General features: G+C 52.4%; 8 protein-coding genes and 2 long non-coding RNA genes across 27 annotated transcripts in view; 4 read left to right on the top strand and 6 right to left on the bottom strand.

Moving 5' to 3' along the window:
- The window catches only part of AKT1S1 (AKT1 substrate 1), an 8,188-nt gene extending 4,108 nt beyond the window's left edge, over positions 1-4,080 (bottom strand). The window contains exons 1-2 of the mRNA XM_034638975.1: positions 3,722-4,080; positions 7-352 (exon numbers count right to left, since the gene is read on the bottom strand). Coding sequence (XP_034494866.1) covers positions 7-352; positions 3,722-3,774 — 399 coding nt within the window. The 5' untranslated portion in view covers positions 3,775-4,080. The remainder of the gene's footprint in view (positions 1-6; positions 353-3,721) is intronic.
- A 599-nt stretch (positions 4,081-4,679) lies between these two features.
- Positions 4,680-15,804, top strand: TBC1D17 (TBC1 domain family member 17). 2 transcript variants are annotated; one of them, XM_034637876.1, is made up of 17 exons: positions 4,686-4,885; positions 5,168-5,266; positions 5,474-5,548; positions 8,763-8,886; positions 9,650-9,857; positions 10,340-10,451; positions 10,561-10,719; positions 11,081-11,209; positions 11,312-11,415; positions 12,019-12,113; positions 12,588-12,704; positions 12,800-12,900; positions 12,980-13,079; positions 14,002-14,099; positions 14,254-14,370; positions 14,904-14,990; positions 15,075-15,804. In XM_034637876.1, exons 1-17 carry the CDS (start codon positions 4,865-4,867, stop codon positions 15,276-15,278), a joined length of 1,950 nt encoding a protein of 649 aa, XP_034493767.1. In that variant the 5' UTR covers positions 4,686-4,864; the 3' UTR covers positions 15,279-15,804. The 2 variants fall into 2 exon arrangements, with proteins under 2 accessions (XP_034493768.1, XP_034493767.1); XM_034637877.1 differs by lacking the exon at positions 15,075-15,804 and having other exon boundaries at positions 4,680-4,885; positions 14,820-14,950.
- LOC117795108 lies at positions 11,422-13,995 on the bottom strand. The gene is made up of 3 exons (XR_004618931.1): positions 13,756-13,995; positions 12,388-13,207; positions 11,422-11,755 (listed from the first exon to the last, which is right to left on the bottom strand). It is a non-coding gene; the product is annotated as an uncharacterized LOC117795108 (long non-coding RNA).
- Positions 15,805-16,071: 267 nt separating the features above from the next.
- On the bottom strand, positions 16,072-50,516 carry IL4I1 (interleukin 4 induced 1). Of its 4 annotated transcripts, XM_034637878.1 has the most exons (10): positions 50,411-50,516; positions 26,809-26,944; positions 24,896-25,066; positions 21,648-21,682; positions 21,303-21,541; positions 20,587-20,699; positions 19,871-20,072; positions 17,957-18,025; positions 17,506-17,642; positions 16,072-17,010 (listed from the first exon to the last, which is right to left on the bottom strand). In XM_034637878.1, the coding sequence occupies exons 3-10, from the start codon at positions 24,898-24,900 to the stop codon at positions 16,089-16,091; spliced, it is 1,722 nt and encodes a 573-aa protein (XP_034493769.1). In that variant the 5' UTR covers positions 24,901-25,066; positions 26,809-26,944; positions 50,411-50,516; the 3' UTR covers positions 16,072-16,088. The 4 variants fall into 4 exon arrangements, with proteins under 4 accessions (XP_034493769.1, XP_034493771.1, XP_034493770.1 ...); XM_034637880.1 differs by lacking the exon at positions 21,648-21,682; XM_034637879.1 differs by lacking the exon at positions 21,648-21,682 and having other exon boundaries at positions 24,896-25,040.
- NUP62 (nucleoporin 62) lies at positions 28,265-50,545 on the bottom strand. Its single transcript, XM_002917826.4, has 2 exons — positions 50,411-50,545; positions 28,265-31,042 (listed from the first exon to the last, which is right to left on the bottom strand). The coding sequence occupies exon 2, from the start codon at positions 30,976-30,978 to the stop codon at positions 29,398-29,400; it is 1,581 nt and encodes a 526-aa protein (XP_002917872.2). The 5' UTR covers positions 30,979-31,042; positions 50,411-50,545; the 3' UTR covers positions 28,265-29,397.
- ATF5 (activating transcription factor 5) lies at positions 50,347-54,275 on the top strand. The gene is given in 4 exon segments (XM_019798179.2): positions 50,347-50,483; positions 51,758-52,054; positions 53,174-53,210; positions 53,212-54,275. Coding segments are annotated over 3 exon segments (606 nt in total). The 5' UTR covers positions 50,347-50,483; positions 51,758-51,876; the 3' UTR covers positions 53,603-54,275.
- Positions 54,276-55,169: 894 nt separating this feature from the next.
- LOC117795301 lies at positions 55,170-60,648 on the bottom strand. Its single transcript, XR_004619270.1, has 5 exons — positions 60,061-60,648; positions 59,394-59,486; positions 57,650-57,801; positions 57,134-57,202; positions 55,170-55,851 (listed from the first exon to the last, which is right to left on the bottom strand). It is a non-coding gene; the product is annotated as an uncharacterized LOC117795301 (long non-coding RNA).
- An 8,276-nt stretch (positions 60,649-68,924) lies between these two features.
- SIGLEC11 (sialic acid binding Ig like lectin 11) lies at positions 68,925-76,309 on the top strand. Of its 2 annotated transcripts, none has more exons than XM_034639620.1 (8): positions 68,925-69,024; positions 69,098-69,478; positions 69,672-69,956; positions 70,114-70,161; positions 73,067-73,327; positions 73,576-73,672; positions 73,913-73,982; positions 75,497-76,309. In XM_034639620.1, exons 1-8 carry the CDS (start codon positions 68,979-68,981, stop codon positions 75,689-75,691), a joined length of 1,383 nt encoding a protein of 460 aa, XP_034495511.1. In that variant the 5' UTR covers positions 68,925-68,978; the 3' UTR covers positions 75,692-76,309. The 2 variants fall into 2 exon arrangements, with proteins under 2 accessions (XP_034495511.1, XP_034495510.1); XM_034639619.1 differs by having other exon boundaries at positions 73,067-73,351.
- Positions 76,305-115,111, bottom strand: VRK3 (VRK serine/threonine kinase 3). 10 transcript variants are annotated; one of them, XR_004619269.1, is made up of 16 exons: positions 114,750-115,111; positions 113,164-113,226; positions 110,570-110,709; positions 106,670-106,807; positions 105,449-105,748; positions 100,251-100,312; positions 98,639-98,705; positions 97,582-97,666; positions 97,068-97,173; positions 95,289-95,381; positions 93,496-93,628; positions 91,993-92,113; positions 86,300-86,358; positions 84,412-84,593; positions 78,624-78,818; positions 76,305-76,427 (listed from the first exon to the last, which is right to left on the bottom strand). XR_004619269.1 is itself a non-coding variant. In XM_034639615.1 (15 exons), exons 3-14 carry the CDS (start codon positions 110,706-110,708, stop codon positions 84,412-84,414), a joined length of 1,485 nt encoding a protein of 494 aa, XP_034495506.1. In that variant the 5' UTR covers position 110,709; positions 113,164-113,226; positions 114,750-115,111; the 3' UTR covers positions 78,436-78,818. The 10 variants fall into 10 exon arrangements, 9 of the variants coding, with proteins under 9 accessions (XP_034495506.1, XP_034495505.1, XP_034495503.1 ...); XM_034639615.1 differs by lacking the exon at positions 76,305-76,427 and having other exon boundaries at positions 78,436-78,818; XM_034639614.1 differs by lacking the exons at positions 76,305-76,427; positions 78,624-78,818 and adding an exon at positions 80,121-81,561 and having other exon boundaries at positions 114,739-115,111.
- Positions 115,112-115,305: 194 nt separating this feature from the next.
- On the top strand, positions 115,306-127,533 carry ZNF473 (zinc finger protein 473). Of its 4 annotated transcripts, XM_019798173.2 has the most exons (6): positions 115,306-115,538; positions 118,382-118,553; positions 118,826-118,887; positions 120,786-120,912; positions 122,991-123,080; positions 124,318-127,533. In XM_019798173.2, exons 4-6 carry the CDS (start codon positions 120,813-120,815, stop codon positions 126,852-126,854), a joined length of 2,727 nt encoding a protein of 908 aa, XP_019653732.2. In that variant the 5' UTR covers positions 115,306-115,538; positions 118,382-118,553; positions 118,826-118,887; positions 120,786-120,812; the 3' UTR covers positions 126,855-127,533. The 4 variants fall into 4 exon arrangements, with proteins under 4 accessions (XP_019653732.2, XP_019653731.2, XP_011221480.2 ...); XM_019798172.2 differs by lacking the exon at positions 118,826-118,887; XM_011223178.3 differs by lacking the exon at positions 118,826-118,887 and having other exon boundaries at positions 118,346-118,553.
- The last annotated feature ends 8,209 nt before the right edge of the window (positions 127,534-135,742 follow it).

The following is a 135,742-nucleotide window of genomic DNA, read 5'->3' as shown; positions in this document are numbered from 1 at the left end:
GGTCTCAGTCTCTGTCGGCTCGTCCTCATCTTCCTCGTCCTCCTCCCTGGCCAGGGTGGGCCGAGGTGGGCTCCGCGCAGGGCTGGGTGGCTGTGGTGCTGGTGGGGGCACGGGGGGCCGGGCAGCGGCAGCAGCCCTGTGGGCCAGGGCGATGTCGTGGAGGCAGCGGCGGGCGGCCTCGGCCAGGGCCCCACGGCCGTGGGCTGCATAGGCACAGGGGCCCGGGCGGGGTGGCGGGGGCGGCGCGGCGGTCAGCAGCACCAGCTCCGTGCCTGTCCGGGCCCGGAAGCGCTCAGCGGCCCCCACCACCGCCTCCCACAGCTCCTCGGGGCGCCCCGACGCCATCCACGCCCTGCAGGGCAGAGCAGGACAGAGAGCTGAGGCCCAACCGCACCGTCTACACCTGGCGCCCCGGTGTCCACCCGCCCCTAGATGTCACTCCTGTCCCTCCCACCCACCTTGTCCCAGCTGAGCTCAGCCCCTTCCCCTAAATTCCTCCCCATCCTAAATTCCTCGTCCCCAACCTTCCAGCCCCGGCCTTCCTGCCCCGCCCTGTCCCCACAGTCCCAGTCCCTCCTCTTGGCCCTGCCTTGGCCAATATGGGAACCACCAGCCACATGTGACTAAGGAATACATGAGATGTGGCGGGTCCAAGGTGAGAGGGGCCATGAGTACGAAAACCGCACCGACGTTCGAAGACTTAGTACAAAGAAGTTGGATGTCAGAGGTCTCACGGGCAGTCTGATGTTGACTACGTGTTGAAAAGATGACATTTCAGATACGATGGCTAAATAAAATATATGGCAGAAATAAATGTCATCTGTTGTCCTTTTACTTTTCTAATGCGGCTTCTAGATTTGCAATGATATGCATGGCCGGCATGCTTTTTCTGCCCATCCATCATTCCCGCCTCTTCCTGAACCTCTTAGCCTCCAGTTTTTGCCGTGCACGGCCCCTTGGGGATCCTTCTACATTACACCAAGTATCCCCAGGACAAGGTCATGGCCGCTCAGCCTCACAGCCTTCCAGACTTCTGGGGCCTCAGGCCTTCAGTCAAGATCACGTGTCCTCCAGTTACTTGTCAATCTTTCTCTCACCCTAGTGTGGAAGGAGCTTGCCCTCACCCCAGATCGGGTCAGTTCCCCCTCTTCGGGCTCCGACAATGCCTGAGAATCCCCCCATTCAAGCATGTGGCCCTCTGGGGACTGTCTGAATCCACCTCCATCTCCCCAGCCACTGGGGAGCCTCCCAAGGGTGAGTCTGTAGGATTCATCTCTGAGCCACCAGCCCTGCCCAGCACCGTGGCTGGCCTCAGAGAGCAGGCGCGGAGCAGAAAATGTGTACAAGGGGCTCTCCGCGCCTAGACTCCATCTGCGAAGTTTTGTACTTCTTACAAGACTGTTGTGCCAGTTCCTCTGAAGTCTTCCCTGTTCCCCCAGGATGGATCAGATCCCTTCCCTAGACCCACAGTGCCCTGGGCTACCCCCATTATAGCTTACTGTCCCTTGAGCTTGTGACAACTGTACCTCTGTCTGCCTCCTCCATCACACTGTGAGCTCCCCAAGGTCAGGGAGCTGTGCCCCAGGACAGGTTGGCTCTAAGCAGACAATCTGCTGGATGCATCTCCTTATGAGATGAAAAGAGCAAGGGGCTGGGGCGCCTGCCTGGCTCAACTGGAAAAGCATGGGACTCCTGATCTCGGGCTCATGAGTTTAAGCCCCACATAGGGTGTACCGATTACTTACATAAATAAACAAACTTTTAAAAAAGAGAGAAAAAAGAGCAAGGGGCAAGGGGGCTGGTTTCCTGCCATCTCAAACCTGCTGTGTGTCCTCAGACCACTCCCTGGCCCTCTCTGTGCCTCATTTTTCTTCTTCCTGTAAACCAGAGTGGTTGAGCCAGGGCTGCTGGGGAGCCAAGGAGCCTCCTCAGGGAGGTAGGGGGCACGCTGTCACTGGAGGAATTCAAGCAAGGTTCTGGTCCAGCCAGGGTCATGTGTAGCTTGATTTCAATTCGCCAGCCCTTCTCAACTCATCATCACATAAGCCAGTGTTTGCTGAGCACCGACTCCGTGTAGGGAGCCCACACCTGTCCGTTCACCTCCTACCTGACCCACTAAGGTGGGAGCTGTTACCTCACGAACGAGACAAGCAAGGCTCCTGGTGTACAAAGCCCGTGCTGGAAGCCACCCGCGGCAAGAGCACAACCAGCACCAATCCTGCAGACCCCACAGCAAAGTCACCCTGCACCTCCCACAGCCAGGCAGCCATGCAAACGGGTCATCACCATTCTCATCCCACCCTCTCCCCAACCCTATGAGGGAGGGGCTTCACCCCACTTCACAGTTGCAAACCGAGGGCCAGGGAGATTCAGTGTTTTGATTAGGGTCGTACAGCTGGAAAAGACAGCCTGTTCTTAATTCCAAATACCATCTCGCCTTCCTTATCAAGAAAGGTTTATGTCCAGAGGGGGAAATGAGACTCAGAGAGCCTCAGCTACTGGTCAGAAGGCCCAGAAGTTAAATGGGTCAGAGCAGGGCTGACTCTGCTGTCTGCCTGACTTCAAAATCCAACAGAACTGAGAGGTGCTCAGGGTCTCCCCTAGTTGATGGAGGAAATTAAGGCTCAGGGCAGGGAAATGACTGCCCCAAGGTCACACAGCCTGGCAGTGGTAGGCCTGGCTGGGGCTCTCACATCCTTGGGACATCAGAATTAAACTCTCTGTCCTAGATCTGAGAGTAGTTACAGGATTGAAAAGAGAGAAATGGGGTGTGTGTGGGTGTGAGGGTCCCCCCACTGTATAGAGGAGGCCTGGGCAAATAGGAGGAGGGCAACTCACACCTCTCTGCTAAGGCCTGGGAGCTCTCTGGAATTAGTTCTCCAAAAGTAGAGTGGCCAAGACCGGGGGAGACTCCACCCCTTCAGTGGCTGGAGGAAGTCCTGTATCCTCTAAGGAGCTCAGAGATGGATGGCGGGTTCCGCAGCCCCCCAAATTGAATTTAGGATTAGGGAGAGGTGAGACTTGTGCCCCACAGGAGGCGGAGGGGAGAGCTAAAGTAATTGGCCTCTTAGGATGAAACGAGGAGGTGAAGTGAAGAAAATGACTCTAGAAAGAGGTGAGGAAAGAGGCAAAGTCCGCCAAAGAATGAGGGATGCTAGAGAAGCCCCCTTCCAACCACCTGTCAAACTGGCAGCGCCCCCCCCCCCCCCCCAAAGTGGGAGAAAGTCGAGGATGCCCTCCCCACCTCCACCCCGCATAGCCGGGGGAAAGATGAACGTCTGGACATTTCTCGACCTCTCGGAGACCTCCTCCCCACCTCGCCCGGGGGTCCTGGAAAGACCCGCTTCTCTAGGAAGAAAACAGGAAATCCCGCCCAGATGGGGGCCAGGACCGGAAGTCCCGCCTATGGACGGGTGAGGGGCGCCCCGAGTCCCCCCGAGCAACCCCCAGACCCCGTGGACATGGTCCACGAACAAGGCAAGGATCCTAGTGGGTCTGGAGACCTGAGGATAAGGCTGTCTAGGTTTTGCCTTGGGTCAAACACGACGGTTCCCGCGGGCGACCCCTTTCCAGAGCTCAGCGTAGGGTCGCTGGAAGATCTCTGCCCTCTGATTTACGCAGGCCATACCCCTCCCGCGAGCGGCTCGCCCTCCCAGCGCCCCTCTCCTCCGGACGGCCAAATCCTCCCCACACCGCGGTTCACAACGCCGCCTCCACTCACGTGCCCGTAGCCAGCATGGCCGGCCCGGCGCCGTCGCCGCCCTCAAAAGACATGGCGGCGTTCGCGTCACTTCCGCGTGGTTGGCACGCCTCCAAGCTGCACACTTCGCCTCCCTTATCCGGACCGCCCGAGACCAAAATGGCCAGGGGAACATCACCGGATGACAATAGGGCAATTGCGACAGCACGGTCCCCATAAGAAAGATGGTGAAAGGGCTTCAGCCTGCTCGGAAACAAGCCAGAACCATTTCGATTTGCTCCCAAGAAATACGGCCGTCGGCACGTGCACTCTCAGGGCCACAGTAAACTAAGGCCAGCGACCTGACGCCCCTCACCCATCGTCGATCTTTTCCACAGAAATGGAGGAAAGTAGTGCCCATTAACGACATGGCAACAAACCTGGCATCACTTGCCCAAAATGTATATGGATTCTCCCTCCAGCCTATATTCCCCTTCAGCACCAAGAGTGGGAAAGATCCAATATGGCAACTTTTTTTTGCTTCGGTTTGCCAGGCTTCAATATGGCGGCCCAGACCGCCGTCTCCCGACGGTGACTCAGGAATTCGACTGGGTCCGCTTCGTTCCTGGGGATACTGACGGCTTCATCCCGTTAACCCAAGTCCCTAAGCACCTCTTGTGACGTACACCTCCTCTCACCTTCTCTTCCTTTACCCGTTTCTTTTCCAGGACCTCGCTGTCGCGCCCCTCAGAGAGATGGGACTGCCCCGCATTAACATGGCCGCAGCTGACAGGCTTTGGCCGTGCCCTCGAGAAAAATGGCATCTGCTTGGCTTCGATGCCAGTATACAATATGGAGAAAGAAGTAGGAGTTTCGGAGCGAGCTTGGGCGAGGGGGTGGAGCCCTTGGACCCTCCCCCTTGTTTACTTCGTGGTGAGGGGAGCAGCACTGCGCTTGCGCACTTTCGCTGGCCTGCTCCACCTTCGCTGTATGCGCCATGTGACTTACAACCTCGCGGTTCAAGTTCAACCACCCCATTCTGAAAGATGGTTACATCCACTCCTGTTCTACAACAAGCAAGGGCGCTACCACTGTCCAGGCTTGAGGGGAGTCTCCTATCCGGATGTGACAGCACGATGACCCGGAAAGGGAGAGGGCCGGGGGAGTGGGACCTCGGTCGCGGCTATGGAGGGAGCCGGTTACAGGGTACGCACTGAAAACGCGTTCTTTCTTTTCTGTAGATGCGAAGCGACGCCCTCCGGTAGTCTGCTTCGCCCCAACGCCCTGCCGGGGCTCTGGGAGTCCGGCTGAGCCTTAGCGAACGCATCGTTCTTTTATAAATGCGCTGTCACCTTCCCCTCCACTGCCCTAGAGAAGACCCTTACCTTTTAGCCCCGCCCCGTGGGCGGCTGGGACGCTCCTCTGGGCCCCGCCCCCTGGGTGTCTTCCTGCGCTTGGGTCCCGCCTCTCACTGGTTCCTGTCCCCAGGTGGTGTTTGAGAAGGGCGGCGTGTACCTGCACACCAGTGCTAAGAAGCACCAAGATCCGGACTCTCTCATCGCTGGCGTCATCCGCGTTGTGGAGAAGGTGGGCCGGGAGGGAGCAGCGATAGAGGCGGCATCTGTCGGCATATGGTCTGGATGTCACGATGGGACCGTAGGAAGGCAGGGGTTGCGGACTGGAGCGAGAGAGGGGGCTTTGTAAGCCTGAGGGTCCAGACAGGGGAAGAAGTTTGCAAATAGGGCTTGGGGAAATTGGAGGGGAGTCACTCTAACTCCTCTCTTCTTTCCTCAGGACAGTGATGTCGTCCTGCACTGGGTTCCCGTAGAGGAGGCTGGAGATTCCACCCAAATTCTCTTCTCCAAGAAGGTAGGCTTTCCTCCCTTCTCCTTTCTCCACTTGCTTTTTTCCAGGTTCGGGCAGTGGAAGACATTTGAAGGACCTGGGTGCAATCTCAGACTTATTCTTGGAGCATGTGTGGTCCTGGTTGGGATCTAGGCTTTCTTTGCCATTTTGGTTTTCTTCTGTGAAATGGGCCTGAAGATGCCCATTCGAAAGCAAGGAGACACCGTGAGATTCATAGCCATGGGGACAGCGGTCCCCTCATCCCCTTTTCTCTTTGGGAGAGCTCTGTAATGGTGCGTAAGGACAACACAGCCTGTGGATTTGGGTTCCACGGGCTCTCAGTCCACAAGAACTTGAAGGGGTGTGGCATTTCCCTGGAGGCAGAAAGTACACTTTCAGTACTGCCTCCTACTCCGAGTACCAGACTTTGCCCTTCTCATTATTAGAGACTTGTGAGACTTTTCGTCACCAGGCCCTGTGCTGGGACCCAGAGATGAGCCTGACCCAGACGCTGCCTCAGTCTTCACACCCATTCTATTTTGGGAAACTGAGGCACGATGATCAGAAGCCCCTTTTGCAAGGTCAGAAAGCTAGGAGGTGTTGGAACTTGGGTTTGAACCCAGATGCTCTGGTTCCAGAGGCCTGCCCCTTTCTGGAGGGAGCAGACATTTGCACTAGAACTCGAAGGATGAGAAGGAGGCAAGAAAGTATTTCAGGGATGGCAGGAGGAAGAGCGTTTCAGGATACAGGAGGAAATGGGATCTGTCTGTAGAGGGGTTTGCTGGGAAGGCGGTTGGGCCTGAAATGCCCGACTGAGAAGCTTGGACTGTGTTCTCGGGGCACCCGGGGAAGGAGGAGAAGGGTGTGGGTGTGGAAAGCTCCCTTGGGAAACCATGCGGGGGATGGGCAGAAGCTCTAATGGAGGAAGGTTGGAGTCTGGGAAGTCAGAGAAAGTTAGAGTGATGCACCAGGGAAGAGAAGGAAGCCTCACCTGGGGCACTGGGGCTTTGAATAACCTGGTGGGGGTAACAAATGGAGATTCCAGAATTCTGCTGAGGAACCTGGCTTCCCAGGGTTGAGGAAGAAGCAACCAGCATTCTGCATTTTTCGTCAGCCTCACAGGCCGGCCTAGTGCCTTTCTTGAAAATGTGGCTGTCTTCCTCAGCACTCTTATTTTTGACTAACAGAAACCCACTGAGACAGGCTTCAGTGGAAAAGGCCCATATGCACGCCAGATACATTTAGCTGCAAGGAACACAAAATTTGGCCAACGACAGGTTAAGCAGACAAATTTATTTCTCTCCTTTTACAAGACAGTCAAAGAGGTACGGGGCTGCTGGCTTTGGCTGGCGACGTCAGGGCTTGGATCACTGAGACCCTCCTGTGCGTGCCCTGGTCGCCTTTAGATGACTCGTTCAGCTGTAGCCCCGGCATCTGCCTTTTAAGGCATGAAGAGGGGAGCAAGCAGGGTGCCAATTACATCTGTCCTCATCAGGAAAAGCAAGACATGTCTCAGAAACTCCCCATCAGCTACGAGTTATTTTTGGCCGTGTGGAATAGAAACAGAAGTGATGGTGGCTTCAGCTCATAGAAACTCCTACCTCTCCCATTGAAAAGTCCAGAAGTCAGCAGCACAAGTCCAAGTCCACATGTCATCACCAACCCAGCTTTCTTCCATCTTTGCTCTGCCGTCCTCGACATGTGGTGGCTATCCTCACGGCTGCCTTGTGGTCCAAAAAGACTGCTGGAGCTCCAGCTTTTTGGGCTGGTTTTGCTCACTTTAGATGTGTGTTGCAGGTTGGCCAAGGAGCTCTGTTCGTCGTGATTACTCAGAGAAGCACGCTGCTAGAGCGGCTACCGTTCCTTGTGGCAGAGGCAAGAGCTCTTGCCTGGCGATTAAACAGTCCATCCTGGAAGGGGTACATCCCAGCCCTTTGGTCAGAACTAGTTGCATGGCTCCCCCCAGCCAGTAGAGCTCAGTGAGCTGCAATCCTGCCCTGTGCCCTAGAGGCAGAGGACTGCAGAAGCTGGCGGAAGGAAGTACTGACTCTCATTATGTAAACATTGGTGAAGCCTCACGTTCACCTCATAAGACCAGGAGGGCAGGGATGGCTTTGGCAGGGCTGGTTCAGCAGCCTCGTGGACAGGTGTCTCTGTGACTCCCTTCGTGGCCCTAGTTGGGTGCCAAACTCCAGACACCATGTTCTCCCTGCAGCACCCAGACTGGCCTGAATAGGGTGGTGTTCACCCCTGTAGGTGCCTTTTTTATCAGGAATTTCCCTTGTTTTAAACTCCCCACAGATGGCATCTCAGCTCCCACTGGCCAGAGGTGGGGCCCGAGGCCACTCGGAACCATAGGGAAGGTGGAGAAAGCAAATAGTGGGAGGTTTTAGCTTCTGCCGTGGGAGGGGCTGTGTCAACCTGGAAAGAGCTGCAGAAACGGCTTTCGGGTAGACCCACCATCTGGGTCCTTCCAACAGGGTCCCCTCATGCAGGGTTTCGTTGCAGGAGTCAGAGTCAGGGAACACTCCAGTTACTTTCAGCTTGAAGGGATTAAAGGCAGACAAGTAGAGGCTTGCTGGGTTTTTACAAGGGCTAGCGGAACAGGACTGACCCTGCAGAACTGACCTGCCAGGGGAGCTGCCGCCACCTCCAAAATGAGGACAGTGGGGAGAGATCTTCGTGGGACCTGTGGAGACCCAAGAACACTACCATCCGAGCTGCCACCCAAGGGCAGGAAGTCACTTGGCGCTCACCAAGCTAGTGACCGGGCTCTGGGAGACTGAGCTAGGCACCACTGCTACCCTAGTCACCTCTGTGTGTGTGGGAAAACCGGAGTCTCCATCGTCGGTGACAGGGCCGGCCCGGCCAGAGCGGCAGGAAGTTGCCCCTGCCTCCTTGCTGCTTTCAGCTCGCCTCTGCCTTGTGTCCTGACCTCTAGATGCAAAGGAGTCTGGGAAATGTAGTTTTTGCCTTCCAGCCTCTGCCTGACAGGAAGGCACACCGTGAAAGGGATTGTGGAGTGGAAGGGACTCCTAGCTTCTGCAGCGATCATGTACTTTGTCCCCTCCCTGTCCTTTCCCATGGCCTGTGGCCAGCGCTATCGGATGTGACTGCACTGCTGTCTGCCTCGGTTTCCCTGTTTGTTCATTGGGGCTGCCTTCCAAGGCTGCCTCCCAGCTCGGATCTAAAAACCCTGAATCTACAGCCCCTCACTCTCTTCATTTCTTCTCCCAAGGATGTCAGTGGGGGTGACTCCTGCACCTCTGAGGAGGAGCCGACCTTTGACCCCGGCTATGAACCCGACTGGGCTGTTATCAGCACTGTGCGGCCACAGTCCCGCCACTCTGAGCCCACTAGAGGTAGGCTGAGTGGGTGCCCCTGAGGGGCAGGTGGAGACGTGCCTTACCCTTAGTGGTCATGGCTCCACAGGCTTTGCTGGCCACAGTCAAGGTGGCCGTCCATCGCTGGCCTTCCAGTCTCAGGAGAGTGGATTGGGGTACAGGACTGTCCCCAGCCCAGGTCCAGCCTGGCAGGGTCTCCAGGGTTTGCAGCTTGCTCATCTCACGGGCTGCTGGATTGTTGTGGGCACCCCCACGTGAGTCCTGCCTGTGAAGGTTTCCAGGCTGTGGTGGAGACAGTTGTAGGGTGAGAGGATGATTTGGGCTATCCTGGAGTCTTATAGGGTGCTGGGGGCACCAGAGGAGGCATCCAACCTGTCTGGGGAGTGGAGAAGTCTTCCAGGAGGAGCTGATGCCAGCCCTTGGCTCTGGGGGACACCTGGGAGTTTTCCCCCAGCAGAGAAGGCAGCCGTACAAGGCCAGAGGCACAGGGCCCTGAGTGTGTTTAGGACACTAGAGCACGGGCTTGAATGTGGGGTCTGGAGTGAAGAAAGGGCTGGAGATGAGATGCGCAGGGGGCAGGAGAGAGACCTGAGGGGCCTGCCACCAGGTTAAGAACATGGTCTTCACTCTGAGGGCCACAGGGAGCCAAGGGAGATTTTAGAGCACGTCAGTTGTGTTTCCAAGGAGATAGGAGGTGACCCAGGGCTCCCAGATGGCTCCCAGTGGATATCTGTGCTGCCTCTGACTCCCCACGCCTGCTCCCAACACTGCTGTTCCCTAGGTGCAGAGCCCAGTTCCCCCCGGGGCTCCTGGGCCTTCTCGGTGAGTCTCGGGGAGCTCAAGTCCATCCGCCGGTCCAAGCCAGGCCTCAGCTGGGCCTACCTGGTCCTGGTGACCCAGGCTGGAGGCTCCCTCCCTGCCCTGCACTTTCACCGCGGAGGGACCCGCGCCCTTCTCCGTGTCCTCAGCCGCTACCTGCTGTTAGCCAGGTGAGCCTTTTCCCAGCACCGGGCCTTTGGGGCAGGCCCTGGCCGCCTGCGGCTGCAGCCTGGCCCCTCGGGGCTGTGAAACAAACAGACTGATTTAAAGGTAGATGAAGGGAATCAGTTGGCATGTGTAATCACAAAGCCAAGGGGTGGTTTGATTTCAGGCACGTTAGGAAGAACTGTTCTTTTTCCCTCTGAGTTGGTATCGATCTCTGGGCATCCCTTAGCAGCCCCAGTGACCGAAGCAGCTCCTTCCCCAGCAGCATCCCGGAGCCGCCTCTTACTGGCCTGTGCCTGTATCAGTCACCCTGGGAGGTGGAAGGCCCTTGGCCCTCAGTGGCCAGCCGTGGGTTGTGTGTCCCCCCCGGGGTCCAGCTGTGGTCAGGCCCTAGCTGAGGGATTCCCCAGGGGCAGTTGGACCCTGAGGGGCAGGGGACACATGTGGGGCCCTCTGCCTGGGTGTCACCACATCACCCCCTCCCCAGCTCCCCACAGGACTCCCGCCTCTACCTTGTCTTCCCCCACGACTCCTCGGCGCTCTCCAGCTCCTTCCACCACCTCCAGCTCTTTGACCAGGACAGCTCCAACGTGGTGTCTGTGAGTGTCCCAGTGCCCAGCCTGGCCCCTGTGGGCAGGGAGGGGTGGACTGTAGTGGGCAAGGCAGGATGGGGTGCAGCTGTGACCACCCCCTTGGCGCTGTCCACAGCGCTTTCTCCAGGACCCCTACTCCACCACCTTCAGCAGCTTCTCCCGTGTGACCAACTTCTTCCGGGGAGCCCTGCAGCCACACCCAGAGGGGGCCTCCCCCGACCTTCCTCCACCCCCTGATGACGAGCCAGAGCCTGGGTTTGAGGTCATTTCCTGTGTGAGTATCAGGTGGACCTTGCTATCTTTTGGCTGTCACCTGGGCAGGTGGCTGTAATTCCCTGGGCCTCCTTTTCCCCAATAACGGGGATGATGCAGCACCCCAATCATCAGATCACACGAGGAGTGACTTCGAGGAGAGTGCTTTTAGTCTGTGTACTTGTTCCCTGTTATTGTGGGGGGGGGGCTCTTCCTGACACGGAGGGTGACTTTGGCACTGACCCAGGGAAGGGGATGCTTCCCACCCTGCACATTAGCTGCCTGTGGAGCTGCGAAGGGCTCTGAGCTACCTTGCAGGTGGCCGGGGACGGGGCTGGAAAGGATGTGGGAGGCCCCGAGCTCACCTGCCTTGTGTCGTGCAGGTGGAGCTGGGGCCGCGGCCAGCTGTGGAGCGGACACCTCCAGTCACAGAGGAGGAGTGGGCCCACCATGTGGGCCCCGAGGGCCGCCTGCAACAGGTCCCTGTGCTGAAGGCCCGCATCTTCTCCGGGGTAAGGCGCCGGTTGTGTGCTGTGGGGTGGGGGAGCTCGGTAGGGTGCGCAGGTGGCTGGGGGAGGCTCTTCTGAGCCACTGGCCCTGCTCTTCCCCCCCAGGGTCTGAGCCCCGGCCTGAGGCGTGAAGCTTGGAAGTTCCTCCTGGGGTACCTCAGCTGGGAGGGCTCAGCAGAGGAGCACAAGGCCCACGTGCGCAAGAAAACGTGAGTGAGAGAAGCTGTGGCCGCCCCGTCCCGCTCCAGCCTCCCAAGTCAAACATGTCCCCATCCTGGCACGGTACCTGACACATCACAGGTGCACAGATGGGCTCGCCCCGCAAGCGTCAGTCGAGCCGGCCACGTGCTGGGCACCCGCTGTCACACACGGGGACGGCAGTGAGCAGGCAGGCTCGTCTCCGGCGGGCATCACTGTGTTCTTTCCAGCAGCATCATGTCGCAGCCACCATCACCCTGCAGCGGGCTTCCTTACCCAGTGGGGCCCGCTTCTCCTCCTTCCTGGTACACGTGCCCCTGCTGCGTGTCCTGGTCCCCGCCCTGGTGCTCTCTGTCCGGCAGGGAGGACAGGCTTTGAACAAAAGCCCACAGGGGGCACCTGGCTAAGCTCAGTTAGTAGAGAGTGTGACTCTGGATCTTGGGGTTGTGAGTTTGAGCCCCACGTCATGGGTAGAGATTGCTTAAAAAAAAACTAAAGAAAAGCTCACCAGGCCGTTCTGTGTCATGAGAGATGTCAGAAAGGAGCAGCAAGGGGACAAGGATGAGTAGGTGGCCTGCTTCAGTGGCCTCGTGTCTCATTTCTCCCCCCACCAGGGACGAGTACTTCCGAATGAAGCTGCAGTGGAGATCCGTGAGCCCCGAGCAGGAGCGGAGGAACTCACTGCTGCACGGCTACCGCGGCCTCATCGGTAGGCTGAGGGCCAGGGCTGGGGTGGGGACTTGGCAAACAGCAGGGAGGGGACAGCGGAAGCCTCTGCCTCCCCAGAAATAGGGATGATGTCATCTGCAGCGGGGTGATGGGCGGGGAGCAGGGGTGAGAGTAGCCAGGGATGGGGGAGAGGGGGAGCAGGGGAAGGGAGCCAGACTCCTTGGGTTCAAATCTGCCGCGTACTCGCTGTGAGATCTTGGCGAGTGATTTGGCCCCCTTGGGCCTCAGTTTCCCACCTGTGGATGGTTTAGTACCTGTCGGTTGCTGGGAGGCTGTGGCGATCCGGCAAGCGTGAGGCAGAGTGCCTCATGCGAGGGCGTCTGAGGTGCTTTCTGGACCGACTCACACCTTCCTGGGGTCTGCCGAAGAGAGGAGTGGGGGCTGGTGCCCGTGGCCAGGAGGGACGGGCCCCCACAGCCTTCTCACTTTCGCATCCTGCACCCTGTCTTCACAGAGAGAGACGTGAGCCGTACTGATCGGACCAACAAATTCTATGAGGGTCCTGAGAACCCGGGGCTGGGCCTGCTGAGTGACATCCTCCTCACCTACTGCATGTACCACTTTGACCTCGGTGCGACGCCAGCCCGGGGAGGGCTTGGGGGCCGGGCCTTCCCTTGGGGGGTGCTGGGGGCCTGGGCTGGGCCCTGACCTCCTGTCCCACCCCAGGCTACGTCCAGGGCATGAGTGACCTTCTCTCCCCGATCCTCTACGTCATTCAGAACGAGGTGGATGCCTTCTGGTGTTTCTGTGGCTTCATGGAGCTCGTGGTGAGGCCCGAGGCAGGCGGGAGACAGGCCCCCTCAAAGGGTGGGGGTCTGGTTCCTCATGTGGCCATCCCTCCCGCAGCACGGGAACTTCGAGGAGAGTCAGGAGACAATGAAGCGACAGCTCGGACAGCTCCTGCTGCTCCTGAGGGTGCTGGACCCGCCGCTCTGCGATTTCCTGGGTAAGTGTCCCAGCGGGCAGGCGGGGCAGGGGGGGCGCAGGCCCTGCCACCGAGTCTCCGGAAGTGGCCGCTGACGGTATCCAGGACATTTGGTCCTAATCCAGATGAGGGAGATATCCCTGCAAAAGCTGGAACCCAACACTTACATGTAAAAGCAGGACTGAGGTTTGGAGCGAAACCTCAGCGAGCGCAGCTGTGGGCCTGCGCACCCTGCCCCCCACCACGAGCTGGCTCCTCCGGGCTCCCCTCGATCCTGTACTTTGCAGATGAGGGGCCTGGGCATAGCCACTTCCGGGGGCGCTTGGACATGAGCCGCCCGACTGCATGGCATTCTGTCTGTCTTAAGTATGTACAAGAATAGATTTGACCTGACCTGCTGGACGTTGGGGTTATTTGCAAGTTTTCATCATGATGAATATTGTCTGGATAATTTTTTGAGGCTAAATTCCAAGAAGTGGCATTGTATTCGGGGCAGTAGATGTTTTTACAGCTTGTGAAATGTTTATTCCCGTCACTGCTTTCCTGGAAATTTTTACCAGCTTGTGTTTCTGCTAGCCGAGTACGTGAGTGTCCATTTCCTCACGCCCTCACCGGCATTGGGTATTGATAGATTTTATTTTTTCCCTGAGTGTCCTGCATCCCTTTTATGTGACGGTGGGACATGGGATTAGCTCACCTCATCGGGAGTCTGGAAGGCAGGGATGGGAAAGATTCCTGTTGACAGCATTCCTGGCTCAGCTCCGAAGCCTTCCCGTGCTGGGCGTAAGTTACTTGCCTAGACGGGTAGAGATCTTGCAGCCTGGATAACTTCTTAGAGTCTCAGTCTGACCACCCTGCACGCTGTGAATTAGGATGGGATTGGAATGGATTTTGAGCTTGTTCTTGGCTGAGCACCACCCCTCCCACCACTGTCTTCCTCTAGACTCCCAGGACTCTGGCTCCCTCTGCTTCTGCTTCCGGTGGCTGCTCATCTGGTTCAAGAGGGAATTCCCCTTCCCCGATGTCCTTCGGCTGTGGGAGGTGGGCCTGCCAGTGCGGGTGGGAGGGCAGAGAGGAGAGAGAAGTCAGCTGTCCTGGGCTGAGAGGGTGGTGGGAAGTGGGCAGGAGGTAGAGCAGACCTGGGTGGGACTTCAGGCGGAGCCTGGGCCATGACTGCTCGCTCTGGCTCTCCTAGGTGCTGTGGACAGGGCTCCCTGGCCCCAATCTGCACCTGTTGGTGGCCTGTGCCATTCTGGACATGGAGCGGGACACCCTCATGCTTTCTGGCTTCGGCTCCAACGAGATCCTCAAGGTGAGGCCCTGGCTCCTTCCCAGTCCTCCCCCTCTCCCTGTTCATCCTGACCTCTATAAATGGACACGTCAGCTAAGCTGTGAACTCAGTGGAGGCTGGCACTATGCCTGTGACACAGTACCTTGGGGTTGTAGGTAGTCAAAATAGGATTATTGAAAGTATGGTTGGCTAAGCGGTGAGCACCACGGCCATGAGACCCAGCCTGTTTTTCTCCTACTCCATCCCATCCCTGGCTCCCAGCAGTGCCCTCAGAGTGTGGCCAGCACATGAAGGGGGGACCTGCCCCTTCCCCAGTACATTAATGCGAGGCAGGGCCATAGGGGTGGATCTCAGGGTCCTTTCCCTTCGTTGTATCCTGCCTGTGGCAAGCAGCCTGAAAGGGCATACCTCCCCTTCTCGCCCAGCCCCCGGGGTCCACCCAGTCTCTCTTTCCTCCATTGTATCCCCAGCACGAGGCACAGAGTGGGCGCTCGGGCGGTGGTGGTTGAGTGCTGGCAGGCAGGCAGGCAGGCCTGACCCACCCCCTCCCACAGCACATCAATGAGCTGACCATGAAGCTGAGCGTGGAGGACGTTCTGACGCGGGCTGAGGCCCTCTACCGGCAGCTGACTTCTTGCCCGGTGAGTCCCCAACCTCTCCCAACAGCCTTCCCCACCCTCCAGGGTAAAACCGCTGACTTTTCGCCTCCACCCCCAACCCTCCAGGAGCTGCCCCACAACGTGCAGGAGGTCTTAGGTCTGGTGCCCCCCGCAGAGCCCCGAAGTCCTTCGCCCCCTACCTCTCCACTGCCTCTCTCGCCCACCCGGGCTCCACCGGCCCCACCACCCCCTGAGGACACAGCCCCGCAGCCGGACAGCAGCCTGGAGATCCTGCCGGAGGAGGAGGAAGAGGAAAGCACAGAGTCCTAACCCCCAGAGCCGGCGGCCGCCCAGCACAGGCACTTTATCCAGCTCCCGGAGGTGGGGGAGGAAGGGTGTGAACCGGGCGGGCCTTCCCGCTGTGCCTCCCGCACCCTCCCACTGAGCTGATTCCCTTAAAGGGATGCTTCTCGTGTCCAGTTGTCCTCATGTAGGTGGAGGAAGGGGGCTGCCACCTTGGCCTGGACCCGGATGGGGAGGGGGGTGGTGGCTCATGGTCCCTTTTGGCCATGCTGCAGAGCCGACATCTGACCACGTTTTCCTCATCCAGCCAATGAGACGTAAGAGAAGGCCCCTTGTGGGCTCGTGGAGGTAGGGCTTTGTCCCCCACCTGGATCTGGGGCTTTTGGAGGAGTGAAGATGGGGTGCTGGGGTATGGCCACACCAGTAGCTGTGCGGGGACACATCCCAGACATAACTGAGATGGAAGGGCCTGCAGAGCTGTTCAAAAGCTCTGGGGACTCTGCTTACCAGCTTCTTGTTATGTGAAAAAAAAATAAACTTTTGTTTAACCCACTGTCCGTTGTGCTTTGTTACTGGCATCAGGACTCCATCTGTTTCAATGACAGCCGGAGTGGACACTGTGATTACCATTTCCCAGTGGTGCAAATTGGTGTCAGTCCTGTCCCCCACCCCCCAGTGGAGCCCCATTGCACAGGGAGAAGTAGGGCAGCTTCTGGGGGCTCCAGAATAGGCACCGCCCCTTCTACCACGAAGGCTAATGGCTTTGCTCCAGGCAACCGGGGAAGCGGCTGAACCCAGGGAGAGGGCAGGACCACACGGCTTTTTCTGAAAATACTTTTAATGCTCGGGTCTCTTGTGGGTGGTGTGCCGAGCGGTTAAACTCTGTGCAGCCGGGGCGTCGGTGGCACCACCCTTTCGGAACCCGCAGCGGGGACGGCTGGGCACCAGGCGCACAACCCCTTCCTCGGCGTCGCTGTCGACCAGCGCGTGTTCCTTTCGGCTGTTGATCAACAACGCCGCCCGCAGCGCCGACTTGACAGCGGTCTCCACCCAGCCGTGCGGGTAGGCCGTGTGCTCACCAGCGAAGTAGATGCGGCCGTAGGGGACCGCCCAGTCGTAGTCCGACCCTTCTTCCTTGTCTTCAGGCCAGAGCGTCGGCGGCTGCACCACGAAGCCGCCCTGGCTATGCGGGTCCTCGGCCCAGCGTTTGATGATGCCGCTGCCGTCCCAGAGCCGGTACACAATCGGCCCGTGCAGCGCCGCCACGTCGTCGAGCGCCACGCGCATCGCGTCTTCGGTGCTCAGGCCCGCGAACAAGCCCGCCGCCTCCGACCACGTGTACGAGGCTAGCAGCAGCGCGCCCTCGCCCGGCGGCGGGTAGAATATCACGCGCGACGGGCGGGCGGTGCTCGAGTGGCCGCCCTCGATGTGCTCGTCGTGCCAGAAGGGCCGGCGGAAGCTCAGGAACACCTTGGTGGCCGGCACGTAGTGCAGCGCGCGCAGCGCCTCCTCCCGCCTGCGCGACAGCGGCGGCGAGAAGGTAATGCGCTGTAGCGCCGGCCCGCTCGCCGTCAACAGCACCACGTCGGCGGTCATGGCCTTCAGACTCCGGGCCCTGCGCGAGCTGGCGATGTGCACGCGCACATCGTGCGTCCCCTGCGTTATCGCCACGACAGGTGCGTGCAGCAGCACTGGCCCGGACAGCGAGCTCAGCAGCGCGCGCGGCAGCAGGTCCCAGCCGCCCACGATGCGGCTATACCTGCGGGCAGGGCGGGAGCGTGATCCCGGAGCTCGGGCACTTCCCCTCCTCGTCGGCTCCTCCCCGCAGGCTCCTCCCTGCGTACTCCGGGATCCGGGTTCTAGTTTTCGCCGGCCGAGTCCCCTCTTGTCCCGCCCCTTCGCGCAGGCCCCGCCCACTCCCTTACCTGCCCTGTCACCTGCCTGCTCCTCGCTGACCCCGCCCACTCATCTACCCCTGCCCTCGCCAGTCCCCGTCGTCCGCCAAGGACCAGGAAGCCGAGAAGTGTTTGACCCGGGCACCGCGCCTCTCCTCCTCTGGGCCACGCCTTTCTCCGGGAACCTTTCCTTCTCAGTTCCTCCGGAGGACCCGGGATAAGGAAGCGAGTGTGGCCAGACGCTGGCGCCCCTTCTCACGAGTGCCGCCCCACCCCACGCCGACGGCCCCGCCCATCCCGCTACTCGCGCGCCGGGGCCCTCATCGGCCCCGCCCCTGCCCGCTGGCCCCGCCCCTCACCGGAGCCGGTCGCTGAGGCAGCTGTGGGCCCTTAGGGCCTCGGCGAAGCTGAGATAGAAGAAGCCGTCCATGGACATCACGTCTCCCAGGAGCCGCACGGCCGGGTAGCTCAGGTTCCCCTCCCCGAGGAGGTATTCCTGAGGGACGCGCACACGTCCGGGTCAGGACCCAAGTCGGCAGCACTTGCTGCTCTGTCCCCACCCGTGGCGGTCCCTCCCAGGCTGAACCTCTTGGTTCCGTGACGTGACCATGAGCTTAGAACAGTTCTCTGAAGCTTAGAAGTCAGTCCCCCCTTTTGTGACAGATGAGGGAAGCAAGGCCAGAGAGGGAGCGTGTGCCACCCCGGGGTCAGGCAGGGGGTCCACAGCAGGCCTGGAGTCCAGGATTCCCGCCCCACGGGCACCCTCCTTGTTCGGGTTTCTCAGACAGAGACGCTGGGGCCCCCACTCACCAGGAGCGTGTGCCTTTCAAACTTCTTCATTGCTTTTCTGCAGCCCAGTGCCTTGAGATCTTTGAGGGCCTGTGGTGGAACAAGGGACAGCGCCGAGCTCCAGGGGCAGGACTGCAGAGGCCAGGCTTGGAGTACAAACCTGGGGTCTCCTCCTGCACCTGCCCATGGCCCGCCATTTGCCACTCTTGTTCAAGCCACCAGGCCTTGCCCACACTGTGCCCTCCACCTTGTCCTCCACTGCGATTCAGCGTCACCGCTCTGTAATGTCTCACCAAGTCGTTACTGCCCCTCCTGCCCCAGCCTAGGCCCACCCTGACGATGTCATGCTCATCCCCATTGGGCATGGTTTGGTCTGCGTCTGTCCTAGCCTGTGAGTCAATGATTGTTTGTCACCTGGATCGCTGTGGGCACAGACAGAAGCAGAGGTCCCTTCTGCCACCCGTCAGCCCTGAGGGGTTTATTCTCTGGTTTCTCCCCTGCCCAAAGCCCTCCCATGGCTCCCCAGTGCCCAGAGCCCCAGAGTTGCGACCTCAGCCAGCTCCTGGGTCACCATCTCTTAGGGCAGCTCCAGTTATGCAGCACTATGTACAGTGCCCAGCACCCCCCAGCCCCCCACATCTGCACCACTGCTCTGGTTCCTCTGCCTCATTTCTGCCTGAGACAGGAGCAGCCACCCTTTACCGTGCTGTTCAAGTCTCTTCCCTTCCTGACAGCCCCGTCTCACTTTAGCCCTCTTTGCTGTCCACCTGGCTTCTCCCTTGTGGCCAGGGAACTCCCCAAAGGATGTGCCCCTTCACTCACTCACTCACTCACTCGTCATTCACCTTGAGTCTCCCTAGGCTCCCTGAACTGGACAGTGCCAGGGCACAGAAATGGCCTGGACTTGGTGCCCACCCTTGTCCCACGGGGGAGGTAGACAGTTAGGAGCTCCCAGAGGAGGCCAAGGCCTGTTCCTCCCTGAGGGCACCAGGGAAGGCTTCCTGGAGGAGGGGATATTAGAGTTGGTTCCTGCGGGATGAGCAGGGTTCTCTGGGTGGGAGAGGGAAAAGGTCTTCCAGGCAGGGCAGGAAGCAAGAGCAATCAAGGGCATGACGCAGGAGCACAGCGGCACAAAGTACGGAGCTGGGGTGTTTGGGCCACCATGAGGGCTTTGAGGGGTAACAAAAATTTCTTGGAGGAGAGAAGATGAGGCTAGGGGGGGTGAAAGAGACCAAACCAGTCAGGGCTTGAACCTGAGGCTGAGGTGCTGGGGAGCCACAGGGGGGCTGTGAGCAGGGGAGGAGCAGGGTGAAGGTCCAGGGTAAAGGCTGAAACCTGAGCTGGGGCAGGGGCTGTGGGGACTGAGAGGTGGGAACAGTGCAAGTGATTAGGGGGCAGGAAGGATGGGGCAGGGGGGTACTGGTGGTGGAAGGGAGCGGGAGGGAGCTAGGATGGCATCTGGGGGTCTGTCTACCTGTGACTGGGGCGGGGGTGATGGGGCCATTATGCGACGGGAAAACGCAGGAATATGAGTGGGGTTAGGGAAAGACGCTGAGCTCAGTGGGAGCTGGTGGGTCCCAGAGTACAGCCAGGGAGGGCATGGACAGAAGTCTGGGTCTCCAGAGATGGATGGGGAAGACATCAGCCTGCAGATCAAAGTTTAAGCCAAAGATGTGTAAGGTGAGGCTGTCCGGACAGTGTGTGTGTGTGTGTGTGTGTGTGTGTGTGTGTGTGTGTGTGTGTGTGTGTGTNATCAGAGACCAAAGGGTGATGGAGCTTTGGGGATGAGCAGCATTTATGGGCAACCACAGATGGAAGCGCCAGCAACAGCAGACAAGAGGAATAAGGGAGGCAAGCAGCCAGGCAGGGAGGAGGCTGGGCAGAGGGCGGAGCGCTGAGGGGAGTGAGGACAGCCGCAGGGCTCCGGCCGCCTACCGGGTTGAAAGCCATCTGGTAGATTTCTTCCGGCGAGTGGCCCTTCTCCCTGGGGTCCAGTCTGTAGCCCAGCTTCTCGGGCATCTTCTCCACCACGTAGTTCCGCAGCTTCAGGTTGTTCACTTCTATCCACGTGTTCTCGTCGTACTGAGTGAATTTGGTCAGGTTGAGCCCCAGGCTCTTGCAGAGCTCGTGCAGGATCCTGAAGGAGCCGGAGAGGCTGGTGAGGGCCTGGTAGGGCATGTGTGTGTGGAGGGGGGAGTCGGTGCCCCTCTCCGGGGGCTTGGGGACAGGCACGAGGCTGCAGCAGGGCTAGAGTGGGGGTCATGTGTGCTGGGGCCTGGGAAGAAATGGGAATAAGGCCCGAGGCTGGAAGGCTGAAGTTGTAACGGTTTGGGATTGTGTTTGTAGCGGGAGCTGGCTTTCACTGGGGCTGAAGTGGGTCTGGGGACAGAGTTCGGGTTGCATGGGGGCTTGTCAAGGAGAAGGGACAGGGTTAGGGTCTGGAGGTCTGGCTGGAGCTAGGAGATGTTGAAGTTAGATCAGAAGATGGACAGACGGGGAGGTGGAATCTTGACACAACTTGATTGGGGGGTTAGTTTTGGGGTCAGAGCTGTTCAGTCTGGCCCTGGAGTGGGGGTAGAGTTGGGGATCTGGCACAGCCTTGGGACTTGCGGTGGCCGCAGTGCCCGCCTGGCTGCCTGGTCAGTCCTCACCTGTGCGAGCTGGGCATGCGCATGGCTCCCAGCTCCCCAATCCAGCCCGTTTTCCGGTCCCGGTAGGTGAGTATGCGGCCCCCGATCCTGTTGTCTGCTTCCAGGATGGTGACCTGAGGGATGGGGCGGGCAGCAAGCAAGGCCCTTCAGCTCCTCCCACAGACCCCCCATCCCCAACCTTCCATCCCCATGGCAGCACAGACCTCGACTAGAGAAGGACCCCCTTCTTTATGGAGAAGTGAGAGGAGCTGGTAGAACAGATATCACAGCAAACACGTACAATAGGACACTCTCCAGACTGCAGCAGGAAGATGGCAAGCCAGATTGCAAAGGGACTTCCCAGTTCAGAGAGTGGGGAGATTTCTTGCAGGCGCAGAGGAACTGGCCCAGCCCATTCTCATTCTTGGATTTCAGTGAGAGGGACAGTGGTTAGACCTCAGGGGGCATTTCTCCTTGAGGGGAGTTTCCATCTCCACCAACACAAATTCCCTCCAGGAGGTTGGAGGACATTCAGAGGGAGTTCCCTCAGGAATGAGCAGGACAGGGAAATCAAAGGCCTCTCAGCCTCCCTCTGGGTTTCACTCCCCAGACCAAGGGGCAAAGCATAGCTCTCCTCCTACCAGCCCCTTAACAGGGATGTGGCCAGGCCCTTACACCCAGGACTCCCAGCCTGCAGCAGAAAAGACTCAAGGTAGACTACAAACAGAACTTCTCACCTTGTGTCCCGCATCACTGAGCACCTTGGCAGCTACCAAACCAGCCGCACCAGCACCAACCACAATCACCCTCTGAGGCTTTGAGGTCCGATTAAGGCCCAAGGTCACAACCTTAAGCAGCACCTCATAGTCAGGATCATGCATACATTTTTCAAAGGGATCCTGGCTGTGGGAAGTCTTCCAATCCAGGGAGGCCACCAGGCTGAGGAAGATGGAGACCAGGACGAGGAGGTACCGGGCTGGAGGGAGGAGGGACAGGGTCAGTGGGCAGGTCAGTAGGTATGTGTGGGGAGAAAAGTGGGCTCCGTCCCCCCCGTCCCTGTGCCCCTTCCCCTGCTTACTTACCTAATGAGGCCATAACTCTCGGTGGGAGACGGTGTCTAGTTTGGAGGGGAGGCAAGGGTCACTGTGACAGGGATCTGGCCACCCCTATGGCCTCATCCCTCCGTCTATCCCATCTAGCCGTCTCCTGTTCTGTGCTCACCTGTCTGCCCTTCTGTCCCCATCCCTGCACTCCTTTCTCTTCTCTGTTCCCCTCTCCTCTGCCCTCCCTGTCTCCAAGTGTCTGTTTCTGGGGGTCCCAGTCTCTGCAGCCTTCTCTACCTTGGCTCTCCGTGGACAGCAGCAGCACCTCTGTCCTCTGTCGCTACCACTGGTCTGCCCCGTCCCCCCTTGCCGGTCCTTAAACTAGCTGAGCCCCGCCCTCCCCTCCCTCTGGGAAAACTGTGGCGGGGAAACGAAACTACTTTCCTGGGTTGTACGGTCAGGTGCTCAGAGTTTAGTTGAGGCTGGAGGAGGTGGGTGGTGGGGAAGGGGGGTTGAGAGGAAGCAAATCAGTCTATTTTCTTCCTCTTGCCCCAGATAGTTCTGGGGTGGTTGGAAGGCCAGAAATAAATGCTCAGGAACCATGCTAAGGGGGCCTGGTCTCAGGGTCCCTGTGTCTGCCCTTGGGGTTGCATGTTCCCTGTGACAGCCTCTGAGTCCTGTGTGTCAGTCACCGCTGTGCCCTGAAGGGCCCTTACTGGCTCCACTCCCCTCCCACGTGGCTGCTCTGAGCCTCAGTCTCTGAGGCCAGCCTGGCTGGGTCCTGAGCCTGGTGCCTGCCTCGATGGTTCTGGTCTGCAGCTGTCAAGTGGGGGCCTTAAAATGTGGGTAGGATTAGGGAGTGAGTCCAGGTCAGGCCCTGTGAACAAGCTCCTGGGTCAATACTAGAACTTGCTCCTTAGGAAATGCCAGCTGCTGCCACCACAGGGGTACTGGAAGGGGCTCAAGGAGTGACGCCCTGCTCCCCAGCCCTGCACAAGGAGCAGCCCAGGATGTGTGCTCATCCTTCCCATCCCTGTGCTGAGATGCTCAGCTGTAGTGCTCAGCTCAGGCTAGGGTGCCAGGGGGCACCTCAGCAAAAAGGCTGCAGGAGCCTCTGCCTCTTGGCCCCTGGCCTTGGCCTTCACCGCTCCTATATATGGGGCGCTTTTTTCCTGAGGTCAGGCAGTGAGAAGAACAAGATGACTTGGCTCCAAGGAGTCCCCCCACTTGTGGCAGCAGGGGTCCCTCAGCTTTTGGGGCTTTAGCCACGGGGACATGTGGCAGGTCCCCTGAAGTGGTGGAGGTAGAAGACGAAACTTTGGGGATTTTTCTTGGCGTGGGGGCAGAGGGCACCAGGCAGCTGGTGAGGAGTAAAGCCAGAGGCCGCAGATCCTCTGTAGCAACAAGATGGGAAAACCCGAAAGGGTCCATCAAAGAGGGATGTGGTTTGATGCAGAATGGGGGGAGCGGGGGGCAGATGAGTCAGAAAACATATGATGCGGGGGCCTGTGAGGCAGCCAAGAAGGAAACACAGTCCACTGCACAGAGCCTCAAGCCTCGAGACCAAATGCCAAGAAAGCAAAGGGCGCAAGTCAGCACACATGGCAGAGACCGTCCCCATGGTGAGGACCCACGAAGGTGGTCCTGGGCTCAGTGCTTTGCACTCACTGTGGGCCTCACAGCGCTGCACTTGACAGAGGAGGATCTGAGATGGAGAGGGGGCAGGCGGGGGGAGACCCCAGGACTTGCCCAAGGCCTCAGGGTAGGAAGGCCTCCCTCTGGCCCCCCCTGCCTGCTTCCTTCCTGGTGATGTGGGGCGTGCCGTGCTGGGGCTGTCCTCACAGGAGGACACGAGCACACGGCACGAGCGCTCCTCTAACCCCAGGGCCCTAGTTGGAGGGGAACCCGGCCCACCGAGGCAAAGGCTCATGCCCTGGGTCCCACAGTGGGGACTGACAGAGCTGGGGGTCCCGCTGGCCCCCTGCCAGAGGCCCATCTGCTCTACTTCCTCAAGGCAATGTCCACACAGAGAAAGCGAGCGGCCATACCATCGAAGCAGAAAGGGGTGGAGGCCGCAGAGCCATGAACTCCTGCACTTGTCTAGGAAAGAAGTGTTGGTCCCCAAAACAACTTGGGGGGCCCTGCTGGGGTCCCTGAGCTGACCCCCCTGGTTTCTCTCCCACAGAGGATTGCTGTTCAAAGCCCCCTGGCTCAGGCACACCCCCGGCTCACCTCCTGGACTCTTAAGAGATGTGAAATGCCAACCTCCGGGGGTCAGCGGGGCAGGGAGGGAGGGAGAGGAACCCCTCATGAGGCGACCCAGGATTGGGAGCCAGTTGACCCTGAGAGGGTAGGGATCCTGTTAGGCAGGGCCTGATCAGTCTGCTTGCTCCCTATGAAATGCCTGTGGGTGCTGTTGACTACCACGTCCCAGATACTTCATACATTCCACTTGACTTACTCCAGTAAGGATTCTGACAAGGTGGGCTTAACTGTCCCCATCTTACGTGGAGAAAACTGAGGCCCAGAGAGGTCACCAGCTGAGAGGGGGCAGCACCTGGGTTTGATGCCAGCAGCCGGGCTCTAGGCCCACGTTCTGAAACACTTGCTCATCAGCGGCAAGCAAGCTCGGGCTCGTGAACTGGGGAGGGGGCCAGGCCAGGGTCTCTCTGCCTCGTCACTGTTGACACTTGGGGCCATCTTTATGCAGGTCATCCTGTGCGGTAGGAGGCTGAACAGGCTCACTGGCCTTTACCCACTAGATGCCAGCAGCACTTGTCCCTTGAGCTGTGACCACCACCAATGTCTCCAGACATTGTCAATGATTCCCAGGGGAAGGGGAGGCAAAAGCACCCTAAGAACCCCTGGGCTAGGCTTAGGCTGTGTTGAATGAACTCCCGCAAGCGGCCAGCTGTGGTCCAGGACAGAAACCTGGGTACAGCTGGCAGGATAGGAAATACTGGGGGCTACACAGTTGTGCAGGGGACAGGGCTCCTGCTTTACACATACTGTTTTCTCTGAGGCAGTTCAAAGAGCATGAGTGGTTCCTACTAAAGCTTTCACCGAGTCTCTGAGAGGGTAGGGCCTGCCCAGGGAATGCCCAGGGCCCCAGGTAGAAGTCAGCGGTCCAGACTTGGATCAGGGAGGGGCTCAGAGAGCAGAGGACAGACTTACCCGAGGCCCTTGATCTATGGGCCTGACCCCTGGACAGGGTCCCCCTTCCCACAGAGCCCTCCTGCCCCTCCTTCCCCTTTCCAGAACCCCTGGGCCCCATGGGGGGCACTCACTGCATGGCTGGCTCTGGGGGGCTCTCTCAGCGCCCATGGCCTTTCTGGTTAGCCCGGGACAGAAGTCATCGTCGGGCGTGTACGGAAACGGGGTCAATGGTGGTAGCTTTGTCCTGATTCCCGTTAGACCAAAGGTGCCAGGGTCCTGGTGAAGTCAGAGCAGTTGGGAGGCTGTGGAGGGCAGGTCCTCCCTTATCAAAAGCTTTTTATTACGGAAATTTCAAACAGACATAAAACCAGAGAGACTGGGATGATGAACCCAAGGGCATCCAATGCCTCCTAGCCCATCTTGTTTCATTTACATTTTCTCCTTCCCCCACTGCAGTATTTTACAGCATATCCCACACATCTTATTTTGTAGGTAAATACTTGAGGATGTTTCTCTAAAACAGAGGTCTACAAATGTTTTCCGTAAATATTTGGGGCTTTGGGGGCCACAACGTCTGCGTCTTGCCTACTCAACTCTGCCCTCCAAGTAGCCACAACATGTATAATGAACTGGCGTGGCTGTGTCCCAATAAAACTTTATTTACAAAAACAGGAAGTGGGACTATAGTTTGCCAACAAACTTCTGCTTTAAAAAAGATTAGAACTTATCTGCTTTAAAAAAAACATTATTGCATTTAAAAGTGGCATTAAATCAAAGTCCAATTTCCCTGATTGTCTCAAAAAAGCTTTTCAAGTAGGCTCCACACCCAGTGTGAAGCCCAATGTGAGGCTTGAACTCAAGACCCTGAAGTCAAGACCTGAGCTGAGATCGAGTTGGGAAACTTAACCGACTGAGCCACCAGGTGCCCCTCAAAAAATTCTTTGACAGTTGGTTTGAACCCAAATTCAAAGAGGAGCCCACTTTGCATTTGAGTGATACTGAGGGTTTGTTAGAGTGTTACTTTCAGGTCAGTGGACTTGTGGTCTGTGTCTTAGAACCCAGGGTTTAATGTGACCCCACAGCACCAGGCTGGCTGAGCAGCATACCAGATCTGGTTTCTGCCACGGGGAAACCTGTGGAGGTCATGGGGTTGAACCAGGACGGTGTCTGGATGTGAGCTGTGTGCCTAGGTGAGTCACTCATGTTTGAAGTGATTAGTGCCACTGTGTGAGGGCTGTGGGACGGGCACAGGGGCAGCGTGGGACAGATAAGCCTGGCTGGGGGCTGGCTGGTGTCCAGAAGCCAACGTGGCTTCTGAGGCTGAGGGATTTCTTTCCTGGGAAGTTCTGCAGAAAGCCCTTGCCCTGAGAGTCTGAGGGCAGACTTTTCAAGCACCCAAGTAATTTCAAGGTTGATTAAAAACTTGGGAGCAGTGGTGTGCTGGGCTTGCTCCTAGCAGTGCCCAAGAGCTGACTGATAAACGATCTTTGGTTTTGTTTTGCACACCATTCTTTTAAAAAATATTTATGATTAATCTTAAAAACAAATTTAAATACTCAAAACTCATCATTTCCCAATCCCTTGATTACATTTTACTATTATGTATACTCTTGAGGTGAACCAATTGTATCTATATGTATCAATTTCCCAAATTCCTGTTAACTGACTTCACATCCGTGGCTTGAAATCAGCCATGGTGGGAGTCCTTACACCACCAGCATCGGCATTTGCTACCCATCAGGGCTTGCCCCTACTCCGGGGAGTCGACTGTTAAATTTACCAGCACACCACTGCTTGGGAATCATTCATTTCAACCTCCCCTAGGAGATAAGGGCGCTGTGGTTCTGGAAATCTGTTTGAAACATCTGATCCTTCGGATGCCAAGCTGTGCCCGACAGGCAGAGGCATGATCCTGGGGAAGCGGCTGCGCCGTAGAGAAAAAGTCATTTGACTGTTTCCTTGAGATCGAAAGCAAAGCCATAACCATACATCTAATTGCCACTCTTATCCCTGAACTGGGAGAAGAAATGCAGTAACAGCTTACTGAGAGATTCGCCTTTAAAAGCCTGTGATTCCAAATTTAGTCACCACAGTTGCTGTCTTCATACTACTTAATGAAGAGGAACTTAAGTAGAGGCCGTTTGTCAGGACCAGCAAAGAAGCGCATCTGTGTTTTCTTCCTGGAAAGGGAAACTGCAGTTAAAATGAAGCCGTCATCTGCAAGGCAGCACCCCGCCAGCTGCTGGTCCTGTGACAATCCTGGGGACTCCTCCCTGGTGCTCCCAGAAGCCTGGTGGGGCCATTTTCCCCATGACGCGAGAGCACCGTGACCACCGTCCTGATTTATAATTGTGTTTTCCAAAGTGGGGTGGCCCATGGTCCCCCTTGGGGCATGGGAATAAGTGAACTATTTTCATTTTAAAAAGTACCTATGTGAAAGCAATTAAGTGTTACTAATGTTCAATATGTAAAACAGGTCAATTAGATACATTGGAAACTCAAGAAAAAGCCTTCTAGCATGATTCCACAACCCCTGTGTGGGCAGAAACACTGTTCCATTTTTGTGACCCCATGCCAGATCAGGATCTGGTATATATAAGGTGCTTCAAAACTAGATGTTGAATCAATCAATGTGGATAAAATGCAAATGACTTCCTACTTTCTAGAAGGACTTGAGGCTGCTCCATCTCTCCTCCCTTTAGGCAGAGGGGTCAGATGTGGGTCATGCGGTTAGTCAAGGCTCAGACTGCACAAAGGGCCACTGCCCAGGGGGATGAGCTTTCAGAGAATCAAGTGGGTCAGAGTGGGGTCTCTCCCTCCTCTAGTCTGTTCCCCTCCCTCTCCCGTAGCTTCTGCTTGGACAGGACACTTGTTCTTGGAAGCCAAAGTTGGTCCAAGGAAATGACTTATGATCAGGACTTTGGGAAACTGGACCATACATCTCCGGGAATAAGCTCTGGGCATTCCTTGGCAAGAGCATGGCTTAGCGAGGCAGAGGCTGAAGGGGCAGACTCTCCACCCCGAAGCAGCAAATCCAACTGCGTGGCATCATTCTTATCTACAGGAGCTGGGGACAGAGGCAGAATGCTGGGCTGGTATCTGGAAACGACCCCATACAAATCCACATCCCAGCTTCACCTGTTTTCCACCTTTGAAGCACAACCAGTGCCCTCCAGCTCGCCCCAGGTAATGGAGAGGAATGCAGCGATGGCACCTGTGGCCGTTGAGCTAACGCCTTAGGGATGATGGCAGAGAACTGGACATTTATGTGTATCTAAGATGGATCCCAGAACATCACCTGCACGCGTTCCCTGTGTGTTCCTCTTTTGCCATCAGCACCAGAAGAACCCACGACTTGCATCTTTGTCTGTGGGTGCCTCAATGATGTATTATCTAGTTCTGCTGGTTTCTGAGTTCCAGGCAAATGGCACCCCACCTGATGTAGTCTTCTGGAACCTGCTCTTTTTCCCCAGCTTTCTAAGTGATCCACACTAATGGCATCTTTTTCGTTCCACAATAAATTTTATTTAGGAAAGCAACATATAGTCATAGGTATCTCAGACAGTGCAGCAAAGTATAAAGACAAATACAAAAGACACTCAGGAAACAACTGGTTGGCTTCTGTCTTCCGGACCTCACCGTAAAGACTAGGTTTGCTCCAGCACTGGCAAGTTCTGACCCAAGTCTGTGGCCGCCTCTGGCACTTGTGGCCATTTCAGCAGGCATTTTGTGAATGAACATTTGATGACATGTTTCATCTCCATTGTTCGTTCACTTGAAAATGCGAGAGGGATTGTGCTGAGGACACAAAAGGGACAGGAAACACAGTCCCTGCCCACAGGGGCTCACACTCTAATGGTGAGGCAGAGAAGTAAACAGTTGGCACAAGACAGTGCGCCAAGTGCTCTCAAAGATGCACACTCTGTAGGGACCACAGGACAGCCACCTGATCCAGCCTGGGGGCAGCTGAGAGGCTTCCTGGAGGAGGTCAGGCCTAAGATAAGGAGACCTGGAGGATGGGGCAGCATGTCAGTCAGGCAAGGTAAAGACCTCCCAGTGAGAATCTAACCCTTTTCTCAACACTGCATTCAAGTCCCTCATGTGACCTTTCCTTCCTCCTATGAAATTCTACATTCCACAGTCGGTCCTATTCACAAGTCTCTTCTTCATACTGGGGGTGAAAGTCCACATGCACACACCTTACACCAGGATGCCGTCTCCTTGCGAATAGAGACTCTCCACTGCATTTACGACTCTGTGTTGGGCAGAGTGGCTGCTCAGGAGACCCTGGCTGGGAGAGATGGTTTTTAGGTGAACTTCTCCAGCACTTCTCTATCACGTGGATGGAGCAAGAAGGATGGGTGGGTGGTGGTCGTAGTGAAAGGGGCCTGAGATACACAAAAGATACGCAAAGAAACCACACCCACTAGACTGCTGCCTGGACCAGAGCACTTAGAATACTTCCATTTTCACTTATGCAAAGTCAAACCACAGAACTGTTCTCAACGGCACAGTCATTTGAAAGAAAGGAACAAACAAGTATTCACTGCAACCAAAAACTAGACAATAATTGCGCGTTCCCCACTGCCCCCAACACCCTTGGAACCAACAGGCCCTGAAGATGGCTGGCAACTCAGTCAAATGTGATCCGGAAACTGCGCTCCTGCTCCTTGCGACGCCCCTCGCACACCTTGGTCACCTCCTCCACCTTCCTCTGCAGCAGGGCTGAGTTCTGGTCGATCCACTGCAGCGAGTCCATGTGCGCGTTGAGGATCTTGCAGATCTGCTGCAGCGGGTCGCTGGTGTCGGCCGGGCCTCCAGACGTGTTCAGGTGCTCGATGATGTCCTTGAGGTCTTGGGCCATGCGCTTCAGCTGGGCGTCGATGTTCTCGGCCAGCTTGTAGGTTTTCTCACGCTCCTCGTCGGCATGCTGCAGGTACACAGTGCCACTCTGCTCCTTGACCGACTCCTCCAGAGGGCTCAGCAGGTCTTCCAGCTCCTTCTGCTGAGACAAGATGAAGTCGAGCTCTTGGTCCAGCCTCTTCTGGTCCAGCTTTACTTTCTCCACCTCACGGTGGAGGGTAGTGATCTTCTCTCCATTCTCGATCAGTGTGCGGTCCCAGGCATTGACCTGTGTGGCCTGCTGCAGGAAGTGCCGCTCCTGGTCCTCCAGCTCCAGACTCCACTTGTTGATCAGACTCTCCAGCTGGGCGTAGGTCATCACAGGGCTGGCGGATGCCCCAGTGCTGGCACTGGGCCCAGGTGGCGCGGCCACGGCAGCTGGTGCATTGCTGGCGATCCCGGATGGTGCCAATGGCTTCAGATTCAAGGCGAAGCCAGTGGTGGTGGTGGCTGCGGTGGTGGTGGCTGCGGTGGTGGTGGCAGTGGCGGTGACTGTTGTTGTGGAGGCGGTAGAAGCTGCTCCAGGGGCCTTTAAGCTGAAGCCCAGCGTTCCAGCCCCGGGAGTTCCAGCTGTGGTTGAAGGGGTACAAAGGGAAAGCCCAGTGGCGGTGGACGAGGTTGGAGCGGTGGCTAGCGAGGCAAACAGTGTGGGCCCAGCACTGGTGGTGGCAGCAGCGGGTGCTGGAGCGGCTGGCGGCGTGGCTCCCGCTCCGGTGGCTGCCGGAGTGGCGGGAGTGAAGGGCAATCCCACAAGGGCCGTGGGCTGGGCCGAAGTCCCCATCGAGCCAATATTGAAACCTGAGGTCCCGGTCTGGGACGTGCTTCCCCCTGTGAATGAGAATCCCCCCGGCGTGGTGGACGGGGCAGCAGAGGTGGTGGTGGAGCCGAACACGAAGCCGGTGGGTGCCGTGCTCTGGCTGGAGGTGACAGTGCTCGAGATGGCATTGGTGAGGGTGCTGCTGCCGAGCCCAAAGCCGCCAGCATGTGCCGTGGCTGGGGTGGCAGCTGCACCGCTCAAGTTTAGCTTTGGTGCGCTGATCCCTAAGGAGAATCCAGTTCCTCCTGTAGCAGGAGTTGTGGTTCCAAAGCTGAATCCTGGCGTCTGTGTTGCTGGAGCTTGGGTCGTGAGCGAGAACAGGCCAGTAGAAGGGGTACTTGCAGCTGGCTGGGAGGGAGTCCCAAAATTAAACCCACCAGTGCCAGATGTAGAGAAAGAAAACCCGGTAGCAGGTGTGGTTGTCGCCGTCTTTGCAGTGCCAAATGTGAACCCGCCTGTGGGGGCCCCAGTGCCTCCAAAATTAAACCCGCTCATGGCTCCAGATTCTGGTGGCGGCAGCTACTCTGGCTCTCAAAGCAAATCCGTTGGTGTCTGCAACCTTGGGAAGATTTTTAAAGCAAAGTAAGTCACATACATGATCAGATGGCAGTTTGGGAAAGGCAACCTCAATGGCAAGATGGAGCAGTCTGGAGGGTGGCGGGACTGGATAATTATATACGTGGCCACCATCCCACTCCCTGCTATAACCTAATCAGGCCCTGTTAAAACTAGAAAAGAAAGATCCAGAAGCATAAGCCTGCGCCCTGGGCTAGGAACTAGATGTGCTTGGGACAGGCACAGCCACATTCAGCACAAGCAGGAGTATCTGCTGCCCTAGAGGAGAAGGCCAAAGAGCCCCTAAAGAGGAGGTCGGATCCAAGGTACTTCTGGAGAGTGGGACTAGAAGCACACAAAATAACACCCGCAGGACTTGCTCCCCAGGTTTCCTTGCTGAATGCAAACGCACAATGGTAGGTGGTGGACTGATCTGGCTGAGTGCCACCCTGAGTGTCTTTCTGGACCTCACAGAAAGCAGAGCTGTATGACAGGGCATGAGGCACCTGAAGGCCCCCATCTGTGCACACCCCTGACCATTTAGGAGGACGGAGGAATGTGGAGCACCTCCCTGCCCTTCTAACTCAGGGGTGGACACAGGACCCACGTCAGCTAACTTAGACCTCCCCTGGGATTTCTCTCCAGGGACTCATGAGGAGGTGGCCTCCTTCACCTACAGGTGTCGGGCACAGAGAATGTGCATGTGGGGCACCCCCTCATCCTTCCAGCCATCTGCAGCTGAGCCGCACAGAGTGGGGAGGAGGAGGGTGGGGGGAGGGAAAGTGATCATGTGCCCGGAGGAGTCACCCATGCTCACAGGGCCCTGCGCTGCCTCTGGTGAGGGAAGAGAAGGGAGCTGGGGAAGGCCTATGAACACCTGGCTGTAAGTAAGTTCTCAGATACCCGGGGGTTGTGGCTGACCTCAAGTTTAACACGAATTCACGGTCGGCTGCCACTGCTCAGTGGGTCCCCAGGCTACAGGGTGAGAAATGCCGATTCCAATGTAGATACTAGGGTGAGAGGCAGCTTGGTGTGCCCAGTGCCACGCTATACACGTTCTCCTTAGCCACCGGACCCACGGCTAACTTCACAACAGTCCTACAGGGAGGTTGGGATGATGGTTCCCATGCACAGACAGAGAAAGAGAGGCTCAGATGGAAGTAACTTGTCAATTCTTATCCCACAGTGGGCCCTGAACCTGGCCGTGGGCTGCGAACCCCTCTTTATTTCTACTCCATCAAGCTGGTCCATCTGGTCACAGGCACGAAGCCCTGCTTTGGGGCATGGCCACCACGCTGTACCCCAGCCTCCATCCAGTACCCCGAAGAGCTTATTTTTCCTTCATCTAAAACAGCTGAGTTAGTTCAGCAGCAAGACAGCTCCCTCTTCTCAGGCACAAAGCTGGTTCTTCAGACACAAAGAAAAGACCTGGGTTTGAACTCTGCTTCCGCTACAAGCCATGGGTCCTGGGGCAAGTTACCCCTGAGCCTCTCTACACCTCAGGTCCCCAACTCTAACGAGGACAATCCCCTCCCACTGTGAAGGATAAACAAGGTCAGGACAGAGAAGCCAAGTGCCTGGCCCAGAGAAGGCATCCATACGTCCTGTTTCCTCTTCCCTCTCTCTTCAGGGCCAGAGGAAACCTGCTGTGGCTGCCCTCCCCAACTTCCACAGCACCCTCTGCCTTCCTGGCAGACCCTGATAGTTCCTTCTCCTCCTCCACACAGACACATGCTTCTAGGGAGATGACCTCAATGTGGTCCTCAGGGCCTTGGCTGTGACATTTTTATAAAGCTCTTCTGGGGGCTCCTGGAAAAGGTCCCTTCATTCTCACCACAGCAATGTCTGAGCCCCCAGGGCCTCTGGTGCTCACACTGCCCTGTGTCAGACCCCTTCTTGCGTCAGAGTGCACACCTCACTCCAGAGCCACATCAAGCCAGGTTTGCCGTTACTGGCAGCCCAAAGCATCCGAATAGCTACACCTACATGTCTCAGTTCTCAAGAACTCAGCCCGAGAGCTTCTATTAATAAGTTGCAGCTAAATTTTTCCATAAGAGCATTTATAAAAAGCTCTCAGCAACTATTAAAAAACTAAAAGAAAAACAAAAGTCTGTAGGGGCTTTTCTGGTTTAATGGTTCACCACTTACTAAATGCCTCATTGGTTTCCGATACTACAGCTAGGGGTCTGCTAACAGTGGCGAACACACACTGATTCGGCCTGTGCTACGCGCTTTAGGGTATTATCGTTCACTTACTCTAAACGCAGGTCTATTTCATAAACCAGGAGAGTGAGGTCAGAGAGGTTACCTAAGCCATGGCCCTTGCCCTTGAGGTAGCCAGAGACAGGGCAAACGTGAACTTCAGTACCGGGGCTCTAGGCAGGGGTGGCGGGGGTAGTGGTGGTGAGGGTGTGTGTGTGTGTGTGTGGGTCACTTAAAGGAGCATTTTCCTGAGCTGAGTGTGGAAGGATGCAAGGTCAGCCAGGTCGGTCAGGTGGGTGGGAGGAAGGGCCTGGGTGAGGCAGAGAGAAGCTGAGACACAGGTGTGTCTCTGGGGTGCTAAGTGTGGCTGGAGGGAGTCTGTGTTTGTGCATGCAGTAAAGGGTTGACTCAGAAGGCCTGGGTTATCCAAACCCTGCACATTCCAAAGAAAAGACTGGCCCTTCTCTGGTTCCTGTGAGATAACCTCCAAGCCCTGCCAGCTTGACCTCTGCAGGGGCCAGAGACAGAGTAATGACAGTCAGTCACACAGACGCTCCATCCTACGTGACCAACCCCCAGTAAAAATCCTGGACACCAAAGCTCAGGTGAGCTTCCTTGGAGGGCAATACTCCATGTGTGGTGTCACAAGGTGTTGCTGGGAGAATTAAGTGCTGTCGTATGACTCCACCAGGAGAGACAACTGGAAGCTCACAACTGGTCTCTTCTACGCTCTGCCTGGTGCACCTTTTACCTTTGCTGATTGATTCTCTCTCCTTTTGCTGTAACCATGAATCTAACAGCTTTGCTGAGTTCTGTGAGACTTTCCAGCTAATCACTGAACCTAAGAGTGATCTCGGGGACTCCCAAGCACAATGTGTGTATAGTGCTGTGTGATGTGATGGGAGCTGCTGGTTGGGAAAGGACATGTTGATGGCTCAGACTTCGAGTGAGCCATGGAGGGACTTTAGGGCTGAGGAGACTAACATAGCCAGATACATGTGTGGGGAGCAGACTAGAGGGGAAGAAGCTAGAGGGTCAGGTGGCTGGGAGGAGGCTGGGGTGATGGTCTAAGCCGAGAGCCTGAGTGAGGAGCCAGGACTCTGGGGACAAAAAAGAAAGAACCCCAATCTGGGAACTGTGCAAAAATGTCTGTGCAAAAATGAAGTGAAGAGTTGGTTCTGCAGGGGGTGTCTCACGTGAACAAAGCCGTCCACCAAGACCAGGACTTTGGGAGTTTCTCACAAATGTGTCTGAACAGACACTATTCTGAGCTCTGATACAGGCTTTTCCACTTTCACCAAAGGGGCAAGCTTTCCTACAAGAGCAGCTGACAGTGCTTGGGTCAGGTGCTTAGGGCTGGGCGGCCACAGACTTGGCATCTGTGGCTCACGTGGGCCTGGAGTGAGGAGGGGCTGCCTCGAAGTCACCGAATTACTGACAGAGCTACCTGCCCTCCATCTGTACTTGTTTTTCAAACCACATCCACCTGCCTTATGGCCCAGGGGAGTCAGAGGTTCTGACCTACAGACTCGTCTTGTCCCCTGGCTTTGAGGACCATGGTTCTCTGCCATCACCTCCAACTTCACTCAGGTCCACTAACCTGACCTCTTTAGTCCTTTGCTACTCCAAATCCCAACTATATCTATTTACTTGGCCCTAATCATGTACAGTGATGACAACAGAGACAAAACAAACTCTCTGTAGTGCAACACTCACACAACAAATACACCTGAGCACCTGCTACGTACGGATACCGTTCCAGGCCCTGGCGCTATGCTGTGATGGACAGAGTGAGTCCCTGCTCTCATAGAGCTTCTCTTCCAGCAGAGGAGACAGGAAAAAAATGAACTTCAAAAAAAGAATCCTACAGCATGCTAGAATAGACTAAGCAAATGGAGGAAGAAAAAGTGGGGCAGAGAAAGGGGAACAGGGTGGTGGCATGGGGTAAAGGGGTTGACTGATCATACTGAAGAAAGAGCTAGAACAAAGCCCGGGGAAGGGGAGGGGCACAGCCATGACAACAGGAGGCCAGTGTGGTTAAGGGGCAGGGGCCACTGTTCCTGAGCCCAGGGACTCTCCCTTCCTCCCTATCCCAGCCCCTTTCCTATATCTGGAACAGGGGTGTTTGGGAATTAATATGGGGGGACCTCAACCTTGGACCAAAGGAATGGAAGGGTTAAGAAGGCAATGTGTGTGTGTGTGTGGGGAGGTCTGTGTGACAGAATAACGCCTCCATACATGTCCACCCCCTAACCCCAAACCTGTGAATATGAGATCTCACACAGCCAAAGGGACTTTGCAAATGTGATTAAGGATTCTGAGATGGGGAGATTACCTTGGATGGGCTGCATGGACCCTAAATGTAACCGTGAGGGTTCTTAAGTGGAAGAGGGAGACAGAAGATGTGACCGTGGAAGAACATTCTGAGAGATGCTATGTTGCTGGCTCTGAAGACAGAGGAAGGGCCCCAAGCCAAGAAATGCAGGGCGTCTTTAGAAGATGGATTCTCCCCCAGAGTTTCCAGAAGGAGGTCCTGTGGACCCATTTCAGACTTGTAACTTTCAGAACTGTAAGAGGATAAATGTGTGCTGTTTTAAGCCACTAAGTTTGCAATCATTTGTTACGACAACAGGAAGCTGATAGAGGAACGGGGGAGAAAGAACAGGATGAACTCAATCTAGATAAATGGATGGGAAACACATCCTGGAGTTGGGGCCAAGGAAGAGGCTGGAGAAGAGAGGTGATGGGACCAAGGCAGGTCTGCCTCTGTGCATCGGGGCCAAGGGGAGAGGGTGCAGCAGTCACGGACCCCAGAAGCTGGGGAGCTGGTGGGAAAAGAACAGAGAGCTGTGATTCTGAGAATGTGGACATCCCCTTCTGCTGGGGTGACTTCACCAGGGGTGTGGATGTGCGTGAAACCCAGCAACGACAGGCCACCTATGACAGAGGGAGGGAAAGGGGGCCGGGGAGCACGAGAAGGGCTGGTGATGGTGACAGCGTCAGCCTACAGGGCAGGATTTTCTGCTTTTGTTCACTACTGTTAGGCCCAGCACCTACAGCAGTGCCTGGCATGCAGCAGGCACTCCATAAATAACTGCGAGTGACTGACTATTTGACAATTAAGAACTACCATTTACGGAGTGCCACTTATGTAATGGTACTGGGCCAGGAATACCAGGTAGCAGCGCAATGAATCCTTCCTACATGAGAAACAAGCTCAGAGAGGTGATGTAACTTCTTCAAAGTCACATAGCAAACACTAGTCCCAGGATGGGAATCCAGATCTTTCTAGGGCTAAGTCCTGAAGTTCTGCTTGGAGCAAGGAAAGAGGAGTTGTCAGAATTAAGTTTTAAGGGATGAATGGTATTCTTTGGGCAGACAAGTCACTGAGAGAGCGACATATGCAGGACAGCTTTTGTACAGCTGTGGCTGGAGCAGCAGGCTGTGGGGAGGTGGGGTTGGGGGCCAGGTCACAGAGGTAGATTGCCAGGCTAGTCCATCCAATGGAGACAAAGCCATAACACTGTTTCCCTTCCTGATCCCAGAGCTGTCTTTCATCCTCACACCTCAGAAACCTAAGTGACCCTTCTACACTAGGCTCCTTCACTGCGGTGGAGACAGCTGCTGTCCCCTTCCTTTTTTTTTTTTTTTTTTAAAAAGATTTTATTTATTTATTTGACAGAGAGAGACAGCGAGAGAGGGAACACAAGCAAGGGGAGTGTGAGAGGGAGAAGCAGGCTTCCTGCCGAGCAGGGAGCCCGATGCAGGGCTCGATCCTGAGCCGAAGGCAGACACTCAATGGCTGAGACACCCCACATCCCCTTCCTTCATACCAGTTCTACTCCACTTCATTTGGGGCAGCAGTGAGTCCAGCCAAAGGGCTCTCTTTCCCAGGGCTTCTTGATGGGGCTTGGGATTATGACTCCAGGGTTTTCTAGTCCACTGATGAGCCATCATAGGGACTGCAGACAGTAGGCCTGTAGCTGTCATTAGAAGTACAGACTGCGTGGGCACCTGGGTGGCTCAGTCGTTAAGCATCTGCCTTCAGCTCAGGGCGTGATCCCGGCGTTTCTGGGATGGAGCCCCGCATCAGGTTCTTCGACTGGGAGCCTGCTTCTTCCTCTCCCACTCCCCCTGCCTGTGTTCCCTCTCTCACTAACTGTCTGTCAAATAAATAAATAAAATCTTAGAAAAAAAAAAGAAAAAAAGTCCAGACTGAGGATTTCTGTGCACTCTGAGGACAGGGGCCTTTGTTCATCCTTTTCTGTCAGTCACTCGGCAAGGCTCTGCAACCTATTGGCCTGAACCCTGCTTCTCCACTCCTAACCCTGGGATCTTAAGATTCTAAATTCATCCCCCATGCCTGTTTCCTCATATGAAAAACAGGGATTACAGCTCACGGATCTGCACTGGGCGCTTAGCAAACTGCACCCTTGGAGCCCAGGAAAAGCTAACCTCTTATTAATACAAGTTCCGGAAGCAACTGGGGGAGATGCTCCTGACATTTCAGCCCATGGCCACCTGGTGGCGCTGCCAACAACGCTGAGCCCAGGAAGCAAGGAAGGAGGAGCTATCTCTGTGGGAGCCACCCCCCCCCAAATTAGCAATTTAATGAAGCGCCTGGCTGACTGCGTCGGTAGAACATGGGAGTCTTGATCTTGGGGTTGTAAATTCGAGTTGGGCGGAGAGATTACTTAAAAATAGTATCTTTAAAAATAAATAAATAAAATCTTTTAAAAAATTAGCAATTTAAGACTTGGAGGGCATGTGACGACGGGCTCAAGAGAGACCGGAAGAGGAGAGAAACAAGGGGAGCACAGGAGGTGGCAGCAGGAGAGAAAAGGGGGAAAATCAGAGACTGAAGGGACCTTTGCCTTTGGCTCCCATCAGCCCAGCCAGGGAAATGTGATTACCAAGGAGACTCAAACGCCTGCTGGTACCTTACTACTGTGCTAGCGCAGGAACTCCCTGTCCGCTCCGCTGTCCCATGTCCCCGCAATCATCTCTCCCCTGTGGGTTGTCTCACCAACATGTAAAACAGAGCTCACTGGCCACTCACCCCAAGTCAGTCAACTCTGCTTCTTGAACTCATCTCTTGAATCAGTTCCTCTCTCTCCCTTGAGTCAAAGAAAAATCCTCTAACCCTAAGGGAACAGGTGAGCTCAGAGAGCCAGCCCTTCACGAATGGAAATCAACTGATAAGCAGCGAGCAGCTTGGTAACCAGACCACAGCGAAGGCAGAGTCGAAGGCAGAGTCGAGTCTCCACTGTTCCAGGTTGAAGAGACAGCAGTGCAAAGGCTGAGAGGCAGCAAGCAGGGTGCTGGGCGGGCTCCAGAGCAGTGAGGGGTCAGCCAGACTAGAATGCAGTATGAAGCCATAGGCAGAGTCTATGTGAAAGAATCTCCTTTGTTTTTAAGGACTCTCCCAGGAGGCTGGGGAGGAGCGGGTAGTGTTCTGGGCCACTCCGTCAGGGTCTTACACAACCCCTGTGCCTGGTGGGCATGTCCAACCCTGGTTGCCCAGAACGGAGCCTCCAAGAAAGGCGGGAGGCTTTTGTAAGCCAAACTGGCAGAAGAGAAACCTCAGTGCTCATGGCAGTGTGAAGGGATGGTGCCCCAAAAGGGAAGGCGGGACTGACACCCACCTGTTTTCAATGGCCCTCTCACCCCCTTAGGCCACCTGGGATTCTGGTCCCAACTTCCTAAGCCTGCTCCTCCCTGAGGACCCGCAAATTCGAGGCCCTTCAACCTCCCAGGTGTAACGAACTTGTGCTAGAGACCTGTGAAGAGAGGACACACAGAAGGCGTGTCTGTCCATCTGTCTGTCTGCTCCTCAGGGGGACGATCTGTGGAAAGCCTCCGAGCTCGTTTCACTGCTGCCTTTTCCCCCAGGTGGAGCCCCACGATCAGATTCTTAAACACTGCTGCGCGCTAACTGCGGAGGCTGCTTTGTCACACATGCTCCATTTCTCAACCTACCCAGTGATGTGGGGGTGGCTATTTTATTTTTAAAGATTTATTCATTTACTTTAGAGAGAGAGAGAGAGAAGCTGACTCCCTGTTGAGCATGGGGCTCCCCCAGTGGTGGCTGTTCTAAAAATGAAATTTAAATTCTTTCTGTGAACAGGCAGTTTGATCATGTGGCTCTACATTCCAAAGGGAATACTGTGGTCTCCATCCCCCCCGACCCCACAGTCACCAGCTCTACTCCCTGAAGACAAGTGGTTGGGTTTCCTGCGCCTCTTTCCAGATGTTTTTGATGCATTTAAGCAAATGCAGTGTGCTCTCTACCCTGCTGTACAGGAAAGGTCACATGCCAGATCCACTGTCCATTTTCACTACCCTAGGAGTCATTTCATGCAGGCTCATTACCCTTACTGGGCAGAGGAGAGCCAGTCCAGCAGAGGCACCAACATCCTGCCTCGGCTGCTTGCTCCTGTGCGTTGCCCTGAGCTGGTATCCAAATGCTTCTTGGATTCATAGGTTCCCAGCCTTCTCTTCCTTTCCTTCCTTCCCCTGAAAACACCAGGTTTACTCCAAGAGGTCACTTCCCAGCTAATTAGCAATTACATTCTCCTTTACTCCAAGGCCTGGAATTATACCCAAAGGAGCTCAGGTGGCAGGAAAAACAAATTTCCATAGGAAAACAAATCAGGTTAAGACCTGTGAAAAAGAAGTCAGGAAACAAAAGAGTCGATTTTAAGGAAGATTCTAAAACAACTCAATATAAAATAATAGGACTGGAAGAGATATGAGGAATATTCTGGTGCTGGGCCCCCTACCTATTTAGCCAAGAACAGTTTTGTTTCTCTTCTACTGGAAGATTTTTTTCTCTAACTGCATTTTTAACATTTAAATTTTAACTACACAATCAATACACAAGTCCTTTCTTTAAAATAATGTATTGCGCATCACCAACAGGGCTAAGATTCTCTTGATCACCGCCCTCCACCCTGGTTCCCACACCTGTGAGGTAGCGCTGGTAAAAGCTGCCACGTACCTTTTATCTACATATTTGTGCATGCATTCACAGCTTGAGGAGATGAAATGATTCTAATTTTTCTTTTCATCAACAATATTGCAACAAGCATGCCTGCTCACACCTTCTTTGGCACAGGTGCATGTTTCCGGGCAGATTCCCCAGAAGGAGAGTTGCTGGCCATGGATACATGCATTTCGGTTTTCCTGGGGGCAACCAATTGCCTTCCAACCTGCCTCTACCTGTTTTTATTCTAAATGGCAGTTCCTGGAGAGAATCGTTTCCCTACAACCTGCCGGCACCTGAGATTAGGAAGCTCCATCAATCTGATGTACCTACTGCATCTATTAACAGACGATAAAAGCACTAACCACTCAGCACTCATTACATGCCAGCATGTGTTGGCTAATTCACAAATACGCTCATTCATTCAGTCAGCAAACACCCATGAAGACTTAGAACAGGACAGGCTCTGAGTTGGGCAACAAAGACAATATGATCTGGTCACCACCTTCACGAAACTAGTGATAAATATAAAGAAAAAGTTACCATAACTGAAAACAAGTATGCAAACAAAAACTTGTACACAAATATTCAGAGGCATTATTCCCAATAGCCAAAAGGTACCCTCACTGGCAGCCACTCTTTCCCTCCATCATTCCACTCCAGCCCCACTTGTTCTTTGCACCTGCCGGCCCCTCATCCCTGAATGCTCCCCGCAAATGTCCCCATGACTCATTCCTTTACTTTCTTCAGCCTTTGCTAAAATGTCACCTACTCAGGCCTTTCCCCTTCCCTGGCTATCCTTAGGACTTGCACCATCTGAAATAATATGCCGAACTTACAGATTTCATGTACTGTCTGTCTCTCCATTAGAACGTCAGCTACATGAGGGGCAGCACTTCTGTCTGTGATTTCCACTGCGGTATCCCCAATGATAGTAGTAGCTGCTGGCCATCACAGGCACTCAGCAAATGCTTGTCAACGGAATAAAGAGATCCAGGGGTTGCTTTGCGCCAGGTGTTTTTTGTGTACTGACTTCTTTAGTCCTGACCCCTCCAACTGTGAGGTAGGTACCAACTATATTTCCCTTTTAGGGTTAAGTACCTTTTTCAATGTCGACACAAATGTCAAAGTCAGGATGATTAAGGTAAGATCCTCTCCCCTCAACTAATTCCTTTTACTGAGATTAACAGAAAAAGATAAATGATGGGATGACACTGTGAAAGAGCTCTGGTCAGAACCTACTGGAAGCCTAGGGGACATGGTGATTACCTTCACCTGGGAAATGGGTTAAGGGGAGGGTTAGGGAAACACTCCTAGAGGAGGAAGGGATATTTAAGCTTGGTTTTGAAGGATGTGAAGGAGTTAGGGTAGGAAGGAGTTAGGTCAACACCTCATTCTAGGCAAAAGCTCGGAGAGGCAAGGGCTTGCTGCCTTGTGGAATGGTGTTAAATACCTGTGTTAAAACCACAAGATGCCAGGGGCGCCTGAGGGGCTCAGTTGGTTAAGCATCCGACTCTTAATTAATTTCAGCTCAGGTCATGATCTCAGGGTCGTGAGCTGGAGCCCTGCATCATGCTGGGTATGCAACTTGCTTAAGATAAAATTATCTCTCTCCCTTTCCCTCTGCAAAACCTTAAAAAACAACAACAACAAACAAACCCACACCACGAGATGCCAAAGAGGGTACACAAATGACCAATAAACATAGGAAAAGATGTGGGCCATCATCATTGGCCATCTGGGAATGCAAATCACAATCACAATGAGATACCAGGTCACATCCATCAGGATGGTAATAAAGATGGCCTAGTGTTGGTGAGGATGTAGAGAAATCAGAACCCTCACTCATGGCTGATGGAAATGGAAAATGGCACAGCCACTGTAGAAGTCTGGCAATTCCTCAAAAGGTTAAACACTGAATTACCCTATAACCCGGCAATCCCAGTCCTCGGTATCTCCCAAGAGAAATGAAAACATATGTCCATCCCAAACTTGTACATGCATATTTATAACAGCCAAAAAATAGAAACAACCCAAATGTCCATCAACTGATGAATAGATAAAATGTGGTAAATCCATAAAATGAAATACTACTCAGCTTTTAAAAGGAATGAAGTATTGCGGTGCCTGGGTGGCTCAGTCAGTTAAGCGTCTGACTCTTGATTTCAGCTCAGGTCATGATCTCAGGGTTGTGGGATCAAGCCCCATGGTGGCTCTACACTGGGTGTGGAGCCTGCTTAAGATTCACTCTCTCAGGAAGCCTGGGTGGCTCAGGCAGTTAAGCGTCTGTCTTCGGCTCAGGTCATGATCTCAGGGTCCTGGGATCAAGCCCCATTTAGGGCTCCCTGCTCAATGGGCAGTCTGCTTCTCCCTCTGCTTCTGCCCTTCATTCTGCTCATGCTCTCTCTCTCAAATAAATAAAATCTTAAAAAAAAAATCTCTCCCTCTAAAAAAAAAAAATGAAGTATTGATATATGTTACAAAATGGATGAACCTCAAAAGCCAAAGAACCATCTATGACATGATTCCATTCACATGAAATGTCCAGAACAGGAGAGACAGAAAGCAGGTAAATGGTTGCCAAGGGTTGAGGGATGGGGCAACAGGGAGTGACTGCTAATGGATATGGGATATGGAGTTTCTTTTGGGAATGACGAAGATGTTCCAAAATTAGATTATGGTGATGGTTGCACAATTCTGTGAATGTACTAAAAACCACTGAATTGTATGCTTTAGTAAATGGGGGTGCATTATACAATATCTCAAAGTAAAGCCAATAAACCAACCAACCAGGCATGGGATACCGGTAAGGGGTTGAGAAGGCAGAAGTGAGGTTACAGGGGTGGGTGGGGGCCAGGCTCAATCCTGACTTTATACCCTGGGGCAGGGGCTGGGCAGAGGAGTTTCCAAAGATAGGATCATGCTTTCTTCTGGAGACAAGTAAAGCTGGCCTGGGAAGGAGACTGGAGCTAAAATGCTCCAGTCAGCTGTGAGGCCATCAGGGGCTCCCTGAGAAATGCAGCTGGGCATCGGGGTCACATGGAGAGGGACTCTAAGAGCACAGCAGGTGGTATTTTTTCTACAAAGACAGAATTTTGTAGAATCACGCACACCTCTGCTCCCTCCCCAGCCTCACTCCCTGTAATCAACACCAGCATCTCAGGGGACAGGCAGTGAAGTCATTGGTGAGGGAGGAAAAGGTCCAGGCTGGGTTGTGGTAGAGACAGTTGCCATGAAGATGGTTTCTCTGGGGACCAAGTGAAAGCCACCAGAAGTGAGGGGCAAAGTGGCTTTGAGTCTGAGAACCAGAAACCAATCATAGCCCCTACCTGCCACCAGGTATCAATTGCCATGCTAACATCTCTGGATGTTTATTATGCGCTGGGCTGTTTGCAGTACTTTACCTGCACTGACTCCCAACTTTATGAGGTGGGACCTGTTCATGAACCCATTTTACAGATGAGCAAACTAAAGTCAAGAGAACTTTAGTAACTTACCCAACGTCACACAGGTAGTCAGTGCCCAACCCCAGAGCTGAGCTACCTACTCACCAGCCTCTCCAATGTGACTTTTTCACTCCAACCCCCATTACGTGCCATGTCTACTACTCCCTTCCCACTCTTTAAGGACATCTCAGGCATATCCGTCACCTTCCAGACTAGCACAGGTTTCACTCTGAATCCAAACCAGTGCTGTCCACCTTCTCCAGCCTCAGGCGAGACTCATGAAAGCTCGGAGTGAAGGGCCTCATCAGCTGCTCTTTCCTGTCCCTACCTCTGCAATCTGTTCCTGCTCTGGGTGGGGGCAGGCAGAGAAGGGCAAAGGGCTCCTGAATGTAGAGTGGGACTCTGCTGGTTTTGACCCAATGCCCTCTACGGGCAGTCCCCACATGTGGGGGGGGGCACCTAGGGAACTATGAGGTATTCTCGTTACGGTCCCCTGCTTCTGCGTCTCTCTCTTGATCCCCTCAGTTCCCACTACGACTGGCCGTCCCAGGAGTGCTGGCAGGGTTCAGGTCCTGCTGCCTTCCTCCGTGCTCAAGCCACCCCATGGGAACTATACATGTGTGGCCCACCGCATGGCAGGGGCTCTCCACTACTCTTCCCCTATCTGGAAGGATGAGCTGGTTTGCTTTGAGAATGGGAAAGCAGCCCTGGCAGCCAGGTCCTGGCTGAGGATACCACCACCAGGCAGGGCCACTCTGACTGTGGAGGACCAAGACAAAATAAGACCACTCTGGAATCATGTTTCAACACAGACAAAAGCACAAACATTGTCCAAAGCATAAAAATGACCAAAATCCCCTGCCTCAGAGCTGACAGGTGTTTCTCACATTAACCACAGCATTAGCTCTGCTCATCCCTCTTGGCTCTAGATAAGATAAAGATAGCTAGTCCCGACTGGCCTCTGCCTCCCAGCCTCCAATCCAGAGCAAACACTGCTTCCCTGAACCCTCCCCCAAAGTCACTTTAACTCAGCTCCAGTAGGTCGTCCTTAATACTCGCTTGCTGAGATGCCCTGAAGGCCCCAATGGTGGGTAGCTCCCTAGCTGCAACAGCAAGAAACCCAAGTTGTTCAACTACATGTGCTCCTGGTGGCCTCTGGCTGGAGGCATGGACAGCTGATAAGGAACAGACAGAGCAATAAGACACCAGCCCCTCTTTGGCAGGCACCCAACCCTCCAGGACAATTCCTAAGACCACCTTCCCTGCTCCCCACAAACACAGCCCTCTTGACTTTACATGGGACTGGATCTGAACAAGGCCCTACTCCTCCTCAAACGTCATCAGTCCAGCAGGGAGGGGTGTGGTCCAAATTCTCCGCAACTCTGGAAAGAGGAGTACTTGGTTCCTTTTGTTCTCTGCTCTGGGCAGAGAGGATTACAAATCTGAGGGTGGGGTGAAATCATTGAACCAAAGGTCAGGGTCTAACCACACTCATGGTTAGGATTTCTCCCAATTACTTGTCAATCTTTTAAAACTTGGATCTTACAGAAAATGCTGGATTTTCAACTTCTGTAAAATCGGAAGCTCCGTACCGCCAGGCCAGCATCGCTATCCAGAAAGTTGTGCAACCCTTGAACAACACCTGTACCTTTGGGTGTCCCAGGGCTTTGCTGGCCTCTCCTTAACACAGGCCCTCTGGGTTTACAGAGCTGGCTTTCTCGCTGAGCCAGGAACCATTCTAGGCCTTTTCATGTATTATCTCTGTGGTCCTTATCCACTGTCCTCGGAGGGCTGTTATTGTCCCCATTTTAGCGATGGACCCTGAAGCACACAGGGGTACAGTACATTATCTTGCTGGAGGTCACACAGCAGTTAAGTGATAGCATCCTGAGCTCTGGGGCACTATGTGGTCAATTACCTTCAGTTTGCCTCGTCCTTTTCCCATGGCTAGTCCCGGTGGGCAAGGGAAGAGGCACCCTAGGGCTGACACTAGCCTTCATCTCCTAGATGAGAAAACAGGCTCCCAAAGGGAAGTATGGTAGGCTGGATAATGGCTCTCCAAAGAAGTTCACATCCTAGTTCCCAAAACCTGTGAATGTATTTACCCTACATGGTAAAACGGAGTTTGCAGATGTGATTAAATTGAGGATCTTGCGATGAAGACATTTATCCTGGATGGTCTGGGTGAGCCCCAACATGACCATAAGGGCCCTGGTAAGAGGTAGGGCAAGAAGATCAAAGGAGAAAACAGGAGAGGAGACAATGGAAGCAAAGGTCAGAGAGATGCAAAAAGGGCCATGAGCCGAGGAGCACAGGCACCTCTGGAAAGGCAAGAAAATGGATTCTCCCCTCCAGCCTCCAGAAGGAACAGCCCTGTGAACCTATTTTAGACTTGCGATCTTCAAAACTAAAAATGAATAAATATGTGTTGATTGGAGCCACTAAGTTTATGATGGTATGTTTTTTTTTTGTTTTTTTTTTTTTAAAGATTTTATTTATTTATTTGACAGAGATAGAGACAGCCAGCGAGAGAGGGAACACAAGCAGGGGGAGTGGGAGAGGAAGAAGCAGGCTCATAGCGGAGGAGCCTGATGTGGGGCTCGATCCCATAATGCCGGGATCACGCCCTGAGCCGAAGGCAGACGCTTAACCACTGTGCCATCCAGGCGCCCCTATGATGGTATGTTTTAGCAGCCATAGGAAACCAATACAGAAGGGACGAGGTGCCAGAGCTGGTGCAGCAGCACGGAGCCTACCTGGGCCGGAAAAGCTGTGGCTGCCTCTGCCCAGGGCCATACAGCAGGAGCGAGGGAAGGGCTCTGGAGCTACCAGGCCACGTGGCAGATCGATGCTCTACATGCCTGGCCCCCTACACTGCCCTTTCCCCAACTGGGATGGCCTTGGCCTTCCTGCCCTTGTTTGTTAGGACGTCGGTCTCCAACCCTGCACCCCTCACCCCCCGCATGACCCAGGTACCTGCCCTAGCACCTCTTCAGAAAGAATCCAGGTCCATCTGATGCAAACTCTGTCCCTTTTCAATCATAACATTGATTGGGAAACCAGTGAAGGGCGGCTGGTGAGGAGAGCCTCCACTAGGGCAGGGGAGATGGGGAGGAGCAGGTCAGAATCAATAGAATTTGGCAACTGTGAGCTGCAGCAAACCTGAGGTGAAGGTCTGCATGAGGTGGCCTCCCAGCAGGCTATGCCCTAGGCTGGGGGTCAGGGACCTCATAGATCTGAGAGGAAATAGGCTCTCCCTGGGGCTTGTAGGGCCTTGGATGCTGTGCAGTATCGTGCAGGCCTGGGCTCTAACTGGCACTATGATTATGCACAATCCTTTTCACCTCTTGGGACCTCAGTCTTGCCTCCTGCAAGACAAGCAGGTTAGCTTCTGCAGTCTGAGGCCCCTTCTCAGCACTGAATCTGATACTCAGGGTCCCGCACAGGCGGCTGCTCTCCTGTCTCCTCCCTTGCTGTGCTGGGACCTTTTCCCAATTCAGGGCTCTAGGGTTTGCTAACCAGGAACTGTTGCCAGGTGAGCCAGGGCCCCCAGAGAACCCCCCCCTACTCCCCCTCCCCATCCAAGAGCCAGGGTGATGCAACCTGCCTGCAATAACCACCTCACTCCCTAAGCCTGGCTCCTCCGCACTGAAAAAGAGTCCCCAGAAGCCCCACCCATGCTCCCAGCCCCAGCTCAGGAGTTGAAGGGACTGGGGCATCTGGACCCTGGAGGACTCTGCAAGCTGAGGGAAGCAGCGGCATTTGAGTCCTGGAAGTGCCATGGGTCCGGGTCAAAAGTAGGCACAGGAGAAGGCTGAGGGTGCCAATACCTGGGCTCAAAGGTACTGACTGATGACCCACCACCTACAAATTAGAATACACCGGGAAGGGCTAGGGAGCTAAGTGTGCAAACTGGCACCCACTCAGTAGGAATCAGTCAAGCTGCTTCCGTGGGACAGCTGGCACCAGGGCTGAACAGGATGAGATCCAACAGCTGGAGAGAAAAAGGTGTAAGGGGCTGGGACAGGACAATCAGAGTCCCTGCCCTAACGTGTCCTCAGTCGGCATATGTGGCACACAGCTGGCAACATGATTCCCACACTAAGCAAGTTCATTTCCAGTTACCAAAAAATATCCTACCTGGCCACCCTCTCAAAAACCCATAATCCCAGTCTATGAGACAAAACCAAATTGAGGGATATTACATAGAATAACCAACTAGCACTCTTCAAAACTGCCAAGGTCATGAAAACCTAGCCAAGTCTGAGAAACTGCTGCAGAGACCAGAGGCGGCTAAGGAGACACGGTGACTAAATGTGATATGGCATCCTGGAACGAAAAAAACAGCATTAAGAACTAGTGAAATCAGAATAAAGCATGCACTTTAAAAGCCCATACCAATGTGGGTTCTTCAGTTGTGACAAATGTACCACAGTAACGTAAGAGGTCAACAACGGGGAAAACCAGATGAGGAGTATACAGAAACTCTGTACTATCTTTGTAACTTTTCTGTAAATATAAAATTATTCCAAAATAAAAACTTAATTAAAAGAAATACCTTGTTCACGTGTACATACTAAAAGATCTTTTCAGAAGACTCAAGATTTTGGGGTGGGGGGGACACGGAATGGACAGGACTTACTGTCAGCAGTCTGAGTCCACCCTAATCCTACCTGCTATGGCTCAAATATCTATACTGAGAAGTGGAAGGAGGTCAGTCCTTAAGTCTCATTTAAAAGGCTGGAAGATCTTTTAAAGCACTTACTACCTAGCAGTGCAGATAAAACACATCCATCTCAACAATAATAACCGCCCCCCGCCCCCGCCATGTAACATCTACTGTTTGCCAGGCACTAATCGGAGGGCTTGACCTGAATTAACTCAATGAATCCTCAAAACAGTACTTAGAAGTAGTATTTCTTTTTTAAGTAAACTCTACTTCTGACATGGGGCTCAAACTCACAACCCCAAGATCAAGAGTCACATGCTTTACCAACTGAGCCAGCTAGGTGTCCCAGAAGTTAGCACTGTTAACTGCCACGTATATTGCTACATTTCTATTAACTCAACTCCACACTTTATTCTGGTACTATTAGTGGAAACCAAGGCACAGGGAAGAGAAATTGCCAGTAAGCTAATATGTGGGGTAGAGTCAAGGTCTGAACCCAACAACCTGGTGCCAGAATCTGCATGTAACTGCTACTCTATGCTGCCTAGGTAATAACCTAGCCCCTATAGGTCAAGTCCTCAAATACTGGCAGAGTGGACAGTAAGCGCTCTACTTGGAAGTAGTCAGATCCCCAGAAGGACTTCCTGCATGCAACAGAAGCCTGCATATCTTCATTCCCAGATAACTCTCAAGATAAGGGTTCCCCCACCTTCACTGTATCTCATAACCACCACATTTGATGTTAAGTTGAACTCCAGGTGTTCTCCTGTGGACAGATGCAAGGTGGGAACTGGAGGGGTTTCTGAAGCAAAGACCCACACCTACTTGGGTTACTGGAGGGCCCAGTTCACAGGGAGGGTATGGCCAGGAAGCCATTTTAGTAAAGGGCAGTGCAGATCTCCCTATTTGGGGCAGGGTTGGTAAACTGATCCAGTGGGGGGCAGCTGAAGCAGAGGACCTTCTGGAAGGAATTCTGGATGAGTTCTGGATAATGGTTGATGGGAGGCAGGCAGAGGATGGAGAAAAGACAGGGTGATGATGCCTATTTTCCTGCAACTGCGCACCGCGAATGCGGCTGAGCGTCCATCATCTGGAACAGGGAAGGGTGGGTGGGGATGGGTGCAAATTACTGATAACTTGAAGGAGTGAAGAAGACACAAGAATGACCTACTAGTAGGTGTTGGATAGTCCAACGTCTGGGGCTCTTGCGAGGGCAGGAGGAAGGGGTGAGTCTGGACCCCCAGAAAGGGGTGGGGTTATTAAAAACCAAATACGTCGAACAGGCACCTAAGAGCCCGGCTCTGGGTTTCACAGGCTTCGAATTATTTAATTCTCACAGAGTTGATTATTTTCCTCATTTTATAGGTAGTTCCCGATCTACGAGACTACAGAACTTATTTGCCACCGTCGCAGGTCTGAGATTTGAACGGAGCGCGCGGTGTCACTGTGACTCAGACCAGAGTCTAACCCATAAACAGGGTTCTCAGCGTGGGGCGGCAGTTGGGGGATGGAGAGACCAGCATGTGGCTGGCCGGAAATTCGGGAAGCAGGGCAAAAGAAACGAAAAGTGAACTGGTGCAGATCTCAGAGAAGAAGAGGGACTGAATTCCCAGAATCAGGGGGTGGGGGGACTGGACCTCAGAGTCAGAGAGACAAAGAACAGGACCCTAGAGTCAGAGGGAGCAAAGGGCCACCCACCCCGGATCAGGAGGAGGGGGCCGGAACCCCTGAAGTAGGAAGGAAGACGGGGCTGGATCCCCAGATCAGAGAGGAAAAGGCCGAACTCTCGGGGTCGGGAGGAGGAGGGCACTGGATCCCAGGATCCCCGAGAGAAAGGGGCCAGGACCGCCTCCCGTTTGGGGCCTCGCGGGGCGGGGCGCGGAAGGATCCAGGCGGGCCGTGCTGCGCCACCCCCGGTATATCTGTCCCCAGTCCCCGGGGCAGCCTCATTCCCCGTCCTCAGATCACAATCTCTCCTCAGGTTACCGAAACGCCATCTCCGCCCGCACAGCCCTGGCTATGGCTCTGTAGCCGCGACCCCTCCGTGTCCCGGCCCGTTTCCGCGCTCACCGCGCTTGCGCTCTTCTCTACCGCCTTCTTTCCTTCAGCCGAGGCCGCCGCCTCTCCTTTCCGCAGCCATGGAGTGAGTAACCGCTCGCCCCTCCCTCTCCAACCGCCTTTCCCGCCCTTTCGAAGCTCGCGGCCTTCACGACCAGTCTGGGGCGGGGAGAAGGCGAGAGTGGGGAATCACGGTCGCGCAGGCGCAGAAGAGGAAAGACGCGACATTGGCACGTGGTCGAGCATGCGCATTCGGCCCGATGGGGGGAGGGGTGCGTTCTCCCAGAGAATGTTGGCGCTTAAAAATGATCTGCGTGCAGGTGCGCCTGCGCACTAGCCCCAAGGGCGGGGGGAAACGAGTCTGTCCGCGAGCCGTTGCTCACGTGCACAAGTCCACCACAGCCCGAATTTCTCTGTGAAGGGCGGACAGTAAGCAGCCTCACATGCGCACTGACTCCCCCAACCCCTGCAGGCGTGAGAGAGCAGTTGGATCGGTACCGGAGCGTGCGCTTTGGTCCTGGGCGAGAGAGCCGCGTGTGTAAGAGTCGGGCTGTGGACCGGTTCTCCGCCGGTCCCCTCCAGTTTCCCGGCTCCACGTTGCGCAGGCGCTCGGCACAATTTACGTTTCATTAAGGCACCTGCTGGGGCGGGCGGGGGGTGGGACTGACTTAGATTGACAGGGCGGAAGGCGAGGCTTAGAGGCCACCGGTTAAAGGGGTGGAACTAGGATCACAGCGGCCGCGAAGGGTGGGGGTTGGGGAGGGTGGAGCCTATTGTGAGGAGGGGCGTGACCAAGCGAATTTAGCTTTTTTTTTTTCATCGTAAAACCGTGGGACTGGGTATATAGGCCAAGTTAATGGAGGGGCAGGGCTGGGTGAATCCCCGGGAAACTGATTTGAGCTGGCCTTTTGGGATGGAAGTGGAGCCTAAAGGAAGTGCTTTAGAGGGAGGGGAATGGCTGGAAGAAAAGTGTCCTGGGATTGGGTTGGTTTTTGGGTTTTTGTTTTGTTTTGTTTTTTTTTTACGAAGTAGACTGTTACTGTTGGGGGGCTGGTGGGAGGGGCTTAGGGAAATTCCCCTGGGAGACCATTAGGTTTCTGTATTGGAAGGAGTGGGGCTTGGGAATTCTAAGGAAAAGTAATTGGAACCTGAAGAGAATTCCCTTGGGAATGGGTGGGGCTCAGAGATTTGGGGGAAAACATAGATTTAGAATTCCGATAGGGCAAGGTGCAATCTCCAGCCTAGTTGGAAGGGGAAGGGAGGACCCTGGGAACGTGGTGGTGTGGCTTGGTTTCTCTTGCGACTTTGGCGGTGGATGAGGATGGCCTCTGACACCACCTACTTTTGTCTCACTTGTAGGTCTTCCACTTTCGCCTTCGTGCCTGTCTTTGCCCAGCTGAGCAACCTCCAGAGCCTCCTTCCAGCTGTTGGTTCAGCCTTCTTCATTGCCACCCGTGCTCAGAGCCTGTGCTGCAGCCATGTCACTCCTGGCGACCCTGGGGCTGGAGCTGGACAGGGCCCTGCTCCCAGCTAGCGGGCTGGGCTGGCTCGTAGACTATGGGAAACTCCCCCTGGCCCCTGCCCCCCTGGGCCCCTATGAAATCCTTGGGGGAGCCCTGGAGGGCGGGCTCCCAGGGGGAGGAGAGCCCCTGGCAGGTAAGGGCAGGTGGGGGAATGGAGGTGGGGTGAGCTGGGGCATGGGGGCAGGGGAGAAGAATTCATTGATTCATTCAATAAATATTTATTTATTTTTTTTTAAAGATTTTTTTATTTATTTATGTGAGACAGCCAGCGAGAGAGGGAACACAGCAGGGGAGTGGGAGAGGACGAAGCAGGCCCCCAGTGGAGGAGCCTGATGTGGGACTCGATCCCGGAACTCCAGGATCACGCCCTGAGACGAAGGCAGACGCTTAACAACTGCGCTACCCAGGCGCCCCTCAATAAATATTTATTGAGTACTGCAATGCACCAGTGGCTGCTTTAGGTGCTGGGGGATACCGCTGAGACAAGCTGACCTAATCCCTGTCGTCCTGGAACTCTCACTCTTAACTGGGGAGGCAGACAAAAGGCAAACTAGTTGATGATGGGTTGGCATAAGTGGGAAACAGTAACTGAGCTGAAAAATGAAAACAGAGCCCTAGTTTAGAGAGAGTAGCCAGGAAACACATAGGTAACATTTTGGCTGAGACCTAAAGGCTGGCAAGGAATAAGCCGCGAAAAGACCCAAGGGAAGAGCTTTTCAGGTAGAGGAAACAGCATCCCCAGAGGCCTTGGGGCAGAAGTTATTTTATTCATTAGTGTATCCCAAATGCTTGGCACATAGTGGGTTCTCAATAATTAATGAATAAATATGAAACAGACAGTGTTGTTTGCCTTTTAAGAAGAGAATAAATCAAACTACAGATGTAGGGTAATCAGAGCAGACGTTGGAATGGTGGAAGAAATGTCTGGTTGACTCCTCTTGTTGGGGTCATTGCTTGGTTGACTGGTTCATTGGTTGGTTGGTTAATGGGTTGACTGGTGGGTTGACTGATTCATTCAATGAGTTGATTGGCCAACTGGTGGTTAAGTTGGTTGGCTGGGTAGTTGATTGGTGGGTTAACTGGTTGGTTAGATGTTTGATTTGTTGGCTGATTCGTTGAGTGGTCTGATGATTCATTGATCAGTTGATCAATTGGCTGCTTGGTGGTTTCACTCAATGAATGGCATGCATGAGCACCAGGTTGAGTGGAAGACTAGGAACTCGACATTTATGTCCCTCCTCCAATCCTCCAGGTGACGGCTTCTCTGACTGGATGACTGAGCGGGTGGANGCCCCCTGCCCTGGATACCCTTGACTTGCTGGCCATTTACTGCCGCAGCGAGGCCGGGCAGGGAGACTCGGGGTTGGCGCCTCTCCCCCCACCACAGCAGCCCCCTCCTCCTCCACCTCTGCCCTCTCGCCCAGCCCCGTACCCCAATCCTGCCACCACCCGAGGGGACCGCAAGCAAAAGAAGAGAGACCAGAACAAGTCAGCAGCTCTGAGGTACCGCCAGAGGAAGCGGGCAGAGGGCGAGGCCCTGGAGGGCGAGTGCCAGGGGCTGGAGGCACGCAACCGGGAGTTGAGGGAGAGGGCTGAGTCAGTGGAGCGTGAGATCCAATATGTCAAGGATTTGCTCATCGAGGTGTATAAGGCTCGAAGCCAGAGGACCCGGAACAGCTAGGGGGGCAGGGGCTTTGGGCTATAGGGGGCACTGGTGTTCAGCTCCAGCTCACTTCTGTTTCTGGGGCTGAGGTAGGAAGGTCCTTCCATCATCCCGCTCCCTGTCTGTCCCTCCCTCCTCCTTCCCCTCTTCTTGACCTGTCCTCTCCTGTCCATTTCTGAATCTGCTCCCCTTCCCCCTCCCCAGAATCATGGAGTGTTTGGCCTTAGTCAGTATCTACACTCAAGTAACAGCTGAGGGTCTGGGGCCTGCAGGGAATTTGGGGAGCAGGGGAGAGCTTGCAAACCTGGCGTCTCAGGGAAGTGAGGCCAGGAAGGTATACAGAATGAATGTGCAACTGAGGATGGGAGAGCCAGCTGGGGACGTGAGGCGGGGAGGGTTTCAGGAATGGCACCTTACTAACAATATAAGCAAAAAGCAAGCCAAGTGACCTTGGGGAGGTGTATTTGGGCAGGAAGCCAAAAGGCGGCCAGTTTCACAGAGAGATGAATATGCAGGTAGACGGGGAGGTGGGCAGGCTGGGGAATGACCATAACTGGTGACTGGTGGTTAGCTCTGGGAGGAAATCAGTGTTTGTGAAGGTTTGGGGGGAGGGGCTGCATCTCGGTGAGGGAGGGCAGGGGACTGATCCTTTTGGTGATTTGTGAGCGGAAATAAAATGAATTTCCTCTGGTCTGTGTGTCTTTGTCTTTGAGAGAAGTTGGGGAGAGGGCAGTCTCAGGCCAAAGACGATACTAACAGTAGACAGAACAGGTAATACTTGGTGTTAAGCATGTACTCCAGGCACATGGCCAAGGCCAGGTGGGATGACTGAAATGGTAAAGACACAAGACCCACTTTTAGATCTAGACCATTTTTTAAAGACAAAAAGATTTTATTTGAGGGGCACCTGGATAGCTCAGTTGGGCACCTGCCTTTGGCTCAGGTCATGATCCCAGAGTCCAGGGATTGAGACTTGCATCAGGCTGCTGCCTCGTCCTGCCCCTCACCCCGCTCTCGTGTGCTCAAAATTGATTTCATTTATTGGAGAGAGAGAGCATGCGCACAAGCAGGGTGGGTGGAAGGGAGGGAGAGGAATAAGCAGACCCCATGCTGAGCATGGAGCCCAATGTGGGGCACAACCCTGGGATCATGACCTAAGCTGGAACTGAGAGTTGGTTGCTCAACTGACTGAGCCCCCCAGGCGCCCCAGATCCAGACCATTTATTACAAAGAGTAGTCAAAGTTCCCAGCTCCTTGTGGTTCTTGTCACACCAAAAAGGGCCCAGACACTGCAAGAATCCTGGGGTATCCCTGCCGAGGGGCCAGCTGTTTGATGAAAGCCCCCGGGGGAAGTTCGGAGGTCAGTGGGAACATGGCCTGGAAGCCATGATGGAGAGGATCCCCTACATCTATTTGTTCAGGGCTAACTATGTCAAGTGCCATTTTATTTTTATTTATTTTTAAAGATTTTATTTATTCAACAGAGAGCCAGCGAGAGAGGGAACACAAGCAGGGGGAGTGGGAGAGGAAGAAGCAGGCTCATAGCAGAGGAGCCTGATGTGGGGCTCCATCCTGTAACGCGGGGATCACACCCTGAGCCAAAGGCAGATGCTTAACTGCTGTGCCACCCAGGCGCCCCAGTCAAGTGCCATTTTAAGCCCTTTGTGTGGTTCTTTCGGTGAACACAGAGGATGGTACTGTTAGATTTTGGATGAAGGACTTCAAGCATGTATGCCATCTGTGCGGTCTCCACCAGCCAGGAGTTGGGATGGGAAGGGCACACAGTGTGAGCAAGGTCACGTTCTCTGCCACCATGGGACCTACGTTCTGGCCGGGGAGACAGATCCGTAACCTGACCCACTGTATCAGTTACAAATGCTTTGGGCTGCAATGAACAGTAGAGGTGGTCGTGAGCATACACATGAGAGGTTAATTTTTCTCAAAATCTAGAGGGAACGGCGAGGGGGCTGCTGGCTTTGTTCAGAGGTTCAGAGACTGCTGTTGGCTGAAGTCTTGAGTCTCTGGTTTTTTCTCATAGTCACAAGATGGAGGCCACAGCTCCAGGCATCGTGTATGAATTTGAGGCAGGAGGTCAAAACTTTCTTAGCCTGGTAGATTTCTGCCTGCATCTGATTGTCTAGAGCTATGTTACATGGGCACTTGTGGCTGCAAGAGGCTGAGTATAGACGTGTAGAGGAATATAGCTCAGTCTTGAAGAGGAAGTAAATTCTGACAGCGCTGCAACATGGATCGATCTTGACATTATGCTAAGTGAAATAAGTCACAAAAAGATCAGTGTGTGAGCCTGCTTCTCCCTCTGTCGCCTCTGCCTGCCACCCCCCCGCTTGTGCACTCTCTCTTAAAAAAAGAGCGTGTGTGCATGTGCACACTTGTGCATCCACAGGAGGGGCAGAGGGAGAGGGACAAGCAGACTCCATGCTGAGCAGGGAGCCCATTGCAGGGCTGATCCCAGGACCCTGAGAGCATGACCTGAGCCAAAGTCAGACACTTGACTGACTGAGCTACCCAGGCGCCCTTAAAATTCTTAAAAAAAATTTTTTTTTAAATTTATTTCTTATTTGAGAGAGAGACTGGGGGAGGGGCAAAGGGAGAGAGAAAACCTCAAGCGGACTGCGCTGAGTGCAGAGCCCAATGTGGAGTGTGATCTCACCATCCTGAGATCATGACCCGAGCCAAAATCAAGAGTCGGTCACTCAACCAACGTACGCACCCCAAATTAAAAAAAAAATTATTTAATCTCTATACCCAATATGGGGCTCGAACTCACAACCCTGAGATCAAGAGTCATGGACTCCTTTGTCTGAGGAGGGACCCCCTAAAATTCTTAATTCAGGAAAGAATCAAAGGCACATGGCTGGTTAGGTCAGTGGAGCAGGTGATTCCTGATCTTGGGGTTGTGAGTTTGAGCCCCATGTTGGGTGTAGAGATTACTTAAAAATAAAAATCTTTAAAAAAAAAAAGAACTAAGGGGTGTATTTAAATATGTTGTCGATTAAGATACTGATTTGGTTTATCAATGACCAAGTAACCGAGGCTTTAATAAGATAGAAGATTGATTTCCTCATGTAAATATCCAAGCTGGTCTCCTGCTGTTGTTCATGGACCCAGGTGCTACTGTCTTGTTGCTCCCACAGCTCCCAGCTCAGTGGTCCTCAAAACTGAGTGTCTATCAGAATCCCCCTCGGAGGGTTTTTTAAACACAGATTGCTGGGCCCAAAGCCCCGGAGTTTCTGATTCAGCAAGTCTTGGATGGACCTGAGAATTTGCCTTTCTCACAAACTCCCAGGTGACACTGCTGCTGCTAGTCTGGGGACCACACTTTGGAAACCATTATTCTAAGGTGTGTCTTCCTTCATTTTGGTTGAAGAGAAGTCACCACCACCACCACCTTATTACAGCAAGCAGGAAAGGGGACAGAGATATCATTGGAGAGCAAGCCACCTCCTTTTAAGGACTTGAGCTGGGAGTTTCCCACGTCTTCTCTGGGCTTTTCCTTTGAGGAGAACTTTGTCACATGGTCACACCTACCTGCAAGGGAGCCTGGGAAATGTAGTCTCTAGATGGGCGGCCATTTTCTCAGCCACAACCTAGGTGGTCCTATTACCATAAAAAGAAGGGAAAAACTAACTTTAGGGAGTATGATCAATAAAATAAAACTGGAAGGCTCAGAAAGCAAGGGTCAGGAATGCAGTGTTGTCTGGAGGCCTCAGGGTCCCCAAGACTTTTTCGGGTGATTTGCAAGATTGAAACTATTTTCATAATAGTACTAAAATGTTATTTATCACCTCCCCCTCCCCCCAGTCTAGAGTTTTCCTGAGGTTATGTGATGTGTGATGACATCATTACTCAGAGCTAATCAGTATGTGCTTATATATTTCTGTGATTTAAAAGTTTCACAATTTTAATTGCTAAATTTGTAAATATGGATAGATACAACCATGCAAACAAAAGTTCTTTGGGGTTACTGATATTTATTTAAGAGTGTAAAGGGGTCCTGAGACCAAAAAGTTGAGAACTGCTGTATTAAGATTTATTTCCACTTACATTAAAATCTTGAGACTTTGGGCCCCAAGTGTTATGAACTGGGGCTGAAATCCCATGTGGGGGCTGACCACTCCTTAGAGCTTCTCCCAGGCAGGTTTTTCCAAAACATCTTTACTTGGGACAATGCTGAAATTTGTCCGAGCCTTGTGCATCTGGAAAACAGCAACGGTTAAGAAAGCCTCGCTAGACGTTTCCATTTCAGGAACGGGCTTACTGAAAAGAAGCACCATCCTCACGACTCAGAGAAGACCCACGGATGACCCCGCTGTTCACCCAAGACAGGACCACACACAGACCCTTCAAATTCCCCACCCTCAAAAAAGGGCACTAGGGGGGACTCATAAATGATTTGCTGAACTGTTTTGTCCCCATTGATCTATCGGAACAAAATGCTTGTTAACCAAACCTAGGTTGAGTTGTTCCCCACACTCCCCTGAATCTGGAACTTTGGTCCGTCCTCAGCCTGAGCCCTCTTCCACCTTGCCATAATCCTAATAAAGTCTCTCCTTACTAGGTCTGAATTTTGTTTTACTAAAGTGAATTCACATAGTATAAAATTGACCATTTTAAAGCAAATGATTCACTGACATTTAGTACATTCAGAGTGTTGTGCGACCACCACCTCTATCTAGTTCCAGAACATTCCTGTCACTCCATGCCCATCGGGCAGTTACTTCACATTCCCCTCACCATTTGTTTTTACTTGACACTTGCAAATTGTGAACTGGAGGAGTGAATTTAATTGTTTACCCTTGATGGTTTCAGTCTTTGGGGTCAACAGTGGGTTGAATAATGGCCCCCCAAAAGATATGCCCATGTCCTAACTAACCCCTGGGAGTCTATGAACGTGACTGTATTTGCAAAAAAAACCCCACAGATATGGGCTCCAAATCAAATGGCAAGTGTCATTATCAGAGACAGAAGACAGACACCATCAGAGAGGAGGGAGGAGAGACCATGTGACCACAGAGGAAGAGACTGGGGTGATGCATTCACATCCCCAGGGACGCCTGGAGCCACCAGAAACTGCAAGAGGCAAGCAAGGATCTTCCCCTAGAGCCTTTGGACAAAGTAGTCCTGCCGACTGCTTGACTGCAGACTTCTGGCCTCCAGAACCTGGAGAGAAGAATTTTCTGTTGCTTTAAGTGACTAAGTTTGTGGTACTTTGTTTCCGAAGCCCTAGGAAACGCATACAGGACCCCAGTTTATTGTGGCGAAGTTCTTCTTTTAGATGTCCCCCACATGCATGACCCTAGACTTTTCATTATCTTTCTTCTCTTGGCACGGAGCAGAGCAAGATAAAAAAAAATAAAAAGAAGAAGAGGAAGAGTAGGAAAAATACAACTCTGAGAAGCTGTGTCTATAACTGAGACTTCTGGGGATGTCCCTCCACCCTGGGTACTCACAGCTGGGGGTCAGGGGCCCTCAGAGCTGGAACTTAGTTTGAAGCCCTTCTGACCGTGGTTGCTACTTGGCAAGAAGCAATGCAAATGTCAAGGACCAAATTCAAGTTCACCCGGAGCAGCCAAGGGCCCCGTGGCAAAGCATTTTGGGGCTAACTCCTGTCTCAGGTTCTGACGTTCCTCTGGACTTTGGCCTGAGCAGTCCCTGCCAGCTGCTGCCCAGGGGATCATGTTCATATTTCCCCTGTTGCCTTTATACATAGTTAAGTGGGCCGGTTTGCATGAAGGATGGAGAAGAGACAGAGGCTCCATCTCCACCTCAGCTTTCTTTTGTTACATACGAAGACTTGCAGTTTTAGGCCTGAGCTTTGCATTGTCAGTAATTTACATTGTACATTACAGGAAAACAGCAGGCGGTTGCAGCTCACTCAGGTCTGAAACAGAGAAAGGAGTAAATTAAGCTTTACCCAACAGTGAAATTGGGAGTATTCAGTGATTTTTCTCCTCCAGAAGTGAGCCAGAGGCTGGCTGCAAAACCGAGCTGTGTGGCATTAAACAGGTATCTGCCTCTCTGAGCCCAGGTTCCTTATCTGGAAGGCGGGGTTGGCAAGCAGGGACCTTAGAGGCAGCACAGCATGGAGAGAGAATACCCTGGGTTTGGAAGGAGTTGGGCCTGGGCTCTAACCTTTGTTCCATCATAAACTTTCTGTGTGAGCTGGGGAAAAAATGGGGCAGCGGGGTACCCCTTATAGAGTCCACGAATTGATAGAAGAGATTCTGATCAGCGTTTAGACATAGGATCGGAGTAAAAAATATCATCCCATACAGGGTGGCATTTCCTTAAACTATGTTAATGTGAAATGATTTCTTACTGTGCATCACGGTCAGAAAAGTCTGGAAGCCACTGGGAGACGGCCCCCATCCTCGCGCTGATTTCCAGATCACAGCCGGGAACACTCCCGAGAGCATTTCCCTTTCAGACGCAATCCCACCTCACCCAGAGCAAACCTTTCTGGTCTCCGGGTGGCGGTGTGTTGGCGGAACTCGGCCGCCAGGTGGCGCGCGTGCCCCGCCACGAGCGGATTCTGCTCCGTCCGACCGTCGAGGCCCAGGTTTCCTCCTGGTCCAGCGTCAACGGGAGGATCTCGTTTGCTGGGGCTGGAGACCCTGGCCAGGAATACAGCTCCTCGAGCAGAGTGCGGCGGGAGGGCTCTGGCGGTCGGAAGGGATGCAGCTGTCCTGAGCCCCATGCCTGCCTTCACTCTGCAACTTTCATCCAGTGCCTCTCTTTGCTCCAGAGTCGCAGCTCCTAGAGCTTGCATCCCACTGGGGAGCACAGACAAGAACCGACAGTCACAACCCCGCCAGTACAGGGACGCCTCCCCGCCTAGGGCTTAGAGACAAGTGTGGTACGGGACAGCCCAGGGTGTGGGACAGCCCATCCCATCCCCCAGCTGGCTGTGTGACCTTGGGCAGCTTGCTTAGCGTCGCTGTGCCTCAGTTTTCTCTGCTATAAAATGGGAGAATAACACCCACAGCACAGGCTTGTCGTGGGCATGAAACGAGTTAATATTTGTAAAGCACTTAGAAAGGGCTTGGTACGTTTGTAAACCAATTGTTACAAATTCTCATTTATAAGAGAAACTGAGGACCAAAGCAGGGTAATGAATCACCAAAGTCCCATTTCTAAGCTCTAGGAGGATCCCTGAGTTGGGTTCGGTGATTCTGACTCCCAGCCCAGAGGCTTTTCCTCTGCATTACACTTGCGGGGTAAAAACCCAGCTCCCTTTGCATGGTGGAGGGCAGGCAGATCCCAGAGTGAAATCCTCCAGCAGAGACCAGGGCCCAGCCACACTCAGGCCAGTAGTGGAGTCACTCGTGAAACCAGAGCAAGACCCTGTGTCTGGGTCAGTGGAATAGCTCCACAAGTAAACAAATCCTTTGCATATAATGAACTACATCCTGACTGTAATAAGAGCATGGAGGAAAAGTGAAGTGAGCTGGCCAGTAGCAGTCATGGAGACGCCCTGCCTCTTCAGGATGGAATTGTGATGAATTCTGAAGCAAGGTTGGGCATGGCATCAGCCCTCACTCCAGAGAAGGGATCTAATGTGGCCAGAACGCACCGGCCAACTGCATGAACAGGTACCCTGAGTGCTCTGTCTTTTGCACCTGCTGCTCTGTGGTCTTGCCCTGAACGTACAACCATGACTTCACACAGAGTTCCTGATAACCATCTGACCAAGCATACTGGGTCCCCCACCCCCGCACCCCTCCGTTCATGTCCTCCCAGGAGCCTCAGAATGTGGGTTATTTGGAAATAGAGTCATTGCAGACGTAATTGGTTCAGATGAGGTCCTACCTCGGTAGGGGGCGTGAGGAATCCAATATGACAGGTGGGTTTACAAGAAGAAAAAGAAACAGAGAGATAGACATGCGGGGAGACGCACCATGTGAAGACAGAGTCAGGAGGGCAGTGATGACATCGTGAGCCAGGCGTGGCTGGCTGCCACCAGAGGCTGGAAAAGGTGAGGGAGGATCTTTCCCTGTAGAGCCTTCGGAGAGAACACAGCCCTGTTCACACCGTGATTTCAGACTCACAGCTTCCAGAACTGTGAGAGGATACCCTTCTATTGATTGAACCCCCCACAGTGGGTGTTGCTTAGCAAGAATTTGTAGGAACAGAGACATACTGAAAAAGGGAAAATGAGCTCTTGAGATCCTGGCCAGGCAGTGCTCTTCTCTTGTGGGACAGAAACAATCTCACAGGGGCGCCTGGGTGGCTCAGTCAATTAAGGATCTGCCTTCAGCTCAGGTCATGATCCTGGGGTCCTGGGATTGGCCCTGCATTGGTATCCCTGTTCAGCTTCTCCCTCTCTCTCTCTGCCCCCCCATCATGCTCCTTCTCTCATTCTATCAAATGAATAAATAAAATCTTAAAAAAAACAACAACAATCCAATCTCATAGAACACAAACATGAGTCAAGGGCACTCTTTGGTCTTAATACGGTAAGACAAAAAAAAAAAAAAAGCCCATTTCACAATTTTATCTAAATGCAGACAACAAACAAGGTCACAGTACAAACCCTGAAGGTACCAAACATCCCTCTCTCGTGACTAATAGGAGCGACCTTTGCTTCTTGAATGGAATCACTTCTCACTCTCTCTGGCTGGTGTGGATTGACTGCCTGGGAGAGAGAGGGGCTGTCTGTTTCATAGGCCCCCGGGGAAGTCAGGCAGTGTCGTTGGAGAACAGATAACTCATCCTACCTCCTTGCCTATTTTATTTTTTTATTTTTATTTTTTTAAGATTTTATTTATTTATTCAACAGAGATAGAGACAGCCAGCGAGAAAGGGAACACAAGCAGGGGGAGTGGGAGAGGAAGAAGCAGGCTCATAGCGGAGGAGCCTGATGTGGGGCTCGATCCCAGAACGCCAGGATCACGCCCTGAGCCGAAGGCAGACGCTTAACCGCTGTGCCACCCAGGCGCCCCTATTTTTTTATTTTTTAAAAGATTTTATTGATCTATTTTTTTTAAAGATTTTATTTATTTATTTGACAGAGATAGCCAGCGAGAGAGGGAACACAAGCAGGGGGAGTGGGAGAGGAAGAAGGACTGCGCCACCCAGGCGCCCCAAGGTGGGGCTCGATCCCAGAACGCCAGGATCACGCCCTGAGCCGAAGGCAGACGCTTAACGACTGCGCCACCCAGGCGCCCCAAGATTTTATTGATCTATTTTTGAGAGAGAGAGAGAGAGAATGAGCAGGGGGTAGGGGCAGAGGGTGAAGGAGAAACAGACTCCCCGCTGAGCAGGGAGCACGACTCGGGGCTTGACCCCAGGACCCTGGGATCATGACCTGAGCTGAAGGCAGCCGCTTAACCGACTGAGTCACCCAGGCGCCCCTCCTTCCCTATTTTAAAGGGTCCCGGATAGAGGGGGGAATACCTGCCCACCCCTCATCATTGAAATGGGTGTTGCCGTTTGTGGTAGGCTGAATAATTGCCCCCAACAGATACCCAGGTCCTAATCCCCAGAACCCCAGAATAAATAAATGTTAATTTTTAGACGACAAAAAGGACATTGCCAATGGGGTTAAGCATTCTGAAGTGGGGAGATTATCCTGGGTGATCCAAGTGGGCCCCAAATGTAACTCCAAACATTGTTTTTTTTTTTAAAGGTTTTATTTATTTTTTATTTTTTTTTTTAAAGATTTTATTTATTTATTTGACAGAGATAGAGACAGCCAGCGAGAGAGGGAACACAAGCAGGGGGAGTGGGAGAGGAAGAAGCAGGCTCATAGCAGAGGAGCCTGATGTGGCTTGATCCCATAACGCCGGGATCACGCCCTGAGCCGAAGGCAGACGCTTAACCGCTGTGCCACCCAGGCGCCCCCATTGTTTTTTTTAAATTCAATTAGCCAACATATAGTACATCATTAGTTTTAGACGTAGTGTTCAATGATTCATCAGTTGCATATAACACCCAGTGCTCATTACAACACGTGCCCTCCTTACTGCCCATCACCCAACTCCAAACATTCTTATAAGAGGGAAGCAAAGGGAGATTGGGACAGAGAAGCGAAAGCCAGGGGACAGAAAAGCAGCTCAAAGCGGAGTCGGAGAGAGAAGATGCTACACAGCTGGCTTTGAAAATGGAGAAAGGGGCTGCGAGGCACGGAATGCAGTTCTAGAAGCTGGAAAAGGCCCCTGGAGCCTCTCAAGGGAGAGGGGGGTTCAACTTAAACGTAGAGGCTAAAACAAGACAAATGTATTCTCTTACAGTTCTGGAGTCCAAAGGTCCAAAGTGAAACTCACGAGGCTAAAGTCAAGGCATCGGCAGGGATGGTTCCTTCTGGGGGTTCTAGGGCGAATCCGTTCCTTGCTTCCTGAAGTTCCTGGTGGCCGCCAGCATTCCTGGCCCCATGGTGTCACTACAGCCTCTTCCGTCATTACCTATCCTCCTGTCTATTCTGCCGTCAGATCTCCCTCTGCCTCCTTCTTACAAACTTATGATTACACTTAGGTTCCCCCTGGATGATCTCTCCGTCCCATGACCTTTAACGTAATGATACCTGCAGAGTCCCCTTTGCCCTGTAAGCTCACATATTCCCAGGCTCGGGGGGTTAGAGTGAGGACATCTTTGGGGGCCACTGTTGTGTTACATACACTGCCTTCTCGAATCTTCCACCTGGGATATGGCATTTTCTCTGGTTCTGTCTGTGGGAGGGGAGAGAAAGAAACACTCTCTCAGCCCTGCCCCTTCGCTACCCGCTCCATCTCTCCCCGGGGCCATGGCACATCTCGTAGTCCTAGACGTTCAGGCTCTGTACCCGTTCTGAGGTCTCCCCCCCCCGCCCCGCCTCAACGTCCGCAAACCACAGCCAGGACCGTGGGAGGACTCTAGGGAAGTCACGTGCTGACCTTGCACCTGACCCTAGCGGATGTACTTGAGCTCAGCAGGTGAATTCACTTTCATGCCCTGACCCCACCTGGGGCAGCTCCGGGACTCCAGGGTTCAAGGGCTGTGAGGGGTGCAGGATTCGGCTCTCCCAGCCCAGCTCAGCCTGACAGACATGTTCGGATGCAGAGATACCCCTTCCAAGACTGGAAGAAAGGAGTCTCATGTGCAGAACGAGCCAGAGGCTGGGGGGCAGCCACTTCTGAGTCTCCCCTGATGAGTGAGAAGGGTCTGCAGGACCACTTGGCATTTTCACTGTTAGAAGCACAATTTTCCTGCTTTTTAAAACACTTTAAGGGGGCTCCTCTTGCTCTGGAAATAATGACCCAAATCCCCAATATGATACCAAAGATATACATGGTCTCTCTCAATATTAACTTTTGAGGCTGGTTTCAAATACCCAGCATGGGGCACCTGGGTGGCTCAGTCGGTTGGGCGTCTGCCTTTGGCTCAGGTCATGATCCCGGGGTCCTGAGATCAAGCCCCGCATTGGGCTCCCTGTTCAGCAGGGACTCTGCTTCTCCCTCTGATCATCCTCCTTGCTCATTCCCTCTCTCTCTCTCTCTCTCTCAAATAATAAATTTAAAAAAATCAAATACCGAGCATGTGTGCATAGATATACACACAAATAAGTCTCCTCACCCCCTATAGACACATGAATAGAAAACACACTCAGAGACACAGACATGCACACCCACAGGCAGCTACACAGATACGGACACACACATACATATAAAGCAGACATGCAAGACTGACACATACACACACTTGCACGCACACACCTTGCACGCACACACATTTGGGTGTTACTCCTCGTGAGTCCCGGGAGGCTCTCCACCCTCCTATTTCTCTCAGGAAGGGTGGCCTCTGTATCCATGCAACTGGACCCCAGTTGTCAGGCCAAGGAGACCCAGAGGCAATGATGTCTGCTGGAGAAGAGAAGGAATTAGGGCTTCTCTCTTCCCCTGGGCACTGCCTGGCATTGGGTGACTCCTCAGTCCTCAGCACCCACAACGTGCCAATGCTGTGTGGGCCTGGGTCCCTGGAGTCCTGCCGGGGGCTCACCCCCTCCCCTCATTCTTTCTGGTCATCTACTGGAAAAGCAAGGAACCGCTTACTTGATTTGAAAGAAGGGAAATTTGAGGCGCCCATCTTGTAATTCTGCAGAAATTGAAAAACGGACTTAAACCCAGACAAGGCAGAGTGACTGAGTTGGAGACAGAGGTCCCGGTGTCCCCAATTCGCAGAGCCGCCCCTCCAGGGCTGCTGTCCACAGGGCCCAGCTTGGGTTGTGGACGATATTGTAGCAATGGCAACGGGAGTGATGGGCAGGGAACACAATGACCCTGGATCCACATGCCAGGGGTTGGGAATGTGCTCTGCTGATGCTGTGTGGGGTCTCTGTGGTACCTCCTGGGACCATTTAGTTAAAAGTGACAAGTCGCCTCGTGTTTGAGAGACAAGTGGTTGAGAAGTTAAGTGAGGAACCGTTTACCACGCAAAGGAACTGAAGCTTTCTCTGTGCGGTTTCAGATTGGGCTTGTCCCCTGTGTGAACTCAGCAGTCTTCCCGGTCAGCAGCTTCCCGGAGGGGGCAGGCTCCGCGCCAGGGCTCGCTGCGAGCAGCCACCAGGGGGCGCGCCGAGCCGGGGTCTGCGGACCTGCAGAGCCAGGACGCGGAGCACCGCCTCCCCCTGGCTTCCTGCACCCTGAAGGAGGGAGACAGTCTGTTCTGGGGGTCCCCAACACCACCCTGAGGTTCGATGATTCACTAGAAAAACCTGAAGAACAAGTCCTATTGTTTTAAGCCACCTAGCTTGTGCTACTTACAATAGGGACAGTCGCATAGACGCGGAGCGCCCCCCCACCCCCGCCACCATGGCTGACTTGTTGTTCAGATTTTAGCCCTACCAGGGGGCAGACTGATCCAGTGCCTATCTGCTGTGGCCCAAGGCCCCCAGGTAAACTAGGGCGCTCTTACCAGGCAGGACATTCCAAGAGCTCAGGGGTCCCTACCTCCGACCCCTCCAGGAGCCCAGGCAAAGGCCAGGCCAGTCTTTGCTTCAGGCTAATTCTTTACTACATGCATAACTAGGAAGCTGAGGAGTTGGGTCGTATGGAAGCACAGTGGCCCCGGGTATGTCTTTGATTCCAATGTTGTCCCAACTCTTCAAGAGAGAGACGCTCATTGATCATCCACCCAGCCCCTGGGCAGTGGTGACCACACTCCCCTGGTCCAGCCAGGCCTGAAACTGGAAGCTTCTCACCAGAGCCAGCTACGTAATTTGTGGGGCCCCTGTAACAAAAAGCAGGAAAAAGTTTTTTCCTTTCTTCCAGGGACTCTCTCTCTTGACCTGCGGTATGGTTTGGGTTTTGTCTTCTTTACACTAAAAAAAAAAAAAAAAAAAAAAAAAAAAAAAAAAAAAAAAAAGTGGTTAAAAACCACGTAAGATAAAATTTACCATTTTATTTATTTATTTTTAAAGATTTTATTTATTTATTTGAGAGAAAGAGAACAAGCGGGTAGAGAGACAGAGGGAGAGGGAGAAACGGGTTCCCTGCTCAGCAGGGAGCCCTGTGAGGCTCGATCCCAGGACCCTGAGATCATGACCTGAGCCAAAGGCAGATGCTTAACCGACTTGAGCCACCCATGTGCCCCTAAAATTTACCATTTTAATGTATACAGTATCCAGTTCCAGAACTTTTCCATCACCCCAGAAGGAGACCCCACACCTGTTAGTAGTCACTCCCCACTCTCCCCTCCCCCAACCCCTGGGAACCACTAATCTACCTCCGTCTCCGTGGATTTGTCTCTTCTGGCATTTCATACACATGGAGTCTTATAGTATGTGGCCTTTTGTGTCTGGCTCCTTTCATTTAGCATCATTTTTTGAGGTTTATCCATGTCATAGCATGTGTTGGTAGGCGGCAGTTTTTTGTTTTTTGTTTTTTTTTTAAGATTTTATTTATGTATTTGAGAGAGAGAGAGAGAATGAGCAGGGGGTAGGGGCTGAGGGAGAAACAGACGCCTTGCTGAGCAGGGAGCCCGACATGGGGCTCAATCCCAGGACCCTGGGATCATGACCTGAGCTGAAGGCAGACGCTTCACCGACTGAGCCCCCCAGGGGCCCTGGTAGGCGGCAGTTTGAATAAGCAAAGGGAACTGACACACGGTGTTTGTCTTGGGCCACAGCAAGAGCTGCGGATCCTGGCGCCTGCCCTCCAAATCTTAAAGTTTATATACAGGGAGGCCTTCACGGGGCTCGGTCACCTATACGGTGCAGGTTCTCAAGGCTGTGTGTCCTTGGAGCAGCCTCTGGGAGCAGGAAAGGCACGTAGAACCCATATTCCAAGGTCGGGGGAGGGGGTGAGGAGCCTTCAATGGCCTGGGTCCAGCTCACAGGTCAACTGGTGGTCCCATCTTCTCGATGACCTTCCCCAACAGCTAGTTAATGTCCAATCCCTCAGACCCTCACAGGTGTCTGGGGGTCCCTCCTCTCAACCCAGCAAGGTTCATACCCTCTCTGTGCCCGGGTGGGACGTGGGGGTGGGAGTGGGGCTGAGAATCTGCCCTGGGGGATGGGGGATAGGGGGAGGTGGGGGGTGGGGGAGGCTTGTGATCCAAGGTTCCAATTTCCCCCTCCGGTGCTCCTCATCCCATTAGGCTTCACTTACAAAACACAAATTCAAATCTAGGGACGCTTGGGCAGCTCAGCTGGTCAAGCTTCCAATTCTTGATCTCAGCTCAGGTCTTAATCTCAGGGTTGTGAGTTCAAGCCCCAAGTCCTTAAAAAAAAAATCCTTAAAAAAAAAATAAAACTATTAAGGATTTCAAGGTGGCAACCTCAGAGCACCATACTTGGGGTACCAAGTGTGAGGCCCTTCTGAGTGCGGGGACCCTGGGTCCCCCCTGCCTGCTTCTCACTGTGGAGCTGGGAGATTGTGTGGACTGCAGGCTCGGTCCTGAGGCTGGCGCGGAAGCTGAGTGCCCTTGGGGAGCCAGAGGGCATTGGGTTTGGGGGGTCACATGAGGTGTGATGCCTGAGGGCAGGAGTCAGGCAGTCCAGTTCTTCTCTTTGTCCCCTGTAGGGAGTAGATGTTTCCCTGGTGAATGAAGGAATGAATGAATGATGAATGAATCCTGCCCCCAGCACCTCAGCTGGAGCCCTTACTCACTCACTATTCCTCCTGAAAGCCCCACCGCTGGGGCCGCCCACCCCCGAGGCCGATACCAGGCTCCTGCCGGTGTAGGGCAAGTCCTGTGTCCTTTCTACTTTGCTTCTTTCATCTGCGAAAGGAGAAGTTGGAAGAAGGGATTTGTCAGGACTTCCGTGGTTCCCTTCCTGAGGTTCCTCTTCCGTGGATGGTCACTACCCTATTCTTCCCCTAAGAAGCTTCCTGTTGGAGCTTCCTTCTGGGACAGAAAGGCGCATCTAGTAGCCAGGCTGAGGACAGCCCCGGGGACCATGGAAATGCTGCTGCTGCTGTTGCTACTGCCCCTGCTGTGGGCCGGTGAGCGGGCTGAGGGCCGGGGTGGGGGTGGTGCTGGTCCTGACGCGGCTGCCGAGCCTCCGTGTCCCCGCAGGGTCCCTGCAGGAGGATCCAGGGTTCGAGCTCCGAGTGCAGGACTCGGTGACGGTGCAGGAGGGTCTGTGCGTTCACGTGCCCTGCTCCTTCTCCTACCCCCGGGCTGGCGGGAACAACTCTACACCCACTTATGGCTCCTGGTTCCAGACAAAGGATAATTCCAAAGGGGACGTTCTTATGGCCACAAACAACCCAGCCAAAGGAACAAAGAGGAAGACCAGATTTCCGTTCTACCTTCTCGGAGACCCTGGGGCCGGGAACTGCTCCCTGAGCATCACAGTCGCCCAGAGGAGACACGGTGGAAACTATTACTTTCTCCTGGACAGGGGCCTCATGAGGCACAGTTACAAAATGAACAGGCTCACTGTGACTGTGAGAGGTAGGGAAGATCCCCAAGGGTCATTCACGGGGCAGGGGGCGCGTCCTCCAAGGCAGAAATGGACACCCTGCAGCTCACCTTTAACGGGGAGAATGGAGCATGGTCCTTTCAGGGTTGGGGTGAACCCGACCTGTTTCAGAGGCACACATGGGGGTCCCCTCTGGGGTCTGGCCTCTCCTTCTCTCCTCTCCAGCGCTGACACAGACCCCGGATATCTGGGTCAAGGAGCCGCTGGAGTCCGGCTGCCCCAGCCACCTGACATGCTCTGTGCCTGGGGCCTGTGATGAGGCAACGCCCCTCACCATCTCCTGGACAGGGGCTGCCCTCAGAGCCCCAGGGCTGGACCTGGAGGCCTCTAACTCCTCGGAGATCCTGCTCACCCCCCGCCCGCAGGACCACGGCACCAACCTCACCTGTCGGGTGACCTTCCCCAGGGCTGGCGTGAACACAGAGAGGACCATTACGCTCAACGTCTCCTGTGCGTGCAGGGCCTGGACCCGGGTGCCTGTGGGGCAGGGGCTGCAGGGAGGACAAAGGGCTTGTCTGTGTCAGTTCCCATTCCTGTGTCTCCTCGGGGTGGGCGGCGGTGGGAAGGGCCAGCTCCGACCCCATTCATCACTGTCTCTCTGTCCCAGATGCCCCACAGAACCTGAGCATCAGTATCTCCCGAAGAAATTGCAAAGGTAGGTCGGAGGGCCCCCTCCCTAAGGCTGGATGGGAGCAGATTCCCTGGCAGAGCAGAGCCTGGGGCTCAAAGCCAAGCTGGGAGAGCCAGGGAGACACACAGGGACAGCAGAGTCGGGAAGCCCCCCTTCACTGTGACAGGTGATCTTTGCTTACCATTCATTATATGCAAAGACTATTTGTCACATGCATGCAAATCATGAAGAATCACCATCTAACGAACACCCTGGTACTCATCATCCAGGTTAAGAAATAGAACAGGGGCGCCTGACTGGCTCAATCTTAGGGTCATGAGTTCGAGTCCTGCATTGGGCATAGAGCCTACTTAAAAAAAAAAAGAACAGCAATCCCACCTGTGGAACACCCTAAATGCTCCTTCCCAATTTCAGCCCCTCCGTCTGGCCTCAGGAAAAGCCATGACATTGGACGCTCAGTTACTATCCTTTCTCTATATTTTATTTTACTTTATCTTTGATGAAGGTATAATTGATGAATAAATTGTATATATTTAAAGTGTACAACGTGATGATTCGTATATGTAGAGTCAATATGCGTTTACACTGCTAAAGGAGGCGCACAGTCCAGTTAATTAACACGTCTGTGTAGCTTCTATTTTCTTATAATTTTCCTAAATACGTGCCTGGCTTCTTCCACTTGGCATGATGTGATCAAGGTTCACCCCTGTTGGAGCGCGGGTCAGTGCTTCACTCCTTGTCAGGCTGAACATTATCCCGTTGTATGGAGAGACCACCGTCCATCCACCTGTCTGTCCTCGGATGGACATCTGGGTCCTGTCAACGGCACTGCTCTGAACATTTCCCTACAAGGATCTGCTGGACTCACCGCTTCCAGATCTTTCTAGGATCTACTCCTAGGAGTGGATTTGCGGGGTCAGAGCCCCCTTGATTTTTCTGATGTGGTACCGCCTCGTGTTCTTGACGTTCATCCGTGTCGTAGCTGTAATTTCTGTCCCTCCTCGTCCGTAGGTATTACATGTTAGTTTCACGTTCCACTCCTTTTTTTTTTTTTTTTAAGATTTTTATTTATTTGACAGAGAGAGAGAGCACAAGCAGGGGAGCAGGAAAGGGAGAAGCAGGCTCCCCGCTGAGCAGGGAGCCCAATGCGGGGCTTGATCCCAGGACCCTGGGATCATGACCTGGGATCATGACTTGAGCTGAAGGCAGATGCTTAATGACTGAGCCACCCCGACACCCCTCACATTCCACTCCTGAGTTGTCTGGATTTCATGACGATGCTGCTTGGAACATTCCCCCCGTGAACAGAAGAGCATTTCTCTAGGCTGTGTCTCACAAGCCCTGTTGAGCGCACAGATTTCTCGGCAATCTGTGACAATGCCGATGTGACTCAGGAGGCCGGAGGGGACTCTGTTTCTGCATTTCTACCCGGCTCCTGGAGGGTGCCAACGCTCTGAGGGGTGGGACTGTAAATTATATGCCCAGGAGCAAAACTGTGGGTGGGGTCTCAGGGGTGTATATTTTCAATGGTCCTGGAAGAGGCTAGCATTGAATTGCTCTGGAAGGCCGCCCAAGACACTGGCAATAAACGGTGCGTTTGACGGGAGGGATTTGTCGCCTGTGGAGTCAGCATGGAAGGCAGGCTTCGCTCTGAACTCCCCTTCCTCCTTTGTGAATTCTGGAATGCACAGTGTGGATGCCCTACTTATCCTAAGACAAGGGCGGGGGAGGTAAGGAGGGGAAGAGGTAGAGGTCACATCCTGAGAAGCCTTGAAGGGCTTGAATTTTGGATCCTTGAGAGGGGGTGTTCAGTAGTTCAGGACAGAGAGGGAGAAGTGTAATTAAGAGTGCTCGCCTCGGGAGGAGGGGGCGCTGGGTGGCTCAGTCAGTTGGGCATCTGCCTTCGGCTCAGGTCATGACCTCAGAGTCCTGGGATCCCCGGGCATCACATCGGGCTCCCTGCTCAGCGGGGAGTCTGCTTCTCCCTCTCCTGCTCCCTCTGCTTGTGCACGCGTGCTCTGTCAATAAATAAAATCTTAAAAAAAAAAAAAAAAAAGAGCGCTGGCCTGGGAAAAATCAGTGTCCATCAACGGATGGATAAACACATGCAGTCTGTCCTCGTGATGAACACGATTCTGCATGAGCAGGAGCGAAGCCCCAACAGGAGCCACAAGGCGGGAGAACCTTGGAAATGCCCTGCCACCCAACAGAAGCCAGACACAAGAGCCCACATGGCTAATGATTCTATTTACAGGCAATGTCCGGAAGAGACCAGATCCATAGGGATAGAAAGTAGGTTAGGGGTTGCCAGGGCCTGGGGGTTGGGGGAGGTGGGGGAAAGGGGGGAGGCAGCTGGTGGGGGTGATGAAGATGTTCTAAAACTGATTGTGGTGATGGTTACCCCATGACTCTCTGTAAGTGGTGTGTAAATGGAATTGTCTGGTATGTGAATTACATCACCACAAAGCTGCTTACAAAAGCACTTGTGGAGATCCCTTCCCAACTTAGGAGAAATGGAAGGAGAAAGAAATAGGACCAGGGCTTCGGAGCTCCCGGCCAGGACTCCGCGCTTTCTCTCTCTCTCCCCCCAGAACTGAAATACCTGGGGAATGGCTCATCTCTTCCAGTCCTGGAAGGGGAATCTCTGCTCCTGGTCTGTGCTGCTGACAGCAACCCTCCCGCCACACTGAGCTGGGCCCAGGGGAGCCGGACTCTGGGACCCTCCCAGCCCTGGAAGCCGGGGTTCCTGGAGCTGCCCCGAGTGGAGCTGGGCCACGAGAGCAGATTCACCTGCCAAGCTCATAACTCGCTGGGCTCTTAGCATGTCTCCCTGCATCTCTCTGTGGTCTGTGAGTGTGCAGACCCCTGGGGGACAGGCTGCCTGGGGCCTGGGGAGAAGAGGCACCACTGACCCTTCTCCCTCCCGCAGATCCCCCGCGGCTCCTCCCCCCCTCCTGCTCCTGGGAGGGTGAGGGGCTGCACTGCAACTGCTCCTCCCAAGCCCAGCCCGCCCCCACCCTGCGCTGGCGGCTGGGGGAGGGGCTGCTGGAGGGGAACCACAACAACGCCTCCTGGACCGTCACCTCCGGCTCTGCGGGGCCCTGGGCCAACAGCTCCCTGAGCCTCAGCGGGCCGCTGGGCTCTGGCCTCAGACTCAGCTGCGAAGCCTGGAATGTGCATGGGAAACAGAGTATGGTGGTCCTGCTGCTCCCAGGTCTGGGGGCTGTGGGGAGGGAGTCTGGGTCCTAGAGAAGACGGTCTGGGGGTGGGGCTGGGGCCTGGAGGGGAAGGGGTGAGAGAGAGGAAGGGTGGGGGGCAGAGTCCTGGTTTTCTGCTGGTTGGGAGCTGAAGAACATGAGAGCCCAAGTTCCTTGGGAGGAGAGGGCACCAGGGTCCTGGGGCTCCAGGGGACTCACCCAAAACCCCACTCACCCACAGGGAAGCCGGAGCTTGGGGGAGGATTCATTCTAGGGGCTGTCGGGGGAGCTGGTGTCGCTGGCCTGTTCAGTCTCTGCCCCTGCCTCGTCTTCTTCATGTGAGTGTTGCCCCTGGGAGAAAGGGCAAGTGCGTGGAGCGGCAGGAGTCCGAGTCCTGGGGCCCTGGGCAGCCCCAGCCGGAGGAGCCTGGATGATGCCCCAACCATGAGATTTGGGGATCCTGGCCATGCCCATTCTCACGAGTCGCCAGGCTCTGTACATTCCCTCCTGTCAGCCTCTTAAGCAGGGGACGGTAGTGAGTCAGCCGGGCTGCTGACAGATCCTGGCCTCCCCCTCAGGGTAAAGATCTGCAGGAAGCAGAAACCCAGCGGGAAGGATGCCGCCTGCACGTTGGGTCCCCTCTCCTGGGTGAGTGATGAGCCCTCTGTCCGTCAGGATGCCATGTGGCCACCACCCCAGGATGGCCATACCCACAACCCTCTAGATGACTTAGATGGTTGTCATGACCCAAACAGGCTTTTGTTCCCGGGTCCCTGTGAACTCAGTCACCCAGGCCAGTGACCTCCCCTCTGCTCTCTGACTCATCTTGCAGAGCCAAGGACCACCCTCATCTGTCCATCTTCCTGTGTTCACCTGGACCCTCCTACCCCCGCCTCCTCATTTCTCCCGGGACCCCAGACCCATTTTCCCCTCCTTCCTCTCTCTCCTCCTCAACACAGGATGCCAGAGGGATCTCCCCAAAATAACAACTACAAAGTTCAGGGGTCCTCAAGACACTCTCAGGTTCAATAGTTCACCAGAAGGACTCACAGAACCCACTGGGATCTGTTATACTCGTGGTTAGTTGATTACAGGGAAAGGAGACAGATTACAGCAGCCAAGGGGAGAGCCACCTGGACCCTGCCCAGGGGAGTTCGGCGCACGAACTTTCCAGGTGTCTCTCCCAGCAAAGTCCCATAGACAGCGCTGATTTTTCCCAGCACTAGTGTATGATATGAGGCGGCTGGAGGGTGGGGGGTGGTATTGCCACCAAGGAAGCTCACCCTAGCCTTGTGTCCTGGGTTTCTATTGGGGGTTGGTCACGTGGGTATGGAGTACCTGTATGACTGACCTTTGGTTACGTGGTCTCCAGCCCCTCTAGAGGTCAAGCTGATACTGTGTGGCCCAAGGGCCCAGGTGAACAGAGATGTTCCCATCAGGCAGAACCTTCCATTGGCTTTGAGGTTCCCTCCCAGGGGCTGGGGCAAAGGGCTAAAACTTCCTTTGGGCACGGTGAGCCCTTTACTGCACAATATCCTTTGCTTTTAGGGTTCATGGTATAATTCTGTAATTGTGTTTGCTTGAACTCCTGAAATGCTGAGTGGTCACTGAGGGCAGTTCAGTTCTGAGCAAATCCCTGTCCTCACACCACCCACCCCATTCCTGAACAGCCTATCACAATCTGCTATTAGATAGTAGCATAACTGACTCCTACTATAATGTCAGCTTCCCCCAGTGCGAGCTAGTTGGAGGTCATGGATGATGTCTGCTTTGTTCCCCACCAAAGAGCCAGGGCCTGGCATGGGGCAGCTATTCCAGAAGGTGGCAGACACTCGGGCCAGAGAGACCTGGGTGTTAATCTCGGCCCTGTCAACAACTCAGCGTGTGATTTTTGGGGTATTTACTTAGCCTCAGTTTCTCCACCTGATAAATGGGGATAATTGTGTCTCCCTAATGGCTTGTGAGGAATCCAGGAGCCTGGCAATTGATTACCAAGGGCGAGGCATTATTATTCTCAAATACTTACTGCATGAATGAATGGGGGCACACCCAATGTTTGCGGAATGAATAGATGAAAGACTAAGCACTCAGTTTCCAGGTTTGCTGTCTATCTCCCGGCTCCCATTATCCTAACTGGACCTCCTTCTTTCCCCTCCATTCAGGGTTACCAGCATGAGTACCCGTTAGGCACGCCCCTAGCCCGCCTGCCCCCAGCCGTGGCCGCTCCCACCTTGGATGAGGAGCAGGACCTCCATTACGCCTCCCTCACCTTCCACGGGCTGAGGCCCTGGAAGCCTCAGGACCTGAAGGGCCCTAGCACCACCGAGTACTCAGAGATCAAGATCTGCAAGCGATGACCCCTGGCTCCAGCGAACTCCCGTGACCTCTGGGTAGAGGGCCCAGGGTTTCTCAAGAAGGGAGACATCGGGGGACAATTCCTGAGAGAATAGTTTTCCATGGAAACGGTTTGCCAACTAGTGAGTGGGAATCCCACTGGTGTGGTGATGGGCAGAACGGGGCTCAAATTTCAGCCGGTCACCAATTACAAGGCCAAGTTCGAGCAAGTCGCTTTACTTCTCAGTCTCCCCCTCTGTAAAAGTGGACGCAGTAAACCTGACTCACAGGGTTGCTGTGGGGCGTCAAGGTGGCGATGAAGATGAAGGGTCCAACAGGGGTGCAGGTCAGAGACCACCCTGCCCCAGCTCCCGCACCTTCCTAGGGCAGACCACTCTGTAGGGCTGTTCTAGCTCCGGAGCACCCCCCCCCCCACGCCGGGGCAGAGGCCGCAGTTCTCCCTCTGCGCCAGCTGCCTCCTCCTTCCCTCCACAAGGAGGATCCCTGACCCCCAGGGCGCTTCCTCAGGAACACTGTCAGCCTGCTTCCTGGGAACCCAACTTGTGTATTTTCACCACACAGAAAATCAGTTACGGGTTTCCTGAAATAAACGACAGGTTATCTAAATTATATACCTTCTTCTTTAATGTGCCAGATGTCTTGGTTCCCCTCAACGGTGTCTTCTTTTTGTAGAATTGGCTTATGAAATTCCTTGCAGTGACGGTCTGTAGTCCATTTACATTGTAATATCGTGTTAACCTTAAAATAAAAACAGCCAGCTACTTCACCAGCAAAAAATGGATTTTGGGGGGAATCAAAGCGCTGTGGGGAAAAGGAAAAAAAAAAAAGCTGCCCTCAAAACTGTAGGTAAGCCTGAGGAAAAGACAGAGGAAGGCCTTTACGAAGGAAAGGAGCGCACGGCGAAGGCTGTTATAAACTAAAAGTCCATTGGACTCAAGGGGTGGGCTGTCGGCAGTATACTGGCTTCTCATTGGCTGAGCTGCTGGGGGGGTGGGAATAAGAAAAGCTAGGCTTCCTCCGGCTGGGATAGCAGAGTAGTGACCCCGTCCACTATCAAGTCCGTGCAAGGTCAAGTTTGTCTCTCCCAGTTGGGTCTGCAATTGACTATGCGTGGTAGGGCATGCGAGTGCTCCCTGCCGAAATCACCCATGTCATTTCAGCGCGGTTTCTTGTTATTAATTTTCACTGTAGTGTTTGCAGTGGTCACATCCAATTTATTTTTTCCTTTGAATGTCCATTTACTTTTTCCCCCCATTGTGTCCATTAATGAGAAAACATGCTCAATCTCAGCATTTGATCCAATAGAGCGTCAAGGGGCTCCTGGCTGGGTCAGTCGGTGGAGTGAGCGACTCTTGGACTCGGGTTCGTGGGTTCAAGCCCCACATTGGGTGTAGAGATTACTTAAAAATAAAATTCTTTAAACAAAATTTTGATGTGTCAGATTCCATCTTTCACGGCACCATTTGCCCTTCTTCAGGATTACGCTGCGTCTCCTGATCAACGACTTTTAAAAACAGTGCCTACCCACAAAATAGGAGCATTGTTCTCATTTCTTATTCTCTTCTTCAACACCGTACAGGATGATTCCATCTGTTCCCATGCTGGTATTTAGTGACGTTCATGTAAAAGAATAAAATTCTTCAGGGATTAAAATCCTTTTGGAAAGGTCATCATGGAAATGCTGCAGTAACTATCCACTTCAAATCAGAAATTCTCTTTCTGTTCTAAGTAATGTCTCCTTTAAGAATAGCTTTGACAGGGCGCCTGGGTGGCTCAGTCCGGGAAGCATCTACCTTCGGCTCAGGTCATCATCTCCGGATCCTGAGTTGAAGCCCATTGTTGGGCTCTCTGCTGAGCAGGGAATCTGCTTCTCCCTCTCCCTCTGTGCTCACTTGCTCTCTCTCTTGCTCTCTCTCAAATACATAAATAAAATCTTAAAAAAAAAAAGAGAATAGGCTTGACACGTAAGAGATAAATTTTTCATCAATTATTTCTTTAACATATTCAGGAAGTTTTTGTTTTTTGTTTTTTAAGATTTATTTACTTATTTGAGAGAAAGAATGAACGGGACGGGCAGAGGGAGAGGGAGAGAGAATCTCAAGCAGACTCTACCAAGCGCAGACCATGACCTGGGGCACCATCTTGTCACCCCGACATCACAACTTGAGCCGAAATCAAGACTTGGATGCTTAACTGACTACGCCACCCAGGTGTCCCAAGAAGTTCCTGTAAACACAGAGCATTTAACACTGTTTTCTGTTCTTTCAATTTGTATAATTCTATTGCTAAACAGATACTGGAAATTGTAAGTAAAAAAAAAAAAAAAATAGGGGCGCCTGGGTGGCACAGCGGTTAAGCGTCTGCCTTCGGCTCAGGGCGTGATCCCGGCGTTACAGGATCGAGCCCCACGTCAGGCTCCTTTGCTGGGAGCCTGCTTCTTCCTCTCCCACTCCCCCTGCTTGTGTTCCCTCTCTCGCTGGCTGTCTCTAGCTCTGTCAAATAAATAAATAAAATCTTAAAAAAAAAAAAGAAGAGCCTTCCCAACATGGATTACTTTATTTATTTTTAAAAATATTTTAATTTTTTAAAAAGATTTTATTTTTAAGTAATCTCTACACCCAGCATGGGGCTTGAACTCACAACCCCGAGATGAAGAGTCGCACGTTCCACCAACTGAGCCAGCCAGGCATCCCCATGGCTTATTTTAAAAATCAAGAATTTGGGCAGCCTTTCTTCAGAATTAAAATATAATTTTAGCACTTCAAATAAACACCCTGAGGATTTTCCCAACTTTATTCATTAAAGAGAGCCACTGGGGGGTTTGAATGAGAGAGAATTGAAAAATACTGCATGGCAACAAATCGCAACAGTTCTTTGATCCCTCAGTTGCAACAGCACAAAGAGTAAGTAAGAGAGCAATTTCCTGACACTTACTTCAGTGCCAGTAGAAGAGCCAGCAAGGCTGTTTGAGCAGCATCCTGTAGAAAGGCAGGCGGCCAACGCCTCCCACAGAATCATTCCAGCCGCGTTCCTGCTCTGAATGAACATTGCCTACATCTTCCACAAACATGCACCGAAATTTGTATTTGTAGTATCTCCCATCAAAAGCGGTAAAATTCTTCCTGTTAACTTCCAACACAACGTGAAAAAATAAGACAACAGGCTCAACATGGAGTTGCTGATGATAAGCCCCACATCCCCAAACCCAGGAGTCCAGTTTGGGCTCATCCTGACGCGGAATCTGAAACGAGGCACTCAGGAATCGCCCTGTTCAGCACCAATCAGGTAATCTGCCTGACGGGCCCCTGAAGAAACGCGATCTTGCAACAAACAACCTGGTTTGGGCCTCCTATAACTTCCTTGTTCCTGCCCCCTTCTGCCCAGAGAAGTGTTCCACTTTGTCCAGCTCCCTGCAGCGCCTTTCTCTTTGCCCCATTGGATGCTGCCCGATTCATGAACCATTTTTTTAATTTTATTATATTATGTTAATCACCATACAGTACATCCCCAGATTCCTATGTAAAGTTTGATGCTTCATTAGTTGCGTATAACACCCAGTGCACCATGCAATACGTGCCCTTTACTACCCATCACCAGTCTATCCCCTTCCCCCACCCCCTCCCCTCTGAAGTCTTCAGTTTGTTTCTCATAGCATGAACCATTTTTTAAAAAAAGATTTTATTTATCTATTTGTCAGAGAGAGAGAGAGAGAGCGAGCACACGTGCACAAGCAGGGGGAGAGGCAGGCAGAGGGAGAGGGAGAAGCAGGCTCCCCGCTGAGCAGGAAGCCCAATACAGGACTCAGTCCCAGGATTCTGGGATCATGACCTGAGCTTAAGGCAGACGCTTAACTGCCTGAGCCACCCAGGCGTCCTGTAGTAAAAATTATTAAAACAAAACAAAACAAAACAAAACAAAACAAAACAAAAGACAAACCACCACCAGCCCCTGCACCACGAACATCTGATTAACTTTGGGCCAGAGTTTCACCTGGGGACAGAGGTGAGTTGTAGAGGACAAAGAATGGGTCCAGCCACTGTTCACTGCGTGGTGGCATGGGAGTTATTCCCACTCCCCTGGGCCATGTGATTCTTATCTAAAGCAGATAACAACACCCTCCTCTTGCAGAGTTGGGGGAACAAAATGCCAAGACCCACAAGGTCCAGAACCTGGGCAGACAGACAAAAAGCAGGTTCAGAGGCAGAGGGAAACTGTCTACACTCTCCCTGATCCACCTGGTCGTGTGATTCTCCTGCTGCCTGAGCAGCATGGGGTCCCGGCTGGCTTTGCTCGCTCAGAGACGAGGGTGGAGGACAGAGGGGCTGTGGGGACTGGGCAAGTGCACCAAGTGACAGGGGGATGGGAGGGCCAGATGTTGACACTGACCATCCCGTGACCATATGGGGCCCTGAAGGGCAGCTAACGTCTCTCTTCTTTTGTGGACTCATGAACAGAGAGGCTCTTTAAGCAGGAGATTTGCAGGTGGGTTTTCTCTCTCGTTGAGGAACATCCCCTTCTGGAAAGCGCTATACACACTTGCTTTCAACTAGGAAATGAACATCAGTCTGCAAATCTCCCCTGCATCCCCTAGGCAGGCAAGAACTGGGGAGAATGTTTCTTCCCCGATCCGGCCTCTGACCTCCTCATGCCAAAGTAATGGTGGAAGATTCCAGATCCTCAAGACCAAGTCTGGGAGGTGAGTGTATCCCTCCGTTCAGAATCCCTCCCACTCTTGTCACTGGGCACACGCTGCTGGTTGGGCTGCCTCTGAAATCTCTCTGCAGGCTCCCCCGTCCTCCAGCCATGGCCACTGCCCAGGCCTCACGCTCCCGGGGTGGGGGGCGTGCCTGCCTCCTCCACCATCTCTCTCCGGGCTCTCTGCAAAGGCGCTTCCCCTCCCTGGGCCCCTTGGTCTCCATCACAGCACTGTGCCTTTTCTCCAAAAGTCATCTCATTTAACGCCTTCTTCCACTCGACTGGAGGGTCCATGAGCTCAAGGGCCTCAGCATGTCTAGTTCATCGGGATCCTCCATGCAGCACACTGAGTGCCACACAGCACAGATTCAAGATATGCCTGCTAAATATTTGTCTCATATAAGGAAGGATAAGCGTATGGAAGAGGAAGGGTACATGGATGGGAGAATGAGCAGATGGATGAGAGGATGAAAGGTGGGGGGAGGGTAGATGATGGAAAAGTATATGGAAGGATGGATGGATAGATGGAACGACTGAGTGGATAAATGGATGGATTGATATGTGGATGGCTGGCTGATGGATTGGATGGATGGATGGAAGGATGAGTAGAAAGATGGATGATGGTTGGATGGATGGATGGATGGATGGATAGAAGGATGGGTAGAAAGATGGATGGATGGATGGATGGTTGGATGGGTATCTGCATGAAACTTTGGATAGATGGGTGAAAGGTTGAAGGGATGAATAAATGGAGAAAAAAAGAAGGTAAACTTTTCCAAAAGAAACTCCTTTTGGAGACACTCAACTCTCCATCTCTAATGAAACAATTTATTACCAAAGCGTAGTGTTGCCAAGAGTAGCAGGAAGGGTCCCCACTGAGGGGGCTGGCTCACCCCTTATCACGGGTTTAGGGGTCTTCTCTGTCTACAACCCCAGTGGCTGGTGGGAGATGATGGCTGAAAGGACGGGACAGTCAAACGGAGGAATTCACATTATCTGGAGCCTAACTGCCGGGTTCCCTGATGCTAACCAAGATACTGATCGACAGTGTTGCTTAAAGCAGCAGCAGGTATGCACATTCAAGGGATCTTTCAAGAAGCTATCTGTGATACTACAGCAGGCCTTGAGTCACATTTCTTGTTTTGCTTTTTCGACTTCAAACCTCAAGTCAAAAGTTCTGGAAGACAATAAAAATGGCTGTTAGTGTCCTATTCATTCAAGGAGCACCCAAGAAGCCCCTACTGTGTGACAGGCACTTTCTAGAGACTGCCGATACTACCATGAACAAGAACCTTTGCCAGGTTTATGATTCGGAAGAGGGGGTAGAGACGCTGCACACTGAACATGGACTTCCCGCCAGAAGGGGGCCGGGCATGTGGAAAACATGTGATGTGATGAGAGGGGGTGGGGGGTGCCTTCCTGGGGCAGTCAGGAAAGGCTCAGGTCTGAAAGTCAATAATGAGAAGGAGCCAGTCATTCAAAGATGAAGGGGAAAAACGTTCCAGACTGAGGGAATGGCAAGTGCAAAGGTCCTGAGGTGGCATCAAGCTTGGCCTGGTTTAGAATCTGAGGGGAGGAGGACAGTGCGGCTGGCACAGAGTGGATGGGGTGGGGTGAAGGGAGGAGGGGAGGTCAGCCTCGCAGGTCAAGGCAAGGAGCTGCCATAAAGCAAGGTGGGATGATCTTCCAGTTACTCCAGGGTCACCAGGCTCTTTGAATAGCATCTCCTCATTAAGTTCCTAACTGTGGCACAAATCTGCCACTGAGTGGACTTACTCAGTTTCAGACCCAAACAGGTCTGAAAGAGGTAGTTAGGTTGAGTTTTTTTTTTTTAAGATTTTATTTATTTATTGTCAGAGAGAGAGAGGGAGAGAGCAAGAGAGCGAGCACAAGCAAGGGGAGGGGCAGAGGGAGAGGGAGAAGCAGGCTCCTTGCTGAGCAGGGGCCTCCGCAGGGCTCAATCCCAGGACCCCGGGATCATGGCCTGAGCCAAAGGCAGAGCTTAACCAACTGAGCCACCCAGGCATCCATAAATAAAATCTTTAAAAATAAACTAAAATAAAATTTCTATTGCACTGGGCGGACAGGAAGGTGCCGCAGGACCGGGCAGCCCCGATATGAAGACTGGGGTCTGTGCATCTGGCCAGCTAGGGGCAGGTGGGGCTGCAGATATGAGCCAGACAGAGGTCACCCTGCGCTCATGGAGCTCACCACCAGTAGGAGACCATGACAAGTGCCTGCGCTGCCCTTAGCCACCCCCAGGGAGATCCCGGGAGAAGGGGGGAGGCAGAGACCTGGAGGAGATGGACCAGGGAGGCTGGCAAGTGCCCGGAGGGACAGGGTGAGTGGACGAGGGGTGTGGGGGCGGGGGGGGAGGGGAAAATCTCCGGGACAGCTGTCTGCTGAGCTGGAGACAGNGGGGGAGGGGCAGGCGGTCTCCGGGACAGCTGTCTGCTGAGCTGGAGACAGGCGGAGGGCAAGCTGTGTGGGTGGGGAGGGTCACCCCTTCACTTTCGGAGAGTCTCTGTGGTGGCGGCCGGCTGTGGGTGGTGGGGTGTGGAGTGGTGTCCCCAGTCTCCACCCACTCGATGCCAGCAGCACCCTTTCCCCAGTCGTGACAACCAGAGGTGTCTCCAGACATCCCCTGGGGGCAGCATGGCCTCCATCTGAGAAGCCCTGACTTAGACAAACACTGAGCTCTGATTCCAGCCAGCCACGAAGACAGAAATCACAACTCCGCGGACGGACAAGGGCCTCGGGGAAGCTTCGCTTCAGAACACGTCCATGCAGGGGCGCCTGGGTGGCACAGCGGTTAAGCGTCTGCCTTCAGCTCAGGGCGTGATCCCAGCGTTATGGGATCGAGCCCCACATCAGGCTCTTCTGCTATGAGCCTGCTTCTTCCTCTCCCACTCCCCCTGCTTGTGTTTTCTCTCTCGCTGGCTGTCTCTATCTCTCTGTCGAATAAATAAATAAAATCTTAAAAAAAAAAAAAAAAAAGAACACGTCCATGCAATCTTGCCAAAATGAACCGGTGAGTGAACTTAGTTTAGGTAGTTTTGACCTCCCCCAAATTCCTGCACGCCCTCCCAGGAGTTCAAGGGAGCGTAGACAGGTACACGGCTCCAACAGAGAGCAAGCCAGTTCTCTCTTTCAAAATAAGAAGCCCAGGGGCGCCTGGGTGTCTCAGTTGGTTAAGCGACTGCCTTCAGCTCAGGTCACGAACTCAAGGTCCTGGGATTGAGTTCCGCATGGGGCTCCTTGCTCAGCGGGGAGCCTGCTTCTCCCTCTCCCTCTGCCCGCCACTCCCCTGGCCTGTGCTCTCTCTTTCTCTGTCAAATTAATAAATAAAATCTTTAAAAAAACAAAACAAAACAAAATAAGAAACCCTTCCACAGACACATGGGGACAGCCAAGTGAGGCCCGTGCACACAGGTGTTCAAGGCAACAATGCTTGTAACACGAACACCCGGGAAACCAAGCAAATGCGCAGCCGCTGGTTATGAAGAGTATCCTTCCAACCCACAGGGGAGAATGGTGCCACCACAAACAAGGTCGTGCCCTCCTGCGCGGACAGGGAAGAGCCGGGTGTGGAGCTGGGCACAGAGCCAGCGAGTTTTGTGGTTGGGGTGGGGGACAGAGGGTTGGGGAGCCAACCCCAAAGGAAAGGAGAGGCTACAGGTGGATGGATGAATGGATAGAGGGATACAGAAACAGAGGGATGAAGAAAGAAAGATGGAGAGAACAGTGGCATCTTGATTCTATCTTTCTGGCCCTGAATCCAGTCATGCCTAAAGCTTCTCCCTTGGAAGTTTCTTGCTACAAGAGTCAATCAATCCCCCTTTTCCTTAAAGCCAATTTGAGTCAGCCTCAAGCTACTTGCCATTCTCGAGGGCTAGAAGGTTCAAGAACCCAGTGGAAATATCCAGAATCTACCTGGGAAGTTGACCCTGGAGCAAATGGCGTCTGGGAAGCAGGGCTGAGGGCATGGGGGGGTTCAGACTCATGAACTCCTCGCACCAGAACCCACCTATGGAACCATCTGGAGGTCCACAGGGTCGTAAGCAGATACCCGCAGGTCCTGCAGCAGGGCTTCTAGATTGTTCCTCAGCATGGTGTAGGGAGGCTTCTCGTCATACTCAAGGTTCATCACCACCTTCATGTACTCCTGCAGGGTCTCTGTAGTCAAGACACCCCCACCACAAGAGAGGCCTGAGAGGGACCCCAGCAAGCCAGAGCCTGGGGGTCTGTGCCCAGTCTCTGCCATGACGCCCATTTGCTCAGTGCTTCCTCTGTGCCTGGAACTGCCTCAGGCACTTAGGTTAAAAAAATTTTTTTTTAAACATCAAACATATGTAACAATAGAGTGGTATCACCAGCACCAGTATACCCATCACCCAGTTTCAACAACTACCAGCTCACAGCCAATCTCATTCATTGAAACCCCCGCCACTTCCTCCCTAAGCAAATCCCAGCTAATTATATCATGTTCCCTATAAACGTTTAGGGTGTTAAAACAGGAGTTAGCAAGCTTTCACTGTGAAGTGCCAGAGGTGAACAGTTTTGGCTTTGTGTGTGTGTGTGTGTGTGTGTGTGTGTGTGTCTGTGTAGCACAGAAGCAACCACAGATGACATGTAAGTCGGTGGGCACGGCTATGAGTGAGGCAAGACAGGTCTGTTTATGGACGCTGCAGGCTGATTTTAGACAAGTTTCATGTACCATGAAATGTTCTTTTTTTCCCTCAGCTATTGATTTTTTTAAAGATTTTATTTATTTGAGAGAGAGAGAGAGAGAGAGAGAGAGAGCGCATAAGCAGGGGGAGAAGCAGAGGGAGAGGGAGAAGCAGACTCCGCATTGAGTATGGCATCCCCCCACAGGGCTGGAGCCCAGGACCCTGAGATCATGACCTGAGCCAAGTCAGACGCTCAACAGACTGAGCCACCCAGGCGTCCCTTCCCTCACCTATTTCGTAATGTAAAACAATTCTTAGTTCACTTGTTTCCAAAAATCACGCAGCAGGGCACCGGCTGGCCAGTCGGTGAAGCGTCTGCCTTTGGCTCAGGTCATGATCCCAGGGTCCTGAGATTGAGCCCCGTGCTGGGCTCCCCGCTCAGCGGACAGTCTGCTTCTCCCTCTACCTCTGCTGCTCCCCTCCCCCCGCTCATGCCCTCCCCCCTGCAATAAATAAGCAAAACCTTAAAAAAAAAAGTTTTGTAAAAACAAGGGTTCTGTAAGACAAGACCAGGAGTGCGTGTATTTGTCTGTGTTTGTTTCACACACAGAGGAAGCCCAGGCAGCAGATCGCGGAGGTCGAGCTCCTCCCATCTCTGCGCCGCGTCCCTGTGCAACGTCCGCCGCTTCTCCATCACGAGGCGGAGCTACTTGGCCACCTGCTGAGTCTGGGTCAGCCTTATGACTTGCTTGAATGGGGCAGAGTGATGTTCTGGGACTCCCCTGCTCTGTAGCTTCCCCCATGTCCTCTTGGAAAGCTGCTCTGACAGAGCTTTGAGAAGAAGCCCAGAGTTGAGGCCTCCCAGACCTGCCAGTGACAAGCCAGCACCAATCACCAGATGGGAGAGAAGAGCACCGAATGAGCCCACCCCAGTCGAGCCACCGGATGGCGGCGTCAGCATGCATCCCCCTGCCCTGAGGGACCAGGAGAAGAATTGCCTGGCAGGACGTGGCCCGTATGGCTATCCCCAAGAAAAGTTTGTAGAGAAATGTAACATTGTGTGTGCAGTTGTGTACGTGTGTGTGTGTAGTTCTTGAGACACTTGTGAATTTTGTGGGCGAAGGTTTCGGTTTTTCTAGAATGGGCACAGATGCATATGAAATTTGGAGAGGCAAGGCCAGGATGGACCCAAGCCACCTGTCTAAACCACGGCCCCCAAATGTTCCGTCCCCCTTCAGGACATACCTGAGGGACAGATCCAGCGACTGCAGTGTCCCACGAGGGTCTCCGGGTTTTCAAGAAACCTGACAGGACAGAAATGTAGGCAAGAGGTCTTTTAGGGAAGGGAGAGCAAACTTTTACAGCAGAACGTCTAGCAGATGTATCGTAGACTCCTGCTATTTGCGGTAGTTATTCCCTGTAGCTGGGGGCTGCCAACACCCAATCAGTGAATGCTTTTAGGGGAAAGAGCATCAGGTTCCTGCCAGGTTCTGGTTACAATGTTTTCACTGTGGCTTCAGCTGATCCCTACTTAACTTTGTCTTGTGTTTGTGTTTAAAGATACCTTGTTTACTATATTGTTGATTTATTCACATCGTGCTCACAGCTGGCAGCACCCAAACTCGCGCCTGCAGGATGCTCACCTAACACAAGTATTTTCTCTGCAAGGCACATCCCAGCCTTCTTACACCCTCGGAACACTGGACAGCTCTTCAGCACCATGCGTGGGACCATTTTAAATGGCAAAATAATCAACGAAAAGCACAAAAATCTGGAAAATGTGGCATAAAATGGACCACATAGAGGACCCTTGTTTATAGGGCGAGATTCAAAATGAGAAGGCAGAGCATTGCCTTTTTTGACCTCAGCTGGGATTGTGTGCATTGGACAACTCAAAATTTTCTCTACTTTGTGTGTGTCTGAGAATGATCTGGAAAGCACTGTGAGTACTGCTTCTGGGGCAGTGAACAGGGAAATTCACAAATACGGAACCTGTGAATCATGAGGACTATCTTCCTCTTTATAAACGCATGCATGTATTTGTACACACACACACACACACATGCACACACACGCACACACACACACACCCTCTTGTACCACTCAAGAAAAATAGAAATTCATCTGCTTCCTTTGCTCCATCCTCACAGTCCCAGCCCACTGTTTATTTTCTCTGGCCTGGACCACTGGCTTGGCTCCCCACTAGCCACACAGTGCTTGGGTGCTGTCCTTGCCTCCCCAAAACCGCAGCCCAGAAGTCCCCAAGCTCCGCTCCACCCTGCTGCTCCACAACCCTCTCTGACCCATCCTCTCTGTCCAGTTCAGGCCTCATCCTCTCTCCCTGGACCTCAGTCTCCTTCCCAGCTTCCTGTGCACCCCCCACGTGGCACTACAGACTTCTTATGCCCAGAACTGACTCTGCCCCTTCCTGCTCCCAGCCATCAGGGGACTCCCCAGTGCCCTGGTGGAAAACCCCAAACATGCAGGACTGCCAGTCCCTCTGGCTTTGTCTGACTTCCCTCTCTGATTTCATGCTCTGGCCACATCAAGCCCCTTCTGGTCCCCTAACTAGGTCAAGCATTACCCACGTCTCTCGGCCTTGGCAATACTGTTCCCTCTGCCCTGGACAATCTTCCCCCATCTCGGCCTCCAGCAGGTGGCTGCTCTCCCTTCTGCACACTGCTCAAGGGCTGGTCTCCTGCAAGCCTCCCCCAACCCCTCCAGACAGAGAATGCAGATCCTTCCCGAATGCCTGGGCACTGTGGGCATAGCCCACGGATGCCCTAAGGCAACTGCCAAAGACATGGGAAGGGCCAGGCAGGTCTGACCCTCATCCTTCCCACAGCCTCAGGGTATGTGTGGCGAATGGCTGAGCAATGGCACCAAAGAGCTGTGCCCCTCGCATGCCATAAATCACACGAGCAACTCTACCACTGGCTGTCGGTGTCTGGGGGACCTCCCTGACCAGCCTGCAGCCTTAAGACCAGGGACCAAATCCTACCAGCACCTGGGCTTTCCCAGAGGGGATTTGCACACCAGAAAGCCTTGGAGAATCAAAATGTCTCTCCTGTTTCTTTTATTCATTTATTCCATCATGAACTAGAATGTGCAAAAAACGAATAAATGTTGAATGAATGGAAAAAGGCCATGCACACCAGGAAGACACCCTAGAGGACAAGTTAGGGTTCCAGAAAATGTACATGTGGCAACGTCGCCCCCTCGTGGTGCTTTGTGTTACTGCTTCAGGTCTTGGGACCGAGGCTGGGGGGGGGTGGTCTATAATGAGCCCATCACCACCAGCACTATCCCCCTGTGCAGCATCTTGATGTTTCTGACCTTCCCTCTTTGGCTGTGGTTGGGATCTGGGGCTCAGGGAATGAATTGTTAGTCACACTTAAGTCATCTATTTTAAAATTATTACTAGGATCTATCTTACTCTGCACTAATTTGGTGAGTGCAGAGCCTCTTAGGAAAGCACGTCCCACTCACTGATGATCTCCCGTGAAGTGGAAGGCAGCAGAGTTGTGAAAAGGGGGATGGGGCTTCTCTGAGGAGTTAGAGGAAGTAGTGGAAGGAGGATTCAACCCAGTGGAGCCTCCATGGGTGATTTCACCGATGACAAGTGGTGCCCTCAGCTGATTCCCATCTAGGTCTCCAGCATCTCCCAGCACAGGGACTGGCACATAAATGCCCTCTGGAAACAGGTTCTGGATAAATGCTTGGGTAAAGGCACCCAGTGGCCTGAGGCCAGGCAACCTGCCTTCCCGCTGCTCCCATGATGCTCCTGGGGCTGCCTCCACCCTCATGGGCGGTGCCTGCTTCCTGCCCAGGCGTCTCCTTGCAGCCTGGGAACTCCCCAAGGCTGGGGCCGCGCCTGCCTGACCCGTGGGTCCACACTGAGGCCCGGGCCTGTGAAAGAAGGCTCGCACGTGCTTTCCTTGTTCATTCGTTCCGCAGCTATTCCGTGAGCACCCACCATGTGCCAAATGCTGTGCTGTGACCAAGAGTGATGGGGAGAGCTGATGCGGTCCCTGCCCACACAGAAATCTGCCTGAAGGTGGCACCGTGGAGGGGTCTCTACCTGCTGTCTACTGTCACTTCTCCCCTTTAAGGGCAGAATCTCAAGGGTCAGCAGCCCCAGGCTGGAAACGTTTCCTAGCCCCCACTGTAGCTTGGGGTGGCCAAGTGATCAAGACATGCATGTCATACCCAGTCCTGCCCTTCAAAAGGAATGAGAGCCGGTGGCAGCAGAGCTGCCCCACAGGAAGATATATGCACGTCAAAGGGGTCAAGGCTCTGTTCCCAAGAGGGCAGTAAACATCTACCTCGTTTGAGCCACCATGATTTGGGATCTCCTCAGAAGAGCAGCTCAGCTTTGTCCTTAACACAAGAGAAGCACGTGAAGGAGCTGTTCACAGGCTTTGGGAACATTTAATGCTTTAGCAGTTGGGCCGAACACTCCTACTGCCGCTGTTACCAATTCTGTGACTCGTTTTCACCTGGCTTCGTTTCAAAAATGGAGAGTTACTAGAAAACTAGAAAGGAAGTACAAAGATAAATTCCAAGAAAATAGGGCAATGGGCTCATGTTCTGGCAGGTTCTGAGGCAGAGGCTGCCTGTGGAAGCCTTGGAGCCCAGGAGATCTCTGTCTCTCTCTCCTTCTGCAGAGAGTTCAATCAGCACCAAAGTGAGACATCCTCCTTGCCTCACTGCCCTTCTGGAGGCGACTCACCTGTCACCATTGCCATGAGACCTGTGCGGGCCATTAAATCTAAAGGAGCGGTGCGTGCTCCCACCCTGACAGTCCCCCTGTGGGTACCCAGGGCTCTGACCCATATGGTCCCAACCAGTCTGGCCTGCGACATGCTCTGTGTTCCACTCTTTGTCTCTTTACTGTCTGTCACCACCACTAGGATAGGAGATCCCAGAGGGCAGGGATGTTTGTCTCAGTTACTCCTGTATCCCCAGGGACTAGAGCAGAGTGTGGTACACAGAAGGTGCTCGATAAGTAACTGATGAGTGAAGGAAGGCTGCATCCAAGCGCCACCAATCCACCTGTGATAAGCCTCCCACATGGCTTCCACGTGAGAGAGACTTCTCTGGAGTTGAATGGCCTGGCTGTGAGCCTAAGCACCTCTCCCTAGTAGCTGTGTGACCTGGGCTAATTCCCTAATAAGCTCTCTGTGCCTCAGTCGTAGAAGCATTTACCTCAGAGTTGTTCTGAGAATGAATAGGAAGCACTGGGCGCAATGCCTGGCACAAACATATGATAAACGCTGCCTCAACTAGGTCATTACAAGCCGGCCAGTGTGATGGAGGCAGATCCCCTCCTCTGAGCCCCACAAGCAGGAAACCTGAAGCCCTCACCTGGGGAGTGACTGAGCAGAAATCTGAAAGGGGATGAGATTCAGGGCATGGTACCATTTGTGCCAATCAAATACCGAACAGCAACATCACTGATTTTTCAAGGATCGAGATACATCGAAACAAATTCAGGAGCACTATTTGGAGGCAGTGAACTAGCAACGTAGCTAAAGTTAGAAAATATAGCACTAAGCGAAAGGAAGCAAGAAACAGAATGAAATTTATAGCTCAGTACCATTTATGCAAATTAAATACACTCATCATAGATTGTTCAAGGTCACAGATATGTCTGTACAACTCATTGAAAAGCAGGAGTCAGAAGCAGTAAACTTGATGCACGTATAATGATGCGGTTGAAGTCTAAGAACACGGTGCTGAGTGAAAAACGCCAGAAACAGATGAGATTTAGAGCAGAATAGTATTTATGCAGGTCAAACACACACAGTGCCGCCACCACCACACGGGTTAAGGATACAGATACACTTAAGCAAACACATCAGCAGAACATATATTTAGTACGTTTGAGTGGGTGTCCGTGGTTGAGAGAAGATGGTGGGGGGGCTATAAAAGGGAAAAAATAGAACGAGAGAGAGGCTCAGCATGAACCAGCGACACGGCATACAGAGAACTGAGAAGCACATGGGACTCGATGCTGTTCCCTGGAGTTTTCCCTCTTCCCACCCGGCACACTTTCCCTGGATAATCCCATTTTCTCCCAGGCTGACAACTCCTGAGATAGCAATGAGGTCTGAGTCTCTGTTTAGACTTCATTCCTGCACTTCAGACACGGATGGCCAATCATCTCCTAGATGGGCCTTCCTGGATGACTCCTGGGCAACTCTCACCCCGCCCCCCAGGCTATAGCAGATTTTGAACCCCAACCTGTGTTCAACTGTGCACTGTCGTTGGTGCTGAAGTCCAAAGTGCCTGTGCGCACATCCCTCCCAGCCCTGCTGCCCGCTGTCCTTGGTACTGAATGTCTCACCGCGTTCATCGCCTCCCCCCCCTCCCGCTGTCCTTGGTGCTGAATGTCTAAAAGAGAACCAGCAGGATCTAGCGGTTTTACAAGCAGACGGCAGAGAGAGGAAGTGTGGACAAGGGTGGCCGGTGTTGCCACATGCTGAAGCAGAGCCCAGGCCTAACTGCTTAGGCTGCCCACTTGTCTGTGAAAGAATAAATGAGTCATGGTGTCCTGTGGACTGTGAGTATTTTCTGCAGGTCAGGCTCTGTGCTGAGTGCTGTGTACCTGACTCCCCTGAATCCTTCCACAGGCCCTGAGGTAGGTGCTAATAAGATCTCTTCCCAGGGACAACACGAGGCTTGTGGAGGTTATTAGGCTGCCCACCCAACACACTGCAGTTGTGGGGTCGCAGTCTGACCCCAGGGAGCATGACTCCAGAGCCCACACTTGTCTGCTGGAATGGATGCTACAGGACATGCATGCGAACTGCAGAGGCCTTGGCTCTGTTGGACGCCGCCTCCCCCTTCTTTCTGTTCCCTGCTGGGTTCTGAGCTTCTGCCCCACCTTCAGGAGTGCCGGGCCAGTGCTGAGTTCTGCTGACCCCCAGACTCACTTCTGTTTCAGCTTCATGATAGCCTCGATGTTGGGAAGGCACTTTGTCCACGGCAGGAACCCATACAGCCACTTCAACAAACAGTAGCCCAGGGTCTCGAGGTCACTGCGGCGGGAGGGCCCTGGGGAGGGAAGGCAAGAGGTGGCAGCTCAGTCCGAATGCTCCACCCACTGACACATCCTCTTCCTTTCTCTGACTCAATGCACTCAACCACCCAAGCACACAGGATCTTGTCTGTTCATTCACTTTTCATTTGCCTGCTCTTGTGCTCTTATGAGTCTCTCAATTACTCTCATTCGCTCTCTCAGCTGTCTCTACATCCTGCTTTCACTAGCTTACTCCTGCGTATACTTGTCTGTCATTCATGCACTCATTCATTCAGTGGGACCTCAGAGCTCTGTGTACCAGGCCCCATCCCACATTCTTAAATCCCAGGCAAAAGTCTGGTTGGCTCCCTGACCTTGACAGTCTAATGGAGACACAGTAAGGTGTGGGATTACCTGAGCTACAGGGGTGGCAGAACAGGGAATGAGGGAGCCCAGAGGATGGGCACCCAACCCAGACTCAATAGAGGATAATGGAGACTGTGGAATTTTATTTTTTTATGCTTCTTAAACAGCATGATTTCAACAACAATTCATGTAAGCATATAACAAGGACTGAGAGTTGACTGTGCCAGACCTTCTGCCCCTCGATGCTTCAGGCACAGGCACCACCCCTTTCCTGGGGGAGCTCAGTCCAGTGGGAAGACACAGGTAGGCATGTGGATGGCCATGACATCAAGAGATTTGGGAAAGAGAGGCTCAGACTTCCTCAAGGAATCTTCTCCTCAAAGTATTCTCTTCTTACTTACTCTGTACACTTTTCTTGGGTAATCTCATTCCTCCCCCAGGGCTTCAGCTGACAGCTCCTGAGATACTGCTGGTATGTGAGTCTCTGTCCAGACTTACTCCTTTGCTCCAGACATGGATAGCTAGTTGTCTCTTTGACAGCCTCTCCTGAATGACTCTTGGGCAACTCTAATGAGTTCCAAGTCTAAACCAGTTCTTGAATCTGACCCCTGGACCTGTGGAACCTCCTTGTCTTCAGCTGCTTGCTGTCCTTGGTGCTGAATGGCTACCCTACAACTCCCTAATGCAGGCTATCCATGGTTCTGAATCCCTGTTCTAGCTCCCTTAGCGTGATTCCTATGTCTGGCCACCTGCTGTCTGTGGCTATGAAAACCTAGAGCTGGGGCACCTGGGTGGCTCAGTTGGTTAAGTGTCCACCTCTGGCTCAGGTCATGATCCCGGAGTCTCAGGATCAAGCCCTGCACCGGGCTCCCTGCTCAGTGGGGAGTCTGCTTCTCCTTCTGCCCCTCACCCCGCTCTTGTGCTCTCTCTCAATCTCAAATAAATAGATAAAATCTTAAAAAAAAAAAAAAAAGAAAGAAAGAAAACCTAGAGCTGCCCTTGTATGAGAAGCATGCCTCCATGGTCCTGAATACCTTCTCTGGACTCTTACCACATCCCCTGTGCAGGTCAAGGCTAATGAACTCGAGATCCCCCTCATGTGGGCTCCTGCTGCCTTCCACGTAGGCCACGTGTCTGCCGCCGGGGGCATAGCGGAAGGCGAAGCCGTAGCCTGCCAGCATCACCTGTGTGGACATGGGGAGAAGCCATATCATTTGAAGGTTAGGAGCTTGGAGTCTAGACTCGGAGATTTCAATCATGGCTGCAATTTGAAACAACTGAATGCCAAGCAGTACAGAAGGGTGTGAAGTGAAAAGAACCCAAACCCACCACTCAGAAGTAATTACTAATAATCATTTCTTTTCTTTTTTTAAGATTTTATTTATTTGACAGAGAGAGCAAGAGAGCACAAGCAGGGGGAACAGCAGAGGGAGAGGGAGAAGCAGGCTCCTCAATGAGCAGGGAGCCCAATGAGGGGCTCGATCCCAGGACCCTAGGATCATGACCTGATCCGAAGGCAGACACTTAATCGACTGAGCCACCCAGGTGTCCCTATTTTATTTTTTTGGAGATTGGTTGATTGATTGATTTAGAGGGGAGGGGCAGAGGGAGAGAGAAACTTTAGCAGACTCCTCGCTGAGCTCACGACCCTGAGATCATGACCTGAGCCAAAACCAAGAGTCGGATGCTTAACCAACTGTGCCACCCAGGCGCCCCACCCCTGCACTTACTTACTTTCTTTCGTTTGTTCATTCGTTCATTTATTTATTATTATGTTAGTCACCATACAGTACATCCCTAGTTTTTGATGTAAAGTTCCATGATTCATTACTTACGTATAACACCCAGTGCACCATGCAATACGTGCCCTCCTTAATACCCATCACCAGCCTATCCCATTCCCCCCTGCCGAAGCCCTCAGTTATTTCCCAGAGTCCACAGTCTCTCATGGTTCATTCCCCTTTCTGTTTACCACCCTTTTTTCTTCCCTTTCTTCTCCTACCAATCTTCCTACTTCTTATGTTCCATAAATGAGTGAGACCCCTGCACTTTAATAGCGGTTCTAGGCATTAAAATTTGGAACCAGACAGACCAAGTTCAGCCATGCCTGAAACCAATGAAGCTATGAATTTTCCACTCAATGGGCCAATAATTTGCAATATCCCCTTAAACACTTTTTTTTAAAGCCATGTTAAATTGAGTTTCTGTCATTTGCAACTGAAAAAGTAATTAGAATTTACTTTAAAATGTTACTTAATCAGTACTCTACCTGGAGTGTATCCTTAAGGTTTCCCCACCTGACTATTACAATCAATGCTGTCAGAAACATTTTGTACATTTATCTTTGCACAGTCCTGTGAATATACAGATAGAACACATTCCTAAAAGAGGAACTGGTGGATCAAAAACACATATGCATTTACAGTTTTGACTCCTGTATCCAAAAGACCTTCCAGAACGGTTGGCCAATTCACACTTGCAACAGCATGCTTCCTTCCATTCTTATCAGCAAGATATACCATTCTTTTAGCTTTTGTCCACCCCTAAAACAGGAAGTGTTAATTTTTCATTTCTATGATAACTGACATTGTTTAGGGAGCCTGAACATCTTTTCACATATTTAACTAACCTGTGGGTTTCTTTTTCTATGAACTGCTTTTCCTAACCTTTGTCCATTTTTCTACTAAGTTGCTTATCTCTTCTTATTTATTCAAAGGAGCCCTTTACATATGACGAATGGCAATTCTTTGTCTGCAGCAAGCATTGTGAGATACATGGAGGTTTTGAGGCAGATGAGATCCTGAGCCCAGAGAGCCCCTAGGGTGGAGGGGACCTGGCTATTACCTGGCTCAGGTCCTCTGGATTCACAAAGATGTTCTCAGCTGTCACATTTCCATGGACATACTCATTCTCATGAAGGAACTCCAGGGCATCCAGCTGGGGGAAGAAAGCAAGCCATCACCATGAGCAGCATGACGAACACGAAGAGGCTCTGAGGCGAAGCCGGGTGAAGGAACTCCACAGTAGAGCCTGGGGCCAGGAGGCACTACTTGTGATTGGAAGGGGGAAGGATGTTTAAGACTGAGAAATTCTGGGGCACCTGGGTAGTGCAGTCGTTAGGCGTCTGCCTTCGGCTCAGGGCGTGATCCTGGCGTTCTGGGATCAAGTCCCACATCAGGCTCCTCTGCTGGGAGCCTGCTTCTTCCTCTCCCACTCCCCTGCTGTGTTCCCTCTCTCACTGGCTGCCTCTCTCTTTGTCAAATAAATAAATAAAATCTTAAAAAAAAAAAAGACTGAGTAATTCTGAGTGAGGCATCAGGAAGCCTGCTCTGATGACATACCTAAGCACATCTTTTAATTAGGTTTTTGAAAAATCAGCATTAATACTGGTTTTCCATCTATCCCTTTTACCTATTTCTCAGTTGACTGCAAACTCAGGAGGGGAAGATGTTGGCTCCTTATTGCCATGCCTCCCCTACCCCCCAAACCAAAAAAGCAAAACCCAACACCCACATACATCAAAGACTTCCCATTCCTCAGAAGTATGTTTAGTTAAGCAATTTGTATTTCTTATCCCTAGCTGACTTCTCCACTGAGCTCTAGACTCATACACTGAACTGCCTGGGTGTTAGTTACATCCTGACTATATCCCCAAGCCCACCTTAACCCCAAGGCTAACCCATCCAGTAGGTTCTGCTTGTTCTACAAACTCTCTGTCCCCACAGCCCATCTCCTCAGGCCTATCCTCTCATGCCGACCTCACCTGGCCTCCTTATCACACCCTCCAGTCCATCTCCATGTGCCCCATGGGGTCTTTCTGTACCCAGAGCTGACCCTGCCTTTCCTCTGTTCCCAACCCTCCCGTGGCTCCCCAGCGCCCTCAGGACAGAGTCCTCAGCTTGGTGTTCTATGTGACTGGTCACTATTGACCTCTCTGTGTCAACCCTACCTTACCCTTTTCCCCCACACGTCAGCACGGAGACCTTCAGGACACACCTAGTAGGTCACTCCCTGGCCACTCCCAGCTCTCCAGCAATTTAAATTGGGTCCTCAGATCCTCCATCATAGTAGAGGGACATTTCTATTTAGAGTACTTTCACAGCTTGTGAAACTGCTGCTTTAATATCACCCTCTTCCACCAGACATAAACACCATGTCTCTGTTACTCCCAGCCCCTGGGACAGTGTCTGACACCCAGAAGCGACCTGATAAATATTTTATGAAAGGATGGATGGACGAGGGAATATATCAATGAACAGATGCCTTATGCTCCCTCTCCTATATACACCTTTGCCTAAGCTGTACCGTTGGCCTAGAATATTCTCCCCATGTATCTCCTCCACTCCCACTACTCGGCCACTCATGGCTTAGAAACAACCTCCACCAGGAAGCCCAATGGAGCCCCTCATTTTGAGGCTGGGGCCCCTTTCTACAACTCCCACATGGGAATGCTTATCACTCTGGTTCTAATGGCCTAGTGTTCATCTGTTCTGGTCAAGCACTAGCCCCCAGTGTCCAGCAGAGGGAGGCATGCGCTGAATGTGTCAATGAACAAGCCAACTGATAATCTAGGACCCAGTGCACCATCTGCTGGATGGGAGCCAGCAGCTTTTAGGTACATACCAGCCGGCAGGCCATCTGGAACACACACTTCACCGACATTACATGCCTTGGGCTGTCATCCAGGGCCGACTGAAGGCTCCTCCCCAGCATGGGAAACACCAAGAACCTGGAAGACAAGTATCCCAGGAGGGGGGAGAGATGACCAGGGGAGGGGGCAGAATATAGATGACTGAGGCTGGACTCTGGCTGGGTGGCTATAAGGTCCCAGTCCTGGGCGAGATCAAGGGATCCTGATTGTTAGGCTCCAGGGTCCCAGGCACATGACACAGAGAGAAAGAAAGGGACCACCGGGGGGCGCCTGGGTGGTTCAGTCGTTAAGCGTCTGCCTTCCGCTCGGGTCATGATCCCAGGGTCCTGGGATCGAGCCCCATGTCAGGCTCCCTGCTCAGGCGGAGCCTGCTTCTCCCTCTCCCTGCTGTTCCCCCTACTTGTGCTCTCTCTCTGTCAAATAAATAAAATCCTTAAAAAAAAAAAAGGGGTACCAGCAAGTTGGCCAGCAAGCGAAGTCACTCACCTGTACTTGTCCTGGTGAATGCCAAAACCGACGCAGGTGGGGATGGCCAGTAGGGGGATTGCGTTCAGCTTCTTCCACTTGTTCACTGTGGGAGGCAGGGGAGCGAGACGTCAGAGCCACATCCGCCCCCCCCCGCCCCGTTCTGGGGCCCACGGCCCGTTCTCAGGGCAGAAGCAGAGAGTGCCTAGGCCAAGGCCAGACTGTCAGACCTCTGTGGGCGGGTGCCAGTGGGGTGGGGGCAGGGGGCACATTGCTGGCCTCTGACTATAACCTACATCTGCAGAGGACAGGGGTGAGCCCGGCTGAAAGCATATACAGATCTGGCATGGAAGGGACAAGGAAAAAAGAGTGACCTCCGAATTCATGTGTATCATTAGTAAGATCAGGGAATGTCTCAACTGTCGTGGCATCAACTAGAGGTCTGCCCATCTCTGGGATCTCTGTTGGATGGTACAGAGCCAGTGGCGTGCTGATAAGAGTTTAATGACTGGCTGTCCAGGGAAAAATAGCCCTGACTGGTTGTATTTGCCAGTTTTTGTGGTGTAAACACTTCCCACCACGGCCCATTTCAGGCCACGGATCTGAGATGACGGAACGTGGAGCTGGAAGAGACGCAGCACGCCATCATATGGTATTTTCACCAAGCAGATACAATGGATGTGAGCAAAGGATGAGGTCTGTGCTCCAGATGGCCTGTCGGCTGCTATGTACCTAGACAAACAATCAGGAAGTGATGAGTTTGGAGTATTTGAATATTTGTTATTGTTCTTAACATAATGTATTTGATTGTAAGATGATATAATTGATTTTAAATAGTGACCATTTAGCAACTGCCTTGCGGTCCTGAAAATTGAACACCTGGCTCTCCAGAGCTGGCAGGGCCAGCCTCGGCGCATGCTGTCTGTCCTCTGAGGCCTGAGGGCCGATGGGTGATGGGGCACATCTGGACCTGTAATGTCATCCCCACCTTTCCCACCCCTTCAGGGGGAAGCTAGCTGTTCTGACCAAGCTAGTAGCCCCAACTCTCGCCCCCTTTGCCCATCTCCCTGCAGAATACCTTGCAAAGGCTTGGCGGCCCGCTGGAAGAAGTTCTGCTCGTTGAACAAGCGCCCATCCTTGGCATCCTAGTCGGGAACGACAGGGGGAGAAGGCTGTCACAGCGGAAGCTCTTAGACAAGGTCATCACTGGCCATGCATCACCCCCAGTTAATGCCAGCAACCATCACCATGACCCCCACATCAGAACCAAATTCCCTAGGGTGCTGCATGTGAACATGTGATCTCCCACTGCCCAGATTCTTCTTTTATGATAGGATCCACGAGTTTCCCTAGACATGTGGCCTTTGGCTAAAAATTACATTTCCCAGCCTCCCTTGCAGCGAGGAATGACCCTGTGACCAATTTCTGGCCTACAGAGATGTAAGCAGATGAGATGTGGGCAACTTTAAAAGGTTATGTCCTCAAAGGGCTGGGCAGCCTCTCCCTTTCCTCTTCTGTTCCAGCTGGCTGGAATGCAGAGGAGATGGCAGGAGCTGGGGCAGCCATCTCAGCCTATGAAATGGAGGTTATACAGGATAGGTACAGCTGGCTTCTTAAGAGCATAGGATTAAAGAGAGCTAGGTTCAAATCTCAGCTCTGCCATTCATTCCTTCTTTTTACAAAGCACCTATTACGTTCTGAGTATTCCACTGGCATTGGAGATACAGCAGTGAACAAAGCAAATTGCACACTGGGTGCCCCTGGGCAAGTGATAGAGTCCGCATTTCCTCATCTGTTAAATGGGGGGAACAAAGTAACTACCTCCCAGGCTTGCCTGTGACACTCTTAGCCCAGGGCTGGGCATAGAAACGGCTCTCTCTCTCTTTTAATTATTAATTTAGATTTTTTCAGAACAGGCTCTCAACAAGTAGGTGCTATCACTCATCTGTGAGCCTGGCTCCGGAGCCCACTCACACAGCCTCCATCTAGGGCCACGCGAGGGCACCGGGACTGGCTGCCCCGGTGTTCCAGGGGTGAGAAAATCTGAATAAATGAAGGGAAGAAAATAAAAGTCACCCCTAAGTCTGGCTCTCAGGGATAAGGATGAGGCTACTAACCAGGACCACACGCTTTTATTAGGCTCTTCCTCTATGCTGAGGGATGCGACTTGCCTGGCGGGTTGCTCTCACTTTCTTGGTTGGTTTTCCCGTTTGGCCGCCCTTGAGTGCGTGTTTCCTGTGTGCTAAGGTTGTGTGTGATTTCATGACTCCTCCATGCAGGGACCCCACCTGATTGCCTGTCTGATGGACCCCAACATCCAGCACAGTGATATACAGTGGGTGCTCAAGAAATACATGCTATGAGACAGACAGGCAAGCGGGTCACACAGTGTGGGTGTTAGTGGCTCCCTCGCACAGATGAGGAAACTCGACCCCAGGAGGGCACCTTCCCAGATTGCACAGCCAGACAGCACGCAAACCAGGGCGCGGGGTGGACCTCGCTGCAGCTTCCGGAGCCCCCTGTGATAAAGAACCTGAGGCTGGAGGGAGATGTGCCTGGCCCAAGGTCCCACTGCCCCTGCAGGCCAAGGCGGAGCCCTCCTGCCTGCACCAGCCCTCAGAGGGGCCTGGAGGTCGGTGGTGTCCTAGCCCAGGCCCTCCCCTCTTGGCACCGCCCCTGGGGATACTCACAAGTTTAAGTGAGAACGTTTGTTTCTGACTTGACTTGCAGGCGAAGGAGGAGAGAGCCTCAGCTGCAGATGAACAAATGAGCCAAGTTATCATCTACAGGGAAGGCGAGAGTCATGGTCCCCAAACTTCCCAGGAATGAGCAGCACTTCTGCTTCTCTGGTTCTCTCAGGTTCAAGTGCATTCTTGGCTTTCAAGACCCCTTCCTTCCTATTTTCAAACAGGTTCTTTTTTTTTTTCTTTGTTAATACTCAGCTACACACAAAGGGTTATTGACGAGAAGCCCAACTGCTCTCCTTGGAAAGGCTTGCTTGCAAGGCTGGCCCTTGGCTAGTGTCTGGTAACCTGGGTTTGAGGAGGGTTCCAGCATTCTCAAATAATAAGAGGGGCCCCCAGTGCCCAAACGATCATGCTGAACACCTGCTTTCCTCCTGGGAGTCTAGAATTTTGGTACGTTCCAGGCAGAGTGCGTCTCTGTGACCAGCTCCCAGTAAAAACCCTGGGTTCTGAGTCTCTCAGGAGTGTCCCTGGTAGACGACATTTCACACACATTGTCACACCTCCTTGTGCATCCTGTGTGACCCCACGGGGAGAGGACTCTCGGAAGCCGGTGCTGGTCTCCCCCAGACTTCATGTGTCTCCCCCCCACCCCCATTGCCTGTGCTGTGTCCTTTTGCTGTAATGAATCATGGCATGAGAACAGCTACGTGCTGAGGCTTGTGGGTGGGTCCTCTTTGTGAATAACTGAGCCTGGGGGGTGGTCCTGGGGACCTCCAACACACCACCTATCTGCAATTGTCTATACATATGGGCAAGTACCATATTACGGATACGGATCCCCTGTGAGGAAGGACTTGTTGCCCCAGCCCCACCCCAGTCCTACCCAACCCGGGGAGTGCTGTCACAGGTAGCCTTCAGCCCCTCAGGGGTCTCCTCAGCTGCAATCCTGGGGCGGCCCATATCCAACAGGTTTTCAAGGGGGATGTAAAGGCCCAGCTGTGTTGGCCAGACGCAGAACCATGCTGAAAGACCACTTTCGCTCCAGAGTCCCCACAGGGCCAGCTGAGGCTATGGCTGGGCGGCACCCACCACCCACCTCCTTCTTCCCCTCTTCCTCGTAAACACCTTGTATGTTTGTCCCATTTTGTTCAGTTACAAACCCCGTGCCAAGTGTGGGCTTTACACACATGGTTTCCCTTTAAAGTCTACTATGATGTTATTATTACTGCTGTTGCGGTCGTCGTTAGCGCCACCTGCTGGAGGAGGTGATTGTGGAGGGAATGCTCAATGTGTGCCAGCTCTTAAAATATCATAATTAGCACAAGGGCCACAGGCAGTAAGGGCAGAGCTGGCTCCGCCTCGCTCCTCCAGAGCCCATGAACTGAAACACCGCAGTCCATACCCGCGGCTTTCCGAGTCGTCCCTCCTTTCTCTCGTCTTTCCTACCCCTTAATCATCCAGGTTGGTGTTGTCTAAGATGCTGAGCTGAGGGACAGGGAGGTGACAGTTACCCAGAAGCCATCCTTGCTCTCAAGAAGCTCCAGCTGGAGCAGGGTAGGAGCCCAGGGTTTACAGATTCAGGGACAAGGGTGACCCAAGCCGAGCCAATAAGAGGAAAATGTGTGAAGGGCTCAGATCTAAGGGTACAGAGGGGTCCTTTCCAGCTACAAGAGGGGGCTTGGGGAGATCGTCAACAGGTGTCTGGAGCTGACTGTGGCACCTCTCATGCATACTAACCCAGCTCACAGAGCTCCCACATGGGTGGATGACAGGTACATGCCTGACGTGCTGAAACAGGCAGGAAGTGCTAGCAATTTAAATACGATCTCCTGCACGACTCTGCAGATTACGAAGGGCTTCTCTGCCAATAGCCTGGGGAGCCAGCTGGGCAATTCCCATTATAGAGGGGAGTCAACAGAGGCCCAGGAGGGGAAATGGACCTGGCCAATGGCTCCTGCAGAGCCTGGCTATCAACCCAGGGCTCCAGACTCCAGGACTTGGGGAGATTCCTGTCTGGTGCAGATCTGATACATGGAAAATCCCTATGTGCTCCCAATGCCGACAAGGGACAAGGGCGTAGCAGGTGAGCAGGTGGAAACCTCCGACTGTCAGAAGACGGGCGATGTTGAACCTGGAGCCTCTGGGATCCATCATGACCAGAACAGCTACAGGAAGCACTTGTATGGCGCTTGCTGCTTTCCTGTGCATTGGTCCGCCCATGTAACTTTCCCAACGACGACCCTTCGAGGTCAGTACTATTATCATCCCATTCTGCAGATGAGGAAACTGAGGAACAAGGTCATGATATCATTTGAACCTGAACGAGGTCAGACAATTAGCTGCCAGCAGAGGCAGGAGATCTTTGCCTGTGCCCTGCCTTCGTCTGGCACTCCCATCTCTGCCCCAACCTCTTTGTCGTGGGCCCAGTTTGAAAGGTGCTTAATAAAATCAATAAAATCATAGCACTGGGGCGCCTGGGTGGCTCAGTTGGTAGAGCGTCTGACTCTTGGTTTCAGCTCAGGTTGGGATCTTGAGGCCGTGGAGTCGAGCCCCGCTTTGGGCTCCATGATCAGTGGGGAGTCTGCTTGAAATTCCCTCTCTCCCACTCCCTCTGCTCCTCCCCCACTCATGCACGTGCTCTCTCTCTCTCTCTAAAATAAATAAATAAATCTTTTTTTTTTTTTAAAGATTTTATTTATTTATTCGACAGAGATAGAGACAGCCAGCGACAGAGGGAACACAAGCAGGGGGAGTGGGAGAGGAAGAAGCAGGCTCATAGCGGAGGAGCCTGATGTGGGGCTCGATCCCATAACGCCAGGATCACGCCCTGAGCTGAAGGCAGATGCTTAACTGCTGTGCCACCCAGGTGCCCCCAAATAAATAAATCTTAAAAAAAAATCATAGTGCTTCCACCTGACGGTTAAGCTGGAGTCTCCCCACAGCTGGAGGCATGTTTGGGATGGCCTGACTCTGTGGGTCTCAGTTGCTCCCAGTGGGCATCCAGCAGTGTCTGGAGACAGTTTTGGTCGTCATGATGGGGGGAGGGGAGGGGTGCTACTGGCATCCAGTCGTCTCTCTAGTGGCGTCTAGTGGTTCTCCCAATTGTTCCAGGGAGACAGGGAGGATGACGTCATAACTCAGGAGCTGACAAGAAAAAGAGTGTCCACTCACAGGGCTGTATGAATAAGGGAGTAAGATGAGCTGACTGGTGGGATGAACTGAGGACGGGGCTGAGGACGGGGCACAGAGTGGGCCAGGAGTGTCAGTGGCAGTAAAAAAAAAAAAAAAAAAAAGCAATTCTGGGGGCACTTGGGTGGCTCAGTCTGTTAAGCGTCTGCCTTCAGCTCAGGTCATGATTCCAGGGTCCTGGGATCGAGTCCCGCATCAGGCTCCCTGCTCAGCGGGGAGTCTGCTTCTCCCTCTGCCTGCCACTCCCCTTGTGCTCTCTCTCTCTCTCTCTCTCAAATAAATAAATAAAATCTTTTTAAAAAAAATCCCAATTCTGGCTGCTGTTGTTATTTTACTATTTTTAACTACAGGACATAAAACTGCACCACTTCTTGACTGGTGCAAACTGGTGGAGGAGAAAGGCAAGGTGCCCGGGGAGTGACGCGGCCCCGGGACACATGAAAAGGCACTCCACAGCCCTTACCAGCCCTGCTCCCCGCCCCGACAGTGGCCCATGCCAGGTGGCACTTCCAAATCAAAGATTTCTGATCAAAATCCAGGTTTCTGGCTTTTCCTGCGAACTTGGAAGATCTCTGGAGCCAGATCTCTGGCTATTATTAACATCTCTGGGATTCATGTCCCTCTTCTAGGACATGGGGACAGTGACAGTGCGGGCGTCCATCGTGAGTTAGGCAGTACAAAGCAAACATGTACACATCCCTGCGAAAACGTATCCCTACGAAAACATGTTCACGGCAGCACCAGTCATCACGGCCCAAAGTGGAAATAATCCACATGTCCACCAACCGGTAAATGGAGAAACCGAACATGATAGACACACACTGAAGAGTATTACTCAGCCACAATGCGGAATGAAGTTTCAACACATGCTATGGTGGGGACGGACCTTGAAAACATCGTGCTGGGGGAAAGAAGACAGACGCAAAACCTGAACCATCCACAACAGAGAAACCCAGAGCGGAAGAGAGCAGATTAGTGGTTGCCTGAGGCTGGGAAGAGGGGGGATGGGGAGTGAATGCTTTGGTACAGGGCTTCCTTTGGGGGTGATTGGAATGTTCTAGAACGAGATACAGGTGATGGCTGCATAGCACCATGAACGGACTATAACCCACTGAACTGCAGACTTTAAAATCGTCCATTTCATGTTATGTGAATTTTATCTCAATTGAAAAATGACAAAACCTCCCACAAAGCGCTTAGAACACGGTGTGGCCTTGATTAAGCACTCGACAAACCTTAGGTTGATTAATACTCATGCTTCCAGCACAGTTCTCTTTTTCTTCATTGTAACAAGGTGTCTGACTCCATTTTTTAATGTTTGACAACTCCAGCCTCTAAGCCAGGTCCTGCCTCTTCCTCTCCGGCCCCCCATGTGGACAGGCTGATAAGCAAGCCTGGGCGGGGTGGGGGGGGGCTCCCTCCCTTGCTGCGGTTGGGAAATGCAAATCATGGGAGGCCCTGGCCCCAGAGTGGGAACCCTCAACCCAGCCCCACCCCTTAATCAAATAAAAACCCAGACCAGGCGCCTTTCCTTCCTCTCCTCAAGGGGGTTCAGACCTGCTTTCCTCCAGAAACCTAAATTATGCAAGTAATTAGTCCTTCATATCCTCCACCACCACTCTCAACATTCAAACTAAATTTTGGGGGTAGGGGGCTCCATGCCACCTCTGCAGGACAGAACACCCATCATCATCCTTATCATTCAGCCACCCTGGGCCTGCACTCCCCCATGATGAACGTGGAGGTGGGGCGTGCCTCTTTACACAGGGCACATGCTTTCCAGTTGGCCACAGTCCCCACCATTCCCACCTGCTCACTCTCAGACTCCTGCACACATTTACTCTACCTGCCCAGCCCCGTGGTCCCAAGCCTAAGAGAAAGCTGCCCAGACGCAGGTCCACAGCTGGGAGATGGCTTCCATTTCCATTCTCAGAAAGGGGTTCCCCTCCCCTTACCCTGGCTCGAAGACACCCCGGCCCAGCCCTGCGCCTGCCCACCTGCAGACAGCGTACCTTCATAGAGAATGCCCTGGTCGTCCCTGGTCTGGAGGGGTCCCAGCTTCCAGTGCCGCCCACTCTTGTCTCTCATCAGCGTCCCTGTGGGTAGAGCCTCAAGCGAGGTAGTCACCCGGCTCCGCTTCAGTGTCTGCGGGCTTCTCTTGGTTGCCTGTGGGCTTCTCTTGGTCGCCTGTGGGCTTCTCTTGGTCGCCTGAGGGCTTCTCTTGGTCACCTGAGGGCTTCTCTTGGTTGCCTGCGGGCTTCGCCTGGTCGCCTGCGGGCTGCTTTTGGGGGTTGGGGGTCTGCTCCAGGACCCTGCAGGAGAATGGTTAGAATAAAGAAAAAGCAGCATCTGGGAGAGAAAAGTTGGATGGGTAATAGGACAATGCTTGTCATACTGTTCATTTATTCATTTGCTCATTCAACACATGCTTCTTGGGACCTCTCATGAGTCAGGTCCTTGTGTGATAAAGCTGGAAATCCAGACGTGACTCAGACCTGGGTCCTTCCCTTGGGAGCCCCTAATTTGATGGGTAAGTCTGACCTGGACACAGCTGGTCAGAACTGAGTCTGGAACAGGGCAGTAAAGAGGAATACGAGAAAGAGACTGATAAGGCCTAGAGAAGTCAAAAGAGGCTCCCTGGAAGAGGGGACATTTGAGTTGTGTCTTGTTGGATGTGGAGAAGTGTACCAAGGGGAAAAAAGACATTCTAGACATTCAACCAAAAACACCCTGAAACAGGCCCTGGCCTTGTGCTGAGTATAAGGAAGGTTCAGAAATTTGTTAGAAACCCTGCCCTTTAGGGGCTCCCAGGCTGGCAAGAGTATGGGATGGCATGGTGAGGAGAGAGACGTGGACTCAAGAAAGGATATTATCTACTCCATTCCTCCCATCCACCATCCACCTAAGGCACAGAATAGTGCAGAAGGGCCTGGACGATAATAAGGGATGGAGGGGAGGCACCGAGAGCTGTGACTTTAGATCCAAGGGCCCCCTGGGAAGGAGATGGGTACACAGTCCTCAAGACTCCCATGCTCACTGGCTGGCACCAGGCCTATGAAGATGAGTTTACCTGGCTCCCACCCAAGCAGGACTCTCAGTCCAGCAACTGAGGCAGAAAGGATGAGGGTCCGGGCAGGGAAGGAGACGCCTGAGCAGGGGAACAAAGCCTGAAACTCTGTCCGATGACCTGCCTTTTCCCCATCGAGTCAGGCCAGCTTGACCCCAACTCTCACCTTTGGATCTCATGGTATCTTCAGACCCAGAACTGTCACCATCCAAGCAAAGGGAGGATGAGGGGAAGGTGACTGAGCCAGACCATTTCACTTTCTTGGAAGGGATCTCAGGACTGGTGTTGCTCTGTCTCCTTGAGCCTAGAGGAAGGGAGATCGGATGCAGACTGGGATTACAAAGGCGTTTTCCAGGAACCCTTAAACCAGGAACCCTGAGGGCACATTCGACCACTCTCTTCCCTCCGATCCCTGGAGCCAAGCCTTGCTTCTCCTGTCACCTAAATATTTAAGCAAACTGACTCTTCATTTATTTTTTTTCCTCTGTGGGTCTTGGTGTCTTTTGTGTGTCTATTGCTTTGTCGTTCTGCTCTCTTCTAGGCAATTTCTTCAAACCTATCTTCCAGTTCACTAATTCTCCCTTCAGCTGTGTCTGGTCAGCAGTTAAACCATTCAGCAAGTTTCTGGTTGCCACGATGATGTTTGTTTTGACCATCGTAGCTTTGATTTGGTTCTTTTTCAATTCTCACTAACTCCTGCTTTTTCACTATATTTTGAATTTCTTCTTTTATTTCTTTAAATATGTTAAGTGTGTTTCAGATATATTCTCATCCATAAATTCTGAGGTCTCTGGTCATTGTGGGTGTGATTCTGTAATTTGTTGTTTGTGCTGACACTGGCCTTTTCCTGTTTTTTTTTTTTTTTTAAAGATTTTATTTATTCATTTGAGAGAGGGTGAGCAAGCAAGAGAGGACAAGTGGTGGCGGGCGAGGGAGAAGCAGGCTTTCCACTAAACAGAGAGCAGAGAGCCCATGTGGGGCTTGATCCCAGGACCCTGGGATCATGACCTGCTGAAGGCACATGCCCAACCGACTGAGCCACTCGGGTGTCCTTCCTGGTGTCTTTTGATTGACTGGGAGCTCCTGGTCCTGTGGGAATTCTCTAAGGCAGAGGCAGAGGGAGAGAATCTTAAGCAGGCTCCACACCCAGCACAGAGCCCAATGCGATCTGGGGCTCAGTCTCACGACCCTGAGATCATGACCTGAACTGAAATCAAGAGTCGGATGTTTAACTGACTGAGCCACCCAAGCAACCCTCTAAGGTCTGTCTTTAAAGGGTGTTTCCCAAGAGAAGGTCTGCCTCTGTTGGGGAGGGGCACCCACACCTCATTGCTCTTACACTAACTTTCCCACTTGGGTTTTTCTGGGGGCTCCACAGACCAGTACAAATTCTGGCCCCAAACTGGTGAGGATGTGAGTTCTTGTTTAGGAATTCTCAGAGAGGACACTGTTTCATCTTTCGCCCACAACCAAGGCTGAGACAGACAAATGTCTTCACCAACTTCCTCCATGGAACATTTTTTTGTTGTTGTTCTAGTTTACCCACTGAGGAGTACCGGACTTTAAGTTTTCCAGTCTCACCTCTTGCACTGCTCAGGCCCTAAGCTTTGTCTCTTATACTCCATTAAAACCCAGGCTTAAAACCACCAGGGCCCAGCAAACAGCCCAGAACCACGGCCGTCCAGAGCACATGCTCAGCCCCGTGGGTCTGTGCTTTCTTATTGTTTCTCAGTTCCTTGGAATTCACTCACTGAGTGATAGGGCCCATTCAGCCCTGCTTTTCAAAACAGATATTTTTGATATCTTATCCAGTATTTTGTGGTGTGCTGAACCATAAGGGGCTTTTGCCGATCATTTAGTCTGCCATATTACTAAAAACAGAAGTCTTTCAGTTGCCACTAACTTAACTAGCATGGCTGGTTCCTGGACTGCTGGAATGAATGGCCTCCTAACAGTTTTTCATACCTCCAATCCAATTTCCACTTCCTCTCTCTCTCTATTTTTTTTAGAGAGAAAGAGAGCATGCAAGTTTGAGTAGGGGGAAGGAGAGGGAGACAGAGAATCTCAAGCAGGCTCCACACGCAGTATGGAGCCCGACACGGGGCTCCATCTCACGACTCTAAGATCATGACATTAGCCAAAATCAAGACTCAGATGCTTAACTGACTGAGCCACCCAGGCGCCCCCACTTTCCACTTTCCAGAGAGGTCTTTTCAAAATGCAAATCATACTACATCTCCCACTTGGTAGAAACCCTCCACAGCTCCCCACTACATCAGTGATTACTAAGCTCCTTACCCATGCTCTACACAGCCCTGCATGTCTGCCCCCAGTCAAGATGTCCATCTTTATTTTTCCCACATGCATGGCTCCTCCCACCGCACACCCTTTCCCTTTACCATGCCCCAATGCCTGGAACTCTTGTGACTCCCTCACCTCGACCCCACTCTTCACTTAGCCAACTTTTATCATCCCTCAGTCTTGGCTCAAATGTCACCCATTGAGGGAGGCCTTCCTCGATTCCCCCAGAAACAAAGCTCCCTTATGTGGGTTCCACACTCCATCCATTTCCCTTTTGTTATATGTTCTCCTGATAATTGCTTCTTCAATGTCTGTTCGCCCTACTGGCTTCCAAAAGCTCTGCAAAACCAGAAACCAGGTACGTGTCATCTGTGTTACCACCTCCCTGGGACAGACAGCACCTAAGTACACAGGAGGCGGTCCACGTATATTTGTTGCTTGATGACTGGGTGAATGAATAATGAACTGAGTCCTAGGTTGGGAGAAGGCTGCGGTTAAAACTGAGGCTCTAGGGGCGCTTGGGTGGCACAGCTGGTTAAGCATCCGACTCTTGGTTTCGGCTCAGGTCATGATCTCAGGGTCATGAGATTGAGCACCACATCGGGCTCCATGCACAGCACAGTCTGCTTGAGATTCTCTCTCTCCCTCTGCCCCTCTTGCTCATGCTGGCATGCACTCTCTCTCTCTGAAATAAATCAATATATTGTAAAAAAAGGAAACCCTCAGGCTCTGAACTCAGGTGAAGGTAAGTACTGTTGGGATCTAATCTAGAACCCAGACACAATATTGGAGATGAAGAGCCATTTTGAAAACTCAAGTCAATAAACATGGCGGGAACCCATCTGTTCAGGATGGCCAAGCAGAAAAACAGGAGGAACCTGGGTCTCTTATGGCATTATGGGAACACCATTCCTCCACTGGACTGGCCCCTGCAGACTTTTTTAGTATGAAAAAATAAACCCACTCATTTTTTAAAAAAACTCTTGGGGAAGCATCTTTCTGCTACTTGCAGCCAAGTGCAATCTCAAATGATAAAATGAATGTCACGTATGCCTCCTTCCGTGTCCTTCAAGACAAGTGAACTCACTTTGATTTATCAATACAGCATCTGTGGTTGGGCTTCCTATTGGCCAGGACCTACTGCTGCTATTTCATTCATTCATTCAGTCAATCGGTGAATTTCTCAGCACCCAACTCTGCGAGGTCTTGGGTGCCAAGCAAGACAGCAGTGAAAGGGGAGGGAGGTGGCCCAGGACGTGGCAAAAATGGGCTGATTAGGCACTGATTTTGAATGCAGAGCAGACAAGATTTGCCGGAGGGCTGAAGTTGCGGGGCAGGAGAGAAGAGAGCTGAAGGAAGATGACTGCAGGGTCTGGTCTGAGAAACTCGATTAACGTGGTTGCTGTTTATACCATGATGGGAAGTCTATGGAAGGGACAGATGGGCAGGCGGCAGTCACGTCAGCTCAGCTCTGGACATGTGTGGAGATGTGTATGGGACACACAACAGGTGTTGCAGGCAGTCTGATATACACACATGAATCTGAATTTCAGGGGAGGAGTCCAGGCCAGAGAGAGAAATGTGTGAGTTGTCAGCTTAAAGCCATGAGGCCGATCAGATGCCAAGAAACTGAGTGTAGACAGACTCTGAATCCTGGGCAACTCCAGGATCAATGCAGGGTCAGACAGGCTGCCAAGGTGACAGTCCTCCCTCCCCAAATGCACGCATGCATGCAGGCATCATCCCCCAGAGGCCTGGTTCTTACCTCGGAAGGATGACCTAATTGGTCTGAGAAAGGTCTGGGACCCTTCATGCTCCTCTGCAGACAAAGGTTTTCCACAGTAGGGGCAGAATTTGAATGCTGCTTTGATACTTTTGCCACAGTCTGGACAGAAGGTGATCATGCTAGAAAACAAGAGGTGGAGGGAGGGAACAGGAAGCTGAAACCGAAACTGAATGCACCACCAGTGAGTCAACATCTGAACTCCCCATGGTGACGGGAATGCAAAAGGGAGAAAAGTTATCCCGTTGGAACAGACTCTCTTAGGAAGTGGCCACTTCTGAAATGAATTCCTGCCCACTGCATCCAGCCTCTACCCACACATCTCTCCCTTGTGGCCCAGGGCGGGTAAAAAGCAGAAAAATGCTACGTGAAACTGCAGCTTTCACGGGAGACACAGGAATGCCTCGGAGTCCACGGAAGTTATGCAGGAGATCTGCTCCAGTCACGGGAGCACGGAGGGTCTTCTGCCGTGATCTGTGATGTTCATTTCTTGAGACACACGACGGGGATGGGAGAGACTGCGGATGCTCGCCAATCAGCCACATGCTCACCTACACGTCCTAGGCCCGCCCCGCAGTTAGACTGGGGCCACGTGACTAGTTCTGGCCAATGGCGTGAGAGCGGAAGTCACTTCCCAGCCAGGCAGATAAGAGAGGGAGGGCCTCCTCCATCCGCCCAGCCGCAGCACAGAGGCCTCTGGGGGCCACATACTCCCAGCGGCGTAGCTGCAAGAAGGAGGAGGGTGGCCTGGTGCACGCTGAATCTCACGATCAGCAAATAAACTTACGCTGCATGAAGCCACGGGGACTTCAGAGTTTGTTATGGCTATACAGCCCGTCTTATCCTGACGTACTTAGTGAGACACAGTTCACCACATTATCCTCTAGGTCTTGTGTATCTCTGGAATATTCCCTAACACTTGTAAAAATCAAAACGAACATTACACATAGAGCCCATTACAAATGAGGACAGGACAGGAGTATTTATTTGCTGGGACTGCTGTCCCTAAACACCACCCGAGGGGTGGTTTCAATGACAGGAATGAATTTTCTCAGAATTTTGGAGGCTAGAAGTCTGAGATCAAGGTATGAGAATGGGGCACCTGGGGGGCTCAGTTAAACGTCTGACTTTTGGTTTTGGCTCAGGTCATGATCTCAGGGTCCTGAGATCCAGCCCTTTACCTACCCCCCAAGAACAGGGCCTGGCCCCCGGAAAGCCTTTTATGTTAGTGGTTGCTATTATCGTACCATGGTCTGTATCCAATTTATATTCCAGTTGTTAATGTTTCTATTTTTCCCACTCTCTGTCCATAAGTCCTGAGCCTTGCAGGCCTCCCCATTTCCTCTTGGTCGTGACTTATGGAATTCTAGTGCTTGCCCTTGAAAACCCCAGGCGATCCAAACAGTGAACGAAAGAAATATCAGCCAGAGGAGACAAGGGTTCCTCTTCCCCTTGGTCTGCAGAAGAGCAGAAACCACATTGTGGGAGAAAATGGCCCTTCCTTCATTTCACACAAAGGAGTGGTGTATAACATCAGATGGCAAAGACTGCAGCCAAGTATCCTTCAGCCTCGAAGAAACCTGTAATTCTGACTGGTTGTGTCACTTAATAATTTACTGTCCTAGTCATGACATTTAAACGGACATCTCTATTTTCTTGAAGGTACAAATACTGGTGAGGATTTTTGTTAAGCCATAGGAGTCACTCCACTTCTCCCTTCTTCCTTTTGGCCACAACAAACCTGAAGCCCTTGTGTTGACGTTGGAGCCACAAGAACAAATTGCCTAGAGGATGGCTACCTTGAAGAGTTGTTCCAGACTTTGTTTTAGTGAGAAACTTGTATTTGGGTTAAGCCACTGAGATTTGGGGGTTGCTGCTACTGTAGCATAGTCTAGCCTCATCTGACTAGCATACTGAGACTTTGCTAGGTTACTTATGTAAATAGAAATATGAAAATCCGGGGCGCCTGGGTGGCACAGCGGTTGGGTGTCTGCCTTTGGCTCAGGGCGTGATCCCGGCCTGCTTCTTCCTATCCCACTCCCACTGCTTGTGTTCCCTCTCTCGCTGGCTGTCTCTATCTCTGTCAAATAAATGAATAAAATCTTTAAAAAAAAAAAAAAAGAAAGAAATATGAAAATCCAGGGCGCCCGGGTGGCTTAGTCAGTTAAGCGTCTGCCTTTGGCTCAGGTCATGATCTCGGGGTCCTGGGATCGAGCCTCACGACGGGCTCCCTACTCGGCGGGGAGTCTGCTGCTTCCTCTCCCTCTGGCCCTTACCCTTGCTTGTGTTCTCTCTCTCTCTCAAGTAAATAAATAAATAAAAATTTAAAAAAATATGAAACTTCATGGCTTTTTTAAGTGGCTTTGCTTTATGTGGAATTTTCCCCAGTGCCAAGTGCCTTGGCTAAAGATGGCCTCTAGGATGGGGCAAGAGTTTAACTCAGTGACCCTGGCATGCCCATGATAACCTTCCTCCTGGGAGTGAAGTCTGAGAGCAGCAACACAGAGAAGATGGGACAGGAGCAGGATGTGGGTGGGGGAAAGTCCTTAAGGCGCATGTCCCTGAGGGGATGGTACCTTTATGGGATCACGGTCTGGCCCTCAGATTCACTGGGCTGGCAACTCCATCTTAACAGTATCCTGTAAGTGAATAAAAATGGAGAGGTTGACTCAGGCCCACTTCACATATAAGTGGAAGATAATGGTGTTTATCGATCATTGGCGACATAGCCAGCATGTGCTAAGTTCATTCATTCATTAATCATTCACTGAACTCCTGATATGTGCTAACCACTGAGGATACAGCAGCGAAGGCAACAAACAGGCTCTTGACCTGAGAAAGCTCACATTCTAGAGGCAGAAGAGGAAATTAATAAACAAATAAGCAGGGGCGCCTGGATGGTGCAGTCGTTAAGTGTCTGCCTTTGGCTCAGGGCGTGATCCCAGCGTTCTGGGATCGAGCCCCACATCAAGCTCCTCTGCTAGGAGCCTGCTTCTTCCTCTCCCACTCCCCCTGCTTGTATTCCCTCTCTCGCTGGCTGTGTCTCTCTCTGTCCAACAAATAAATAAAATCTTTAAAAAAAAGAACAAATGAGCAACTGTTTAATAGGTCAGATGAAAGTAGTGCTATAGTCAACGCTCAAGAAATATGGATGGAAGAAGGAAGTCTCAAAGTGAAGTCACCTGTTCAAGTTCACATGGCTAGGACTTAAACCCAAGGCCCCAACACTCTGGATTCTTTATCAACCACTCACCCATTTATTTTATTTATTCAACAAGTATTTACTGAACATCTTTCATGTGTTAAGAATTGCGTCCCTCGGGCGCCTGGGTGGCACAGCGGTTGGGCGTCTGCCTTCGGCTCAGGGCGTGATCCCGGCGTTACGGGATCGAGCCCCACGTCAGGCTCCTCTGTTGGGAGCCTGCTTCTTCCTCTCCCACTCCCCCTGCTTGTGTTCCCTCTCTCACTGGCTGTCTCTATCTCTGTCAAATAAATAAATAAAATCTTTAAAAAAAAAAAAAAGAATTGCGTCCCTCGGGGCGCCTGGGTGGCTCAGTCGTTGGGCATCCAACTTCCGCTCAGGGCGCGATCCCAGGGTCCTGGGATAGAGCCCCGCATTGGGCTCCCTGCTCTGCTGGGAGCCTGCTTCTTCCTCTCCCACTCCCCCTGCTTGTGTTCCCTCTCTCGCTGCCTGTCTCTCTCTCTCTGTCAAATAAATAAAATCTTAAAAAAAAAAAAAGAATTGCATCCCTCCTAGAATGTTCTCAGACACAGCACAACAAAACAGCTAAAGGCTGGACTCCACCTACCCGCAGGAAGGACAGGTGTCTAGATAACCCCGCAGGAAGGACAGGTGTCTAGATAACCAAGATTCGCCCAGGCCCCGCCCTCCAAAGAGACCAGGGATGACAGATGCCCTGTCAAGCTCCCACTAGCTCAGCCCACCTCCGTCGTAGCCCCAACCACGAAGAGCCAGCAGTGTCTTGCAGGGGTCGCAAGGTAGGTCGGTTATCCCGCCGACCAGAAGTTTCTTTCCTCGAGACCCCAGCCCCCAGGGACTCTGTCTCCCCCAAAGGATGGTGCTGACGTCACAGGCACCACGACTGGACTGTGGTCAGTGGATCGGGAGACCTCCTCCTGCTCCGTCTCACCTTCCCCTCACCTCTGGACTTTGTGAGCGGGACGGGTAGCCAGACGTCTGCGGCCAAATTCTTCGACCCTTCCTGGAGAGTAGGACTCACCTTCTTAGTTGTCCCGCGCAAACTTCCGGGTGGCGGAAAGCGCTGCGCGCGCATCCTCCACCCGGAGGGAGGACAGCGCCCGCGCAGGCGCTGCTGACCTCCAGACGGCCCTCGGGCTGTGCCGGGGAGGGATTATTTCCTCATCGCCCGGCCGCATTCCACCCTCTTTTGGAAGTCTCCTTGTTCTACTGCACATGTGCCAACTTGGAGCCAATCGTAAGGAGGGATGAACTACGAGGCATCTCTCCGCCTATCAGAGAGAGGTCATATTATCATTTTCCCGCCTCGACTCCGCCCCTTACTTCCAAGAGTCTTTTCAGGAACAGCCCGCTAAAAGCGTTTCCGTGGCAACCCTCTGTCGCCTTCAGGCCGGAGGGCGCTGATTAGGTTGTCGTTCGACGGTGTAAAAACTGGACTACAATACCCGCAGGCCACCGGGTCCCCATTTTGTTTCTACTCTATTTCCCAGAGCGCTCAGCGGAACCTCTATGGCCGAAGAAGCGGGGAAGATAGGAAGACAAGGGAAGGAGCCCGCACAGTCTTCTGGGAAACGGAGTCCTCGAGCTGGCGCGGAGTCTCCTGGGTGGAGTAGTTTGAGGAAATTCACGCGGCGCCGGAAGTGATTACGAGGCGCGAGTGAGAGGAGTTGGGTCAGCGTCTTCCTGCCGGCGGGAGTCGCGTCTGTTAATCTGGCCGACCGCAGTCTTGAGGTGAGGAGACGCCGAGGCTGGGGTAGCTGAATACTTCGGAGGCTTGGGGTCTCGGTCCTTCCTGAGGGGTGACGGAATGCCACGAGGCGATTTCGGCAAGGGGCGCGCCGTCTTGGGCAGTAGGTGTCTAGGTGGGGTCTTGAAGGCTGTCTGTTTAGAGCCTGATCTGGGCCAGGCTCTCGCTGAAACGGTTTGCAGTCCTCACCGGAGCCCTTGAGAGGGGCGGTTGTGTTTTATTTTACTTTTGAGTGGAGTCTGAGGCCGAAGGAGGGGTTGAGTTGCCCGAAGTTGAAGCGGGGAAGATCTGGAGGAATGAATGAATGGGAGGAGTTCTTCGGGAGGTCGAAGTATTTCACAGTTGAGCGCCTCCTGTGTGCCAGGCGCCGCGCTGTTCTCGCATTTCCTCCTGTGATCTTCGCAGCAGCGCTAAGTGCAGCTCCTCGCTTTTATCGGCTGGTACCCTTGGCAGCATCTTGGGAATCACAGTTTTTCAGTTTAGAAAGTTAATAGGGTGCATATTTCATAGTTAGGCACCACCCCAGACGGATCTGGGGCAGTTCTTGGAAATCCATTATTTCTGCCGGGAAAGGCGTGAAATCTTCACACTGTTCATAGCCTGTGACAATTTGGGTTCAGTTTTGCTGTCAATTTATGAATAAAGTTCTGGTTTTCAGAGCTTTTTTTGGTTTTTAGAGTTACAGATATCGGACTGTGGATCTGTTTCATTTGTCCCATTTTGTACATGTGGAAACCAGGCACAGAGAGCGTGAATAATCTAGATTTAGTCATGGCCCCACACTAAGAAGCAAGACTTCCCAACTCCAGGGCCCAAGATTTTTCAGCGCTGTAATTGGCTCAAGTTATTCTGAAAGCCTGAATGACCTTGAGCGTCACAGACCAGCCGCCATTTCTTCTGTCCCAGGGCTCAGTGGATGAGATATGGACAGAACATAATGTGAAAACTGTAGACAGAGGTCTCAGATTTAGATGTCTATAAGGGTCAGGCAAATAAGGTAAAGGAGAGAACACATTTAGAGGAGGGCTGTGGGGCGTCAGGGAGCACTTGTCCCATCTAAGGGGGGTAGCTTTAATTAGGCACCAACTGACAGCTCAGTGGGCCAAATCTAGGATTTTTCGGAAACTGGAAATAGAATTTTTTTTTTAAAGATTTTTTATTTATTTATTCGACAGAGATAGAGACAGCCAGCGAGAGAGGGAACACAAGCAGGGGAAGTGGGAGAGGAAGAAGCAGGCTCATAGCAGAGGAGCCTGATGTGGGGCTCGATCTCATAACGCCGGGATCACGCCCTGAGCCGAAGGCAGACGCTTAACCGCTGTGCCACCCAGGCGCCCCTGGAAATAGAATTTTTAAGCGAAATTTCCCAGTTTTCAAGTTTGAGACTACTTAAAATAATTTTCTTTCAAAACCTCCTATCTGCCAACACTGCAGGGAAAAAAACCCAAAAAACGAACAAACAAAAAAAACAACACACCAAAACCCCGCATCTGTGGACCAAATTATACTCACAAGTTAAGGCTTAACCTCCATGATGTGAGGAAAATCAGTGACAAGTATATGTTAGTACTTACAAGTCTGCCACATTGCCTTATCTGCGATCAACTCTGGAAAGCCTCGAAGATCATTTTTTCCGTAAATTTGGTATCCAGACCTGACTGGAACTGCTTAGAGTTATAACCTTTATTTATTTATTTATTTTTAAAGATTTTATTTATTTATTCAACAGAGATAGAGACAGCCAGCGAGAGAGGGAACACAAGCAGGGGTAGTGGGAGAGGAAGAAGCAGGCTCATAGCGGAGGAGCCTGATGTGGGGCTCAATCCCATAACGCCGGGATCACGCTCTGAGCCGAAGGCAGATGCTTAACCGCTGTGCCACCCAGGCGCCCCTAGAGTTATAACCTTTAATTATCCTACCTAGAGTGAATATTTATACCTTTCACTCTAGAAATATCGACGTTTTACAAAATGCTGCCTGTCCCACACTGTACTGTGATTTTAATGAAATATACTGTATGTATGCTGTATCAACTTCTAAAAAATCTGAAAATTTCTGAACCTCAAAGCACATCTGGCCCCAGAGGCTTAAGAACTGTGGACCTGTCATTAAGTCAATCCTGCTGCTTTGTGATAGGGAGTGTTTTCATCACTCCATCGATACGTGCCAATTAAGAAATTCACAGTGGCTACCGAAGTATAAAAAGCCCTATGGTACAGTGTTTTGTATATTATGGGTCATGAAAATAGCTCAGTGGGCAGTGGCCATGATTTTTTTTTTTTTAAATGAAGTAAAATAGAAGAGACTAGAATAGAAAATGGATCCTGGTACATTCTACTTTGTAAGATTCAGTATTATTTCATGAAGCTTTTGTTTACTTATGTGTGCGAATGAGTAGTAATGGTATATATTGTTTTTGTTACTGTGGGTCATGGTTAAAACAAAAAATTTGGAGAAATCTTGCTATTATAGAAATAGCAAGTTTTGGAGGCCAACTCACCTGGACTCAGATCCTAGAGATGGTAATCAGAAATCCCAGAAGTCATCTGAGGTGTTCAATTAGACATTGTGTTCTGTCAACAAAAAGTATCTACTGTGCTGGGCCTGAGACACAGTAGTGAGCCAGGCAGAAGGTCCCATCACCTTACTGGGCATCTCTCCCAAACATGTAGCTACTGACTGTAACAAGTGCCGAGAACGGTTATGAAGTTGCTTTGTAGGCTCTGACGCACAATGGGAAGGAGGGGCTGGGGTAGTTTCAGTAAATACAGAATTGTTGTGATTCCTGCAGGGAACCTAACCTTCAGCCTGATCCTCCTACTTCCAGACATTTTGGGGGCTCATCCAGCATGGCCAGGGAGTCAGCCCTCGGAGGAAGGGAGACTTTGCCCCAGCTCCCTTGTCCCCCCTGCAGCCCTGCCAGTGGGGAACGTAGAGGGAAAGGAGAGGGAGCTTAAGCAAGACCTCCAGCTGCTGGGCCCTAGTTGCCTGTGACTGAGGTGAGTTGAGGGCCCCTCTGTCCTAATCAGTCATCCCCAGAGCTTGCACCGCTGGCCTGCCTTTATTCTGGGTTCATTGTCCTCTGGCGGCCCCCAAATGATCCTCTTCTTATGCTGTCGCTCCCATGCTCAGTAACCTTCCAGGAATCCTTACTGCTTATAGGATAAACTCCACATTTCTCAGCATGATCCTGCTTGATCTTCTCTGTTTCCCTAAGTAACCGAAACTCCCTTCTTGGCTTCAGGGTAAAATGTTACACTGTACTTCCCAGGTTCCCAGCCTTTGCTCAGGCTCCACCCTCAACCAGAACGCCCTACCCGCCATCTCTGGCTGGTAAGTCTTACACAGCCTTTAAGACACAGCCCAATCCCCCCACCTTCTCTGGGGAGTCAGCTTTTCCCGGCTCTGCTCCCCCATAGCACCCCCTGCTGCCTGCACCATAGGGCAGATCCACTTGGATGTGGTTGTTCCTGCCCCTGTCTGTCAGCCCCACCAGACAAGGTGCTCCTTCGGGACAGGTACTGATTGGGTCTTACCTCTGGGCCCCCAAGGACCAGACAGGCCTGGTACACAGGAGTTCTTCCTCTACCTGGTAAATACCTGCTTGTCCTTAATGACCCAACTTGAATATCTCACCCGACCAGGAAGCTTTCCCTGACCCCAAGGCAATGTTCTCACGCCCTTTCCTTGCCACAGCCCTGGATACCACCCTCTATCAGCCCTATCTCCTTACGCTCACTACCAGCATCCCTGAATGTCCCCTCCAGGCCAGGGACCGAGTATGCCACCTCTGTGTCTCCAGCATCCTCAGACGGGTCTGGCACACAGGAGAAATGACTGTTGAATGAATGCATGCTCTGACTATGCCACTGGCCAGTATAAAACTCTCTGTGGCTCCCTAGTGCCCCACGGATCAAGTCCAGGGTCTTCCCACACCCTCCACCACTATTTCCAGGGGTGCTGCTGTCCAGCCAAGTCGAGGAGTCCAGGGAAGGATGCTTCTTGGGACTCTCTAATCTGGCTTCTGCTGCAAAAACCTCTTTGGCTAATCCCTTCCGACAGGGTATAGACAGCAACAGTGTCAACTACAACTAAGAGAACACTCACTCAAACCTCTTTTTTTTTTTTTTAATATTTTATTTATTTACTTGACAGAGAGACAGCCAGCAAGACAGGGAACACAGGCAGGGGGAGTGGGAGAGGAAGAAGCAGGCTCCCAGCCGAGGAGCCTGATGTGGGGCTTGATCCCAGAACGCCGGGATCACGCCCTGAGCCAAAGGCAGACCCTTAATGACTGCGCTACCCAGGCGCCCCCACTCAAACCTCTTTAAACAGTCAGTAGATTCTGTGGAGCACAGAACCAAAAAGGCCAGCGGGGGTGCTGGCTCGATGCACCAGCTCACCCAGCGTGGCCAAGACCCAGTTATCGTCCCTATCTCTCAGCCCCACTACCTCTTGGCTCCATCCTTGTCTCGAAACAGCTGCCAGGACTGCACGCCCCCACGTGCCTCCTACCGGTAGGCTTTGTTCTAGGCGCTGTATCTACACACAAGGGCACCAGCTGATGTGGTCCCTGCCGTCGTGTAGCTCACGTGTTGTTGGGGGGTAGGCGCATATCTGTTCGCGAGGGCTGCTGTAACCAAGTGCCTTGGACAGCAGAAATGTATTGTCTCCGTTCTGGAGGCTAGAAATCTGAAGTCAGGTTGTCAGCAGGGCTCCTTCCTTTTGGAGGCTGGTGGGAAGAATCCCTTACATGCCTCTTAGAGCTTCTAGAGGGGCCTGTGTTCTTTGACTCGTGGTCACGTTCCTCTGATCTCTGCTTCCGTCATCACCTTGCCTTCTCCCTCCTTTGACTCCTTCTGCCTCTTTTTTTTTTTTATTCTTTTTTTTTTTTCAAAGATTTTATTTATTTATTTGACAGAGACAGCCAGCGAGAGAGGGAACACAAGCAGGGGGAGTGGGAGAGGAAGAACCAGGCTCCCAGCAGAGAAGCCTGATATGGAGCTTGAGCCCAGAACGCTGGGATCACGCCCTGAGCCAAAGGCAGACGCTTAACGACTGAGCCATCCAGGCGCCCCCCTTCTGCCTCTCATAAGGCTATTGGGCATGACAGTCAGGGCCCACCTTGATCATCGGGGAGAACCTCCCCATCTCAGGACCCTTAACTTGTCACATGCCCCTCTGAACCCTGACCCCAGTCCCGGTGTCACTGACAGCATGTCACATTTTAGGAATTTGTTCCCCTCGGGGATGCAGCTATGGACTTCACCTTGGAAGACTGGGAGCACCTGGGCCTGGACCAGGCGGACCTGTTCTGGGACACAGCGCTGGACAACTACCAGAACCTTTTCCTGCTGAGTGAGTGTCCACTCCAGCCCCGGGGCCCCGGTCACTGCCCTGCTCAATGGCTCCTGAGCGCCAGAGAATCAGCATGACGTGGCCCAGCAGTGCCCAGCTGGCCACTTCTGGCCACAAACCCACCTCCGGGGACATTGGCAATGCCCGGTGACCTTGCTGATTGTCAGCACTTGGGAGTCAGGGGTGTGCGCCTGGCATCTTGTGGGGAGAGCCCAGGCTTGCTGCCACACGTCCTGGAATACAAGGACAAGCCCCTACAGCCAAGGATTATCTGACCCCAAATTTCAGGAGTGAGAAACCCGGATCAGCCCCCGCCTGCCGCTGTGGCCTCCTCAGCACTTTCCTCTTTGTCCCTGTAGAGCTGACACGCAGAGTCCTCGCATCTGCCTTCCCCTCTGCTAGAGGACTTGTCTCCTCCCTGCCCCCAAGACGGCCTGTGAGCCAGTCTTCCTCTGTCTCCTGCTCTGCTCACCCACCACCCCTGCACTTGCTAACTGCTCCTTTGATGTTGTGTCTCCCACGGCTGGGACGGGCGCCCTCTGAGGGCAGGGTCTTTCTGCCTGGGCTGCTTGCTGGTACAACCCCTGTGTCTGGAACAGACGGTACCTGCCTTGGGGACTCACCGAGCGGCAGCTCAGTAAATGCAGGAGCAGCTGCATCAGGAGCCGGGTCTCACACTGGGACCGTGCTGAGAACTGTCCTTCAATCCTGCAGTCACCCCACGAGGAAGTCTGACTCCCTGTTTGGTGGGCCCTTCTGAAATTGAGGTCCACAGAGGGGAAGTCACCTTCCCAGCTATGCTGAGGTCCCCGCAAGCACCCTGTGTTTGGTGGTGTACAAGGAGGACTCGCAGGACTCAGCATGTAGTTGTTCTTCCAGCCATGACGTATTACAGAGAAAGGACCCAGCACAGGCAGCAAAGGGGAAACCAGAGCCAGCTTCTAGAGCCCTCTCCCTGTGGAGTCACACAGGATGCATACCGAGGTGACAACACGTGTGAAATGTCTACCAGGGACGCTCGTTAAAGAGACTCAGTGCCTGTAGTTTTTATTGGGGGCCGGTCACAGAGGCACAGTCTGCCTGGAATGTACCAGAATTCTAGACTCCCAGCAGGAAAGCAGGTGTTCAGCGTGACCATTAAGGCACAGGGTGCCCCTCTTCTTGGTTCGGGAATGCTGGCACCCTCCTCAAATCCAGATACCCAGACACCAGCTAAGGGCCAGCCTCGCAGATTTTCTCTAATCTCTGCTCGATGTCTACTGCAGAAGCAGTGTCGGGGAGGCTCAGACCTCCGTGTCTTTTCTATCTTTAAACCACAGCCCACAGTAAATGCACACTTCCCTTGACTTCCCTGTGCATGTGTGTGCGCAGCCAAGCCACGTATTAGCTGCTCTTGCTAATGCCACAAACAGCAGCTTAAAACAATTCTTACAGTTCGGAAGGTCGGAAGTATGAAGTGGGTCTGATGCGGCTAAGCTCAGAGTGTGCAGGGCTCAATCCTTCGGGAGGCTCCAGGGAAGAGGGTTACTTTGCCCCTTTTCAGCTTCTAGATGCGCCTGCATTGCTTGGCTCACGGGCCTTTCATTTTCAAGCCATAAGGGGCTTTCCCTCCACTGTAGCTTGGTCTCCCTGCCCCTCCGTATTACCACTCTGCTCCCTTCCTTGAGCAGTTTGCAGAGGGCAGAGCGCAGGGCCGACCGGGCCGTGGGAACCGGCATGTTCTGTCACAGGCCTGGCCTGCGGAGGCCTCAGGTGATGCGGGCTGCCTGTGTGAATGCGTGAGCCACGGATGGCTGCGTAAGTATGAGCCTCTCCACCTGGCAAACTGGTCATTCCTCGAGAGCGGCTGCAGGTCCTTTGTTTCCCCAGCCCCGGCTGTCACAGTGCTGATTGCCCTGGATGGTGACTGTCTGGGCCCCTCTCCTCCACTGGACTGGGAACCCAGCAGGGCAGGTGTCCCCACAGTCTGGCCCTCAGGAGTGGTACGCTGAATAAAGCAGGAAAGCCAGAAGGTTCCTGCTAAGCAGCTGGCTGGCCCTCCATGTCCTGGTAATGACAGTACTCTTCTCTGCCTGCAGACCCCTTCAAACCCAACCTGACCTTCCATCCAGATGGCGCTGAAGAGCCGAAGGTGCTGGTGAGAGAAAGCCCAGAATCAGCGGGCCCTGGTGAGTGGGCAGGGAGGGGAGGGCGATGGGCCCACGGGACATGGCCCTTTGTATGCCATCCGTCTTTGGAAGTTCCATCCAGACCCAGAACGTTTATCCAGACATCTTGACCCTGGACTGATGCGTGTTGCTCTGCAAAGTGTTGGCTTCTGTCTGCTCATCCCGGCGGGTTGGGACCCTCCCTCTGCCAGCCTGTCTTGTCTCTGTCTACGTCATTGTTCAGTGTGTGGCTGTTCTGGTGCCTTTCCTCGGTCTCCTCTTCGGTCCTTTCACGCTGAGCAGGAGGTGACCTTCCGGGCCCTGAGTCCGTCTGTCCACCTTCCTGCCTGTGCCCCTTGAGCCCTGCGAACCCCCAGTCTGTCTCACCCCTCTTTGTACAGGTCTGTCCCACAGGGCACAGTGGGTGGCTGCATCTGTGAATAACTCAAGCCCAGGCCTAAATGCAGCCAAGAACATTTGTTCTGGTCTCTCCTGAGGGCCACGGTTCCTCCGGGGGGAGCAGGTTAGGCAGTGAGGGTGTTAACCTGGTTGAGGTTTTCCCAGTGGGAAAAGGCAGAAGCAGGAGCCTTGCCTGGGGCATGGGAGGCTTTTCTCATGGTCAGATCATTAACATGAGAAGGGCCCCCAAATCAGAGACCACAGGGCCGTGGCCGCATGGCTCAGTCTCGGCCTCCACCACCCAGTCAGGACGCGGTTCTGTTCTTGGCTCATCTCTCGTGACCTAATGAACGTGGACCCTCTGTAGCCTCCTGTCAAGCGCACCAGTGTTTGTGCGTAGCTGACCAGCCCCGGCACAGCATCCTGCCACCTCAACAACGTATGCTGTTTCCAAACACGTGTAGCTGTGCCTTTACCAACCAAATCGGCCCTCCAGTGGTAATAACTGTACTGTGTTATCATCATTTATATCTCTCTTCCTGTTAAACAGCGCCCTTCTCCAGGAAGTGGGCCGTAGCTGAGGGGATGATGGCAGAGAATATCTGCTGAGAGGCTCCACTTCCCAGTGGAGCCCTTGTGGCTGCCCAGTTCCCTGCTTAACTGTCCTGGAAATAGGCTGTTTCCTGTGACGCCAGTTCCAGCCAGGTCACCACTTTATCCCCTTCTCCTTCATCACCTTGGGGACAGGCTTACTGAGGAGCCATCACCCGTTCTCCCTCTTGTCTGTGTCCTCGCCCTGCAGCTCCTGACTTTTTTACCCCAGAGAATGGGAGACATCTGCACTTTCCCTCTCTTTCAGGCACGGCTGAAGTCAAGAACTGTCTTCTGGCCCAAGACTTCTTGGAAGAAGGACTTTCCCAGGAGACCGTGGAGACATTTTCCAAGGATGGCCTCTGGAACTCCAGTTGGGGGAAAGCCTGTGTAGGCGAGAGTTGGTTAGATAGTTTCCTAGGAGATCCAGAAAGTTTTCTGAGGTCTGACTTTGTTACCAACAAGGAAAGTCCCACGGAATGCACGAGTCATGAACTCAAGAGAGACCTTGGTCCTGAGTCCCTCCTTTCCACAGGAGAGAATTCTATGATGCACGTTCTTCCTGAAAAGAGCCCAGCACCAGCTGCATCTCCGGAACGTGGGAATGACTTTGGCTGTGACTTAGACCAGAGCCAGCAAGAGACTATCCAGGAGGAAGAGAAACTGTATAAATGTAGTGAATGTGGGAAGAGCTTCAGCCAAAGTTACCACCTTATCCAGCACTGGATTATTCATACCACAGAGAAGCCCACTGTGCATAATGAGTACGAGGAAGGTTTCAGCCAGAGTTCTTGCCTCTTTGTGCCTCCGATGACTCACACAGGCTACAAATCCTGTGTGTGTACTAAGTACGGGACAACTTCCAGTCAGAAAACACACCTTCTGTGGCATCAGAAAAGTCACACCGGAGAAAAACCATCTAAGAATCAAGATGGTGACCAGCCCTCGCCTGCTGAGCATCAGAAAACCCACACAGGGGGTCAGTCCTACAGATGTAGCGAGTGTGGCAAGAGTTTCAGCCAAACCTTTCATCTTACTCAGCATCAGAAGACCCACACCCGGAAACGCTATGAATGTGCCAAATGCAAGGCGACCTTCAACTTCCGTAAATACCTCCTCCAACACCAGAAAATCCATGCTGGGAACACTCCCTTCAAGTGTCAGGAGTGTGGGAAGGCCTTCAGGCGAGGCTTGCTGCTCATCGAACACCAGTCTGTTCACACCGGAGAAAAGCCTTACAAATGTGATCAGTGTGGGAAGCCCTTCAGGAATATCTCCACCCTAAAGATCCACCAGAGAGTTCACAGTGGAGAGAAGCCTTACAAATGCATTGAGTGTGGGAAAGCCTTCTACCGGAACACTCACCTTAATGAACATCAGAGGATTCACACTGGCTACCGGCCCTACAAATGTCCCAAATGCCTCAAGAGCTTCAGCCGGCCCTCCCATCTGATTCGACACCAGTCCATCCATGCCACAGAAAAGCCCTACAGCTGCGCCAAATGCAAGGAAACTTTCAGCCACAATGAACACCTCGTGCAACACCAGAAAATGCACAGTGTGGAGACACCCTATGAGTGTCAGGAGTGTGGTGAGCGCTTCATCTGCAGCTCCACCCTGACTTGCCACCAGACTGTTCACACCAGAGAGAAACAAGGACTTGGTGAGAGTGGGAGGATCTTGAATCAGGACTCAGATCAGAGAGAGCAAGCCAGGATCGGTGAGAAGCACTTTAAGTGTAACAAATGCGAGAAAACCTTTAGCCGCAGCAAATACCTGACTCAGCATGAGAGAGTTCACGCCAGGGTGAAGCCCTTTGAGTGTAAGCAGTGTGGAAAAGCCTTTGGCCAAAGTACACAGCTCATTCGCCACCAGAGCATCCACTCTGGGGCGAGGCGGTATGAATGTGGGGACTGTGGGAAGGCCTTCATCCACAGCACTTCCCTCACCAAACATCAATCTGTCCACAAGAGTGAGCACCCCTTTAAATGTAATGAATGTGGAAAGACCTTCAGTGAAAGTGCACATCTCTCAGAACATCGGTTAATTCACACTGCAGAGAAATTCTTTCAGTGTAACAAGTGTGACAAAGCCTTTGCCCACAGTAACTACCTTACTCAGCACCAGAGAGCTCATGCTAGAAAGAAGTCCTTTGAGTGTAACGAATGTGGAAAATCATTCCATCAGAGCTCGTGCCTTTCTAGGCATCAGAGAGATCACACAGGTAAGAAACCCCATAAATGCAGTGACTGTGGGAAAACCTTCAGCCTGGGTGCCCAGCTTAATCAACACCAGAGAGTTCACACCGGAGAAAAGCCTTATGTTTGTCAGGAATGTGGGAAAGCTTTCAGCCAAAGCTCGTGCCTTTCTGTTCACCAGCGAGTTCATACTGGAGAAAAGCCTTATGTTTGTCAGGAATGCGGGAAAGCCTTCAGCCAGAGCTCGTGCCTTTCTGTTCACCAGAGAATTCACACTGGAGAAAAGCCTTATGTTTGTCAGGAGTGCGGGAAAGCCTTCAGCCAGAGCTCGTGCCTTTCTGTTCACCAGAGAATTCACACTGGGGAGAAGCCTTATGTTTGTGCTGAATGTGGGAAAGCCTTTGCCCAGAAAGCAAATCTGATGCAGCATGAGAGAGTTCACACTGGGGAGAAGCCTTATGCCTGTAGGGTGTGTGGGAAAGCCTTTGGCCTCAGTGCCCATCTCAATCAGCACCAGAGAGTTCACACCCAAGAGAAACTAGCAATGTCAACCTTATCAGCCCTTGGCTGCAGGTCTCAGCAGACATCAGCAAGTTCACACAGGTAACAAGGAGTTAAGTAGAAAGTAACAAGTAGCAATACTTCCTACAACTGGGTGGCAGCAAAGTCCCAGATATCTGAACATGGTTCATCTGAGTCCTAAAGTTGAAATCATCACATTGTAAACTCCCTCTCCCCAAATAAATACATCTCTTTATCCATATACAGTGATTAGAAAATTTGTACATGAGTTTCATGAAAACACAGTAGTTGAGAAGCTGTGTAACATGGGAATTCAAAGGTAGACCCAAGGCAGTTGGCTGAGTTAAATCCCAGCACTGACATGTACTACCTGATTGATCCAGGGAGAGTCATGGGACCTCCTAGGGCCTCAGCATCCTCATCCGTAAAATGGGCACAAGACAATTACCTACCTCAGAGGGCTGTTGTGAGGATAAATAAATAGATGTAAAGAAGCACTTTGAATTGAGTGCCCAGCACATAGTAAGTACTCACCAAATGTGAGCTACAAATACTTACGAGGTACAACAAATATATTAAAAAGAAGGGAAGAATTAGCAACCCTCTATTTATTGCAGTTAATGTTCTTGCTAATACTATGCGGTAGCTTTCATTTTTTTTTAATGTTATTTATTTATTTGAGTGAAAGAGCATGAGCAGGGGTGAGGTGCAGAGGGAGAGAGAAGCAGGCTCCCCATTGAGCAGGGAGCCCGACCTGGAACTCGATCCCAGGACCCTGAGATCATGACCTGAGCCAAAGGCAGATGCCTAACCAACTGAGCCACCCAGGTGCCTCTCATTTTTTTTTTAAAGATTTTAATTTTAAGTAATATCTATACCCAACATGGGGCTTGAACTCACCACCCTGAAACCAAGAGTCATGCTCTTCTGACTGAGCCAGTCAGGCATCCTTGCATCGCTTTCATTTTTTTTTTTTATAGTTTTGTTTTGTTTTGTTTTAAGATTTAATGTATTTGAGAGAGTGAGTGCTAGGGAGAGGAGGAGAGAATCTGAAGCAGACTCCGCACTGAAGGCAGAGCCTGACGTGGTGCTTGATCCCACAACCGTGAGATCACGACCTGAGCCAAAACCAAGAGTTGGATGCTCAACTGGCTGAGCCACCCAGGTGCCCCACATAGCTTTCATTTTTAAAGTTTTCTCCAAAATGCCCCTGGCTAAATTTGGATCCCAAAACCCAGCATCTTGCTCTTTTCTTTAACAAAAGTCTAGCCTTTTCCTTCCCCCTGCTCTGTCGTACTTTCTTAATTAACCCACAGAAGCCAAGAAGAGCATGTAAACTAACACCAAATAGCTAGAACTTTCCACTCCTAACCTCTAAAACCTCTCACTCAAAAGGACACCCTCCCACATATACATGCCACCTCTTCCCATAATTCCCTCCCCCCATTTAAAGTTGGTTATACAGCATGAGGCCCAGTTTGCTGTGGGAGTTAATGATATTGGAAGCAGTGGGATTCATTTGGGAAAGCTGCATTATATATTGCCACACGGTTCACAGAAGATGTGCTTGATGGTGGAAACTGTGGTATACAGAAATGACGGCTAGAATGTTCCTCGTGTACCGTTTGTCCAAGCCACCCAACCACCAGGTGCTTTGTCAGGCTCCAGGGTAGGGAATACCAACACGGTAAGCCCTGTCCTTGCCCTGAAACGTCTGGAATCAAAGGGAAGTGGATGGCCCCATTTCCACAGAGAAGTACCGTTCATTTACAAGTGACATCTTAAAATGCCACATTCCCTCATGTCAGCAAGTTCTGGGACTGTGGGAGTGCTGGAGAGCCCAGCGAGGACACCATCCTTCCTGTTGGAGCCCTCACGTCAACTGCTTAACCTTGGCCAGGCCTGTTCTGCAGCTGCGACACCTCGTGGAACCACACAATCAGCTCCCTCTTCTGACATCTCCTCAGCTCTGGGTTTTTGTGTCTCACCCACTGAGTGACCAAGTGACATGCTTCCTGAAGCACAGACCAAATCTAATGAAGACCCTAACACTTTTGATATATTTCATGTTTTTGGTGTTAAAAAAGCGTAGGAGTGTGTGCTCTGTGCTCTTGCACCTTGAGTTCTGGTTGGTTTTGTTGTTGAAACTGGGACCATTGGCTGACCACTGGGCCCACACCACAATGGGGAACATACTGGTTTCCAGATGGACGAAACATCACGTGGTCCCCGCCCTCCAGTCGTTGTGTAGTCTGCGAGACGGGCCTCTTAGCTCTACCAAAGGGGCAGTGCAGAGGCAGGAGCTGAAACTGATGAGTGTGTTCAACGAGAGTTGAAGAGGCCAGAGGTCCTGTGGAAGATTGGCAGCCATGGTGGGGGGCAGTCTCTGTAGCTACTGACCTGTGTTGCTGTGGGCCAGTGCGGAAATGCCCTTCATGTGTGCCTTTTGGTTCTCTGATTAAAGTTTGGAGTCTATAAGTGTTGGCTGCTTCTTTCGGCCTAGTGCCACGTACCTGGCCAGATGCTGGGCGTGCAGAGGCCCCCATGCCTGCCAAGTGCTTACGTTCTGCAGGAGGAGGGCTGCTTATGGTGAAAACTGGCCCATGAGAGGGGATGGTTATGTCCGTTGTCCCAAAGTGTGGGTGGGGCATGGACACGGGGGAGCCACACAGTTTCAGCTGGTCCTCAGATCCGTCATCAGACCACACTTCATTCTAGTGTGATCCTGACTGGGGAGAAAGCATGGACCGCATGTCATTCACTCCTCTCTGGTTATAAAGACACAGCAGGCCTTAGGCTCAGACAATCATTGTAGCTAGAAATTAATATTATTTTCTTCTTGGTGTTTATTTTAGTTCCTTTCTCCCCCTTTATCCTTTACTGACGAGATACTAGTTGTTATGGCAATAATAGAAAGTCCTCTTTAACAATAAATCTGTTTAGGGGCGCCGACTCTTGATTTTGGCTCAGGCCACTGAGATCTGAGCAAGCAATAGAGATCTTGCGGTGCTGTCCTCCAGGGACTCCCTGGGAGGCTGGGAAGTGCAGCAGTCCTGAAGGAAGTGGTTCCCCACCTTGTGCCTCCATGACCTGAATGACCACAATGTCCCATGCACCTCGTGTGCACTGGGGTACAAGATAAAAGCTGTTGGCATTGCTGATTGCAGTGAACGTCTCTCACCTCTAAGATCCACGCTTCACCTCCCCAGTGGCCCTCCCTTCTCTTGGGGACACATGTAGAGTTCTGCGTCCCCCTACATTCCATCCCCAGTTCTAGGCAAAGGATATATGGCCTAGTTTGGCCAATCAGCACTCCCATCCCTGACCTCTCTTTCCTGCTGGCCATAAGCAAAAAATGCATGGAGCCATCACTGGCACAGCCCCCTAGATAGAGCTGCTAGGGACGGCAGTTGGTTAAACAGTGCCCAGAATTCACACACATCCAGAAACACAGAATGTGGTCTTGTTTGGAAGTAATTAATGATTGAGGTGACATTATAGTGGGAATAGGGTGAGCCCTAAATCCAACCACTGGTATCCTTACAAGAGGAAAGGCCACAGGGAGACACAGACGCAGAGAAAAAGGCTGTATGAGGACAGACACCGAGGTGGGGGTGACGTGGCCACAAGCCAAAGATCACCAGGAGCCACCAGAAGCTGGGAGAGGCAAGGAAGGATCCTCCCCTAGAGCCTTTGGAGGAGCACTGCCCTGCTCACGCCTTGATTTTGGACTTCCGGCTTCTAGAATTGACACAATAGCTTTCTGTTGTTTTAAGCCACGGAGTTTGTGCTACTTTGTTACTGTAGCCCTAGGACACGAATAGAGGGACTCGGTCTTAGATGAATCAACGTTTCAGGAACTCGAGTAAGCAGACAGGACAAATCTTGGTGATACTCTTGAGCTCCTGGATCAAGCCCTACCTGAGCACATTGGACTTCAAAGTTGGCTAAAGCCCACCATGCCCCTGTTTGTTTAAGGCAGGTGGAGGTGGGTTTTCTATTCATTCCAGCCAAAGAATTCCTGGCTGATAAACTGTTTTAATTCACCACTTCATTCCTCAGTCAATACATTGAGTGTGGGAGACATCAATGAATCCATTCTCATTGAGGTTTTCAAACCATTCCTTGCAAGCTTTGGTGCCATTCTAACTACACAGAGAAGACCTCAAAACTGAGCAGGACTCCCCAGTGGCTGGAAGGCATCACGGTTGAGATTGCTGGTCTCACTCTAGACCCAAAAGTTTGCTTGAGTGCCCCCACTGGGTGGAACCCCCTAAATGAAAACCATCTGAGGTTTGTGACAGTCACAATCTGCACATGAAAGTGATCATGACAGATGAATAAGCAAAATGTGGCACATCCCTGTAGTCCCAGGGCTACACTGGGAAGTACCAGTGTCAACTGGGGCAGGAAAGGGACAGGAAAGCCAAGGCCAGTTTTGTTGGGGGGGGTCCATAGGAAAGGCAAAGCAAGAAAGAGCACAGCTCAGGTCTGGCCAGTCTGGATAATTTCAGTGGGCTCTGAGGCATCAGGGCTGTCCCCAGTTGCTACCTGGCCCCAGGATGACTCAGGATAGGAGAAGTGTGGCTTGGTGGATGGGGGTATAGGTTCCAGATGGGTTGGTCTGCAGCTGAGAGGCATGCTCTTTGCAATACCTGAGAATGGGCTTGCTCTGGGAGAGGCAGTCTCTCCCTGGCCACATTAAAAAAAAATATATATATATATATATTACACACATATAAATATATATAAAATATAATGCGTATATATATAAGATATTATATATTAAAGATTTTATTTATTTGAGAGAGAGCAGGAGGAGGAACAGAGGGAGAGGGTTATATATTTTTAAGATATCAAAATATTGTATAATATAAAAAATTTAAAACATGGTTAATACAGGAGGACCTTTCCCCGCCTCTTCCAGCTTCTGACAGTCCCAGGTGTGACCGGGCTTGTGGCTGTGTCACTGAGTGTCTGCCTCCACCTTCCCACTTTCTCCCTGAATGGCTTCATATGGTCTCCCCCTGCGGGTGTTGAGTCCAAATTTCCCTCTCCCTAGAAGACGTCAGTTATACTCGATTGCCTCCCCTCCCCCAGTATGACCTCATCTTAACTAATTCCATCTGCAACAACCCTATTCCCAAATATAGTCGTGTGCTGAGGTCCTGGAGGTTAGGACTTCAACACAACTTTTTGGGGGAACACAACTCAACCCAGAGCACCATTGATCATAATGAGTGAGAGCAAGAGGCCCGTGACCTCCCACCTGAGAAGCGAGTGTATTTTCTGCCTGTTGGGAGCTGAGGAACTGGACTGATTTTTTTCTTTTCTTTTTTTTTTTCCCTATTCGATTGAGGTAAAATGCACATAAAGATCAAAGTAACCAGCAACCCTTTAAAAGTAACAATTCAGTGGCACCTAGTACACTCACAGTGTTGTGCGACCAGATCTGAGACATTTATATCACCCCAGAAGGAAATCCCCTCCCCATTATGATTTACTCTGCATTCTCCACAACCCTGCCCCTGGAAGCCACCAATCTGCTTTCTGTCTCTATGGATTTACCTATTCTGGAAGTTTCATACAAGTGGAATCATATGATAGGTGGCTTTTTTTTTTTAAAGATTTTATTTATTTATTTGACACAGAGAGACAGTGAGAGAGGGAACACAGGCAGGGGGAGTGGGAGATGGAAAAGGGAGCCTGACATGGGGCTCAGTCCCAGGACCCCAGGATCATGACCTGAGCCAAAGGCAGACACTTAACAAATGAGTCACCCAGACACCCTGATAGGTGACTTTTTAATGTGGTTGCTGCCAAACACCTGCTTTCCTTCTGGGAGGAAATTTCGGTGCATCCCGGGTTGAGGATGTCTACAGGACCAGCCCCCAGTACAAACTCTGGGCGATGACTGGGTCTCTGATGAGTGTCCCTGGTAGAGAACATTCCACACACATTGTCACACCTCACTACTGGTGGAATTAGTGTGGCTTGTGTGGCTCCGTGGAGAGAGGACTCTGGAAGCTGGCGCTGGTCTCCCCTGGACTTCAGCCCATATGCCTTATCCCTTAGCTGATTCAGCTGTCATTTTGCTGTAATGAGTCATGGCTGTGAGTATGACTGTAAGCTGAGTCCTCTTCATGAATCATCAAACTGGGGATGGTCCTAGGGACCCGCAGCCTTTACAAACACTTGTGGCATGAATAAAATGTCCTTCCCACAGGACAGCAGACTTCCCAGGGTGACACTCTGAACAGGGCTTCAGAGCAGTTTCAGAAGACAAATCTCAGGTGAGCCATGCAGAGAAGAAATGCTCTGAATGCCCCAAAGGTGAGCCAGCCTTCAGCCACCATTCGAACTTCACAGGACCTCAGAACACACACAGATGGACCCCACGGGTGTGATGACTATGGGAAACCCCTTGATCAAAGCTCAGCCCAGCCGAGTGTGGTCCCTCCCACCTGAGAGACAGATACATGTGCACTGATGAGGCAAGGCCCTCCCGGAGGGGAAAGCCTTTCTGACCAGCCTGGGGCAGGGACCGTGGCAACAGACACACCCTCACTGCAGCCATCCTGCCATGTTTAATCTATCGCCTCAGGCAGTGCTGTCCTGATGCAGATGTCCCATCCGTGCTGTCCAGTCTGGTGGTCACCAGCATGTATGACTCATCAGAAGGGTTGTCCCCTGGAGGTGACCCTATATCCTCCAGTCTGATGGAAACTGAAAAGAGAAGTGTTATCCACCTCCTCAGTCCTCCAAATCAGAAGCCTTTGACCCAGATAATGCATGAAGGGTCAGGCATGGGTCAAAGGCCTTGCAGACGTGATTGCCCCCAGACTTTCAGATATCCCAGCTAGAACATTCCTTTTTGCTTCAGCCAACTGGAGTTGGATCTTCTGTCAATTATAACATAAGCGGGGAGCCCCCTCACCTGGCCAGATGATGCCCCTCTGGGTCTTGCACTGGGAGTCCCTGACTGTGAGTCCCTGGGCAGGGTCCGGGTAGCCCTGCCCTTCATGGGGAAATCTGCAGCCCCAAACACGGAGAGTGTCCAAGTCCATGTGGGAGTCACCCAGGCTTGGATTCACCCAGAACAGAAATCCAAACTGCCTCATCCAAGGCCAGCCCTGCCCCTGGTCATGGAATGAGTCCATGTGGGCCCCTGGGGAAAGGTCTAAAGCCGAGCTTCTCCAGTGTTCAAGTGCGCTCCAATCACACGCTCCTGTCCCAGGGAACACTCTGTCTCGGGAGGCCTAGTGGCCCAGGACTCTGCATTTTTTTTAAAGATTTTTATTTATTTATTCAACAGAGACAGCCAGCGAGAGAGGGAACACAAGCAGGGGGAGTGGGAGAGGAAGAAGCAGGCTTCCAGCAGAGGAGCCTGATGTGGGGCTCGATCCCATAACGCTGGGATCACGCCCTGACCCGAAGGCAGACGCCCAACAACTGAGCCACCCAGCCGCCCCAGGACTCTGCATTTCTAACAAGCTCCCAGGAGCTGCTGTGGCTGTTAGTCCTCTGGGGAATCAGGTGACTTGCAGGGGCCCTTCCCACTGTCACAGTGATGAGCACATGAGTGGGTGGGAGCTGGAGATGTCAGACCCGTCCAGGGGGCAGGACAGCCCCAAGTAACCGAGAAACTTCCTGGGTCTCTCTCGACTTCCTGATGTCCTCAGAACATTCATGTGGAGGAAAAACTCCTTACCGAGCTTAGAATCCCATTCCGCCATCCATATAGACTCCAAGTATTTTTTTTTAAGATTTTATTTATTTATTTGACAGAGATAGAGACAGCCAGCGAGAGAGGGAACACAAGCAGGGGGAGTGGGAGAGGAAGAAGCAGGCTCATAGCAGAGGAGCCTGATGTGGGGCTTGATCCCATAACACCGGGATTACGCCCTGAGCTGAAGGCAGACGCTTAACTGCTGTGCCACCCAGGCGCCCCAGGACTCTGCATTTCTAACAAGCTCCCAGGAGCTGCTGTGGCTGTTAGTCCTCTGGGGAATCAGGTGACTTGCAGGGGCCCTTCCCACTGTCACAGTGATGAGCACATGAGTGGGTGGGAGCTGGAGATGTCAGACCCGTCCAGGGGGCAGGACAGCCCCAAGTAACCGAGAAACTTCCTGGGTCTCTCTCGACTTCCTGATGTCCTCAGAACATTCATGTGGAGGAAAAACTCCTTACCGAGCTTAGAATCCCATTCCGCCATCCATATAGACTCCAAGTATTTTTTTTTAAGATTTTATTTATTTATTTGACAGAGATAGAGACAGCCAGCGAGAGAGGGAACACAAGCAGGGGGAGTGGGAGAGGAAGAAGCAGGCTCATAGCAGAGGAGCCTGATGTGGGGCTTGATCCCATAACACCGGGATTACGCCCTGAGCTGAAGGCAGACGCTTAACTGCTGTGCCACCCAGGCGCCCGTAGACTCCAAGTATTTTTTTTTTTAAAGATTTTATTTATTTATTCTACAGAGATAGAGACAGCCAGCGAGAAAGGGAACACAAGCAAGGGGAGTGGGAGAGGAAGAAGCAGGCTCATAGCAGAGGAGCCTGATGTGGGGCTCGATCCCATAACGCCGGGATCACGCCCTGAGCCGAAGGCAGACACTTAACCGCTGTGCCACCCAGGCGCCCGTAGACTCCAAATATTTTTAACACAGTTTTAATATCCCTGAATGTCCCAGAGATACAACTAGTGGGTAGATCAGAAGACAGTGTTTTGTGCTTCAGAATGTGATAAACTTCGCCCACTTGGTAAGGACGATGACATCACCGATGGCTCAGCCAGCAGCAGTAGCCAGGTCACCAATACAGCGACACGGCAGCCTTGTGTCTGGCTGAGCTCTAACTACTGGCTCAGTACTGATGCGATCACCCAGCTTGTGTCTTCTTTTTTTTTTTTTTTTTTTTAAGATTTTATTTATTTATTTGACAGAGATAGAGACAGCCAGCGAGAGAGGGAACA

The sequence above is a fragment of the Ailuropoda melanoleuca genome, chromosome 12 (genome assembly GCF_002007445.2).
Source record: "Ailuropoda melanoleuca isolate Jingjing chromosome 12, ASM200744v2, whole genome shotgun sequence".
NCBI lineage: Eukaryota > Metazoa > Chordata > Mammalia > Carnivora > Ursidae > Ailuropoda > Ailuropoda melanoleuca.
The sequence above is the reverse complement of the archived record's forward strand: the minus strand, read 5'-3'. Positions and strand labels throughout refer to the sequence as shown.

What these genes read in the sequence shown, in the direction of transcription:
- TBC1D17 (XM_034637876.1), top strand. Translation starts at nt 4,865, where the DNA reads ATGGAGGGAGCCGGTTACAGG. An exon ending in TGGAGGGAGCCGGTTACAGG is followed by an intron (nt 4,886 to 5,167) that starts GTACGCACTGAA and finishes TCCTGTCCCCAG; the next exon opens with GTGGTGTTTGAGAAGGGCGG. An exon ending in GCCGCTCTGCGATTTCCTGG is followed by an intron (nt 13,080 to 14,001) that starts GTAAGTGTCCCA and finishes GTCTTCCTCTAG; the next exon opens with ACTCCCAGGACTCTGGCTCC.
- IL4I1 (XM_034637878.1), bottom strand. An exon ending in TCAGTGATGCGGGACACAAG is followed by an intron (nt 20,700 to 21,302) that starts GTGAGAAGTTCT and finishes CCCATCCCTCAG; the next exon opens with GTCACCATCCTGGAAGCAGA. An exon ending in ACCAGATGGCTTTCAACCCG is followed by an intron (nt 18,026 to 19,870) that starts GTAGGCGGCCGG and finishes GTTCCACCACAG; the next exon opens with GCCCTCAAAGATCTCAAGGC.
- NUP62 (XM_002917826.4), bottom strand. Translation starts at nt 30,978, where the DNA reads ATGAGCGGGTTTAATTTTGGAGGCACTGGGGCCCCCACAGGCGGGTTC.
- SIGLEC11 (XM_034639619.1), top strand. Translation starts at nt 68,979, where the DNA reads ATGGAAATGCTGCTGCTGCTGTTGCTACTGCCCCTGCTGTGGGCCG. An exon ending in GCTCACTGTGACTGTGAGAG is followed by an intron (nt 69,479 to 69,671) that starts GTAGGGAAGATC and finishes TCTCCTCTCCAG; the next exon opens with CGCTGACACAGACCCCGGAT. An exon ending in CATTACGCTCAACGTCTCCT is followed by an intron (nt 69,957 to 70,113) that starts GTGCGTGCAGGG and finishes TCTCTGTCCCAG; the next exon opens with ATGCCCCACAGAACCTGAGC.
- VRK3 (XM_034639615.1), bottom strand. Translation starts at nt 110,708, where the DNA reads ATGATCACCTTCTGTCCAGACTGTGGCAAAAGTATCAAAGCAGCATTC. An exon ending in AGATACCATGAGATCCAAAG is followed by an intron (nt 105,749 to 106,669) that starts GTGAGAGTTGGG and finishes ATTCTCCTGCAG; the next exon opens with GGTCCTGGAGCAGACCCCCA. An exon ending in ATCATGAAGCTGAAACAGAA is followed by an intron (nt 86,359 to 91,992) that starts GTGAGTCTGGGG and finishes CTGTCCTGTCAG; the next exon opens with GTTTCTTGAAAACCCGGAGA.
- ZNF473 (XM_011223179.3), top strand. Translation starts at nt 120,813, where the DNA reads ATGGACTTCACCTTGGAAGACTGGGAGCACCTGGGCCTGGACCAGGCG. An exon ending in CCAGAACCTTTTCCTGCTGA is followed by an intron (nt 120,913 to 122,990) that starts GTGAGTGTCCAC and finishes CTCTGCCTGCAG; the next exon opens with ACCCCTTCAAACCCAACCTG. An exon ending in CCCAGAATCAGCGGGCCCTG is followed by an intron (nt 123,081 to 124,317) that starts GTGAGTGGGCAG and finishes CCTCTCTTTCAG; the next exon opens with GCACGGCTGAAGTCAAGAAC.